Source organism: Coffea arabica, chromosome 2e (assembly GCF_036785885.1).
Source record: "Coffea arabica cultivar ET-39 chromosome 2e, Coffea Arabica ET-39 HiFi, whole genome shotgun sequence".
Lineage (NCBI taxonomy): Eukaryota > Viridiplantae > Streptophyta > Magnoliopsida > Gentianales > Rubiaceae > Coffea > Coffea arabica.
This window is the reverse complement of record NC_092313.1, coordinates 23639428-23757252: the sequence shown is the minus strand read 5'-3', so window position 1 is coordinate 23757252 and position 117825 is coordinate 23639428. Positions and strand designations below refer to the sequence as shown.

Here is a 117825-nt window from a genome sequence, read left to right as displayed (position 1 = left end):
AATTCAACTATAAAAAGTAACTTATAAAGTACAAGATGTTCATGCGATAAATACAAATGTGGGAGTAACTAAAAGCACGAGATATCTATACTGTAGACACAGATGTGATGATAGCTAAAAAATAGAAGGTGGATCAACTTTTACTTTATTTCTTTCGCATAGCATTGCATCTCGTATTAGAATATCATTTTCCAAAAATAAAATAAAATAAAATTTGGAGCCAAAATGATATACCTTCATGGATCTAAAATCTAACATTCCTTCCAATGTTTAAAAAACACAAAATCTCATCTTCCATACCCTCAAGTTTAAATAATTCTACTAACTCTTCCGGCCTTCCATCTTTCTACTATTTTAATTTTGAATAATTTCTAATTTCTTATTAGATTAATTTTGTATATATTGACGGTGTATACATTAATGCTATTGAATGCATATCGCATGTGCAAAAAGTGAAGTTTAAATTCAAATTGAAATTATGTAACATGCGTCCAATAGTACTTTTATTATTATACAAGATTAATCATATTTTATTTTAGAAAAGTTATACTATTTTGTTTAAAAAACATTGTATGCAAAATGTTTGGTTTAGCGGAAGGCTTGATCCGTTGTGGATAGGGCTGCAAACGAGCCGAGCCGAGTCGAGCTTTGAGCTAATCGAGCCGAGCCTTAGCTAAATTTTATCAAGCTCGAGCTCGAGCTCGAGCTCGACGAGCTCGAGCTCGAGCTCGACGAGCTGGCAATTTTCGAGCTCGAGCTCGACTCAAATCAAGTCGAGCCGAGCTCGAGCTCGAAAAAAATAAAAAAATTTATTTTATTTTTTAAAAAAATAAATAAAAATAATATTTTTCTGAATAAATAATAAAATATTAAGGATATATCCGTAATTTCACTATGAAAATAAAAAATAAAAAAAAAATATATATATAATATACGTAATTTTATTATTAAATAAAAATAAAAATAAAAAAATATATATATATATTCAAGCTCGCGAGCCGGCTCGCGAGCTAACGAGCTTAATATTTTGAGCTCGAGTTCGAGCTCGAGTTTGACTCGAGCTGGCTCGAGCTCGACTCGAGCTTGACTCGAGCCGCTCGCGAGCGGCTCGATTCGTTTGCAGCCCTAGTTGTGGATATCCACCCACCCAAAAAAAAAAAGTTTAGGATTACAATAGTTAAAAGAAAATTGAAGAAAAATGTGAGGGTTTGTAATTGAATATATAATAGGATCAAGGGCAATCGGGTTAATATGAAAAGTAAAAAATATGAGTCCCCTTGGCAGCTTGGTTCAGTGACTTACTGTTTCGACAGGAGAACGTAAACTAGCTAAAACCCCCCAAAACCCTTCTCAACAGCTGTTAGTCGGAAAACCCATCTCCGACGACATCTCCGGTGAAGCTCTGGATGTCTGCTACTTTGCGCCGTTTACACACAGCTCTGCTCAAGGTCTGTCTCTCTTCCCAACTTTCCCTCTTTCCCTTAACATCACACACTTTATCTACTCATTGCCTTCAATATCTCTCACTGCCCTTCACAACCATTAATTCCCATTTTACATATTTAAGTCGTACTTATTCTACTACCTCATTTGACGGTAAAGATATAATCTTTATTGACCAGAAGTTCGACTTTCTTGAACAATTTTCCCCTTTGGGGCACTTATCAAACTCACCAAACACTGTAATAAATTCGAAAGAACGGCGTAAAATTGTGATTGGGCTATCAAGAATGATTAAACAGGACCAAGATTCTGTATTAAAGGGATTTTCCAGTAGGTTTTGCCCCTATTTGCTTGTAGAAATCTTGAAATTATTTGAAAACCGCGAAGTCTCATTTGCATTTTTCAAGTTGGTCTTCTGTGATGCTTCGGAATTCATAGTCCAGTCGTGTTGTATTGTCGCACATGTCTTGGCTGCTGAGGGGTTGAGGTTGATGGCACAGGATGTTCTCTCTTGTGTAATTAGTAGAATTGGTGAATGTAGGAGTAATGAGTTGGTAGAGTTTATGTGGAGAGAGCATAGCAAGTATGAGTCAGATTTCTCGGTTCTTGATTCTTTGATGAGGGTGTTTGTGAATGCAGATATGGGTTCCCAAGCATTGAAAATCTGGGATAGAATGAGGGAGGTCAGAATTAGACCAAGTTTATCAGCTGTTAGCATTTTCTTTGCGCTGCTAATTAGAGTTGGTGATTACGGTAGTGTATGGAAGTTATTTAGAGATATGATCCAAAGGGGACCTTGCCCGAATATTTTTGTGTATAATGTGATGATTCTTGGCTTTTGTAGAAAAGGGTGTGTTAGAACAGGAGAAAGCTTGTTGTTTTTGATGAGGAAGTATGGTTGTGAACCTGATGTTATTGCACATAATTTGCTAATAAGTGCATATTGTGTGAGAGGCTGGACATCTCATGCTCTGAATTGGGCGCATTTTATGGCGGAAAGCGGTTGTGAACCAAGCACTGCCACATTTGTTACAATTATTAATGCACTCTGCAAGGAGGGCAACATTGTAGAAGCAAGGAAAATGTTTGAAGAAATGCAAGAAATGGGTGTTTCACCAGGCACTGTGACATACAATGCTTTGATGGATGGCTATGTAAAGGCAAGAGAAATTGGTGAGGCTAATATGCTCTATGAGGAAATGCGGAATATGAGAGTTGCTCCTGATGGTATAACTTTTAACATTTTGGTTGCAGGAAACTACAAATATGGGAGGGAAGATGATGGCAACAGGTTCTTAAGGGAATTATCTATGATGGCTTTGATTCCTGATTGTTCAATATCTGACATGTCCATTTCAGGATTGTGTTGGGCAGGAAGGTTAGATGAGGCTTTGCACTTACTGAAGACTATGCTTGAGAAGGGCATACCTGTTAGCATAATTGCCATCAATTCGCTCATTTGTGCTTACAGCAGAGCAGGACTGCATGAGAAAGCTTTTGAAGTGTATAACATAATGACAAAATTTGGTCTTACTCCTTCTGCTTCCACATCTACTTCTCTGCTGATAGGTCTAACTAAAGTAGGGAAGCTTCAAAGTGCCAGAAACCTTATGGATAAGATGATGCAGAAAGAGTTTCCAACAAACCAAGTAGCTTTCACAGTGCTTCTGGATGGACATTTCAGAAAAGGGGATATCATGGGAGCTTTTAGCCTGTGGGAAGAGATGGGAAGGAGAGGGATGGCTCCTGATGCTGTTGCCTTTTCTGCCTTCATCAATGGACTTTCTAAGGCCAATTTTGTTGAAGATGCATATGATTGGTTTATAGAAATGAAAAGAAAAGGACTTGTGCCTAACAATTACACTTATAATTCTTTAATTGCTGGTTTTTGTAATTGTGGGAAATTGGACGAGGCATTGAACTTGGAAAAGGAGATGAGGCAAAGTGGGCTTCTTCCAGATGTCTTCACCATGAATATCATCATTAATGGGTTTTGTAGACAAGGAAGGATGAAATCAGCAATTGATACCTACATGGCAATGCACCACAGAGGGATAATTCCAGATATAGTTACTTACAATACTCTCATCAGTGGATATTCTAAGGTATTTGACATGGTGAATGTGGATAATCTTGTAAATATGATGCATGCCAGTGGTTGGGACCCAGATATTACAACCTATAACATATGGATTCATGGTTCTTGTAGCAGCAGGAGAATGAACCGTGCTGTTATGATATTAAATGAGCTTGTTTCATCTGGAATAGCTCCAAATACAGTGACATACAACACTCTAATGAATGGTGTTTGCAACGATATATTGGATCGAGCAATGATTTTGACAGGAAAATTGCTTAAGATGGGGTTTGTCCCAAATATTGTTACGACTAATCTCCTGTTGTCTCATCTTTGCAAGCAAGGTTTACCTCAGAGGGCCTGGATGTGGGGGCAGAAGTTGAGGCAGATTGAATTTGAGTTTGATGAAATAACGTACAAGCTATTGGACAGAGCATACCATGACATACATGGAGATGCTAAATATGTAAAAGGGACTGCAGGAAAGATCCTTTTTCTAGATTTTCTTATGTACATTACCTATGACTACTTGTGCAGAAACAAGCTTTGCAGTGAAAAGAGTGATGAATCTTTTGAACTGCTGGATTATGGGACTGCAGGGTACTCAAAGACAACTTGCAGGGTAGCTTTGTAGCATGTTCATAGAAGGTTTGATACATTGAAACTGAAGTGATGAAAAAACAAGAAGTTCAAAAAAAAAATTTGGAACCAACTCTAAGTTGGGCAGCAACCACTAGTAATATGAGAGGCTGGAAACCTGGAAAGGAAAAAAATATTCATAATTGAAGAGGTTGCTGCCTCCACTAGAATTGAACGATGAAGCAGTACTTTCTCTCCTGCCGAAATTGCTTATGCTAAATCACTGAAAGCTTTTCACCAGGTATTGGGACTTGTTCAGTTTTTGTAGGTATTATCTGCCTTTGACTGCTGAAATGTTCTCTTTCTCCTACTTCTTCACTTTTTCATTCTTTACATTTCTCTGCTGCTCTTAATTTGTTGACATTGATTTTATGGGCCTTGTGGTGATTTAATCTCTTTCCTTGCTCTAATAAAGCTTTGTTGCTAAAGAGATTCCATTTCAAAGCTTCAGCAAAGAACAATGTTCAGAAAGACTTGCTACATTGTAAAATTCCAACAGCACCTGCCTTTAAAATATTATTTCATAACAAACAGGTCTCTCTAGGAATGTCTCATTATCTTAGGAATTATGCTCATCCATAAGGCAAAAGAACGTGTCAGCTGAACATACATGAATTTACAAGTTTAAGGTAAGTAATGAATTTGCATTGACCCGGTCAAATTTGTCAGAATATGTTACTTGTACACGCTTACATGTGAATAATCCTCAATCTTGGTTGGATTTTGAGGTTTAAGCATACATGAACGGCTGGATATTGCAATACTGAAACATCATATTAATAAATCAGGCATGGGATAGTTCAGAATACAAAACTTTTGAATTCTGAAATTTAATACTTATGGATTGGACCACTCAGTGTCAGCCATCCAAACTTAGAAAAAGGAAAAGAAATTGCATTTTGTCTGGTCTGCTTAGAAACATTTTGTACAAGGATGGCTAGTGTAGGAAATTCCAAAAGTTGAGGCTTGTTAATATTCTTAAACTATTGGACATCGACAAAAAAGTTTTATTCTTAAAAGTATAGGTCCTTGTTCCCCATAAAAACTAGTTCATGTGGTGTGAAGACCACACTACATTATTTCACAAAAACTTTATAGCAGATAAATAACCACTGAAGACAAAGTTGCTGAAGAAAAAGATTAATGTCCAAGTTACACATTTGAGCTAGAGTCGGTGGTGTTCAGATCAGGCTTAGGAGATGATTCACTTGAAGTTTTTCCTGTAGGGGGTTCTGGCAATCTTCCATGCAACCAATCAAGGATATAAGATTTCTTTAGAGTTGATTGTCCTGAAGCAGTAGTGTTGCCACAGAAAGGTTGCTTCTTTGATGACAATGATGATTGTGGCAAGTTGTCCCCTTGGTTAAGGTCATTAGTGCTCTGCTTGTGATCGAACCTTTGGCGTTTAGAGGGCAGATTGAAGTCGTCAAGTGGTTTTTGGGGTCCTGGTGGAGGTGGCGGTGGCCGTGATGACATGTGGAAATTCTTGAGATTCTTCATTTATGACAGAAATTGATCAAGTTAGAAATGATGCAAAAAAAACAGGTGGAAGTCAGTAAATCACCAACATATGAGGCAAACACAAGATAGGAATCAATAACCTTTAGAACCAGATATACAAGCTTGGAAGAAAATTTTGGATCTCAAAAGATAACTACTCCAAGAATGATCTTGAAAAAGGAAATCTAACCAACCAAGGATATGATTGTTTAAAAAAGAAAAAAAAGGAAGAAATAACCTAGTAAATGCAAAGGTGAAAAAATTTCATGTTACATATTGCATACATGTGTCTCTGTGTAATTTTGGATGGATAGATAGAGGAGACAAGGATGGTAGCATTTCTAGCTGTCTAGTACACTTGTAATCATGATCTGTTTTCTCCCTGATTTACAGAAAAGTTCAAGGATAGAAGACCATAACCCGGAAAAGCCATAATGCAGAAAAGGCAATAATAAACATAAACCGCGAAACTAGAGAATCAAATTTTTATGGATGTGTAAACCTTACATACCTACCATCACACTTATAAGGAAGAAAAAGACTGAATACGAGATGTTTCCAAACTAATTGGCCAGAAATTCAAATGGCATAAAAGTCGCTCAAGAACTAGGAACCAACTTAGCAAAGAAGCAAACAAAATGTTAGCAAATTCTATTAAACATGCAGGTAAATTGTTATCACGTTTGTGGATAAGTTGCGAGAAACATTTCCCTTTTCTATTCTCATTATGTTTGTGTGTGTGTGTTTTTTCTTTGAGCTTACCTTAGTATACGAATCAAATCAGAGAACCTTGATGCAAAAACAGGACTTATGAAGAAGAGCTAATATTGATCAGAGTCAAGTTGGTGAATATGGAAGAGCACCTAGGGACTGTTATAAAGGAGAGGGACTGAAGCAAGAAGACAACATAGAGTAGTTGGAGTTAAAATTACAATAAATATTGCACTTTGGTAAGATTTAAATTGAATTGGAACTATGTGGGGAAAAAATTACAGATATGATAGTAATTTGACATGCAAGAGTGAGGCTACACACGTGTCTTTGGTGGTGCTGATGTGTTTGCACCAAAAGGATCCACCTCTGGAGGCTGAATAAAACTGTGCGCTAATGCTAATGCTTAGTTAAACCAACTTATGCTCATTCGAGGTTCCTGTATTCCACCGTCATTTACGTTACAAACTTTTTCATACACACCCGAATGGCTTTTGGCACTTGAAACCTGGTTGTGTTACAAACTCCAACAACACTCACAAGGTTATGTCTACTTATACATACTTCAATATATGGGTATATACTCCCAAATATACAGGTAGATGACTATGTGAGCAAGTCTATGGGGGTGGAACTATCATTCGGCATGTGACATTCTGAAGCAATTTATTACTTGGATGGTAGATATGTGCAAAGTATTTTAACCCCTAAGACCATTGTAGATTCAAATATATTTAAGTGGAAATTTTATAATGGAAGTGTCAAAAGTGAATTTCATCTAATGAAACAAGTTACGGTGTTGTGGCTAAAGTCGTCGTTACAAATTGTTTTTAAGAAACATGCCTCTTAACAGCTGTCCATTCCCTGATAGTCATATTTATGGGCGATGTTAAGGAGAAAGCTCAGGTTACAATTTTCCCTAATTGCACATTGATGTATTAAGTATTAACAATCTTCTATCTATAGCTATGTTGATACAATAGGGAAATATCGTGGCCTATATATTTAAATATGCATTTTCAAAACCTTGTGGATTGCATATTTAGAATTCTAGCTCTTTCAAATCTTTTTCCGTTGAATGCCAACTACAAGTGTGGAGACGTGGGAAATTGATTAGAATTCATACTTTTGTAGGATGTAGACCAAACATAGATTCGATCAAGCTTCTGAATGGGCAACAGACTGTTACATTTCAAATCTATCTGCAAGAAGTTCCTTGAATGAAATTTGGGAACCTGTGGTTGCATGCACATTGTGTTGAGTTTTCATTCTTTGCCAGCACAAATTGATCTTTTGTTGCAATAATAACAAAATCTTAGACACTGACTCCTTGAAATAAACCGCTATTACACTCTTTGTTATAGTCATGGGTGCAAATCATTAGAGTAGTAAAGTGGGGCAAAAAAAGGTTAAAACTAGCTAAAGCATCTTTTGCTCAAAATCATGGATTATTTCACAACACAAACACATCTTCAGTTCTTTGTCTGAACAAATTGATCCAAGCACTTATTCCACTTAGATTTCCAATTGCAAGACAAAATATGTTTGTTTTCAGCTTTGTACTTTTAAGAGGTTCACTTCATATAGGTGTTTCCTTAATACTGATATAATAATGAAAATCAAAAGAAAATTGATAGTTTTATTGGCATTCCTAAAATAGGGAAAGCAATATCTGAAAAATGTTGATTTCTTAGAGATTTGTTCTTCTTTCTTCTTTCTGCAGTAATTGGAAGGGAATGATGTGATTCTCAGCTGTTCGTGTTGTATCACTGTGTTGGCATGTTGGTCTAATCCTAACAGAATAAAAGTATGAGTTATGAACTGTGATCCATGGTCCCTCATTGGCACCTTGAGTGCATGAGTGTTATCGTAATTTGGCTGCATTGTGCATACTGATTGATCGGTGTTGAGTGAGGATTGTATGGTTGGTATTTTTGTTTGGTTGCCTTTTGACCATGCGGCCCTTTCATACGCATTTTGCCCTTGGTTTAGTAATTGATCAGGGTAAGAAAAGACTTGCTTTTTCGTCTTCTGAGGTTGCTGACAGAATTTGGGATTCAAGTTGTTAACCGTGCGGTGCGGTGCGGTTTGGTTTTGCTCTTTTTGATACCCTTTTTGGCATTTTGCTTGCCTCTTCTTCTCTGTTTCAGTCTTTTAGATGCTGTAGTTTTTTCTCTCTTCCACCGCAAAATATTGAATTCTTCCAGTTCTCACTAGCTACCAAATTTTATCTGCCTGTTATCCCACCATTCCTCCTCCTCATTGATTTTGCCCCTACTCCTCTCCTTTATCCACCTCTACTCTCCATACCCTAAAGCTGAGTCTTCAAATCTGCTCTGTTCTGATCGTTAATCTCTCTATTAATTCTTACCAAACACCAGAAGCTCAGGCTACTTCTGTACATTGATGGTTTTAATGACTTTCTAGAAAAAGAACCTTTTTTTTTTTTTTTTGCTTGGACTGTTGTTTCTACTTCAGATTGCTCGGACTATTGATTCTAATTTGGATTTTGTGTGGAAGAATTGTTTTTTAATTTGATAGTTACATTTCTAACTAGATATGTTGCTCACACAAGCATGGTAAATTTATGTTTATGGATTAGGCTTTGAGTATTCAAATTTGGAAATTCTTGACTTGATTTGTCATTTGTTAAAATACTGGTTTTCTTGTAATGCGTTTAAGAATAAGGTTCTGAATAAATATTAAAGTTTCGGGAATTGCCGAATTTCTAAAAAGGGTACTGCTGTCATGAAAGTTTTTCAAAGTAGGCAATGTTGAGTTGAAGAAATGAATGAATGAATGAATGGATGCACATTAAAATGGGTGGTTCTGTTGTTGTGGGCTGCGGTGGTTTGTTTAAGCAAGTATTTGTTTCACAGAGGAGATAAAATTGTTGAATTTTATTTTATTTTTTTTGAATATGGAATGCAGTGCTCTGTTTTGGGGAATGGGTATTGGTGGCCTTCATTTTAGTACATAGCTCTTCTGCCTCACTTTCTACCATTGGTTTAAACTATGAAAGTTAGTTTCAGTTGCATAATTATCATGAGGTTCTGTTTCCTGTGAGATTTGTAATCCTAAAAGAACTTCTTTTGCCATGCTTTTTATTAGTATTTGTTTGCCTTTTCTACTTCTCCACTTGGTATGCAAATCGAAGTGCAATTTTGTTTCATTTTAAAGTCCTGATAAGAATCTTGAATTCATTGCTTCAAAGTCACAATCTTCAATTGCTTGTAGTCTACCTCCTACCCTCTTTCCCTCTTTAATTGGTTGTGAAAGTTAAAAAAAGAACAGAAATGTGTCTAATGGCAGTGTACTATAATTCTTCAGTATTTGTGGCTACTGCTTTGATAGCTATAAAGAATGACCTGAAGACCCATGTAGTGAATTGGAAAAGTGGGATACGAATGCTGTGGATCCTTGTAGTTTGGAGGATGGTTACCTGCTCTCCTACTGGCTCTGCCTCTGCCCTGTAAGTATGTATTTGTCTAGGGTCTGACTTTTGACTGCACATATATATGTAGATGTGGTTTGAATTCTTGAATGTCAGTTTGCTGTATTTGTGTGGGAACCTACTGTGACATATTATTGGTCAAGTACAAATGAAGTTGTATTTGTGCAGGAACCTTTCAATGAAGCTACCAACTTGCTTAACAAGATTGAAATGCAGCTCGGCACCTTTCAATGAAGCTACTACCTTGCTTAACAAGATTGAAATGCAGCTCGGCATTCTTTGTAAATGTATATAATATCTAAAAGCTATTCACAACTCATCTGCCGCTTTTCACTGCTTTCCTTCTTTTTATCTGTCGTATTCTTGTGATCATTGGTAAAGTTATCCGTCTAAGCTTGTTGCCCTTTCTATTTGTGGTGAGCAAACAAGACATCATTAGTGCATACTGATATCGTCAGTGGCATGGGGAGACAAATTGATGTGGGAGCAGAAAGAAATCTATTTGCCGATATGAACAATCAAGCCAGCAGGCATTGCTAATTCTTCAGTTGGAGAGTTAGGCGATCAACGGCTATTACAGTTCACATGGGAGTGGCAGAAGCCATGGAAATTCTCAGAATGAATTACAGATTGTGATGAGACTATCATCATAAATTCTTACATTATATATATACACACACACATATATATAAAATTTTTATGCATTGAGCAGCTCTGGGCTTGCATGTGTCATTTACTTTTTACACCAAACCTCATCAACGACATTAAGGTTTCATTAGTTATGCCTTCTTATGAAAACAAAGTTTTGATGTCCAGAAATCGCGGAATCTTGAATCAGAGCTGACATTATTAAGTTCATTATGCTTTATAAAAGTTCTCTGTGGTTAAGTTTAACTTACAAAAACGTTCCTTATAGTTTCAAATCATATGAAATACTGGTGGAAATCATCAAAAGTAACAGGAGGACATTAAATGACACAATTATCCTAACATATACAAGCAAAAAAAAAAAAAAAACCTCTAACAACCACCATGATTAAGCAAATCTGCGGAAAAATCCTATGTGATTAAGCAAACATGTGGAAAAGTCTTTTGTGGTTACCAATTGCCACCACTGCCCTTCACTTTCTGCCGCCATTCTCCCTTCCATTGCCATCTTGCTTCCTCTCCCTTTTTCTCTCCTTTCCCCCTCTTTTTTTTAAATGGCGGAGTCAAGACCTCAGGGTTAGAGGGATCAATTTTCGACATCACATAAAATATTACAATAAAAAAGTGCTTATGTTAAACATACTTTTTCGTTATTTCAATTATATTTTGACATCTAAATTATGCTATAATATAGTGGTAGTTTAGCGACGTTAAAAGAGTTTGTTTTGGATTTATATCAATAATTAACCTTAATTAGATCTAACTCTTTTGTGAAGCTTAAGAATTAAGAATTCTTAATTTAGTAAGAGAGGCCAATCATTATCATTACTGTATAAAAAGTATGAACGTTGGCATTAGGAAATGCAAGTATAAGCGCTTTTTTATCTTAATTTTTGTTATCCCTAAATTATCCTCGTGTCTTTGAATTAGAATTGTTGCATTTTAATGTGGCACTAGTCCCTCTCATGTAACTGCTTGGCTTATGAATAAAAGAGCTTGTTAAAAAAAATGTGGCACTAATTAAAAGAAATAAAACACTCCAATTGATTACATTTTAATAGTATTGGTAATTATAATTTAAAATGGCTCATTAAAAACTATTTATCTACCCTTGGACTCCATCTCCAATTATTATACGTATTAAAATTTCTTAATTGAAGTATGAAAATTTTTTCATTAGTCATTAGTTGAGATTCTAAAAAAAAAAAAATTCAATTTCAAAAAATAGATACTCTCTAGAAAATGAAGAAACATACAAGGACAAGAGACCTTATTCATCTGTATATCTTCATACAAATATCACAAGTAAATTTTACATTACTATATAAAAAGTATGAATGTTGGTATTAGAGAGTGTAAATGTAAGCACTTTTTAATCTTAGTTTTTGTTATTCCTAAATTTCTCTCATGTCTTTTAATTAGAATTATTACATTTTAATACGGCACTAATTAAAAGAAATAAAAACACTCCAATTGATTACATTTTAATAGTATTGGTAATTACAATTAAAAATTGCTCATTAAAAACTATTTACCTACCCTTGGACTCCATATCCATTTATTATACGTATCAAAATTTCTTAATTGAAACCTGAAAAATTTCTCATTAGTTATTAGTTGAGATTGTAAAAAAATAAAAAATAGATACTCTCTAGAAAATGGAGAAACATACAAGGACAAGAGAACCATTATTCATCTATATATCTTCATACAAATATCACAATTAAATTTTACAATTATGCACTTTTTACCAATATGAAGAATTTTTCATGTTGCACCCAATGAAATTTTAATATACAAAAAATGATGACACATTTATAAGTAAAATAGCAGTATTAAACTGAAAAAAAAAAAAAGAAATCTGAAATAGCACCATACAAACCACTATTATCTTTAAATATTAACCGATCAAAAAAAGAAAAACTAAAAAAAAATTGAAAACTATTTATAACATGACATAAAGTAAATAGCAAATGAATTAAAAAACTAGAATACTATTCAAATAATACCAAAGTCAACATCCAAATCACTGATATCTAGGGGAAGACAAACAGAGTGTTATTGACAATAAAATAGTAATGCTTCATTTGTATTGGTTTGAGCAAACCAAATCCATCCATCAAGCTAGAAGCCAGAAGCCATCTCGAATGATAAAATAAGAATTATAATAAGAGTAAATTTATAATGAAAAATGATAAACTGAAAATGATATCCAAATTATTTTGGTGATGTCCAAATACCATTATTTTTCTAATGATTACATATATTTATTGTATTGCAATATTAATGAATAATGGAAGCTGTTATGAAATGAAAAACTTTAAAATTAAGTAAATTTCATTCAGGGTGACAATTGTAATTTGACATTTAGTGCATTCCGATAATTAATAATAATGATAGTGATTATGGATTAAAAGTTGGCAATTAAAAAATAAAACGCTACAATATAAAAAAATTAATATTAAAATTGTTAATTAGCCACAATTCTCATTCCAATTCCTTGATCATAAAAAAAATAATACTAAAACCAAAAATATTGTGCTCATATGAAAAAAGTAGACTTGTTGCTTTTGCTTCGCATTGGATTGTGCTAAAAATGTGAATAAAAGAAAAGGAAAATAGAAAAACTCCAACTATCTCTATCTATAAAATTTTAATTATTAGAATGTACAAACCAAAAAAACTTTATGTTGTGGATCATTTATACTCCATTATTGACAAAATAGAATTAACATAATACAAAGAATTCAAATTACATGTATCTTTATTTTTCTAACTTAATTATATTCTTCGTTTAAAAAAAATTGTGACGATTGTGGTTCATATGCAATAGAATCATGAATATACAATAATTTTGGTAAAACATGATATTACCAATATTTGATATGTTAGAGTTCAAACTCTAAATCAAAAAGTATTTGGTTCATGATTTCAAATTTAATCCTAAGGGATATGTCAACTATATTAGAATGTTTTCTGTCTCTTTTCATTTAATAAAATTTTTAAAAGTAACTAGTTTAAAAAATAAATAACATAAAAATACTATATTATGATGTTGATGATCAAAATTTCATAAAAAATTTTTAGTATCTAAAGAATAATATATTTTAGGGTTAAAAACAAAAAAAAACCCATGTGGCATATCTAATACACAGAAAAGTCATCCGTGGTTTCAAAACATACAAAACGACACCTTATGTTTTGAACTAAATTGTTAACTAATAAAATTAGTTAAATTTAACGAAATCCGGTAAATTTAACGGAAAAATTAATAGAATATGGTAAATTTAACGGTAAATTTAACGAAATTTGATAAGTTTAACGGCCGAAACCGTCATTTTCGTTAAGTTTAACAAATTCTGTTAGTTTACAATTTAGTTCAAAACATGAGGTGTCATTTTATATGTTTTGAAACTACGGGGGGCTTTTCTATATATTACATATACCATAGGGAGCTTTTTTGTTTTTAACCCTATATTTTAAGATATTACAATCACGTGCAAAGCAAGTGAACTATTACTAGTGTAACTAAAAAAGACAGATTGAAAATTTTAGAGGGGACAATATAGATAAGAAAGAGAATTTCAAAAATATTAGGGCCAAAGTTGATAAGAACAAAAATGTTAAATATTTTAGCGGGGGAGGGGGACAAATAAAGGAGTAACCGTCAGTTTTTCCAAATTAGTTCAAACCACGGGATATTAGAGTGTATGTTTTAAAATATAGGGTGCTTTTTTATAGGTTCGCTTAACCACAAGAGGTTTTTTGACATTTTACCCTTAAATGGTATAATAAATATATCAGCTAAAAATTTGTTTGTTTTTAGTATAAATACTTAGGAGGGATTTGAACCCCCGACACCGTGGTTCGTAGCCACGTGCTCTAATCCTCTGTGCTACAGGCCCCACCTCGTCTCCACTGGATATGTTACCGGGAGTACCCTCAAAAAAGGGACTCCTCTCCCCAGCCATTTCGGGTTAAGAAGATGTGAAAGCGCGTTTATCTCTATAAGAACGGTGCGTTCCGAGGTGTGAAGTGGGAGAGAAGGGATGTCATAATTGGGGTTTTGAATAAGACGACCTTTTTCTTTTTCATTTTTTCGTTTTCATATATTGAAAAAGTAATAAGAATGAGAGGTCTTAAGCTTTTTATCATCCTGGCGTCGAGCTATTTTTCCGCAGGACCTCCCCTACAGTATCGTCACCGCGTTTATCTCAAATCCGTGAATTCAGACGATTTTCTTCACTTTTTCAAATTAGTTCAAATTATGAGATATCGAAATATATGTTATAAAACTATATGGGTTTTTTTTTGTTGTAGATCCGCTTAATTAGAGGAGACTTTTCTGCATTTTACGCTTATTTCTTTAATTTAAAACTAGATTGCCTGAAATACATACCATTATGCATATCAAAATACTTCCACCAAATTCTTAGCAACGCCATTGAATAAATTGATAGTTAATGGTCTCGTATAAAGAAATTCTAGCCAGCTTTTTGTAACTTTCGATAGCTTAGTAAGGAATGAGGACACTTTGTCAAGTCTATAATCTTAGCGCCACAACTATGTGGATATTGCTCATCGATGAAAGCAAATATATGAAACTTCGTAGTCTGCCTAAATACAATCATCAGAAACTCCCTCAAAACTCGATCCAACAACAAAATCCAGACGCGCGAGACCCAATTCCCATAAAAGCTCCAGCTGATGTGTATAGAAGCATGCTACCTGTCTCTTCTTCGTTTGAAGCCCAACCCCAATAAGAAGAGCACCTGGAAGAGCACAATTGTTTGGGCTTAGAATCAGAAGAAATGGATGGATGAATTGATTTCAACTGCACAAGCAGATGGTCGAAGTTTTTTCAGAGAGGACGGAATCAGGAGAACTTAAAGAAGATCAGGAGACAGTAGCTTGTACACAGCATTGACAAACCAATCCTCTTATGGTCCTCAATGGCATTGATACTTTCTCTGCTCTCGTAGAAGCAAGACAGATGAAGGAATAGCAGGCGACAATTCGAATTTTACACTTCCTTTATTGCTTAAGCACAGTCCATTCCTTTTACAGTCAGATCAGAATTTTAGAATCAAAAGGACATCGATAAATGCTGCAAACTCGAAAGCTGGGGGTGACTAGCCCTTGGACAATTTCCCCGAGAGGACATCAAAGTTTGCGATGCCCCAGGATTTGTTATCTTTCGGTTGGTCAGATGATATCAGGGAAAAGCTGATTTGCCACTCTAGGATTCAGTAGGCAGAAAAGCTGATTAATTTCTCATAGAACTGTCGAGGCAGACCTGCAAAATGAATTTCCAAACAGATTCTTGGAACAAAAAGCTTGATTGAATTGCATTTACATCTCAATACAGTGATTCAACTTACATGTTTCATGCTCCAAAAAAGGGAAACTACTCTAACAGAGTCACAGCGGAAAGTATAATAGAAGGCTCAATGCCTTCACTAATTCCACACATATTCACATCATTGCTGTACCATTTCACCAATATTTCAAATCAAAACCCTAAACAAACAAAATCCATTTAAATGGAGAAATGATACTGGACTACATTTGCCTCTGCATTATCATAAACCTTCTTCTACTGACTCCACCAACACGTTCACCTAATTTTGCTAAATGTGCCATCCTCCTTTTTGCTGATTCGGAAGCTCCCGTCTTCTTTGGTGGCTTCTCGTCAACTGGATCATCTTCAACAAACTTAAAACTTCCATCAGGAGAAGTTAGTTCACCTGATACATGGATTATCTGCTTCAGCTTCTCTACAACTTCACTCATCTTTGGTCTGTCCCTAGCACTCTTTACCAAACAACTATCAGCTAATCTGGCAATAGCTACAGCTGCACTATGAGAGTACTGATTTCCGAGTCTTGGGTCCATTATCATTCCAAATTTCCTGCTATTAGCAGGATACTGTTTTACCCAATCCAAGAGCTTCTGCTCTGGCCTGGGTCTATCTCTTTCTAGTGACCGCCTACCAGTTAAGATCTCGTATAGCACAACACCAAAGCTCCAAACATCACTCTTGGCTGTCAGGTGACCCGTCTCAATATAGTCTGGTGCTGCATATCCATATGTACCCACAACCTAGTCACAGAAAGCAGGCTAATGAGGTCAGTCACTGTCAAATAATGTTTAGATCACTCCTTCACCATCTTCATGAAATCAAACTTTAGTTGACATGTATCTATTCACAATAATAAGTTAGATTTACCGCTGTAGAAACATGAGTGTGTTCACCAGTGGGTCCTTCCCTGGCAAGCCCAAAGTCTGAAAGCTTGGGCTTGAAGTCCTCATCCAGTAGCACATTCGATGCCTTAAAATCTCGAAATATGACCTAAAAGATTGATGACAGTCAGCTAAGCATTTATGACAGGAAAGCACAAGTGCATTAAAGCAGTTTCTCAGTGCTTATTGTCTACATCAAACATCACCAACATACTCGTGATGTTGGAAAAATGATACTAGGTTACCTTTGCAAGATCATGCTCAGTTTCTTAGTATGACAGTCTAATATATAGGTCTCACAGATGCTGTTGATCAATTGCAGTAAGTAGGGCTAAATAGATCATCTTGTGGTAATCTTTAATAAGGTTGTGTGGCATAGGATCAAGAGTAAAAACCTGAACTTCCAATTCTTCATGCAAGTAAGCCAATCCATGAGCTGCTTCCAGCACTATCTGCAGTCTCCTTTCCCAAGAAAGAGCAGGATAGGCCCTATTGAATAGATGATCTTCCAGGCTTTTGTTTTGCATGAACTCGTACACAAGTAGTCGCTGAATACCTCTTTCTCCATCAACAGCACAATATCCAATAAGTTTAACAAGATTTGGATGCTCCACGACACCCAGAAATTGCACTTCTGCCACCCACTGCTTATGACCCTGCATTGACAATAAACCTTTTCCACAGTCAATATTCAAACCACAAAGGTGGTTGAAAATTGAAAAGGCAAATTCCCAAACACAAAGCAGGCATCTAGGCAAGTGGTGGCTAAGTAATAAATTACACTGCTAATTTCATTGGTCGCAAGCAATACTTTGCGCATGTACCAGTTCAACCACACAAGTAGAAAGATGACCCCACTCCAGAATTTTATAGTATTTACAATGAAGAAGTGGCTGATTTGCTTACTATAGGATTCTCCCTTCATCTCAAGCAGTCCAATGATACAATAAATCACCTATGTGAAAGCGGGGGAGCACAAGTTGAGGAGGGGAGGGGTGGGGGACATGGAAGAACAGTCAGAAAATAAGCCCACATAGAACAGGCCCAATGATGGGGAGAGCTGTATGGTAAACTATCATCCTAAAAATCTTGATATCTCACAAATCCTCCCAATAAGATGGCCACAGTCATGACAAAGGATTATTAAGCAAGCATCTTCATCTCAACTGCTAATGCTTAAATGAGTTTACATTTTCACATACACAAATGATGAAATCTAAACACATGGCCGCCATCTACGCAATGACATCTCCATTGCCAATAAGATACTTTTTCAGAAACAACAAATTCCTCACTGCACAACCAGATTGATAGGGCTGTACAGCCCATAGAATCCTACTGTAAGGGACCTCATGCTTAAGAGTGGATGCACGATTGAACCACATTCAGTTAATCAAGACTTAAACCACATCAAAATGATCTAGCCAGGGGCGTTTTGTGCTTATTGAGAGAGAGTATGTCAGTCACCTGATGCATACTTAGCCTAATTGTAGACTTGGAGGGGGGGAGTTAAAACAGCTGTCTAGGACAGTCCCAATAAATCTGAACTCTCAATCAGTGCACCGCAGTTGAAGACAAACCATTGGAGGAAGTGACAAGAAAATCACAAGATTCTGGGCCTACATCTGAATTTTGAATTAATGACCATTTTACTGATAACTTCAGAGATTAACAACATCGGTTGCAACATGGGGAGTTCTCACTTTCTTAATTTTTTGCACATCATCAGACTTCAGGTAACATACTCTGAATGCCTTCCACAACTCAAAACTACTAATGGAATTGGGCAGCAAATCATAACAGCCCGCTAATCCCACCAATGATGCACAAGCGTGATCTATCATACCAACCAAAACATCAAGCGCTTGAAAGTTCTATGACCAACAAATGAAACAGATAAAAGACAAGAAAGATTAGGCTTACCTGAAAGCCATCTCTGTTAAGTTTCTTAATAGCAACAACAATGGGGTCACCCTTTCCACCAACAGGCTTGATTGTACCTTTATAAACGCTTCCAAAACCTCCTTCTCCAATCTTAAGCAACCTATTGAAATTATTGGTGGCTCGAGCTAGCTCTGAGAATGAAAAGACCCTCAAATTCTGAGCTCTCTCTTCATACAATTCAGTTACACTACGGAGCGAAGTGGTTGAACCAGAAGACTTAGCAACCCTCTCAGAAGTGGCAGAACATGACGATTTGGACACCCTGTCAGCTGCTGAAATATCAGATTTGCTCTCACATTTTAAAATTGGTGCTGATCTTTGTTCCTTACTCTTAGTCCTATCCTTAAAGTAATGAAAACACTTCATTTCTCGTCCTTTTTTTCCACCCCCAGATCAAACAGCGCTTTCAAGATTGAATTTTTAACTCCTCAACTGCCATTAAACTCCTGCTGGAAACAGAAAAAAGACAAATGGAAGAAGACAAAATTACTGCCTCAAAACTTTTTAACATCACCAATCATCATCATAGAAGAAGAAGGTTTTTTTTTTTTTTGGGATGGGGTGGGTCGGGGGAGAACACGTCAAGGAGAAAGAGAGAAATTTCACCAGCAAATTCAGAGGAAAACTTCACATGTGCAAGATTAAATACAAAGAAATCCCAATTGAAAGGACAGAGAAAAGGTTCAGGAAAGGCAAAGTTCAGCGAAAATTCCATTAAATACTACCAGAACTGAACCCGCAAAGAAAACTAGCCCACATCGAGAAAATGATAAAAAATGGAAACTAAAGAAAGATGAGGACCACCTAAATGGAACGACAGTTGAAAGGAGGGAGGCACCATTTATTACAAACCTGTACAAATAATGGAAAGCTATTCAATGGGATGCAACTAAAATCGTCAACAGCACAAGCAGAAGGGATGTTACCTTCGTGATGTCAACAGCCCCAAGTACCATGTCCTCTTGGTAGCTTTTACTTTTGCAACCACTTGGACTCAAAATCAAAGGAAGTTTTTCAACTTTCAGACCTTCAACGCGTTTTGCATAATCTATCTTTTAAATACTCTGCTACTTCCATTCTTGAATTGCAACAATTATACTAGCACACTAATTTCTTTAAACAACTTATGAGGAAACAAGTTATTGGGGTTTGACAAGAAGTAGTCGTTTATTTCTTTTCTGACTTCTAGTGCTGGGCTTGGCTAATCCGTTCCTGTGACTTGTGAGATACGAATATTGTCAGAAATGAAAGGGATTTTGACAAATGGTTTTGTCTGGCTGTGCCAATAAAAATTGAAAAAAAAAATACACAGGAGAGGTCCCAAGCTTTTCGGGGAGCTTAGCTGGTACGTGGACTGATCACTGATCTCGGCTTATCTTGGGACTTATATGTAGTCTTGTCTTATACTTTAGTTCACAGGAATCTAAAAACTTTTGATTACGTCGTTTAATCTAGAATGAATGGTGGGGCTTGTCTGGTTCATTGATGTTAGCTTACCAAACACCAACTCAGATTGAAGAACTCAGGAGGAGGGCTAACAGTAACAAGCCACCGCCACCAGCCAATCACCTTTGGCTTTCGACGTGAATAATTTGGGAAGCTATGACCGACCAATTGTTCTAGTGAATTCTTTCCACTAGTTTTTTCTATTAGGCTCGGCTGCTGTGGATTTAGAATTGTGCACATGGCCAAGAAGTTAGAATGAATTCTTTTGGTAGAATACATGTGTGCGTAAAAAAATTGACAATGTACTGACATTAATTTTTGATATATACCAGTGGTCCTAAATTCATAATTCCTGTAAAACCTGAAGTTAAAATTTAGATTGAGATCGCTTATTCTGCTTCCGTTAATGTTAAAACTATCAGTATAACAAAGATTAATACAAAGCATTAAGTTTCGAGTTTGTTTGAATAGAGTATTATTTGAAATAATTATTGAAGCATTTTTCTATTATGTGATGTATGTAAGATAAAAAAAGGGTTAGAAATATAAAAGGGTGAGTTGGAAAATGTGTTTATGACGTAAGTTAAATATTATTTGAAAAAATAATAATGTATCCAAACAAACCTTTACTAAAGCAAAACACGGTCAACCTTTAGACCAAGAAATTTGAGAATTTGACTTGAGCAGGAGGATGTTGATAATTATTTAAATGATTGCAGACCAAATCCAAATAAGCCCACCTTTCACTGTTCAGACGTTTTTGTCTTTTCCGTGCAATGCAAGGAGACGTACCAAGATTATGCCAACTACTGGTGTGACAGAAGTCCACAAGTCATTTTCTTGTAATCTCTATTTCTTTGTTTGCTTGTTAGATAAATTAATTCTTCCTTGGTTAGGTTGCACATGGACTTGGCAAATTAATTCATCCTTTCTTGTAGGACGAAGCTTGGATTTATTAAAGAGTGGGACCACCATTTAGATTATCAATATTTAGAAGAAGATTATGCATTATATTACTTACGGGTAAATCTTTTATGCACTGATAATGTATACACTAGTGGGTCCAAATGCATGATACATATACAGAATTTGATGTTTAAATTCAAATTCAAATAATGTGGCGTTCATCCAACCCCGTCAGTGTATACACTGACAGTGTAGGAAAGATTAATCCTTATATTATTTGAGAGGAGTCAATTGCCGGTCAACCCATTTGTATTTTGATATTTATGATTAAAAATGTAGATTCAATGCATAGATTTACAGAACTAATTTTGGTGAAGTAAATGTTATTTAGTGTTAATTGATCATTTCCTCTCTTTCTATCCCATGTATGAATTTGGTCGGTCGCCAGCCAAGCTCAAATTCTACCAATAATGTAACATGCCAACGACTAACTAATAAGGACACTCAGAGTCTTGAGTCAGAGATGGATTAGTATGAATTTTTTCCCCATTTAAGTATTATTTTCACTTGCTTTTGCATGAACTGAAATAATACATTTTTAATATACCAACCGTGTACTCTCTACAATCTAATGGCTTTTTGGTTGCCTTTGATGAGGAGATCTCCATATTTTCTAAAAAGTAACTGAGTGCATAATCTTATAGTGCTGCTAAGTTGTGATTGAAGTTTCAGAAATTGTAGGGTGGTCGGTCATACAACCATTTCCAGCACAAAGTAAAGTAGAAACATTCTTGAAAGGAAGCTACACTTGTGAGGAGGAGCATTAAAAAAAACAAAAGATTCTTTAGTCTTTGTCTTCTTTTTTTTTTTTTTGGTAAAAAAGAATTCTCTGTTGACCAACATGAATACATGATGTTTACAGAAGACGTAGACAGTGATGTCACAGACACAAAAAAGAGGAAAAAAAAATCAAAGAAGTCTTTTAAAAGTTTTGGTGAGGACATGAATTAAAAATGGTGCTTCTTGCACTATGTTGTATCTTTTGCGTTTGTATGTAAGTCTTTTTTTATTGCACTTTCAATGAACAAAATAGACACTTTGTAAAGGTCTCAAATGATTTGCTACCTATTTCTTTCCCCTGCAAATCAATTTCTGCCAATGGAAACTTATCCAAGACTAGGATAAATATGATGAAAGCACATAAGAATATCTTCCTATATGCTAACAGACATATCCCAAGAAAAAAATTATCGTTATGTTTGAGAATGATACCCTTCTCATACAGAGATATCTTTAGCCTCAGTACTCCTAAAGCAAATTGAGAGTTTATATGTTGAATTAATTTCTAATCATCAAAGCAAGCATCTAACAAAACTGAGTAATAACCAAAGGGAGTTACAAATGTGAGAATCCAAGCCTTATTATTAAGAATATATAGATACTGCTCCATTTTTCGTTATGTTTTTTTAGTACAACTTGTTCCATACTGAGGGGGAGAGGGGGCGGGGAATGGGACAAAGTAAGCTATTGAAAATTTAGAAGGAACTAAACTATCTCCGAAAATGTTTCAGGAAAGAAATTTTGCACGAGAAATGCAAGATAGGGTTTCGAACCCTTGCCTACCCCAGAAAGGGGTGGCCAAACAGAAATGTTCTATTTACGTTACTTGTTGGTCTAAGGTAGACTACCAAGATCTAAAGGTCAAGCTCATGTACATGGTATGGTACGCAATTTCCCCAGTTGTTACACGTTCTCATGAAATAGTAGTAGTAATTAATTTTGGGTCAATGAATATTTTGATTGCCCTGTTTAAGAGATTTTGAATAATGTTACACGTCGTATTTTATTACTATTATTGTATAAATTTCTCCCCACAATGTTTGGTGAGATGTGACTTTTATAGAAATATTTATAGATTGATTGGATCTCCCAACAAGCATCCCTTCACAAATCTCAAAAGCCCTGTTAAGCTAGCCTGTGCTTATATTATTGTTAATCTTTTCCTTCGTCTCTGCATTTGAATTTCAATGGGAAGATTAATTAATTTTTGCTTGTAGAAATTAAAATCTCACTTAAACAACACAAAAACCTTCACTAGAAAGATTGGAAACTATCTCCATCGCATTTGATATGCAAATCTTTATTCCCGAGATCCAACTTCATTGGTAGAAATAATAGTACCGTGTCAGGTAATTGCGAGATCCCTAATTTGGCTCTCAAATCCTTTTCTCTTACCCTTTCCCCTTGCAAGGGTTGGAATCTCCGATTGAACTAAGAAAAGATATGCAAATCTTTATTCCAACAAAAAAGATAGTCAATTTTCTGTTATTAATTTTAGTTAGAGAACAAGAATCATGGCCCCCTTCGAGACTTTTGTGCTCACAACTTAAACGCCCTTAAAGCTTCAAGAGAGAATGAATTGTCTCGGTACCACGAGTGAAAATAAAATAATGTACGCACTACTACGTACCATGGATGTTTTGGGATTTCGCAAATGTATTGTCCCAAAGGGTTTGGAGGGTTGAACAGGTTCAGGCTCCATGGAAGACGCAATGCAATTTTGAAATGTAGAAATTGCAGTGAAATATGGAAGTATTGTTCGTTCCTTACAATAATGACAGAAAAAAGAAGATGTTATGGCATTGCTTAGCCTTGTCTCAATTGTAGACTTGTAGTCAACATGATAATTAGAACTAAAGACCGACCAATGGAGGAAGACACTTTTTGGCTTGTTCAATTCTCATATTTTCCAAAAAGTCTACCAAACGGAGTATTATATATGTTTTGTTATCAAGTATAATATTCTATTTAGCTCAAAGTTAAATTGAGTTCAATCAAGATTCATGTCACACAATTTTTAAACTCGCCCTGAATTTCCCTAGACCAACCCTTAGAATGTGTAATTCAAGCTCATCTTGATTTTGACTGATCACCCTTGATTATATAAATAGTATATACAGATCCAGAGAGTTAGAATTCGCTGCTTGATGAGAAGAATGCAATTTTGTCCAATCCACTCTTTGCTATTTGAGATTGTGAATGCTAAAAGGCTTCAAGAACTTCGATGCATACATCTAAAATCACAATCTTCAGCTAAGCTGAAGATTAAAGACTTGATTTTGAGTTTACAATTATGTATACTTATCATATTATTATTAGTAGCATGTATTGGTTACAAGTAATATCGGCCATGCCTGATAATCTTGACTTGGTAAAAAAAGATGAAAGCCAAATCAATCAGAATTCGGTCATGATCTGTCCTCTTACAGCATTACGGTTTTTGTTTCTTCCTTTTCCAACTATAGCCTTAATAGCTGGTGTAACAAGAAGGCAATTGGAGATTTCACGATAAAAATGAAAGAAAGAACAATGAGTCGGAGCAATTGTATACAAGTTTTTTTTTTTTTTGGGGAGGACAATGTCTTTGTTTGCCCCTATTCTTTTCTGTCTTTGTGAAAACTACGGCAAATTGAATGCCATTGTTGCAAACATATAAACTATAAGAAAAGGTAGAACAATATCTATATCTATACTATATATAAAAGGAAGAGAGGAGGTTGCCGTGTTAGTGTAAATTATTTATGTCATTTTTTATAATTTCTATTTTACCCTTCAAATAAAGGGCAAAACAGCACCGTCGTCTCTCTAAAATAAACACACACACAACATTACTATTTAATAACCCTTTTTTTATTCAAAATTTTTGCCGTCAGATTTGGGTATGCTCTTCCCCCTGGTTACCATAAAGTGCCTATGCATGATAAATGCAAGCAGTCGAAACTTGAAGGTTTCTTGGAGAGAAAACCCCCGTAGCATTTATAAGTGTGGCTTTCGTACGCTTGCTGTTCCACAAAATGACCAGAAAAACGAGATTTCCGGTTAACCTTTCTCTGTGAGTCGAACCGAGGGATGAAGATTTTAGTTTGAAGGCCCTTCAAACGTGTAGCTTCGCACAGCCAACATCCTCACCAGAGTGCCTCATGTTGCCTGACTGAATTCAGTCTTGAACTCGATAAAGTTAAACTAGCTAGGCCTGGAATATGCTAAAACTTAGCTACTGCAAGAGCTTCCTTCGAAAGTACAAAAGGTAAGCTAACGCAAAGCTCGAAGTTGTACTCGGTAGAATGTAAATGACCAAATCCACCGTAAGTTCAAACACAACCCGGGACAATGACGAGTTTTGATTTTACTCATTCGGCATCACAATCCTTTCCCGTACCCTGATATATATCCTTCTCCAAGTCATACAAAGACCGACTTTGCTCAATAACAAGCCTGCTTACAAACCCTCAATTATTTATCTTCGTGTCCAAATCTCTCAAGTCATACAAAGACCGACTTCATGTCATACAGCACCAGCAACAAAAGGCCATATAAGATCATTCAAGCCAGAACTAACCAAAGCCCTTTTTGCTTACAAATGCCTAACAACAGGATTTGCATACAGCTTGTGCATGGAAATGACAATTTGGTTTGCAAGGCTCCATTAAAACCTGCACTTCGCAGTAGCTCAATCCCTACATAGGCAAGAAAATCGCAACCAGAATAACTTGTGCTTACAAACATATAAAATAGCCTACCAAAATTTAATTAACTCAAACAGGCTGATGAAACCATCTTGCAACAGCACATGATGCAACTAGAGGCCGAGAATTGGATGCTCAATTGAACCTTGGCAATTGCAGTTATTTCTAGAAAACAATATTAAAACATGCCGGGTAACCCCTATTAAATCCCCATCTGCCCACAATAATGTGTGTCTATATATATATATCTGCAAACTTAAAGAGGCAACCTAAAGTGATTTCTTCTACCAGATACACCGAGCATCACTGGTACCCTCTAAATAAACTTATCTAGTCTCCATGTTTTGTTAGAACTTGGAGGCCTGAAGTTCTCTAGCCGCAAATTAGAGCTCGAGCGAATCTCATTCAATACAGAATCACCTCTTTCAGATGCAATTATCTCCAAGATGGTTCCAAGAACTTCAGCAGCAAGTCCTATTTCTACTAGGCGTCCTTGTTCTTCTCCACCTTCATATATTAAGCGTCCAACTTCATTAAACGATATTACATTCTCCAATACCACTTTTGCAAAGAAACGACCAAGAAATTCAGCAGCCCTTGGAGCATCATTTACGGCATCTTCCAAGGTCATAAGCACAGAGTCAAACCTGCCAAATAAATGCAAAATACCAAGTGAGACTCAAAAGTCAATCCTCATTAAGAAAATCAATTATCATAATGCATAATACAATGGAACCTACCCTTTTGTGAGATGATCTTGACTTATAATGCCATCTCGATGTTTCGTAAGAGTGATGAGAAGCTTTGCTAAAAGGTCCCTCTCCATGTCCTTCCTCTCAAAAGAATCAGTAACCCACAGAGATATCATCGAGGGATAGAAGCTCGGATTATTCAAATCCTTGATGCACAAAGCAACTTCGTTCTCATCTTTGGCACTGCACAATCACAATTACATTGTCAGCGAAAGGACATGCGAGAATGAACTTTTGCAGGTCAAGCTTGATTTGTTTTACAAACTTGAACTTGCATGGAGATCTTAATACATTACCCCACTCTCAATCATCTCACCAAAAAGCAGTAAATAATACTGCATGCCATGTATCTTTAACATGAAAAGAATACCAGACCTTCTGCAGGGATATCAAAAAAGGAGACTGGAGAAACTTTTGATAATCTCATGGGTTTCAGTATCAGAATCAATTGCACAACTACAGAAAATAAGAATCTTCTATTCACTGCAACAACATTAACCTCCTTAACCTCAAACATAATTATTTAACATGGCCTTATCTTGAGTGTGATGCAAAATGCAAAAATTTCAAGAGACAGAAGACAAAAGGGAAAAAAGGTAAGATCTAATAATACCTGTAAAACTCTTTAATTGCTGACATGGACATGTCCTTCAACCGTTCTTCGGGCCAAACTTTGTCAGAAGACACATTTTGTGTCAAGGCACCACCACCACCTCGTCCAGGTGGAGATGTAGGAAGAGATCTATCAGAACCACGATCCGTACTCCAAACATCTCTATTCCCATAAGCCATGTTGCGTTCTTGTGTACTTGATTGGTCATAAGAAGATGCACCACTAAACCTGTCTGGTGTGTATCTTGGCATTGGATCCTCTCTTGAAGCATAAGCTGTCCGATCTGCAACAGGGTAACCATTCAGCCCAGGTCCCACTCTCCTAGAGTCCCCAGTACTTGGGACATCAGATAATTGAATGCCTGGAGAAGCTGACTGCCCTCTAAACGACATTCCCCGTGCAAGACCACCTTGAGGCCCAAGAGTAATAGAATCATCACCAAGGGGTCTCTGAGGAAGAACAGGCATTGTCCTGCTTTCAAAAGGTCTATCCTCCATCCGAACATCTTGTGCACCATAGCCACGGAGCTGAGGAGGCATAGGACGGAAACCACCCATCTGGGAGCTTGGAGAAGCTAACACATTTGTTCCTCTAGGAGAAAAGTCAATAGTCTGGCCCCTTCTAACGGAAGAGCCCAAACTAGGAGCACGAGCAAGGCCCCTAGCTTGTGCCTGACGTTCTTGAGCAGCATCCCTGTGCACTTCTTCAATCTTTTTCGGCCCTTCAACTTTCCTCCTCTGCTGCCACTTATTCTTTCTCAGATCAATTGCATCTCTCAGCATGAACCTCACCCTAGACGACAGTCTCATGTTCCTTGACAATTCTCCTATCATTTCAAAATATGCATCCATATGCTCTTTGGCTTTTGCATGATCAATCATCTCTCCTATTGTGCTCATCAATTTGCACAATGCTTCAACATCTTCCTCCTCAGGGTTTTGATACTGACCCAGCAATTTCTGTATACACTCGTGCATTATTCTCTCTGTCAACATTCTCTTCTTGTACAATTCCCCAATAAGTCTTATGTTACCCAACATCCTTCTTCGTGCTCGTAATTTTTTCTCCTCTCTTTCCTCTGATGACTGCTGGGCTTCACCTTCCAAATCAGCTCTGTTAGCTTCCTCCTGTTCTCTCTCTCCTCTCTCAAATTCTTCCTGGCACTTGTTTAAAAGCAATCTCTTAAAAGTAACTTTTTCATTAACCACAGTCAGATCAGGCAACTCTGCTGCAAGGTGATAACAGAAATTGGCATACATCTCGCAAAAAGTTGGCTCCATTAAAGCTTTATCGAATATTTGTGAAATCACACCGCCTAGGGTGACAGCATTATCAATGTTGACCTGTTTAACTTGCTCAAACAATTTCTCAAAATTTTGAGGTGTTAGCTTGTTCAGTATACCTTTCAGTTGTCTCTGTTTGGCTTGTTCCTCATCTGTGACTTTACCAACTTCATATTTTCTGTCTGCTTTGTGCATTACCTGTAATGGTGTCTGAGGAGAAGGCATTAAACCCTTCTGGAAAGCAGTTCCACGCTGCCACCTCTCAGAATCAGGACTGTTTCTTGGAACACCAACCTGAGGAACAAAGGACTGCATTTGCCCTGGAAGCATGCCAATGGGATACTGAAGAGGAGATTGCATGCGAGGATTCCTTAGCACGCCATGATTGCCCACTGGACCAGGTCGATACATTGCCATGTTGGGCCCATAACTAATATCCATCCGCATATCGCGTCCAGACATTAGTGGCCCAGGCAGTTTATTCCACTTGTCTTCTTCTCCTAAGCCACTTCCCCGACGATCTAGACGGGCTGCCATGTTAGGTCTATCAACAATTCTTCCAGAACTAGAATATGACTCACGCGAAACACTAGCATTAGAAGCAATCAAGGCCTCTGCTATATCAGGTACAAATTCAAAACCCTCAGGTAGATCAGTACATTGCTCTGCAAATTTAAGTAAGAAATCCCTAGAATATTTTTTGGTCATTACTCCACTGCCATCTTCACCACTTTCATTAACTTGCTTCCTGATCTCTGAAGTTTCCAATTTTGGAGTAGATATGTCAGCAGCATCTTCCCAGTCCTCAGGCTCCACTTTACTCTGGCCAGAGTTCTCCTTAGACACATCCTTTTGAGACACATCTGAAGACATTCGCTCCAAAATGCTGCTGGAGGCATTCTCCATGGTTTCTGCAGAAGCAGCAATTTCCTTTTTCTCCTCAGGTCCCTTGTATGCCAAATATAGATCTGAAGTTGGTCCACTGCTGTCTAATTTTTTAAATAATTCCTTTCTCTTCTTCTTTCCCCTTGGTGCAGTATTTTTTGCCACGTTTGGCTCAAATGAGCACTTGTCCTTGATTCCAGATGCAGACAAAGAAACAGAACCAACACTTTTATCCTCAGGACCATCTTCGTCATGCTTCAAAATTTCTTCAGAAAATGGGTCTACAACGGGTAATGACTCATCTATAATAGCAGAAGTTGTAACAACAGTATCGTCAGTATCCATGTTAGCAGGCCTACCTAAAGAACAACCCCCCAAAGAAGATACATTATTATCTTGAGTAGTAACACCAGTGGCTGAATGAGACACCTCACCATCTAGAACTGAAGATGATGTAACCGAATTATCAGTCCCAGAATCATTTTCAACTTGGCATGTAGCAGATTCGTCCAGCTTTCCAAGCACATCTGGTGGAGACTCCTGTGCCGTGAACTCACTACTCCTAGCCACTCCCCTTACTGTAGAGCTCTCTATGTGGCCAGCAACTTTAGCAGGTTCTAAAGCAATAGATTCCAAAGATGTCTCAAGACTGCTAATGTCTCGTTCAGAGCCCTCAGAAGATTTTACTTCTCCCTGCTCCTTTTCCCCACGTATTTCTACCTTTGGTTGGCTGTCTTCCAGAGTTTTAACAACACATATTTTTGATGAATCTGATACTTTGCTTTCCTCATGCTTCAAATCAAAAGAATCTGATTCAGTTATACTAGCTGTTGACAGAGTCTCTTTTGGATTTTCAAGATCCACACCAGTTGCAGATGTAGTTGTTTTCACTTCTACAAGCTCAGGTTCCTGATGTGTCAAAACTGCAGCTGCCGTAGACCTTTCATCCACCTGCATTAAGTGATGCAAAACAAAGTGTCAAATATTGCATACACCACGAACCATCCAAGACCACCACCTGATGTGCTACATTGCTGTACCTTTTTTTGTTGATCTTTGGTAGAGACAAGTCCACCAGCAACCTCAGGTCCTAAGCCATCGCTACTTTTTGGTGCAGCCAATGATTTCTCAACAGGAACGCCAGGAGACAATGAACTGGATGCAGTGCTTTGGACAGAACCAGAACCCGATGGTACAGCAGCTTTACTTGCCTCCAACACTGATTTAGGTGTTGGTTCAAGACCAGTCTTTGACTGTTGCCCAGAACTCTGGGATGAAGTTTCAGTATCCTTTTGAGATGGCCTTGACAGTTTAACAGATTCTCCCTTAGAAGCACGAGGTGAACTTACTGAAGGTGCTGCATCTTTCTCTCCATGAGAACTAATAGCAGGTTTTACAGTGACCTGGAATAAACTCAGAGAGGTTACCAATTCCTCTAATGAACAGCAAGATGATCTTCCAAGTAATATGTCAGTGAAGTTGAAGAAATGCAACAACATCAAAAGTATATTTTAACCAAGAAACAAAGAAACGAGAGAAATTCTGACTGACCTGATTATAACATCTTTGAGTCTGTGGAGGAGGATGGGTAGTACTTAGAGAAAGAGAACTTGGAGCTGGGAGGAAGAAAGAATTAGCATTATAAGAATTAGGATAGTAGTTAGGCGGATGCGCAGGTGTAAATGATGAAATAGGTTGTGATTGAGGAGGCACACTAGGATGTGACCTCTGGACAGGAGAACCATCAAGCCTCAATTCTTCATGAGTTTCTGGATGAGTAATCTTTATAGTTTTACGAGGAGCGCCAAACTTTCCAGCCGGCTGCTGGGCAAATTGTGGGGCCATATTTAGTCCAAGGTTACCCAATTGTGGGGGAATCTGAGGACCCATCTGAGACGTAAAATTCAAATTCTGCCCCTGATGAAGCATCCCTTGTGTCTGCATTGGATGGGGTTGAAGACCTGAAACAAATACTTGCTGCTGCACAGATGGATTTCCAATCTGTAAAGGCATAGGCATTGGCATTGGCATTGGCAATGATGTAGCTGACATGGCCTGCGACTGAATCTGTGGATTTGGGCCCCCAAATTGAACAGGCACCTGCGACTGGTGAAATGGCATTTGCATAGACATCCCAGGCATACTGTGCACAGGTGGTTTTTGGGTTTGAGATACAGAGGATGGTGCTGAAACCTGTACATCCCTTTTGGGCTTTGATGGGGGATGGCCCTCGGCAGCATTAGACTGATCAACCGTGCTTGCATCCTTTTTTGGCAACTGCTGCCTGGGAATTGATGGAATTGGCAAGGTTGTCGGAGCTGCTCTCACCAAGTCATGACGAGCCTGGCACCAAAAGAACCGGAAAAGAGCAAAAAATGTAAGAAAATGATTTCAAGTCCATAAGAGCATTGACAAATCTCTAAGTCACCAAAAAAGCCATCCACTGTGACTATTATCAATGTCCATATCAGGACCTACAATATAGCAAAAAGGATTGGACAACATACAATCACATTTATACATCAGTTGGCAGTCTATAGTGTATCCAGATCATCCTAAGAAGTAATAGTATTGATAGTACAGTATGGAATATGAAGTCTGTTTACATAAAATAACACTTAACTCCCTGTTCCTATTATTGAAAGAAACCCAAAGTCTTTATAATAAGTTGATTGCGCATCTACTGATTGTAGGCCAATTTCTCAGTGAAAGGAGACCGATGAGAGTATGTGAAGGCACGCACAATCACCACCACCCAACAATGCTAACTCCTTTGCAACTACACTGCCAAAGCTAACCTAGCCATGGCTGCCAAATGCATTATTACTTGTCTGAGGTCTTCATGGAAGAAAGGCATCAAGGAAGGAAAATTTTCTATTTTTCTTAGGAAAAGCTTCTTTAACAAATCCATTTCAAAATATAATATTGTATTGATTGCCAATTAGAAACTTAAAGAAAAAATTCTTTAACCAATCGAAACAGCTACTCTTTCTACTGAATTTTAAAAACAAGATAATACAAGAACCACAAACCTGCTCACGTTTCTGCTCATCTAAATTTGGTGGAGCTGAGCTTGTTCTAGCAGGTATCTATAAAATGAAATAAGAAAATTACATAGGCACTGTCTTATTAAAAAAACAAAATTCAAAAAATCTTAATAAAGGGTGCAAACGCAGGAAGAACATTATGGTTAACACAAGGAATGTTTACCTGCACTCCATTCATAAGACCAGGACTGATGGATCCAAACTGAAAAGGAAATGGCCGGGATGCCTCTGCTGGAGCTAAACCATCATAAAAGATTTTCAAAAATAAGCTAGAAAGTAAGAGAAAACTCGAATAATTCTCATTCACCGAAATCAAGGGAAAAAATTAAAAACCCCAAGCTTCAAAAGGAACATCGAGCACCAAAATCACATACCTTTAGCTGGTGTAACAGGCATGGGCAGATGCTTGGGGTCAGAACTTGCAGGGGGAACATTAGAAGATGGAGGTTTTGGAGCTCGGGTGGCTTTTGGAGTAGCCACATCAGTTGCCTTGACTGTCGCACTAATAGCAGGTGCATCCGATCCTCCTAATGCACAAGAATCAACGTCAGCAACGTAATGGACAACGCAAATTCCTCCGACAAAACAACTTTGTGATCGTGATTTAAATTCATCGAAACGCAACCATAGTAAAGGTTCTAATTTTCTAGTAATTTCAGGAATAACAAACCCTACACACTGAGAAAATTAACAATTTCCCCCATAATATTATGCCCGTTTAGGAAAACCAGTCTTTGGACTCAAAAATCAACTTTTTTGCAGCACGTACCATGAGGTGGCTGCTGCGAATGAGCACCATTCTGAACAGCACGCGGAGCAGAATGAGTACTAGAATCCGAACTCACACCCTGCCCACTTGTAGGAGCGCTTGCCCTAGGTATCCCTCCTTGCACATTGTGATGCTTCTTAAAACTGCCAGCACAAAACATCAATCCAAAAACAAATGACTAACTAATTCATCAATTCCCGAATTCAAAACTCAAACCCTCACGCATAAACAAGCAATTTTGGGAAACCCTAACTTGATATACCTGCGGCTGGAGGGAATCGAAGGTTGATTATGATTCTGATTATAATTGTTGTTACTGCTGTGGGAACTGGAGGTGGCGGAGGGAGGAGGGCCGGTGGCACCACCGCCGGTGCCGGTAGAGCCTTTAGTACCGCCGCCGCCGGAGAAGTTACGATGGTTGGATCGTCCGGATTTTCTGTACTGCGAAGACTCGGTCCTTTCAGCCCTTGATTGATTATGGGACATAAATTCAAGTCCTCAATAAACCGCTTCAATTAATTTTGTCTACAGATCCACCGATCAAATCAAGTTTCCCAAAAAATCAAAAAATAAAAAATAAAAACAAATCAAAATCAGAAAATATTAACAAATTCGTCCTTTTCGTTTACCTGGAGTGAAGAGTACGCTAAGGAAAGGGAAGTTGAAAAGAGATTAGGGTTTTTACTGGGTGCTGTGGATGGCGGGAACCATGACGACACTGTCAGGGAAAGAGAGAGAAAGAAAGGGGGGGGGGAAGAGGAGAGGTGTGTGTGCTATGTGTGAGGTATGTGACCTTATTGCATTAGAGAGAGAAAGTAACAGAGATAAATTTAGAGAGAGAGAGGGACGGGGAAGTGAGCAACTGAAAAGAGTAGGCTTCTTGTTGTATTTAATGGGAGGAAAAAAAAAAGGTTTGTGCGCTCTTTTACTGGGAAGAAGAAGGATTTAATCTCGTTTTTATGTTTTTCTTTTTTCTTAAATTTTGGCCTTTTGGGGGATGTGATTTGAGGATTAGTCAAAAAACGGTAGTGTTTTTAGGAGATGGGAAAGGAATATGTCATCGCGCGTGGGCTCGTTCGTTCTGTTTCCTTCTTTTTTAATTTTACTGCTTTAAAAATTAAAATCCACCTCTGTTTTTTTTTTTGAAATTTGAAATTTTTTAAAGTAGAGTAAAGCCAAAGATTTGATTCCGTATCTAACTTCTAAGCCCCAAATATAAAAAAAAAAATTAACAATTTGGCATATTTTTTTTTTGTTTATATAACTAGTTTGAATTGATATTTTTCTAAAATTTTTATGTAAAAATATAGTACTGTATCAATTTGACGTACACAAAATAAAAAGTTGGTTGAAAATTAAGTCCGTTTGGATTCCTTGTTTTTGCCTTTGTTTTTTAAAAACTGTTTTTCACATTTCAAATGCTACAGTAAATGTGTATTTCAAAAACAATTCCAAAAATACCATATCCAAACATTATATCAAAAACAACTTCAAATATACATATTTAATATGTATATTTCAATTTATATATTTCAATTATGTATATTATATATATTATATTAATATAAATTGAAATATATAAATTGAAAATTATATATTTATATATTATATATTATATAAATATTTATATACATTAATATTATACAAATATTGTATATTATACATAATATAATATACATAATATGTAATATTGTATACATAAATGTATAAATATTGTATACATAATATATTATGTACATTACATTATAATATATACATTATTAATGTACTTTCATTATTATGTACATTATTGTGTATAATAATGTATAATAATGTTATGTATAATATATAATATACATAATATGTAATAATGTATATTATGTATCTAACATTATATTATGTATATTATATTATATATATACAATATAATGTATATTATAAAAATTGAAAATTTTATATAATATATTTATATATTATATATTATATAAATATTTATATAATGAAATATACAATAAATATTACAAATTGAAATATTATATAAACACCATATTTATAATATTATAATATTTATAATATTATAATATTTATAATTAATATTATATTAATTATATTAAATATTTATTTATTTATTTATTTATTCATATTATAAATATTTTATTTTATTTATAATATATTTTATATATTTATAATATATTTATATAAATATTATATATTTTATATATTATATATTATATAATATATTTTATATATTATACATTTATATAAATGTACATTTATACATAATATATATTTATGTATATTTATAATATACATTTATATTATGTATTATATATAATATATTACATTTATACATTTATATTAATATACATAATATTAATTTTACATTTATATATAATATTAATATATTTATACATTTATATTAATTATATTAATACATTTATACATAATATTAATATATATTTATAATATATTAATTTATACATTTATAATAATATTCATTTATAATAATATACACTTATACATTTATAAATATATTTATATTATGTATTATATATAATATAATACATTTATAATACATTTATATATTTTTATATAAATATATATATTTATTTATTTATAAATATTTATAAATGTATAAATCTATATTTATATAAAAATATATAATTTATAATTTATCCATTTATACATTTATAAATATATTTATATTATGTATTATATATAATATAATACATTTATAATATATAAATATATAAATATATAAATATATTTATTTATAATTATTTATGAATGTATTATAAATGCATAAATGTATAAATATAAAAATTATAAATTATAAAAATACTCAAAAAATATGTTTTAAAAATACCTCTAAAAATAATTCAAAAAAATCTACAGTAAAAGTTTTTCATATAGTTTTTGAAAAACAACCCCAAAAACAACTAATCCAAACGGACTTGTATTTCAAAAACGAAATGCTACAGTGTTGTTTTTGAAAAATAACCTCAAAAACAGCTAATCCAAACGGACCCATAATACACGAAAAACATATAAAAATTTTGGAAAAGAATGGCAATACAAATTGGAATCTAATCTCCACGCGCTGCTGACAGGGATTTTGATTGGTGCACTGGGAAGGGAAGGTCCTTGCCTTCTCGGTAGCAAGTGTGAGGGTAGAAAGCTCAGCAGCAATGGGGTTAGGGAAGTAGAGAGCGAGAACTGAGAAGAGTCCCTTTGATGAATTGAACTATTCAAATACGAGTAGTAATTTGTCTCGAATTCTGTTGTTGTATAATTAACAATTGTCAATGCCTGCACGAAACTCTCTCCGCTTAGTTTTTGCCAAAATTATGTTAACCCCTTTTAACTTCCAAACTGGCATTTATTTTCTTAAAATGTGGAATTGAATTGGAATCAGAATCGGAACCACAAACCCAAACCCAAAACCCCAAGGGTATTGAGTTTTCGTCGTTCTCCGTTACGTATTCTTGGTTCGAATCAGAATGGGCTTCACTCAACCAATGAATTCAGCATTTTGAAACTCTAGTCATGAATGTGAAATATTAATCCGTTACGTATTATTGAATTTATCTAGTGCGCACTTTCGGCAGCTGCGAGTCCCTTATCAACCCAAAAAAAAAAAAAATCTTTATCATAGTCACATGATCTACCAAACAGACAGTATTAGACGTGGGTATCATATTAGTTTTGACACCTCTTCCTTAGCCTCGTACCCCCAATACTTCCCAACTAAGTTTAACCTTCTTTTTTTCTGAGTCCTTTTATAAAAAAAAAAAATGGAAGAACACTTGAATGTCCAAACTCCAAAGGATTATTCATTCATTATATTGGGGCAACACTTCGGAAAAAATTATAGAGTAGTTGTTATTGATGGAAATCAACAAACAATTTTAAGTTTGGTGCAGAATCTTAACAACAAATTCATTGTATACCCAACAATTGAAAAAAGGAAAAATGAAACGGATAATCGATGCCACGGATTATGATTGCTTTGATGCTAGCCGATGTCGGCTGCTTTCATGCCATCTTGACTGTGCTTTGCATGTTCTTGTTTGTCAAAAATTTTTTAAGCAGTGAAGATTCAACTACTGCAAAAGATCACTTGATCAACTCCTAAAAATTTACTAAGCAGGGTTTTAAAGGGTAATTTACTTGTACAGGTATTTTCCACAAAGAAACTCTCTCGGCCTGCCCAGGCATCATGTAACAAATCACAAACCTTAATGAACCCACAGTGTGAATAAAAAGGAATCACTCTACTGTTGTTTTGCATATCCACTGCCCACTGAAACTAGCTACGTTACAGTTTCCAAACATATCCCTGATGTATATTTACAGCATCTCCAAATCTATGGATAGACAAGGAAAGATATTGAGGAAAAAAGAAAGAATATTCCGAGCAAACACTTGTGTCTATATATAACAACCTGAAGAGACCTCCGCCGCAATCTCCACTTAAAAAAGGTCACAAGTAAAATGGTGTTGAATACACATCAAACATCCGGCAGGCAGTTAATTGCGGCTCCTGTCAGCAGAAACAACATGAAAAAGATTGCAAACAATTTTTACTTCCCAAGGCAAAGGATTTAGAGCTGAACAAGGATGAAAACGCATTAGCCAAACAGGCACCAAATTTCAGAATTGTCCATCTGCATTTTCAGTCAATTACATCTACAGCCTTTGATTTTCTGCAGCTCCTATTTAATACATTAGCTTCATAAATGCCTAGTCACCATTTTTCTGTCCATTACGCTAAACCAACAATAGCACATTTTACCAATAAAATGTAAAAACTAGAAACAAAAACACACCTACGCTACCCCCTTGTCAATATTCAAGACATTTACACAGTACTCTATCAAAAACTCCAATCTCCTTTTACAAGCTGTTCAACGTGATAGTAGACCGAATAGTATTTGCATGCAGATCAACCAATAAATATGATACTTGAGACTACTACATCTTGGGCACAGAAACCAGATCTTTGGATAAATAATCCATTAGTTCTATCTAATGCTACAGGTGACCGCTATTGTGAATTTGCAATTGCAATGCAATCGTGAACAATCGGCACAGCAGAAATGTCTACCATTTGTGTGAATTAGACATAAGCCTTAACAATCCAGTCTTGGCTGTTCTACATTTACGTGCCTAATCACGTATGATCAATAGGGAGATTCTCAGATACAAGCAGACTCTCAATCAGTAGGCTAGAAAACCAGAAAAATGTACCTGTTGGAATCCACCACTGAGGCTACCGCCTGTTAGAAGCATTGTGAGGACAGATGTGACAGCACCACCACCAAGACCATTTCCTGAACTTCCAGCCTCTCTAATGGCTGTTCGCATCGCATTTAACATACTTCCATAAGTTGCCGCATGTCCCCGCTCAATAGCTTGAATGAAACAATATGTCATGGCACCAGTTGACGTGATCTTTGAGAGAGCCTAATCACAGGAAATATCTCTGAATTATACGCATCTGAGTAATTCCAAAATAAAAATGGGCTACCCAAAAAAAAAAAAAAACTTCCCCCTGAACTCATCATAGTTGACCAGAATATTAACTTACTGATGTGTCAGCTGAAGTTTGATCATCATCACAACCGCTAAAGGAAATGACTTCACCACCATTTGATCCTTTATAAACACCTGATCTAGGACGATGGTCCTCCCACCCATACTGCCCACTCCTGTTCCCAAAGAAATATGACATGTAAGTGGCAGAAAGCAAATAGCATAGCAATTAATGAGAAAGTGAAGGGCTTCATTTCCAGACAGAAATGAGTAAACTTGCATCACTGGATTCTATTGTCCAGGCCATTACAGCAGATTTCTAGATCTCAAGATTTTACATGCAAATCCAATGTGTATCCAACTAACACATACATGTTGCACTTTTTAATGGACAAACATCAATTTATAACTTCTTTTTCCTTTTTTTTTTTTTGAAGAATTTATGACTTCAGAAAACCATCAAGTATGTTTCAATCAAATTTAAGGATTGTAACCTACTTATGGAAACATTATTTATCTCTCTCCTCTTCCAAGTGATACATTCTAAAGCTCAAATAGCTTTTTTTTTTTTCAATTAATGATAGAATTCAATAGATAATACCAGAAACTACAAACGAAAATAAGTAGAGAATAATGAAGATCATCCATTACATAGCAAAACTTCAAATTTCTACAGGTTTGGGGAAAAACTCTCAACCATTATCACTACAGGAACAGCAAGTCAAGGACAATTCCACTATTATTACAATAGTAAACTAACTGACCTGTTCATTCTGCAAAGAAACGGCAAGTCTAGGACAGTTCCACTGTGACAAGCATCGATTATCGCGTGAAGCCTAACACCCTGAGGAAGAGGTCTCACAATCGTTGCATTGATTTCATCATCCACAATCATACCCTGTGTCTCAAAGTCCAGCGGACACAATGTTTCATCATATCCATCAACTTCATCACCATTATAGTTCCTTTGTCGTGAGCCATGACCAGAATAGTGAAAGACCAAGGAATCTCCAGGTTGACATCCTTGTACAAGCCAATAAAAAGCCATCCGCATGTTGGCTTTAGTAGGAATTTTATAGGGATCAGTTTCTTCTTCTGCACACAGAATTCAGTCAGAAGGAAATCTTACAAGTTAAAAAACAATATTAAAAGAGATCAAGATTTAGAAGGTAGCTCAACATACATAATTACAGATTTAATACGCATAGCTGATTAAAACACTTAGGTTTCAATATTTCCCTTATGGCCTATAATTCAATAATGCAGACACAAAAATCTTTTCTAGTAGCCCCCTCAATTGTAGGCAAAACACATAAAGAAAATCAAAATTGATTACTTAGTTGTCTGAGAATTTATGATATGCCAAAGACTACTATAAGTTACATCTTGAGTTCTCGATGCTACCCTATCTAGCAATGGTATTAAAAGCCCTAAACCTACCTGTTTATGTAGATGCATACTTTGAAGTCTGTGATCCCACCACATTTCTTTCTTTTAAAGTTTCTTGGAAGGTCAGTAATTAAACACGTGAACAATTTAATTTAAGCTAACATTAGTCCAGCTTAACAAACATAACATGAAGTGGAAGCAAACAATTTTTTTCCGCCTCCTACTATTTCACCATGCACGCCGTAATCCACTTAGTCTTTTAAAATCAATCCTCTACCATCTCGTGCATTTCGAAAACAGAGACAACTCTAGTACTGAGTCAATCAAATTTTAGGCTTTCTAACAACTTCCAGAGAAACCAAACAGTTTCTAGCTTTTTATGTGACAAAAATAGTGCATTAACTACATCAATTTCGATTCACTTAATCAGACTGCAACCAAGCAAACCATCTTAAGCATGTCCAAACAGTTGACCAGTTGTCCCTTAAACCCAGATCAGTAGATTGATCTATCAACCAGGCACCACATGGTGCCGAGATTGACTGTCAAGCCTCCTCCTCCCCGTTCACCTAATTCCCCTCCCAAAATGACGAAAGGAAAATAAAAGTTGATCAATCATCATTCTTATTTTGTTCTCCTAAAGGAAGGGGGAAAATGTAAAATTTTTCCCTTTCCTTTCAGTCATAATTCAAAAATCCCACTAAAATCAGTAACAATTTTGAGGTTTCATCATAAACTACAGAAACTTCAGTCATTACCAACCCCAAAAAAAAAAAAAACTTTCTGTGAACAAAATTTGACTTCTACTGCTATCTTTTTCCCACAACGAATATTCGAACTTTAAGGGGGGAAAGTTACACCTTACCGACAAAAAGGAAAATAAAGAAAAGCACTTAAGCAAATTTACCAGAAACCAGACTCTCAAAAAGCTAAAGATGTAACATATAACGCATTTATCAGACAAGCACAGAAACACATACTAGAGGTGTATATAACTAAATGGAGATCACATAGATTTACCAGTGAGCATGATGATGGAGGATTCAGGAAAGTGAAATTTATTAACCAACATGTAACGCATGCACTTGGCATCATTAATGCATCCTTTAAGCTCGTGTCGGGAGTACCGATAGGATATACCGACGATCACGGCTTTTTTGCAGCCGTGGGCGTTGGGGGGTGGGCCGGGTGGCGCGTGATTGTAAGGGGACGGCGCAGGTGGTGGAACGTGGTTGTAAGGGGCTACAGAGTGGGCGGACGATCCATGTGGAGGCGGAGGGACGGCTCGTGGATCGCCGATTTGGGTGATTGCGTGGCAAATTGCACAGCGGATGGATTGAGCTCCCGGCGGCATCTGTAATCGGGTTCGACAATTCGAGCAGTTGACTAGCATCATCATTTTGGCGGATCAAGATGTAAATTTGGGTGAATATGCGGGGGCTGATTAAGAACAGTTCAATTTGAGAGGAACAGGGTTTACGCCTTCTGGAGACGAAGAACGGTAGATGAAGAGCGAGAGCTGAGGCCTTTTGACGGAGTTTGTGTGTGTGTGTGTGTGTGTGTGTGTGTGTGTGTGTGTGTGTTGGGGCGGTGGGGCTGCGGGGAAGATGAGGGAAACGGGCCGGCGGGGAGAGGGCGTGATGATGAAATTGGGATAAGAAGGGTATGCAAAGGTGAATAAAAAGGAAGTAGTTGGGTAGTTGTGGAATATCATCGGAGTCTTTCTCCGCGTATGGGGTTTTAGAAAAGTTTATTGCTAGTAAGTGGTAACGATAGGAATTTTTCATTGTGATATTTTTAGGGGTTAATTCCACTTTGTCCCCTCAAACTATATCCGAAATCCCACTTAAATCTCTAAACTTCAAAATGAAACACTTAAATCCTTAAACTACAAAATTCGTCCCGCCATAGTCCAATTTTTAATGGAATGCACAAAACCTAACAGAATGGTTGTCAATTCTGCTAGTTATTATTATAATTAAAGTTAACCAAATCTAATAGGGACATAAATGTAATTTTAATAAGACCCAAAACAAAAAAAAAACCAAAAAGATAGGGACATAAAGATAATTTTACCCCCTTTTCTCCTTCTTCTTCATTCGTCTTTTTTTCCTCTGTTCTTCTCATTCTCTTTTCCTCTGTTTCTTCCCTATTGTTTTAATCTTTAATTTTTAATGAGAAATCCTGAAACTAACCAGAACCCAAATGCAAAATAAATCTTCAAAGCCATAAATCTTAATGTCAATTGACCATCTATATATCGAAATTTATAATAAATAGATCTGACCCAAATTCTTAGATACAGGAAAAATAACAGTGCCAGGAAGAAATTTGACATAGGTAGTAGTATTTTTTTTTTTTTTTTTTTTTTGCTGACGGAGTAGGTGTCCGGGTCAAGTCCTTAAAGGCGGCCCGACTAATCCCACTTCGGCCCGGCCCAGCGCCCCAACCAGACCTAGCACGTTAGATGCACGGAGAAGCCGATGTTGCTGCGGAGGTTCGACCCCGGGACATGAGGACCCGAGGAAGAGGCGCCAACCACCAACCCATTCACGTGGGGGCACATAGGTAGTAGTATATAGTGTACTCTTTCACAACATCCCCATAACTAGGAAGAGGTAATTCGGACTGGTCTCTTTGGAATCCTTAACCCATAAAAGCAGCATTACGAGTGTTGTGAACATCAACCGCAATTTGAGCTTTAGCTTTAGCTTTCTCCACATCTGTTGACACAGATTAGGGCATAGTTTCTGTTCACTTCACTTCACAAACAAAGGATCCATCGTGTTTAACTTAATTATCAGGATTAGCGGAACCTTTTCTGAAGATGGATACGAGACTCCCGAAAACCACGTATCCAACCGCATGGCCCACCACAGCAGCGATGAAAATTCCTCCATTATAAGAATCATGGACAACATCACCAGATACGCGAACCTTGCCCGAATTGCGCGAATCCCCATTTGGAAAAGAATTGCGGCTACGCATTTGGATCTGGGTCTGACAACGTTGATGTTGGACAATAGCTGAGAAAAATACAAACAGGAGGGCTAGTGCATTCATGGCGGAGTTGTGTCCGGGCCATCCGGAGAAGAGTATTTCGGCATCTTTACCCCAGTAGAAATGGGTGAATAAGGAGAATGGGTGGTGGTGGTGGACGTTGGTAGGGGGCGGTGGGGGAGGAGGTGGTGCGGTGGTGTTGTGGTGGATGGGCAGGGCATCGATGGCCATGAAGAATATATGATGACACGATGACCCGGGGGAGGAGTAGGGGTGGGTGTGTGGCTCTGTGGCATCCGAGGTTTAAGAAGTTAGAGCTGAGATGCGGCATTTTGAGGTCTCTACTCTCCCACTTAGGCGAGTGTACGCAGCCACCAAACCTTTTTAACTGCTTGTGTAGTAGATATGTCTGTATGAGCTAACAAATGAGCGTTGGATTTGGCAAAGCATAAAAACTAGTATGGCGTTAGGAGCAGAAATAGCAGAGGAATACCCGGCCAAAAAAAATTAAGAATAAAGGAAGAAGAGAAAACCCAAGGTAGAAAGAATCGCGCACATTAGAACGGTGGCCTTGAAGAAAAATCTGAAGAATTTGATGTTGTACTCTTAAGGAAGAACATGGGCTTTTGATTTCTGATGATGTGCTTCTGGGAAGAAGGAAAACGAAGGAAGAAGAATACGTAGGAAAGAACAAGGCGAAGAAAAGAAAATTTTGTTTAATTACAAATTTCTAAGGTTTTTTTTGTCTTACGTCTCGTGAAATTATATTTATATCCCTGCTAGATTTGGTTAACTTTAATCATAAGAATAACTAACAGAATTGAGAACCATTCTGTTAGGTTTTGTGCATTCCGTCAAAAATTGAACTATGGTGGAACGAATTTTGTAGTTTAAGGATTTAAGTGTCCCATTTTGAAGTTTAGGAACTTAAGTGGGATTTCGGATATAGTTTGAGGGGACAAAGTGGAATTAACCCTATTTTTAGTGTTCATTGTTATCAATACTAGTGCTCACTCTAACGTGTGTGTAATTAACAATTAACTCTTTAAAAAGTTTTTTTATGGATTTTATGGGTCAAATTAAATTATAATGTAGATAATTATATATGAATCGAGGATGAAGAATATGTGGGAGTTGGAAATTAGCATGAATAAGTTATAGTTAGTTGATAATTAAATAAATAACTACCTTTTAATTCAAATAATTATCGACAATTGAGACAATTTTGCCCTTATAATTAAGAGTATATTAGGAATTTTAAAGAATGATAATGTGTTTTTTTTTTTTATCAAATGACATTGTGTTATACTACATAGTGACGCTCTCCCTTTATATATTATATATATGAAGGAAATGAACAATAAAGATAAGGGTAAATTTAAAAATAGACAAAATTAACACCAATTTAACAAATAAACATAATTTATTACTGTAAAGATAATAATACCCTAAAAGAGAAAAAAATTTCCTAAACTTTGATGAGATTCAATAAATATATCTTGTAGTTTAACAAATTTCCTCAAAGAGAAAAAAAAAACTAATCATTTTCTAAAGGCTTTTTTGTTTTGAAGTGGATAAATTTGCCTCCCTCCCCATCCATTCTAAATCCACACCTCAAACAGTAATAAGATATTAAAGCCCTTAACAATTAATAAGTTAATTGGTAACTTTTTTTTCATACGATAGCAATAAATTGCGTTCGTCCCACTATTCTTTTAATTATTTACTATTTTTTTCTTTTCTAAATACATTCCTTTTTTTTTTTTACATTCCATGTTTTTCATATGCTTGTGCTGCATAAAGCATCTTTAACAAATGATTATAGGAAGGCTAATTTTTCTTACATAAAAATAACTGCAAAAATCTCATCATTAATGCTCAAAAATAGAAAGGGGTCATATAGTGCTCCATTACTTGTAGTACTACATCTGTCATATAATAATAAAAACCTCACTAGGATTATACATAAATGTTAAATCATTTGATTTTTTAAAAGAAATATCCATTATTTCATAAAATCTGATTGTTACAAAATGAAAAATCAAAATTTCATTCATCACATATATGTGTGGGCCAAAAAATCTCTAAGAGAAAATTTTGTTGGGAAGTTCACTTTTATTTGTTAGCTTTTATAAATTAGCAGAGTATAAAATCGAAATATATTTATAGATATGTATGCTGCTTAAAAAATTCACTATAGCACCAAAAAAATACTATAGCAATCTGATAAGTTATTGTGTAAACATGGTAGGAAAAAATATTGTACACTGTAGCGATACTGTATATATAAATATATGTACATATACATGTATACATATATGTATATATCTATATATATATATATACACACCATTTTTTCAATTCAACTTCTCTCTCTAAATTGAAGAATTCTCTCATCATTCTCTCAAAAGTATAAACTAGTTTTAGGTTTCAAACTTATGAGCAAGTTTTGATCAAGAATCAAGTAAATTTCTCAAACTTTGTAAGTCTTTGCACAAAATCATGCATGTAATTGAAAAAAATTTCAGAATCTATATTATTCCCGAGCAACCTATCATTGGTGGGATAAAACCCAAATCCAATACAACCTATCCGGACATATTAGTTGAAGAAAAATCCAACCTTCTCCAAAATTCAAATAACATCTATGAAGGACGCATAGATGGAGCATTTAATATCTTTACAATCTTTCAACAAATGACAAAGGTGGCCACAACCTATCAGACATCACATGACCACACTAACCAATTAACTGCCCATATCCTAATAACAGGATTTATCGAACAACTCAAAGGTTGATGGAATGAACACTTCATTACAGAAGACAAGGACAATATTCTCAATACAACCAAAATTGATATCTGGGCACTAGAATGGGTATTAATGAATTTTTCGGTTGGCTTTCCATTTTTTGTTTTTTATTTTTGTTTTCATGGGGTTTGAGAATCAAAGATTTTGAATCTGTAATAATAAGTTTGTAATATTTTAATGTCTTAGTAAGAGTCCGGGGTATGAAGTTGTAGGTATTTGGGAGAATAGTCTAGATTAATGTGTTTGGATCATCATGCCAATAATCGAACTCTGTTTGGACCATAGGAATATAGGTGCTGGATTTGACATATTAACTAGAGATTTTGTTTGATTTTGATTCATAATTGGCTAGAATTTTGAGCTCACAGATAGACCAAACTAAAAGAAGAAATCAATATATCAAACATTAATCAAGACATAGACAATTGGAAAATTTATAAATACACTCAAACTGATATTTACGAAAAAGATAAAAAAAAATGGATGCTTTCTATCTCAAACTATATAATCAAAACTGTATAACAAACTATAGCCTTAAATGCTGACCGTGAAGAAATTAAACTATTATCTAAAAGAACAATAAAAAAACATAAAGAAAAATACAATTATATTCATTTTGAATTAGTACAAGTTGCAACCAAACCATTAACAAGAAAATGAATAGACACATCCTTGCTCCTTTGCTTTAGAGATAGTCGATTTTTGGAATTTAACGATTCCCTCCTAAGAATGGCACAAACCAACTTCTATAAAGGACCAGTATATTTTGATTATTTCCAAACTTCACAGTTTCTTTAAAAGATAGAAACATTCTAGATGCTTTAACGATAAGCATAAAAACTACTAATTATAGAGTCAAGACTGGGACTCTTCCAGTAATTATTATTTATATACTTCAATACAAAATTATGAATTCAGCATTTAGGACAGGAGCTCTTAAAATATTATAAAAGGGATAAACAGTTCTATTCCAAACAGATCTGACTAGATCTCGAATCACAGTCCCGAGATCTATCACTTATAACCAGATCACACTATCAGAAAGTTGGATACTTCCTAAAGTAACACCAACAGAACCAATACAAAAGATGACAGTCTCAAGCATCCAATAGTTTGCCTCCGGGGCTGTCCAAATCAAATTTAGCAGATCAATGAGTTTTAGGGCATAATTTTCATCAACAACCAATATAGATATACCTAGACACTCGACAACAGAAAGAAGATCAGTCTTAGAAAGACCACCAACTTCCTCTATCTCAACCTGACTCTAAGATTTGAATCTCTCTTCCAAAATCCCACAAGCAAGGTACACAACTAGCAGGCCTGTCCCTTCAGAAATTCAAGATGGATCATCTGATGACGCGGATCAGGAAGAATTTCCTAGATCTCTTATATATATGTATATAAATATATACATATACATATACATATATCCATACATGTGTATATATGCGTATGTATACATATACACATATATACATATATATACACGTGTACATATACATATATACATATATCTATATATGTGTATATATACATATATATACATATACACACATATACATATATATACACATGTGTATATATACATATATGTATACATATATGTATATGTGTGTATGTATGTATATCCCTATGTGTTTATATTGTTCTTTTTGTTCAATATATCTCTATATATAAAGTATGAGGTTGGAGTTTGTTATTAAAAAATTCTGGGCAAATTACAATTTACCCCCTGTGACTTAGTTTTTATTACATAACTCTCTTATGGTTTCAAAAATTATATATAATTCCCTCATGATTTGGATTAAAATGTCAAAGTGACGGAATTTACAATCCATAATAGAATCAACTAAAATGTCAAAAATACCCCTATATAAAGTTAAAAATTATTTATTAACCACATGGAGGTTATATATATATATATATATATATATATATTGAAAATAATAAGAAAGTTATATGATAAAACACTAAATCATAAGGGGGGTTATATGATAAAATATAAAACCATACGGAATTAGAGTGTCATGCATGTTATGTTTATTTATTTTGGTCATTTAAATCAATTTAGTTTTTAAACAAGGGTGATTTCGACATTTTCATAAGTTCAGTTACGAATGATCATTTTCGTCACTTTAACACTTTAATCCAAATTATGAAAGAGTTATATATCGCTTTTAAAAATAGAGGGGGGGTTTGTGAAAATTAGCTATATCACATGGAGGTAAAGTGTAATTTGTCCAAACATTTTTGTCACTCTTTTGAGTTATGTATTTTATCCTTGTTGGTAAGGATAAATCAGTATCATCATACAACTCTATATATATTTAAAAAAAGATACATGTATGCAAATAACTACCACTGCCCATGTATCAAAAACTTTAATACAACTTTTAGTATTTGTATTATGACCAACTGTGAATGCTTGACACAAGTACATCAAAAACGAATCGGATACACATTAATAGGAGTAAACTAAAACACGCAAAACTAAACGCAACAATTAAAAAGTTGATGGTTAGTGGATGGTAACTTAGGCGCGAGATGATTCATCAAGATCCATAAGGTTAAGGTAATTTACAATCTTTTGGTTGAATTTGTGTAAGTGAAATTATGTTCTTGAGTTCTTAGCTTTTTCTTTTCTTTTTGCAAACTCAAATTTTTGTCATTTTCTTGCCAAGTGAAGCGATTAATCAATGTTTTTCACCTCAAAAGGGCAAGTAGTGAAAGTGATGTTATGTTCGTAAGTTCTCAACTTTTCCTCTTTCCTTTACATGTGGAAATTTTGTCATTATCTTGTCAGGTAAAGTGCTAAGGATGTTAAGAACTAATTATGATCTTTTATACTAAAAATCTGTCATTTACTGGTTAAGTAAATTTCTATTGATGTTAACAACTAATTATGATTTTGTAAAAAAAAAAAAAGATTATGATTTTGCACATGCTTCGAGCGTGACACCATCACTAGTGTATTAATGTTTTCTTTCTCTACATTAATTTGCACAAATTAAATTGCGTAGAGCATTGGGGAAAAACAAGACTATAATTGCACAAATCTCAATCAAAGTGCTGTCATTTATGTTTTGAGAAGCTAATTGAAATTCCTCATTCATTTACCAATTGCCTAATGCAAATACAAAAATTTCCAATGTTGGTAACAGCTGTACATATTTTCCTTTTTTTTTTCTTTGCAAGGAACATTTGATGGTAGTGCAAAAAAGTTTTTATTATATAGGTAAGAGCATTAATCTCTATTTCCTGCAAAGAGTTTGGATTGTGGAGTTAGTCCCTGCCAATTGAAGAGGTCAAATAATAAGTTCACAAAGAGTTGAGTAACATTTATTTGATTATGACTGTTTACGGTAAAGGTTCAATTCAAACACATAATTTAATATTTAATTGTACACACTCGGTTTTTCAATCCTCTTTGCTTTTGAAACGCTCTTCTCTTCGTAGAAAAATTTAAGAAGTATTATTCTATACATTAATAGTATATACACTTTCATCATTTGATATATAACATGTAATTTAAATTTGAATTTAAAATATAAATTTTGTAAATATATTATATATCCTATCGTAATAATAGATACACTTTCAGTGTCTATAAGATTTGCTTAAAATTTAAACTTGTGCAAGACCTTGCTTAAATCACCTATTTAACTAACCATTTGCTTTCACACATCACATAGATGATGATTATGCAAGGAATGAGGCGGATAATGGGGTCCCGTGCCCCGTGGCAATTGCTGGACGCTTTCAACTCTAAACTTTTGAAAGTGAACAGAAAGTGCGAGAAAGGATTCCGAGACGTTGTTGTATTCAAACTCAAAGTCGCTCGTGTCATCAGCAAACAGCAAGGTCTCCCACATATAAACATTCGCAATCCAAACGCGTAAAGTCACACGTCATACAGAAAAGAAAAGAAAAATTTCTTGCATCCAAAGAAAATAGATTAAAATTTATTAATATAAATTAATCAATTTACATTTTAAATATATTTTTTATTAAATATATATCACATTAAAAAAGTATTATAGACATAATCTCCTATAAACAAACCAATTATTACAAAATATACACCAAAGAAAAAGGCGAATCCGTAGACAGGATAAAAGAGAAAAATAATGCGATCCTATAAAAAGTAACTATGACTAGGCACTAGCTAGAGCTGCCTTGCGTGCTACTAGGATTTCAATCATTCAAGAAGATAAGAATGGGCTAAAATTGAAAGCCGGTTTTCTAAATTTATTTGTTGCCTTCCCTCGTAACGAAGGAAAGGGCAACATTTACGGATTTGCCTCGTCCAATTCCAATTCGTTCGTTAATAAGCAGTAATACTCCACCAGGTTTTGAAGGTTCACGTATGATGCCCAACTATTCCGTACTACATTATTGTATCTGTAGATTTTCCCTTTCCCGCTATAACTCTTACGTAAGGTATCTCTTGATAAAAAACAGCATTCAATATGTTAAGATGGCTTAACTAATACTCCTCAATTTAATTGATCATGAAACACGAAACTAAGACCACCCCCGTCCAAGTTCTAGAAATTCATACTTTGTTTCCATAAGATTTTAAAAATTTTCAAAGTTTTTTTAAATATATATTTAACTATATTTGCTCCCCTAAGTTCTAGAAAGTTATACTTATATGCATATATATATATATATATATATGAATTAATCTTTTATACATTAATAATGTATACACTTTTACCATTAGATACATGACGCATACTATGAATTTGAATATGAAACTCAAATTTTGCATATGTATCATATATCCAATCGTGATAATATATATATATATCGTCAGTGTATATAATATTTACTATATATATATTAAACTATTTTGTTTTTCAAAATTTTATGTTAACTCCAAAATTTACATGTGTTTGCATTTTGCCTCCTCAAACTAAATTTTATAATTCCATGAATTTCACTTGAATAAATCTTCAAGCCAAAGCGTAAATCAATTATTATCTAAAGATATACATGCCACCACTGCGAAGATATATGAATTAATCTTTTATACATTAATAATATATACACTTTTACCATTAGATACATGACACATACTATGAATTTGAATTTGAAACTCAAATTTTGCATATGTATCATATATCCAACCGTGATAATATATATATCGTCAGTGTATATAATATTTACTATATATATATATATATATATATTAAGCTATTTTGTTTTTCAAAATTTTACGTTAACTCTAAAATTTACATGTGTTTGCATTTTGCCTCCTCAAACTAAATTTTATAATTCCATGAATTTCACTTGAATAAATCTTCAAGCCAAAGCGTAAATCAATTATTATCTAAAGATATATATGCCACCACTGTGAAGATATATATGAGATACCAATCTGTTAAATTGGTAGCATATTCATGTTTATTGTTACTTAAGCTAGGAGACATGAATCGAGCATTCCAACAATAACGCTGACAAACATAGGAAAAAGGCTTAATAGGCCATCACTGTGAATAGCATGAAGCACTGAAACTACCCCATTATCTAAATCTTAATCAAATCAAAACTCATATCCGATTTGGGTTCCATTTGTTTGCTTCTTCTCTAAGACTTGGACCATTGACTGGATTCGCAAATGGAAGGAAGCAATTGCCCGTTTTTCTTTTCTCATGCAACGTCCAAAAAAAAAAAAAAAAGGCAAAGGACTGCTGCCGACTTCCTTTAAATTGTCTCTATCAGCTTTCCATTGGTGCAAATTCACAGGCGTCAACAACACATTAGCCGTTCCAATGCGTGTGGATTGCGGTGTATGTTCTCTTTTTCCTTTAGAGGATGACTCCAAAAGGGAAACTTTAAACTTACAAAAAGAAAAGCTGCAAAAAAAATCAAGACAGCCAATTGTTTGCCAATTATTTTGCCAAAATCTCCAAATTTTTGCAATCTTGTGTGACACTTTTTATTGACATGACGTCCTCAATGGTAAATTTTCTCTTTCCAATTGTTTGGAGGAAAAAGACTCCACCGGGAAATATTCTCTTTGTTAGTAACGATATATTTGTATAACCTATTCTATCCTAATCTAGGACTAGGGGGAGGGGGAGCCTAAGGAGGCTGTGGTAGGGAGCTAGTGGGTATACAGACCCAACTAAATCAAGGGAGTGTTATGACACAACCCTTAGATATTTGGAGGAAAAATACTCCACCAGGAAATATTCAATCAGGACAATTTGAAAGAACTTTGGTTGCATGAGAGCAATTCAGATAGTCACAAACCATAGATAATTTTTTTTTTGGACATGTAGGTTAGAATCATTTTGAATAAAGGCATAGAAAAAAAAATTGGAGACATTTATTCTTACCAAACTTATATGACCACCTTTTTTTTAAGTAAAAGATTTTGAACTACCTACTTACAATTGCTCTTCTTTTACCATCTAACTCAACCTTCTCCTAACTCATACCACCACTTATTTGTTACCATAGATACGTCACTATTGTTAAGATATATCCTGTAACTAGCAATACAATTTAAAACATCCTCAAGCACTAAACCGTTCCATTTGATCTTGAAAGACTAAAGAAATAGAGAATTACACTTTCAAATTCTAAGAGTCTCATGGTAGCTTGTTTTTGTTAGATAAATCAAATTTACAGCTTGTATCTTTTAACAACTGTTTATTTTTTTTCAAATTAAAACGTATAATTGTCATTGTACTCTTTTTGCATAGCACACGAATTACAGACACATTAATTATGAAATCAAATACAACATATATCAATCAATTGGGAAGCTCATTCAAAATCCATCCCATTAATGTGCAAAGTAACATGATAACTTTTTTTTTTTGGGTCACAAATGATGAAACTTAAAAGATCCAATCATATGCGGATTGGAAATTTTGGGCCGCTGGCTGAGAGTTTATTCCAACAAACAAGAACGAGCCACCCTCCAGTCGGGGCAACTAACAAAATCGGGCATACTACGACGGCCCAATATAAGGTACAACTTGATAATCTGGACGGCCTATAAAATATAACTAGCCAAACAATTAGGGTTTTCTCTGACTGCAAAGGGAGTCTAGGGTTTTGCTGCTTCATCCTTCAGCCCCCGTCTCTGCGGTGAATCTTCCCAGCTCTTCAACATGGTTAGCTCTCAATAGCTCTGACTGTTATCAGGATTTGGTTAATAAATCGAAAGTTTAACCTTTTCCTTTTCGACTTAATTACTTGTTATTGCTATTATGATTTGTTCATTTCCTCTAACATGGGATAAGCATAGGCATTTTTTCTTTCTTTCTTCAGTTGTCTTCAATTTATCTGTTTTTCAGATGGCCAATGCGAATGGGGTTTTGGGGGGGGGGGTTGTAGATGGTGGAGGGAAATTATATTTGTTGTTTCACTAGGCGCTGAAGTTTCTTGGATTCGAACTTGCAAAAAATTTATAGTAATTATCTGTATTTAAAATCTGGAAGATGATTAAGAGTCAACTTTAGGTGCTTTCTTGATGTGGTCGTTTTAGCTTGGAGAGTTTTCGTGATTGGTTTTTGTCCGGAGTTTTTTTGGTAGTAAGGAAATGAATCATGGGAAGTTCTTGCTGTAGCTTGTTGTGGTGTTATTATATGTTATATGGTCGTTTGTTAAAAAAAATCGGGTCATGGTTTTGTGCACAGATTGCTGATTGCAGCTTACTCTCGTAAGTTTTTATTTGTTAATCTTGTTGAAATTAATTTTGTAGCTCTAATTTCATCATGCTTGTTTAATTTTTGCAGACTAAGAGAACCAAGAAGGCGGGTATTGTTGGGAAATATGGTATGTATCTTTTCCTTTTTTGTGGGATCCTTTTACATGGTGTAAAGAATTTTATAGGTGCTATTAGGAATGTGTATGAATTATAATTAAGTATCACCAAGATAAATATGGACAACTCATGATCTACCTACTTTCACAGACTTGTGCTAGTAGCTCAATGTAGGTGTGATGCTAGCTCACCATTATTAGTAAGTTGTTGAAACTTCTGCTTTTTAGCAGTAGCAATTCAGGCTGAAAATGTGTGTCTGTGTAGGAGCTGTGATGGAGCATACACCCTGTAGTTTTGTTTCATTGCATGCGGTTTGTTGGATGGTGTGTTTGCTGTCCAGCTTTGTTTGTGGTATTGTTAGTCTGTAACATGACATGTTTCATCGATTTTCTGGTGAAACATAGGTACCCGTTATGGTGCTAGTTTGCGAAAGCAGATTAAGAAGATGGAGGTTAGTCAGCATAGCAAGTATCTCTGTGAATTCTGTGGCAAGGTATATATAGTCCTTCTCTGTTCAGCCTTTGGTTTGATTTTATGCAAATGCTTATGTAATGTGTGGTTTATTTGCAGTATGCAGTAAAGAGGAAGGCTGTTGGAATTTGGGGATGCAAAGACTGTGGCAAAGTCAAGGCTGGTGGTGCTTACACGTTAAAGTAATTATCTTTCAGAAATGCTTCTCTATTGAGGTTCAAGCTCATAATTGAAATCTCTAACCTTTTTTTTTTCCTTTTTATTTTTATTTGGCAGCACTGCTAGTGCTGTGACTGTCAGGAGCACCATCAGAAGGTTGAGGGAGCAGACAGAGAGCTAGATCCTGTTTTTTCTTTTGGAGAATGCTGGAGATCTTTTTGTTTACTTATTCGAATTTGATATGTCAAATCATTTTTAGATGAAGAAATTTCTGGAATCCAATATGCATTGTCACACTGTGTTTTATCTTTAGAATATTCAACTGTTGTTTCTTTTATATTTCCCAGTTGAAGTAGCATGTTGCACTTGTCATACATGTCTGTTTAGCTCAACCTTGGACGAGTAAGCCATCACTAAAATGAGTTTTCATCAATATTAAGCACTAGTAACTTGCTTATTCCTGTGTAGTATTTGTGATCCGTGTTCGGTTTTGTTGCTGCTGTGGTAATAGTTTCGATCACTGCAAATTGTAGCATGACACTGGAAAAGGTTGGGGACCGTTAGAAACTCACTGTTGCCGTTGGCCGCTTGTAGGATTGTTCTTCTTGATAATTTGTTGGACTCTGCCAAACTCGGGCACATGTTCCTTTCTTTTTTTTGGGAGTATTTTTTGGTGGTGGTAACATCGGAGGGTTTAACATCCATTAGCAAGCTACTGCTCTTGGGGTTGCAACCTCTACCACATCCTCATACAGCAGTGTTCTGATGCTCTCCGGAGGTGTCTGCATCACGAGCTAGCTTGTTCCTGCCCGTAAGCTCATCTTGGCTAGTGCGTTACCCTATTTCCTTGCCTCCACGAATGGATAAACTTACAGTCCCAGTTCCTTGCTGTCCATTTTTTAATCTTCCTAACCAGGTTTCCATGCACCCCATCTGTGGTGCTCCCAGTTATCATCAGAATGCTCGTCAGTGAATAAGATTCCACTGTCACCTTCCTATTTCCTTTATTCCAAGCTAGCTCTAAGCCTTGTATCAACGCCCATTATAGTTGACAAAATTTGCAAAGGAAAACGAATGCTGTGATGAACCAGTATAGTTGATCAAAGCTCCAAGTCAACTGATATCTTCCAACTAACAAAAGATTTGATTCTGAACCATTAATAATGAAGGCAGGCCTGGATGGAACAAATTGTACACAATGCAATGGAGGAATGTGGGAACAAAATGTACACAAGTTAGCTCCTAAGACCAGGGAAAATGGTGGGCCTTGACGTACAAAATGAAGAACCTGATGCCACAGTTTAATGTAACAAAACGGATAGTAAACAAATCGTTGGGGTTCTGTCATGGCATGACAGACAAGACGTGGCATTAGGGAGCCCTTAGAAAGCTTGGAAAAAGAAAAAGGCAAAAGGAGGACTCCTGAAGCCTGCAATCTAGATTCGGGAGCAGGCTTTCCTTTTCCAAGCAACGAAAACCATGACATGAAAATAAAACCCAAGCCTCAGAAGCACAGACTGCCAAAGGATGAATGAAAACTTAGAGCTGGAAACAAGTTTTCTAGGTGCCACAGGTGTAAAGCAGCAGGCAGCAGGCAGCAGGCAGCAGGCAGCAGGCTGATTTTGTTGCAAGGTTCCAGTAAACCTTCCACGTATCTATCAGGGAATTGTAGTCTATGTTCTTTATGAGTTGAATATTTTAACTTTCTTCGTTTTATTTTCTTTTTCTTGTTCTTCTTAAAAAAAGAAGTCAAGGTAAAATACTTTCTTCCTCGTAAATATGCACCGAGAAGGAGCAAAGCCAATGAAATTTTTTCTAGTTTTTCTCTCGCCAGTAATTGAAATTTTAATTTCTTCCAGTTTCTTTTTTGCCTCTCCTTGCTTAAATTACAGAACTAAGATAAGATAAGTGTCTAAGCGACATCTTTCTCACTGCTATATAATATTTATTGTAGGATACATCATGCCAAGGGTAATTTTGGAAACCTCCCTTGAGATTTTTGTCAATTTCACTCAACTCCCCTCAAGTTTAAGCAATTACAGTTGCCTCCCTTGATGTAGTGAAATATCTGTAATGTCCTCCACTTGGTAGACAATGTACAATTTAAAGCAATAGATTTACAAAACAAAAAAAAAATCCAATTTCTCCATCCAGTGTCTATTTCTGCTCCTTTATTTCCTAAATTTTATACTACTATACCCTATTTTTATTATATTCAATTTTGTGGATATTAAAAAATTGAAACTATAAAATCAACAGACAAGCAAATTATGTGTCAAACTAGAAAGAAATGAAGAGGCTCGTGGTGATAGATAAATAAATAATAAAATTGATGATTGAAATAGAAAAAAGACCAAAGATGTGGAATTTATTGTATTTTGTTTGTTATTAGGAATTTTTTTTTTGTAAAATGTCAATAATTTGCATAAGAATATCTTTAGTTGGATTAGTAATTGTTAGTTATGATTTTGTTGTAGAGATAGAATTTATTTTCTACTTCTTAGATGTTCATATTTTTAAGAATGTGAGAGTGTTATAACAGTGGTTCTAAACTAGATTAGCTTGTATTGGAAAGGTGTTAGGGCATTGAGATTTAATTTTGGAGTATAAAATTGGTTGTCAGTGAGAGGAGGGGAAGGGGTGTGTGCGTGTGTGTGTGTGTATTTTTTTTTTCTTTGCATGGCAAGCATTTATATTATATGTACAACTTAGAATCTTTTGGGCGGTTATTTGAATTTGGAATTGGAGTTTATACTTGGATAGTTGTTAAAAATTAGGATAGTTGATTGGTGCAAAATATGAAAGAAACTGATTGAGAGTATTGTATTTTTCTTTTTTAATTTTGTACGAAAGAGCAATTTAAGATTTTTAAGAGAAAATCTAGTTTATTGGATCTACATTGTTACATAAATAGTAAAAGTAAGGGAGGTGTATGTAATTTTAAAAATCTAACGGAAGCTCTCTGCAATTATCAAAAACCTCAGGGGAGGTATGTGAAATTATCCCATCACACCAACGAGTGGGATAGGGGACATCTAAAAAAAAAAAAGAAAAAGAAAGGGTAGGATAGGGGACTCCAATTTCGTATATTTCAATTTTCTTTTCTTTGCTTCTGGGACTCAAAAATTTGCATTCCCTTGGCTCTGTGCTTCAACTGGGGGTACAAGTTGGTCCACGAAACCTCAGAATCCAACCAATCCGGTCTATTATAATTTGTTTTCATCCATCTTGCCTTTTAGCATTTGTTTTGATTTGGATTTAGATTTGCGTGTACAAGCTGTGGTGTAAAAGACACCATCCAGAACTTGTTTGTAATTTTGGGTGCACAAGGCAAAAAGGTAAACCCAATCCTCATGGCCAGAAATATACAACTAAATTTTGTATTACTATGTTATAACAGTTCCATTAGTTTCTCAGCAGTTATTAACCATAATATACAAGGCCGACTGGATTGAGGTTTTCCTCATGGCCAGTACTGAAGTTGAACTAGCTAAAAACTACATGAACAAAATGACTAAACAAGGTAAAAAGATCAAAAACAGGAAAAGAATAAAAGCCAGAGGCAGCAAAGCGGACAGATCTCTCTCTCTCTCTCTCTCTCAGCCAGCTGCATGAAGGTATAGAGGTTGTTCCGCTTAGAAGTCAGTTATATTTCATGCACCAGAAAAAGGGTGCAGAAATATACTACGTCATAGGCCATCTCAAGGAAGCAGCAAAAGTAAACTCTTCAAGATATTATTCAGTTCTGTTAATCTACACGAGGCAAGTGAAGGAAAATATCACCAGCACCATCTTCTTCTAGCCATTTTGGTTTGTTGGGAGCCTAATGAAATGAGACTGACTCACCATCAGCAATTCTTAATGAACAGGAATTGGAATATCATCACTATTACTCCTATGATGCATTTGCTTCTGCACAGCCTTAACAGCTGCAACTCTAGCTGCATTGGCTGCTTTGTTAGCTGCACCAACTGCGCGGTTCACTCTCTCATCCACCTTGGCCACATCATAAGCTTTATCTGCTGCTCGCCGTGCTTCCTGGATCCAAAGGACAATTTTGTGTTAAAATTATTTGTTGTCAATCAAAGTACATAATCTTAGCATCTACTTTGCAAATGGTATTCAACTGTCCAGTCAAAATGCGCAAAAAGCACAAAGAAAACATAAGAATATGCTTCACCGCACGAATTTGTTTTTAACCAGTCTTTCCAGGTTAAGGAGAGAACCAGGCAATGGCAGCAAGACCAACCAACAAAGAAAAGGCCTTTCTTAGTTTGATATAACAAGTTCTTATTATTTCTGTTAAAAGCATAAAAAGTATGCTATGTCGATTAAAGAAAAGCAAATGACATTTGCAGACCTGTGAGCAAACAGAAGGATTATAAGTGACATGTCAACGGAACCAAAGAGCAGCCAACAAATTAGATGAGGGCATCCATATTTGCGATAAGTTGATATGCATCTAATCTATGTAATGGTTTTCCACAACATCTTCTTAGCATTTTTCAGACCTCTCCAACCCAGAGATGTATATGAGTCAAAACAAACATGAAGCAAAGATGATACTGCTTTTCATGTACATTTTAAGTGAATGAGAGCTGAGTTTACAAACGAATTTGACTGTTCACAAACAGCTTGTTTACAAATATGAAGAAATTGTCCACATATATAATCTCGAAATTCTACTTGTACAGAGAGTAGTTATGTTACTTTTATAGCACTCAACACACACATGTGATTCACATCCAAAGAGGATTACATCAATAGCACAGTATGACTAATGTCTAAAGAGCAAAATTCATAAATGTAGCTTAAGATGGGAGCTCTTTGATAACAAGCTCTCCATAAAATGTCCTTTTATCGTGTTCAATAATAATTAAATTAGCTCAAGTTCTGTTCATTTACTAACAAATGCGGTTGAAGAAGCCAATTGGCAGTAAAGAATGAGACATTCTCTACAACTAGGATCATTTACTCGAGCCTGCAATCCTTTCTCCTTATGGGGAAATATACAAACAAAATGAAGAAGAAAGGGAACATTTTCTCCAGATGTTAGTGGAGAACGTTTGAAATCAAAATAAAATATCCATTTACCTGAACTGCATTGAGCACCTTGGAATGGTAAACTGCGACAGGAGATACAGGATGGGACGCATTCTGTGTGCTAGGGACATCAAGAATCCCATTTTGCCAATGCCCCGACTGAGTTTCCCCATTCCTAAAAGTGTACATTCCGAGTCCTTGTCTTCTACCCTCATGCCAGGATCCTTCATACCGGTGGCCATTTGCAAAAGAATAAACCCCAAAGCCATGCATCTTATCAGCAAAGTATTCCCCAGCATACGTGTCTCCATTCCTGATATACAATATTCAATTGGGTAAACACACAAATCTCGCTCAATTAAAGGAATCAAAGAGCGGTGGGGACTACTGTATGTATTTATTCTTGTAAATCTTAAATGTAGACCTCTATTATGCACAACTCAATAAGCTTCTTCTATCCGATACATCTCAATAATGATGAATTGCAGCGATGAGATGTAAAAGTGACATCATCATAATCATGTACAAGTTTGCATTTTCTGCAGCCTTGAGACCTTTAAACTTGCAGAACTATGATCTAATAAGTGCTGTGGCCTGATTTTTGGCACAGAGAGATTATGTCATATGAAGTTGGAATGAACCACAAATTTATACATGGGAACAGCTTGTCTGCGAGTCAAGGTTGAGAGAAGGGACTGCCTAGAAAGCAAAGAAAGAAATGGCACCATCCATTTCATTTAGTGAAAAGTTCTCTTAAACCAGTATGATTCTTCCTTCAGGAATTAAGCAAATGGAATAAATGCCATATAGGACTACAGCTTCCTTGTACTGCCTACCCTCTACACTAGATTCATTTCTTTTTTACACCCACCTACATAGGAAATTGAATCACTTTCAAAGAGCTGAGACCCCAAATAAGGATAGTTTCTCAATATTGTTCCCTTTTCTTCTCTCATCACCAAACAGGAGGAATTATCACTATGGTCTCATTTTTAATATCTTTTCTCTTGCAAGTTGAAATTAGTCTTCTACTTCCTTCTTGTCCTAATTTACAAAACATTCAAGAACAGTTAAAACCATTTAATGCATTCCAGTATATCTTGTTCAGGATCAGACATCCATATGGAAGTAAGAGAGCTGTATAACATTCTAAAGCACATGAAGTATGCAGACCGTCCAATTTGAAAGATGAAAAGTCAAATATGCAAAGTTCACAACTGCAACAGAATGCCAACAATTTACATTGCTGACAGAAAATGTATCAGCATTCACAAATTTCAACAAGAACTCCGGAACTGATTCAATTCAAACACCAAATTAGGTATTCCGAGCAGTTAAAACATGGTGACAAAAAAATTATAAACTGAGAAGCAAACAAGTAAAATCTTAGATAAACATTTTACCTGAAGTGGTAGTGACCCAGGCCATGCTTGACACCCCATTTGAACTCGCCTACATACCGGCTACCATCCTCACAAGTATGAACTCCACACCCGTGGCTCTGCCCATTTGACCATTCCCCAGCATAAACATCCCCAGTATAAAATCTATATACACCAAAACCATGTCTAAGCCCCTGTCTATACTGCCCCCTATACCGGCTGCCCCTTGCCCAAGTCTCAACCCCATATCCATCATACTTGCCATCTACCCAATCACCCTCATACCTCCCGCTCATATAATAGTAATAAACCCCACTGCCACTACACTTACCCTTGTGAAATTCCCCCTCATACACATCCCCATTGCTATATGCCTGCACCCAACAACCGGAGTTCGCCCTTTTCTCGGTCTTAGGCCGCGACCCTATTGACCAAAACACCGGCAAATGCGGCCGGTTAGTCCCAGAAACCACCTGGCTAGACGAGGGAAGCTTAATCGGGAGCGAACGGGCCAAGAACAGCCTGATGGAAGGCAGCCGAGGGAGAGCTAAATTGAGAGAAAACAACAGGGCAGCCGAGAAAGCAAAAGCAGATAGAAAATCAAGAACGAAGGAGTGGCTGGGGTGGGAAACAAGGAAGTAGAAAAAGGGGAGGGACAAAAGTAGAACAAGGCGGATGTGGACGCGGAGGCGCCGGAGGTGGAGGTGGCGGAGGAGGCGGCGGTAATGGAAATTACTCAAGAATTTGTAGCAAAAAGGAGGTTGAGGAGGAGACTTTTTGGGTGCAACTGGGGCCGGAGAAAACGGGTATTTGTGAAGAGAATTCGACAAAGTTGGGGACTTTATCAGAGAATTTGAGGATTTTGTGGAGAATTGAGATTGGCCCAGATGGGGTCTCTTGTGAGGGGTGGTCTTGGTTGTAGGAGACGAGGCAATAGAGGGGACAATTGGCTCATTTTCATTGATGATAATATGCAAGCTGTGATTGTTATTGGGATTGTCAGAAAGAGAGGAACAGGGGGAAGAAGGTGAGTTTGGGGGCGGAGATGATGGTGAGGATGACAAAATGGAGGCAGCAAAATTGTTGGGGGTGGTATAGTGAGAAGAATAGAATTGTTGGGGGTTGCTGCTGTGTTGTTTGTGGTGAAGGGAAGGAGGAAGATTACTCAGAGGAGGGGTGGGATTGAAATCGGAAGAGATGCCACAGCTTTCTTTTCCGATCTGAACTTCTGATTTCTTCTGATGCATTACATATCCTACCACAAACACCAATAAGAACCCCAAAAAGGAAGCAGAAAACAAAAAAAGATAGGAAACACAAAAAAGAAGACTTTATCCACTATCAAAATGATACTCTATTACCACAACAATTCAATTCAAGAAACCCTTTCGGATTTCCAGCAAAAAGATTGCTTTTTTCCTGTTTTCGCGTCCAAATTTGCTTGCTTGGTGAAATGGGATGGTTGTGGAATTGTCGTTGGAGAGTGGAATTTTGCGGTGCTAGTAATGTTCTGGTAAACGGATTGGGGGGGATGGTGTAGTCTTTGTTGAGGGTGAGTTAGTGTGTGAGTGTGTGAAGAAGAAGTCGATTTTATACTTAGGAAGAGGAGAAGAGAAGGGAGGGGAGCGGAGAGTGCGAGGAGTGGACGGTGTCCGAAGGAGAATGAATTTGAAACTCAGAGCCAAAGAGGAGGCGATCAGCATCCAATTGCCCACTAGGCCATGACTTATGGAGAAAATAGTTGAGTGAATTTGCTCACATGCCCCTTGTATTTTTGGATTATCACTGGAAAGCCACAGCCAGGTTTCGGACCTTTTTGATTTGTGTTTTCGGGTCAAAAAGAGTTGTGTTTGTACTTTATTTTTCTTTTTTGGGGCTGGTTTTCTTTCACAAGTCAAATTTAAGTTATAGTACAATTGGTTGGAAGTTTCTTCTTTTATCTGTTTCTTCGCACCTCTTTTTTTTTTTGGGGGGCTAATTTCTCCATAAATTATTGTTGGAAAAAATTCAAGAAAATGTGACCCTGACACGGGTTATTTATGCTCATTTGCACGTCGGGTCCAATCCAAAATTTACTTTTTTTAAAAAAAATAACATTTATATATTTTAAAAAAAATAAATATAACCACTGGACACGGCTGGGGATTGAAATTTTGTTTGGAAAATTTTGAAAGATTCCCAGGCTATTTAACACCGGAAGGATCTAGTAGAAAGAGATGCATGACTTTGGAAATTTTTGAAGAGTTTGGAAAAGTCTATGGCTTTGATTCTTTAGTCATGGAAGCCTACATATAAAACTCAAGGATAGGCATAAGAAAAAGTTTCATGGTTTGTTTGAAGTCAAAAATAAAATATATTAGACGGTGCTACTTTTATTTTTTTTTTCCTTTCTAATAAATTTTATTTATTGAGCATTAGACTTTTTTATATACCTAACTAGGATTATTTTAACAATCTCCCAGTCAGTGAGAAGATTTGAATTCAAAACCTCTCGTTTACGATTACTCACACCTTATCATTCAATCCAATCATCTTTCCTTTATTTGATGCTTTGATTGTGTATCGGTATGCAACTATTTTTTTATATATTAGAATTTACATTTTGCAGTCTTATATGTAATTTCATATCAGTAGATAACAATTGCAAATAATAAACTAAAAGTTGTCGCCAATTTTATTTAATTTTTGAAACATCAAATAGATTGATGTACTAATAAATAGATTAACTGGTTCTTGACATCCGCGTTGTTAACTGACGTTACCCATGAACACATTCATCAAAACTATGAATGAATATCTTTCTATTGCTTGAAATATTGAGCCACCACATCAAAGTGAATTGTTTGTGCCAACTCTTTATTCATTAATTTGTTACTTGCGTACCTCAACATCATATTACTATTATTTATTTAGTAAGGAAGCACCCTTACTGATCTTTCACAACTTCGTAGCTGACAATAATAAATGCAGAGCCAAATTCTAAGGGAATTCAATTCAATTGGTGGTCCAGCGATGCAGAGCAACTTTTGTTTGTTTTTCAACATTTGGTAGGACAAATTAATGTGAAACTGAAGAGTACAAGATTCGATTAGTCAATAACCTAACCTCCTCATTTTAGGAGAAAAATCATGTCCCTATCGGGCATTATGTCCAATCGAGTCCAGAAACTTGAAGCCTTTGAAAAGTTTTGAATGATTGATAATATATTCCCTTTTTTTTTCAAAGGAATGAATATGGAAATTTATGAACGGCTGAGCTTATTATTCCCTTGCTTTTATAATTTTTGACTTGAAAAACCTTAACTTGCCTGCTAAGCACAAAAAAAAAAAAAAAAAAAAAGAATAGACAAATTTACACAAGTACACCCTTGTGTTTCTGAAAGTAAAATGTACCCCACACTCTTTGAAAAATTAGCTTTGTGTCACAATATTGTAAAATCTAGCAACTTGGGAAAATTACAACTCTGGGGACTGTTTCTAGTGTATTGTCGCATGTACCCTAAAGTTTGGGGATCATTTGATCATTGAGACCAGAACCGAGTCGTATACGTTCAAGATACCATACTTTCAATTAATTGGGTTATTAGCCGATTCATGCATTGAATTGGTCAATTTGATCTCGGCATACCTTATGAGATGTATGACATGCAAAAATTGAATCGAATTGGTCAAGAACTTGTATAGAGCAAGACATTTCTTCCATTTTTCTGAAATATTCTCAATAAATTTGTTTTTCAAGGGATTTTAGTTCTTTCCGCCATCAGGTTCAGAGTTCAAATCTAGTAACTAGCAGTTGGATGTGGAAAGCGGGCAGAAAGGAGTAGGAGGCTTTTTTTAAAAAAAAAAAAATCATTTTAATTTCTTGTGATCAATCTTCAATACTCTATAGACCCCGGAGTCTATGAACTTTGAGTTGGGTTGTAAGACGATTCGTCATAGTTATTAAATTCAGTCCCGCCTAGCGATTGAACTGATCAGTCCGGTGATCCAGGCATTAGATCGGGACGGGTTTCTAGTTTGACCGGATCAAACCTGCCCCGTAATCTAGAAAGGAGAGACTGCAGCGGAAACCTGCCTGGTTTTTCAATTGACCGGGTTTGCCCATTTTTTTTAAAAAAATTATAGGTCTTTATTTTTGAAACGAAACAAAATGTGTATATGATTTTGATAAGATTTGTACATTGGATATTCATTTAAATATATATAGACTTTACCATTTGTTTAGTTTTTATTTGATAACTAAATATTTTTTAAATAAACTTATTTATTTTTTTATTATACAATTAATCCTTTTAACTTTTAAACTGACAATATATGATTAATTAGAAAATTACTTTATTTTTAAATAAAAACAAAATAATGCTATATTTTTTAAAACAAGTGATATAAATTTTATTTTATAATTGACTATATTATTATTTATTTAAAAGTACGATAAAATGAAATTAAATCTTCCACTAATATCTATATATTTATTATATATCTTTTTAAGTATAATAATTAATATCTAAAAGCACTTTATTATATTTTATGTATATTAATATTAATATTTTATATTTATAAATATTAAATTAATACTCACCGATTTAACCAACGACTCAATCCCTTACCGGATTGGGTTTAATAGCTATGCGACTCACAAATACTTACTGATCATCTTTTGCTTGTTTGTTCTCCAAATGAATTTGAAGAATGGCTGACGAGAAATAGTTTCATCCGTCAAACGGGACTGTTCCTTGGGAGCCAAGTTCTATTGACTAGTTTATAAGATTCGTTCAAATTTGACCCTACACCAAACTACTTCATTGTTTCTGTCAAGAAAACCAAAACAGGGGCTGTACATTACCCCTTCCTTAAGGGTAAGCAAAGCATACCTCAGAAAACTACGTCAACCATACCAAAAAAAAAAAAAAAACGCATTGTTAATGTACACATTAAAGAAAGAGGAGTGCATGGACAAAGTAATCTTGCATTATTTCTTGTCACGAACCAACGTTTTATATCCAAACCAAAGGAGGGTAAATAAACATAATCAAGTCGAACACTCTAATATTTTAACTTGTTTAATTATTTTAACGAGTTTGAAATTTTGTTCAATTTTAACTTATTTATGTGCCGAATTGAGTTTGAATGGATTTTTTTAATCAAATTTAAAAGCTAATGAACATAAAAATACTATTCAAGTTTGGTTAGACTAATTAGCGAACCAAATTCAAATGAATTTTTATTAAATCAAGTTCGATTCAAATATCGAGTAGTTTGGTTCATCTTTCAATCCTATATACCCATATAATTATGAGACAACAAAATTATTATACACTTTTTTTTTCTGGGTACAAAGACAAACCAAAAATTAATTAATGGTAATAAACTATTCGTATATATACTTATCAATTGCTTGAATAGTTGATATATCTTGCAAGTTGATTAAAAAGGTGCTGATTGATTTAGTATTAATACGAGAAAGATAATCCGACAAATTTAAGTTGTCAACGGATATACCAAAAGCATTTAGGTTGCAATAATTCAAGCATGAGAGCAATAGTAGACAATTTTTATGTCTGTCCATTCACTTTTTAAGTTTTTTTACTTATTTATAATGCTTAAAGGTCCTTTTTTTGTTCACATAGGTCTCCACCTTTGCCTCGAGCCCATATGCACCCAACCTAAAACCTCTGTTTTCAGACTCGGACCGGACCGGCCGGTCGAACCGGTCGAACCGGAAACCGGCCAGGTAGCCGGTCCGAGTCACATTAGAAAACCGGAAATTTAAAATCCGGTCAAAGCCGGTCAAAAACCGGGTTTGACCGGGTTTGACCGGGAAAAAACCGGTTTTTCCGGTTCAACAGTAATTTTTTTTAAAAAAAATTCAAACTTTTTAATATTATGTTTTGACCCCCTAAATTGTTAAAACTTATTGATATAGCTCAAATATTTGATACTTTATAAATATTGTCCTAAAATTTGATGTTATTTTTCAATTAAATTCATAATTTTAATTCTAAACTTGTTAATATTTATTAAATAATATAAATTGCTACTTGATTGTTCTAATTTCTTTGTATTTTCTTGTTAAATATATTTGAAACATCAAATATATATGAATATGCCTTTATTAATATCAATATATTATTAGATATTATATATATAATATTTTAATTTTTAAATAATTTTTATTTATGACGTCATCCGGTTCGACCCCTATCGACCCCCGGTCGAACCCATTGACCCCTGACCCCTGACCTCGGCCGAGTCGCTATCCGGTCCGGTTCTGAAAACATAGCCTAAAACTAATGCATCAACACTGAAGAATCAGCCAAAAACGTGGGTACCAAAAAGGATTGGACAGACAAGAAGATTGCACCAAAATCTATGCCTTCTCAAGTAGTAAAAGCATAGATATCTTTTTTCTTTCCCTATTTTTTTATTTGGTTTTTTAAATCAAGAAAAGGTAGGATGATTGCTTGGAAGAGCTCGGCTTGTTTCATTCATCATCATCCATGGTTTTTGATTCGGTTTTGCATCTATGTGCTAAAGCCTAAAGCCCAGAAAGGAAAAAGGCGAATCGAAGGGGACTTTCCATGCATTTTCACGCCTATTTGCGGCCGACGTGCTCTTCTCTTGAGCAGCTTTTTCCTTTAATAACCGGAATATTCATAGCAAAAGTGAAAGGTTTTTTTTTTTCAGTCCATTGAAGTAAGGGGTAAAAGTAGAAAAATAAAAAGTGAATTTTGATATTTGTTGTATAAAATATGGACAATAATTGTGTCTTTTAACTCTGTGGAAAAGTAAAAACTGCATATACCCAGCCATTAAAGTTTGGTGGGGTGGGAGGCAAGGGTATGCCACATTTAAAGTGGCTTGGCTTCAAAAAATCCAGGTGTACGCACCCGTTTGGTCCAGTGGTGGTTCAGTCCCCTTCGAATTATTCCTGGACCTCCTTAGGTCCGCCCCTCCCCCTTAGTGTATGATAGATTAGGTTATACAACAGATGTCGTTTCCGAAAAAAAAAAAGAAACGGAGTATTGAATATTTGCTATGATTGGATATGTACTTAATAATAATTCTTACTTATAAGCATATTGTAGAATAGAAAATTATTAGCTCTTCAAGTCAACATTCTATTACAATAGAAAACAAGATTCTGCATAATCTTATGACAAATTTTCCTATAACTAAAAAATTACTTGTGAGCATTGTAGGTAGGACTGCAAACGAGTCGAGTAGAGTCAAATTTTAGTCTAATCGAATCGAGTCTTGACTTAATTTTATTAAGCTCGAACTCGACGAACTTGAAAACCAGACAAATTGCTATGCCAAATAATAATCCTTTAAATATGAAAACTTCAGAGAAAAACTAACCAAACACTGGAAAAACTCAGGGCCAAACCCACTTGGGTGCTTCAGTAAAAGATTTTCGACTTTGTTGTTCGTGGTTACGTAGTGCATCGATCTTATTATTGTTAACCTTGAGAAAGTCAATGTGGCTACCTTTTATTGAACTCAAAAATTGAATAATCTGTTCCTTCAAAAAAAAAATTAAAATAAAATTGAACAATCTATCTTTGAGAGTCAAAGTTCAATCAATTTTTTTTTGGAAGAATACGAAAGATATCAATATGGTACAAGAAGACAAAAGGAAAGTAACGTAAGCTACTACTCGATAAAAAATATAAAAAGATCAACCCCTGAAAGGGATAGCAAGAGAATGATGTCGATAGATAGCCCACTTGCTGTGAAGAGCATCATTTTTTAATTTTATTGTAGCGGTTCTATTCAGTTCAGATGACTTCTAATAATCTCAAACTCATTCTCGAGCGTTGAACGAACTCACATTTGCGCTGTCGATTTTGTTAAAATTTTAGCACACACACATGGCCAGTAACTGATTGAATGGACCATCGTTTTTCCCCTTTCCAATTGTCCGTCTGATCGAGACTCGAAATGTCATCTTCTGTGATAAATTCCTTCCTCCTCCTGCAGTTACTTGGGACAATTTACTTTGTTGGTTGATTGGATGGAAGAGGAAATTGATTGATGCAAGTAGCTGATTGCGGATTTGGGATGATGATTTTAGCCCGTACCAAACCCACAACAAATCAATGAACATTGTCGGCTTTTGCTTTCAACAACTGTTGCTGCTCGTCATACAAATAAGAAGGATGGATGATAAAGGAACTTTGTTTTGACTTTTGAAAGCTTTGATAATTGCTGGCCAATTAAATAGTAGGTGCAATTGATGAGTAGAGAGGATTATCTAATCCAACCCAATCCAAGATATTTGTCTAACTCAACCCTTTGGGATTGATGGTCGTGAGCTAAATGTTGAACCCAAATGATTTTTTTTTTCTTTCTTTTGGTTACAACATGAGGAAGAGGGCCAAGGGGGCAATTGTAAGGAAGGTGCAAATGGTGCTTGCACCGGATGAAAAACAGGCTCTTCAAAGATCAAAAGTTGACGTAGAAACTGATGGTTTAGCTCAGCATTTTTGACATTCAAGAAGAGCATCCAGGTTCCTTGTTAGCATCACAAACATTTTTATTTTTTTTTTTATTTTCGTGTTGTTTGATGTTCTTTTGTTACGTTGAAAGTGGGAATTAGTTGAATCTGACCACATGCCTTGATTTTCAGTTTAACTAAGAGTTGCTGGTCAAATGTTTATGAAACAACTGTAACTGTCTCTATGGTCAAGGGCTTCTATCCTGACCTCTGCGTGCAGAAGGGAATGATGTATGGTATCCTACACAACTCAAGTGAGTTTGGATGGTAAATTATTTGAGATATTTTTACTGTAATATTTTTTGTAATATGATGTATGTGAGATAAAAAGATAATTGAGAAGATAAAAATGTGTATTGAAAATTGTAATGATGATGTAAGCAAATATATTTGGGCAAATAATCTCCTGTCCAAACCTTGTAATCCGAATAGAAAAACAGGTAGAACTACTCTTCGGAAAACAGGCAATGCTCTAAATCATCCCATGCGTTTCAATCCGAATATTTATAAGCAATTCATAGAATCAAATACGGGAAAATCGTTAAAAATATTCATTACATTTTGTCAAATAAATTTTTGCGCCATTTACTTATAAAATATTAACTCTACGTCCCTTACAACTTCAAGGTAGTAAAATTTGATCTCAACTTAAGTTTTTGACTACTTTTTGGTCTAAAATCATTATGTGATCCACATGCAGTCATTTTTTTGTATACAAAAAGGTCATATTTTACTTTTTAGTGACAAAAATGAATATGAATAGAGTCAAATCTCACTTTTTTTAGGGATAAATGAATATATTATGCAGTAGATCTTACTTTTTGGGGGGGGGGGTAAAATAAATATGTATTGAGTTATTTATTTAACAATAAATGAGATCTAATGTTTTTGCCCCTAAAAATAATAATCATGTATAAGTCACGTGATGATATCAAGGTAAAAATTGGTTAAAAATCTAGATTAGGACTAAATTTTGCCGATTTAATTTTGTAAGGAACGTAAACTTACAATTTTTAAAAAGTAAGAGATAAAAAAAATTTATTCAGTGAAATGTGAAAAACATTTTAAACGATTTTCCCATCAAATAATGCATCAAAAGTTGGATCAAGGGCCTCTATAGTGTAGGCACTACTATAACTGATATAGACATTAATACGACAAAATGAAATATCACAACACAATTTTGGACACAAATTTCAACAAGAGAGAATATTTACCATGCTTTTATTTGTTTTTGTGTTAATATCTACATCTATAATTTTAGCGCCTACATTTATTTTTGTAGCGTCTAGACGGTATCCTGTGGTGACGGCAGGCGGTTCCTGATCCCCAACAGTTACGCATCAACGATCAACTAAAGGGTTTGGAGAGCTGAGGGCGTGGGGCCAGTCACCATAACATGATTCCACATTTCCAAATTGTAGCAGTTCAAATGGAATGTGATCTAAATCAAACAGGGCAATCATCAAGCACAAAAACTCAAATCGTACCATTATTCCTATTTCTTTTCCATATTCATGCACATGTTTGAGGGAGCAAACAGTGTTGTCAGTCAGTGTGAGACCATCAATACATCAAATGAAATTACATAACGTAAAGCTTCGAAGAAACAATAAGAAGGCTCATATTTGTTGTTGTCAGGACCCTAGATATCAGCATTAACTGGTAGATGCCTCCATTGAGAAATTAAGATACTTAATGCACATTAAGAAAGAACGGAGACAAACAACGGCGCTGCAATGAAAAGCATCTCCATCATTCTCACCCAAGAAAGCAATAAGATCACAAATGCTCTGTTAAATATAATGATAAAATTTACGGGACAAATTTGCTTGCCAGAAAGGTGGTAAATGCATTACATCAATAACTCAATTTGCACATATCGAGCCTGTTGCCCTTGACCCGACTCATTACCCCACAGCAACGTTGCGGAAGCAGCCAGTTGATAACCACTGCTGCCAGAGTCTGAGATCTGAAAGAAATAAAACATGTAACTTCTGCATCAGGGCCTGTGTATCTTGAAGCCAAAAACTCTGGGGACATAGCTCTGTACTGCTTTTTGTGGTTTGAGGTGTCCATATGTCATCAAGAAGAGATGAGGAAACGTTGTTCCAAAATAAGCACCATCGATATCTTGGATAGTTAAGAAAATAAATAATCTCCACAAGCCTAAAAGCATCATAAAACATCCTCTAATAGCCAACTCATGATCAGGTTAAGCATGATCCAATTTGTTCAATCCCAATGCAATTGCAGTATAACAGGAAACAATTTTAAAAAATATATATATATATATATGGCGCAAGAAAAGGATACTGCCTTGATATTTGGAACGCGGATAATATATATCTTCACACTTGGGGCAGTATATCTTCACTGTACTGGATCGTGGAATGTCCGACTGACCAACAGGGAGGCAGGGCTGCCCACAACAGTAAACCCTTGGGCATCTCCCAAAATCATAGTTTTTGTACTTCTCCAACTGAAAAAGGTATCAGCTCACTAGTTAGCCAACATAACATATAATATGAAACTAAATAAATAAAGGCTTTTAACAAAATAAATTAACATTACCATTGAAGCCATTCCCTTACTAGTCAAAATGTACCGAACATGAATCAAACCATACAACATCTCTGCTGCTGATTCCACCAGTTCATTCTGTTCTTCGGTAAACATGTCACCTACTCATTTTCACGGGATGGAGAAGATATTCCATGAACCAATTAGCTAAAACAGGACACATTTGAATTCTGCAATAACTAGTCTGGACACAGTAATTAGAAGATAAATAGAAGCAAACAAAGGACATTCACAATCCCCAACTGTTGAACCGTCAAACAAATACAAATATATAGTTTGTTGTGAACATAGAACAATAACCAGAAAAGGGCACAGCCGATCACTCAGAAACATGAGAACACATGGACGCTGTGATCACACACACTAAAGAAAGAAGGCTAAATTAGGCAAACAAAACATGATTTTCCACTATTCCAAAAAACTATGTATATGGACATCTAAGCCTATGCCACTGGATAAATTCCAGCAAAAGTTCAAAAAGAAACGACTGTAGTAACATAAAGAAAAGCGTCACAACATGCCAAAATTTCTATTATGAGACAACTTAGAGTAGAATCATGTGGAACATCTAGCACAATTTTCTCAATATAGTAAAAGTCCAATTCATATGGTATTTTAGAACGTGAAACAAAACCAACACACATCAGAAGCATTCATGCAGTTGCTTAAAACATAAGATCTGAGTGACACTTTTTTAGGCTTTCTTTCATAGGTTCATGAATATCAGAAGGGAGAAAAACCATGTTTTTCATCTTTGCTGGGTAAGTTGAAAGAAAGAAACAGACAAAGTAAGAGAAAGAAAAGATTTAATATTCTTAAATAGAAAAACCACCCCGCCCCAAAAAAATGAGGATTTTCTGCCATCACGCAAACTAGGCCATCCCATATAATTCACTAGAGGATGATAATCTATGAGTCATTCTAACAAAAATTGGTTTTTCTAGGCTTGTACTCCTCGTTATTGCAATGCTATTATATGAACTGATAAGATACAGAAAAAGCTAACACCATTGGCTTACATAAAATAAATGACCAAATGATAACTCGTTATCCTATGGTCATCCATGAAGTCAAGCAATCCACTATAATGAAACCATACAGATGTCATTCAGTGAATAAAAAACCAGAATATCACAAGGATGAAAGTGAAACATTGGATAGCCTAGTAGGATCATTATTCAAAGCTTCAAGTCCAGATAAAGTTTCAACAATTTCTTCCCAAACTTGAAAGGTATTAGACCTTGAAATTAAATAAGAAAACCTCTACTTAATTCCTGAAATTCATGTCAATCTTTCCCTATGCCAAAAGTAGAGACAAAATTCCAAGTTCACAACTTTATATCTTAGAGCCTACGATAATAAAACTAAACTAGAAACTTTGATTCTCTTATCATTTTTAATATCTTTCTGCACCATCCTCCAGGACAGGTTATCAAAAAGAAGCAAACTCCCCTCTACTTTATTTTATCGGAACAGCAGCATGAGAAAAATATTTTACAACCCAAATACATCTTGATCTACATAATCTGGTTCCATGACAAGTCATGGCTAGCACTAACTCCTTGAACAGTATAGAAAAATGTTCCAAAGACTCATTCAGAAGTACATATAAAAAATGAAAACACTTACCATGAGAGGAGTCTACATCCAAAATTAGGTCAAGTGCATAATCATAGTATGGAACTTGACTGCTCAACCCACAAAGATTGAAGTCATCCTGAATATATTCATCATCAACTTCACAAAAAAATTCGTTTCCTCGCAAGTTGCAAAACCATGAAATCCAAGATGTATCATCCCCTTCAGAACCACTAACATCAGACTCCTCACTATCTGTATCCGATTCATCTGAAAAAAATGCGAAGCCATGAAAAAAACACGACTCATAATGTAAAATCAGATGGAAACGCACAAATTCCCAATCAAGAGAGCAAAAGATGAATCAAATGACCAACCACATAACTTAAAGTTCGCTAAGGCCCAAACATCACCCTGATTTTTCACTTTTCTCAGATAGTAGTAGAACACGGAGAAAGTCTTTTGGGGAATGAGACACATACAACAGCTGTGAAAGGTTGGAAGCATAAAACAACCAAGCACTAAGAATCTAGCAAAGTTGAAGTAGAAAGTACACATTGTGTATCCAAAAAAGGATATGCTCAAAATTTGATTCTAGCCATCAACCATCCAGAGTTACTGTCAACATTAGTGATGGTTACTTTCAAGTGAATGAATCATAAACTCATTTCACTTTGTTAAGAGCCCTTTAAAACTAAGTAGCTAAATCCCCATTATCCTCTTCAAATCCTCTCAAAAGGAATCATCAATTTGGAACAGACGCTTGAATATCCTAATTGCACTCTTTAACGGGTATAACGTTCCCACCTCTAAGAAAGAATATTTCTTTAATATAATGTCAATAAACTTAAATTATGTCCATCTACAGCACGTTATACATTAAATTTGTACCTTACATTTCCAAAACAAACTAGAAATCGTTGAAAAAAAATTAAAATGCACACTTCCAGGAAACTAACCATCAGAAGCTTTAATCTTGTTGGAAGTGAGAGTAGACGTGGAGCGAGTATCACGATGGTCCAGCTGCTGATGCAACTTTCCCGAGCCGCCACCCATACCAGCGGATGTGGATGGCACGGCTGCCACCCCAGCTGAAGATTTATCCTTTAATCCCCTAGATGTCGAAGGAGAGGACTTCTCCAAGTGTTTATCCAACGCATCGTTTATTCGCTTCCGATCCAACGACGACGACGGCGGTCCTCCCATGATCTCCGCCTTCGATGCTCCTCCACCTCCGCCTCGATCCCTATACATAACTTAATTATCAATTTTCACGCTCCAAATATCGATTTCAATATATACAAACAAGTCTTTTCGTATATGTCTGTGTACCAATCTTTGTATTGGTAAATTCAGGAAATTGGGGAGGAAAACTGGGAAAGAGAAATGAAGTGGTAGAAATCCAAGAAAATGAACCCTAGATTGAGAAGAAATTTGAGAAATATCTGCAAAAAGACGGAAATAGTTAGGGTTTCGTCTATCTACATCGAGAGAGAGGACCCGCGCTGTGGGGTGGGGGTGGGGGTGTGGTGGGCATGGATACGGATGGACGGGACAGAGAACTGGAGGACCTGTGGTTTCTCTCTCCTCTCAGTTTTACTCTTTTAGATCTTTTGAATTTTGGGTAAATTTCACTTTGCATCCTTAGGTTTCGCTTAATCTCGATTTGCTCCCTCATAGTTAAAAGTTTTTGACACATTTGCCTAAATTTGGTTGGTTTGAATATGATAAGATATTTCAGACTATATCATCGTAATAATTCTTAAGAAAGATAATTTTAAAATTACTTTTTGTTGAATATTTTAGTGATGATATACACTCCCATTGTGGTTAGCATCTTTGGAAAAGTTTTCAACATAAGGTGATAAAAAAGATGTAGGATAAATACGTAAAGGTGACAGTTAAGGGAAAATTATTATTATTTTTTAAATACAGAAGGGCCAAATCCACAATCCTCAATTCTAAATTTGTACTTTTGATATTAAAAGTTGTATGAAATGTAGACCTAAGATGAAAGAGTGTTGATTTAGCATTTTCCTTTTTTAGGTGTTCAATGGATTTGTTAACTCATTATTCAAGAAAAAATAAAATAACGTATAAGAAATCTAGAAGTGATAAAACTATGAAAATAAAGATAATAACAGATGTTGTGATGGATGAATTCTAGTTTTTTAATCTTTATATCGCTTCTATGTTTGTGATGGATGAATTCTAATTTTTTTTATCTTTATATCACTTCTATGTTTTTTATAGGTTGTTTGAATCACAAAATTTTTATTATTTTATTAATTAAAATTTAAAATATCAATACTATTAGTTTAATTACCTTCAGTTTTTGCCCTTATTTCCCTTTAAGGAATCCATATAGATTGTGGAGTTATAAAGATTATAAGACACAATTGTGAAGAGATGAATGAAGACAGTTTTGTATTCATTTTCTCAATTGGTAGACTTGTTTGCCGTGGAAGATTAGATATGAAATTTTTATTTTTTTTCTTTATTGTAAATGAAAAATTTTAACTCTGACATCTTTGATTTACACTCCCTTCCTCGTATCATCCAACCAACCCCTACTATGGGTATTAAAGCCCTCAATGAGAATCATTATTATCTTTGCAATACGTAGAAATAGTACAAAATAGTGAGATATTTTAGGCAAACTATCATGTCCATATTCAAGTGTTCAAGCGTCATAGGGGCAATGTAAGATTAAGTAAATTTAGGGGGTAAAATACAAATATGCTTCTGTTTCTCGCAATTCTGGTGTTTTTTTTCTTTTCAAAATACTCCTCATTTCTTTTTATAAGCAATTTTTTTATTTGGTGAAGTTCAAATTTGTACCCTCTGATTTTATTTCTTTTATATTTCTATTTTTTCCCATTTATCCAAACATTTTTTTTAACCCTTATGGTCCTTATTCTTCATCTTAAAGACAAATTGTGTTTTAAATATAGTAGAAATTAATATTTGGAATGAAAGATAAAAGTTTAGAATGTGTGGTTATCTTATAGTGTTAAATCAAAATGCCTAATCAACAACCAAACATTGTTTGAATAACAATAGATTAAGGAGAAAGTAATATTGTAATAATTAAGAAATACGAATATTCATTTTGATTTGGATATTGAAGTTTAAGCAACAAAAACATATAATCGAATTACTTTAACTAGTTGTCAAGTAGCTAAATGAACATTTTTTATTTATATTTTGAGATAATTAATAAAATTGGAGCTGGCATCTCCTCCTGCATATACACCCCCCACCCCCCCCCCCCCCCCCCCCCCAAAACCACAAAAAAAAAAAGTGTAACCAAAAGAACTTGATTACGAGGCTTCCAATTATAACCTTCCAATTTGTACTCTCACTTCAACATGTAAACACAAACCCTCACACAATTTCTTTCCTTTCTTTTGTTTATAAACAATGATATTAATGTAAAAATTCAATCATGGAATGCAAACCATGTGGTTTGTTTGGATATGAGTTTATTTGGATGATTTATTTGAGATAATTACTGTAATACTTTTTATGATGTGATGTATGTGAGATAAAAAGGTAATTAAAAAAATAAAATGGTGATTAACATTTGTGAAGTAAATTATTTTATTTGAAATCATCTCAATCCGATTTGGCCCGTTGCTTATACGCATTGGTCTATATAGACATTATTGTTATCCTCAACTAAGGTGAATGACAAATAAAACTAATAGACTTGAGACTTTTTTCCCCTCAATAGAGACTTGACTTGAATTTGGCTATGTTTAAATTAATTCAATCTTTTTCTATCTTGGTCTATGAACTTGCATAGTAGATGAATGGGGTTTAATAATGTGATTCTTGTGTGGAAACAATGACATGTTAGTGGATAGATTAATCAAAGTGATGGCCATCTGCAAATGACGTGGCTAAGGGAATATATCATGATTCCTGAACAATTTTGATCCCTTTTCGAACATCCGGCATAAGTTAGTGCAGTCTAACATGGGTGTATAAGGGGGCTCAACATTAGAGGTGGCAAAATGAGTGATTTGGACGGGTTTGAATTGGGTAAAATGGGTAATGGGTATAAGTGAGTCGACCCATTTATATCCATTTAATTAGATGGGTATAAATGGGTAAGTCAAAAAATGAGTTGGGTAATTCAATTATCCATTTATAACCCATTTATTCTAATTTTTTACAAACTCATATAAATTCATTTTGTAAACTAAATTATCAATTTATACCATTTTATACCCATCATTAATTTTAAATATTTACTTATTATTCCAAATAAGTCTAATTATCAATTTTTTTCCATCCGCATGCTATGTCACAAAATTACATATTATTTAATAATTGAACAATGAGAATCTAAAAATTTGGACTAAATAATATGAAAGTTAACATAAAAATTTAATTCAAAACTTTGAACCCCTAGTATTTTTTCGTGTATAAATTTAAAATTTCATTTTGAAAAGGTAAGAAAGGAGGCTAAAATTTGTCATAAATTAGTGATGCTAAAAAATGATCAAATTAATAAATTACGAGGAAATAAAGCGATAAGACAAAACCAACAAATAAATATAATAAATAAAACAAAAATAGTTAACATAAAAAATAGTTAAAAATCCTGATGAGGATTAGCAATCACTTCATTTAGCATACAAACAAAGATAAATTTTCAACAAATAGGAATAACTGATAGAACAGTGAAAGGTTACATGGCCAAAACTTGCCAACCTTCAGTACCAGAATAAACAATAGCTACTTGAATTTCCACAAATTGGTAGACGAAATAAATACACTTACAATCCATGAAAATTTTACAAGTTAATACTCCTACCAAGGATTGTAACAAAAAGACTGGCAGCAGAAGCAGAATAAGTAAATGGAAATGATAGTACTTCAAATTTGCAACAAAAAATCCTCTTCTCAGTTTTCAAAATCCAGGTGGAGCCAACTCTACAAAATACTTAACAAGCACTTAGCTTCTCAAGCTTCGTACAACTGCATAGCATAAAACTCCTCCAGCTCACTGTTGGATTCCACCAACAAGTTTGCTGCTGGCTCAACACAAAACAGAGAAGATTCCTGGCAACCAAAACCAAATTCAAAGTTCTGTTTTTTGCTACTTAAATTTCATCTAGACAGAAACATAAAATTCTTTTCACCGCATTTCTAACAATCTCCATATATCAAGACAATCAACAAAACAAAAATTTGCAGTCAGGCTCAGAATTGTGAAGTGTGAACGGACAGGGAAGGGTTGATACTGCAAAAGTCAACTCTAATCTACTAGCATATTTCCTTGTGAAGCTAAACAGAACTTACAAACAAACATCAGAAAATCCTTTTCATTCTAAATCATCAATTTCAACGCAATAATTAAAAGCTTAAACAAAAGATAAATGCTCCTAGCCTTCCTGCCTAACTTACTACCAGATGATACAATACAAGCATGAAATGATACCCTAAGCTCACACAGATTGTTCTTTCACTCCCATGCGGTACAAAATATTCAATGGTGTGACATTTTCCTCTAGAATATGCATTAAGGATAACCAAAATAATTCAATGGCTCAGAAGGTGACTTTCCAACAAAAAATTTCTGGAACTTCTTGTTGTGATGATCATAAGAATACAGCTTGCCTAAACATGAAGGTTAGTAAGTTTAGCAACTAAAGGTGCAAAGTCAATACTCAGTCTTTCTCTATATTCTTCATCTTCAGAAGCTGAAATCAAAAGTAAAGTTCAATAAGTGACTAAAAAAGTAAAATACAAGATCATATGCACAAAAAGGTTAAGTATAACATACCTGTTACTCCATATAACCAGTCCCTAGTATATAACAAGACCTCCACATTTTTTGGTAGGAGCGAAGTACGAAATTTACCCACAATTCTACCACCAATACTGAAAGCTGATTCCGAGGCCACTGTAGTGATAGGAATACTTAAAATATCCCGTGCCATCAAAGAAAGAATAGGGTACCGATTTTTGTTTTCTTTTCAAAAATTGAGAACATTCAATTCTTGAGTTGAAAGGAGTCGAGTATCATCCAAATAAGAGTCTACTTGTGACTTATTCCTCTTGTTTGCATGTTGTTGACTCTCAAATTCAGCAAAATCTTCATTGTCATTGCCCAAATCACCACCAGAGCAGCCTGCTATTGATCCATCTAGCAAATCACCATCAAAAGTATTCTCATACTCCTCAAATAGTAAATAAAATTTATCCCGAACTTCCTTAGCACGTTCTTCATAATCAAAAGGATACAGCTTCTTAAAAGCATACACCACATAATCCATTTTGAAGCGCGGATCCAAAATGATAGCAAAACTCAAAACCAAGTTATAACATTCCCAGTACTTCTCAAATTTCAGTTTCATTTGCTTGGCCATTTCACTCACTTCAATGTCTAAATTATTGATCTCTTCCGTGATAATTTTTTGAATTTTCCAGACACCATGAAAATACAAATTTGCAGTTGGATAGTTAGTCCCCGAAAAAAGGGTGGTCAGGTCATAAAAAGGCCTCAGCAGTGTTGTAAATTTCTGCACCCTAAGCCATTCTTCTTTAGTTGGGTAAAATCTGCTGAAGCTGCGATCAACCACGTGCAACTGATGAAAGGCAAGCTTATATTCAAGTGCACTATCCAGCATCACAAATGTAGAGTTCCATCTGGTTGGGACATCTTGATGCACCCTCTTATTGCATGGCAAAGAAACTTGAACAATACACTTTGCAAATTGATAGTCGACATGATCAATTGATAGTCGACTTTATTAATCCCAATTTGGAGCCTAGGATGATCCAGTGGACAAAAAACAACATGCCCTGAAAATTTGTACTATTGAATAAATAAGAGGAACTTCAGCAAATAAAAGAAGATTGCCAAGTTAACTGATACTCATCTAGCAGACAATATACTGCTGCAGTGGTGCTAAAGTTGATGCCCAATCCTTCAAAAAAACAAAAAAACAAAGTTGATGCCTAAGAAATGATTTTATTTTGTATTGATGCTTTTTGAGAGCCACTGTAAGCGACTTATAATTTTTGGGACATGCCCTGATCAATGGTGTTGTTGGTCGAAACTAAATCTATCCAAACTTTTATCCACCTAAAAAAAAATGGAAAAGAAAAGGTTGCAGCCTAAAAGCAATCCCAAAATTATTAATTAACTGCCGGAGAAAACTACAAATGAAGATTTATTTCTGATTGGAGAAAGAAAATGCTAGTCCTCCTTTCTTCCAAATAATACATCTTGGTACCAAACAAAGACGATCCCCTTAACCAAAAGGAGAGCCCAATCTTGTGTGACATCAACTCTTAGGCTGTGGTTCCTCGAGACTCATGATTGTACAAAGGGATAGGCTCACAGCCAACTACTTAGATGCTCTCTCGTTTTCAACCCAATTGTTAATCCTCCGAGACCATGCTGGAAATTGGTAATCACTACCTCACTGGTGGCCTGCCAAATCGATCTCTTGTCTTGCATCAATTGGTTGATAAGTGCATGCTTGTTTGAAGTTAGTTTAATTATGGAAAGATTAGGAAATTGGCCTGTCCAGACTGTTGTGCCCATAATAGCAGTTGATTGATATTCGACGAAAACCAGTGAAAACACACTACTGTCACGATCTAGATATATTTTTGCTTCACATTCGAAGAAGCTTCCGAAATTTCTAAAAATTGAAAACAAAACGATTGTCATTATTTGGTCACAAGAATGATGGCTTCTTAGAATTAGGGAAATGGATTAGGCTTCTTATCGTTGGAAATCTTGTTTGTGGATCTCTTTAACTTCCAAAAGCATATCGTTTGACATAGGAGACATGGTACGTGTGTGAAATGCTGCAGTGATGCTTGGCATAACGTGGTAAAATAGATGTCATGAATTGAATGTAGACATGTGGATGCTGGAACTAGATTTTAAGAGGTTGTATCACAGCTGTGTAATGTTTTATTAACTCTTTTTGTGCATAGACCTTTCATTTATCGTACGCATATTTTTCTCCTCCTTATATATAGTACATTTTTTCTTTTTGGTAGAAAAAAGTTTGAGTGGTCTTATTTTTATATAACTAGTCTGAAAACCCGTGCTACGCACGGTGATAAAGAATGTTACAAAAAAAAATTAAATAGTTATAGGAATACATAACACATAGAAATTTAATAAATAATAGCTTAACCTATAAATTATCAAACAATTTTTAGCTACACCAACCATCTTCGTGCTTCATAAATCCCACCATTTCTTTGCTAAAAATTAAAATATATATATAATTTTTAGCTACCGTCTACCTAGTAAAAACATGCATTACAAAAAAAAAAAAAATTTAATGGCATAACACATAAAACATGTCATATTAAATTGTAATAGATCTAAAACCAAATTATATTTGCTAAATGCCAATTTATTTCGCAACCATCATATAAAAAATTCAAAAAGTATTTGTCAAAATGTTAATTTATTTCTTAATCATCATGTCCATTACATTTGGCATAAAATCCATACAGTATCGATCGAATGCTTTCAAGATGAATAAAAAAATAACAATATTTATAATCAAAGTGACATACCACTTAAACGACAGACACAAATTAAAAAAATATTTTATAAATTCTTTTGTTTGTGTCTATCGTTTAAAAATGTCATGCTTTTTAGTCACTGTGTTAGGTGGCCTTAAAATATAATTATCAAGGCTTTATTTTATATGATTTTAATTTTAAATTTCAAAATCTCTGTTTGTTTATTTGGCCCAAAAATATTAAGTACTACATGAATTTACAATTTTCAATATGGCCTCATATTTTGTAAATTAAGAATCTAATGCTTAAACTATATACAACTTAAGTAGTAGAACATTAGTGAATAGAGGTGAGTAAAATTTTTGATCAAGATATAGAGTAAAATGGAAAATAAAAGCATGCACAGTACATAAAAATTGATAAAAGTATTTTTATAATTTAATTTTCATAAAAAACCTTATGCCAATACACTATAATGTATAGAAAGTAAATTTATTACAACTAATTACATGTATAAACTTCACATTTGTGACAAATTCTTAAGAAAAAAATATTGTTTATAATCTTGTATTTGAATTTAACTTGATGTAAGAATAACAATTACATTCTTCTTTTAATGAAAACCCCTTTTTCTGGTTTGGTATTCTCTATCGCAAATAACCTTTAATATAAAAATAATAAAAGGTTCATCTATTTCTTGTGCAACCAAATTTCGACTATTGGTTGACTAAGTTTTTATATTTTTATTCTGTTTGTTACTTTGGATAGCAAAATTGAAAAAATTGTACAGTTGTTGTTTCATTTACTAAATTTATTAGCCATTTCTAACCTAATAATTGGATAAGTTGTTTTCAATCGTGATGATTTGACTATTGTTTCATTTTTAAATTTTATTATTTCACGTACTTCTTAGGTCTTTAAATTGTAAATTTGTATGTGTGTATATATATGTATATATATATATATTTGGATTGTGTATTTTTCAGAAAAGGGAATTTTAGGAGCTTTTTCAAAGGGTCTGGAACAAAAATTGCATGAAGAATCTATAGATGTATAGAGATACAGATGATAATATGTAAAACCTTTTTCTAGGCATTTGTCTAGATAATCTCATGATCAGAAAACAAAAACAATACATGTAGAAACAAAAATGTATCTTAGAGATAAAAAAAAAAGAATTCACAATAGTAATTTAAAATTAGGATAATACATTTTTTTTTGGTGAAAAATTAGGATAATACATGATATGAGTGCAGAAGCAAACTTGGGATCTTAGAGGATACGTTGCAAGTTCGATGGAGTCTAACCCAAACTTGGACCACTCAAGGACGGATTCAACAGTAGAAGACGCCACAATTAAGTATGTGTGCTTGATTGATAAGTCAAGAAAACCACCTAGGATCAACTCTAGGAAGTTCAAACTAGCTTTCACAAGCTAAAGGAATTTGCTTCAACGGAAGACGAAATTCTGGAATTTTATTAATAATATCGCAAAAACTAAATGTAAAAAATGACTTGAGATTATTTATAGCCTTGACTAAGACCTAATAAAGCTTGGAAAAGCTCAGCGGAGCGCATCTTCAATTGTAAGCAACACTTTAGTAGTCTTGCAAGGATCTTCCAGCTCAAACCCTTCAATGGGCGGTTTCTCTTGGGTTTGGACGGCATGAACCAAGGTTTGAAGCAACTCCTTGAATCTCTTAGCTCGTGCTCGTGTCACTGGGCTTTGGGGCACCTTCACAGGGTCTACTTGAGCACCATGGGTCTCGTGCTCAACCGCATCAATACGTAAAGAAAAATACATGTGGATCAGAAAAGCCCCTTTTTCCTTTCAATGCTAAAGTCATGTGTATTATTAAGATTTGCAATAATTTAAATTTTGAAATGATGAGAATATAGCCCACAATCAAGACTTTGATTGAAATCAACTCATTATATTTTATGAATTAAAATAAATAGAAAAGCTACGAATGAGGAATTGGCATTACATTTTATGAATTAAAATAAATAAAAAATCTACGAAAAAGGAATTGAGAATTTGGAAGTCAAGGAAAGCTTTTAACTGAAAAATTCTTCTACAATTTATACAGATATAGTTATAGATTGCTGTTTTGCCTACAGCTATTTTCTCCTCAATAAAACAAACCCGCCTGCCCAAATAAAAAGAAAAATAAGAGAAAAAGGTAAGAATACAAAAAAAGAAAAATTTAGAATTCCATTTTTTTAGGGTAAATCATTTATATATTGACAGTGTATATACTAGCGAGTTTAAATGTATGCTACATATACAAATTTAATGTTCAAATTCAAATTTAGGTGATGTGGTATTTATCTAACCCCAATAATATGTACACTGACACTGTAGAAAGGATTAATCTTTTTTTCTAATCCTGCATTGCTTCTTTGGTAGTAAATTAGTAATACTCCCTCCATCCCACTTTGATAGTTTTGATTTTGTTCTCACATAGTTTGAGAAAAATTAGTTAATATTGTTGGAAAAGTAAATTTAACTTATTGTTTTTCTAAAATACCCTTACATTAACATTAGGGATATCACTAATCACTTATTTACATTGATTACAACAATAATAATGACGGTATATTGCACCATTGAAGACATATATCAAAGTAATTATTGGTGGAAAAATTGACTGTATTAAATAAGATAAGCTATATTTAATGGTAATAAATTATATTAAATAAGGGTATTTTAGATAAATAAAAAGTTAACTATATTTTTCGATTGAAAAATGAATTACAATTTGAACGTATCAAAAAAGGAAAATAAGATTATTAAAGTGGAACCACGAATTACTTGTTTTAGCATAAGAATTTCCACCATAGATAGACTTCGTAGTATATAGATACATGCACTTGGCAATTGTAAAGACCCCTTGCGTATTTATACTTTGTCTTGATCCTTTCAAGAATCAAGGGTGCCTAATGCCCAAAGATTCGCTATAAAAAACCTATGCACTTCCTACCAGACCGTTAAAGTTTCCAAAAGGAATCCAATCCCAAGAAGCACAAACTGTCAAGGGGGAAGGGGGTAACAAAAAGGGAGAGGGTAACCAAAGGGGAAGTGAAAGATCAGAAAAGAGCAAGGAGATGGAAGAAGAGCAATCTCTCACAATAAAGGTCATTTCATCAATGGTGTTTGCAGCAGCTTCGGTTCTGCTGGGACAACTCTACCATGCCTTGGTGCTCAAGCCCAAAAGAATCCGATCAAAGCTGAGAAGACAAGGGATAAAAGGGCCTTCACCAGTTTTTTTCTACGGAAACATCCCTGAAATGAAAAGTATTCACCTTCAAACCCGTTCCATGGCTGCGACAAACAGTGATGAACTGTCTCATGCTTGGCCTGCCGCTGTATTCCCACATCTTCAGCAGTGGCGAAATGAATACGGTACTTCATGTAAATTTTTAGCTTTATTTCTACTGCATTTATGTTCTTCTTGTATTAAATTTTCTGAAAAGAAGTCAGGTTTGAGCATTGAAAATATTGTTTATCGGTTCATGTTTCTGCCATTGTTGCAGAAGCAGAACACTACAAAGTTTTGAGTCAACCTTCTTCTTTTCTATTCATTTCTTTTGTCTTGCTTTGTCACATGTGGGCACTGGGCAGCTAAGGGCAATTTCCTTTTCAACTCGCGTGAAGACAAACATGTTTAAAAGCAAGAAATGCTATTATAATCCATTTTGATTAAAGGATTGATAACGCATAATGCTGCTCTGTCGTGTATTAGAGAATTATTTTGTGTTTTACTCTCTAAAGGAATCGTGACTTACCAATGTACAAGGATGGGTTGGTTCCAACATTTTAATATTTACACTTATTTGGAGATAGTTAATATCTCTTGTGGACAATAATAGGCTGTTTGGTGATCATCTTCGTCTCAAAGGTTTTGCCATCAGCGGTGCAGAATTGATGTTTTCCATATTCCCAAAGTTCTTCAGGAAGGATGGCAACTTGATATATTCTGGATTGTTTCCCAAAAATAAAATAAAAAAAGAAGGAAAGAAAGAGAAAGAAATAAGTATTTGGACCGGGGATGCAGTCTGAAAGCATCACCACAAGACGCAATCAAAAAATTCAACTTTTCGTTTCTTTGCTTTGAGACAAAATTTGTGCTACCGTTGCAGGACCAATATTCTTGTATTCTACTGGAAGCATTCAAACACTTTGCATCATGGACCCAGAAATGGCGAAGGAAGTGAGCCTTTGGAACTCCTCAAATTTGGGGAAACCCTCTTATATATCTAGAGATTATAGCCCTCTGTTTGGTCAAGGCATTTTTTCATCAAACGGCCCTTACTGGACTTTCCAAAGGAAGATAATTGCTTCTGAATTCTACCTCGACAAGGTCAAGGTAAATGGTTACTCTTTTCTGCAATATGTAGTTTCCACTTTCCACCACACATTTAATCTGTTTGCCGTTAAAACAATGTTCGACATAGAAAAATATCTCATAAAGCATGAAAGGACAAAGAAATCGAAAAGCAGAAGCACTATTCAATTGGCAAGTCTCATACATGGAGTCATTGAATTGTACAATTTTTCATGGCTATCATTCTTGTTAACCCTGTTGTGTCCAAATCTTAGGCTGGATCTTGTAGTTCCGCAATGATAATTCGAACGAGAAAATACTATTTAGAAAAAAAAATAAAAAAATCTGAATCTGGCAAATCCAAGTCGTTTGATTTTAAGTTTCCAACCACTTGTGAGCCCACCTTTGAACTTCATCAGCGGATATAGCTGAAAATATTGTCAATTGTTTGCCTGACGTTTTACCATACTGAGAATTACATCAAATGTTTCATCATTAGCATAATTTTACCTGAAGGACATGGTAAGCCTCATGGTTGATACCACCTCCACAATCTTACAATCATGGGAGACCAAGACTAAAGATCAAAGGGGAGATGTTGAAATTAGAGTTGATGAGGATTTGACAACCCTATCAGCAGACATAATCTCAAGAGCTTGCTTCGGGAGCAGCTACTCCCAGGGGGAAAAGATATTCTTAAAGCTTCACACTCTTCAAAAGATCATGTCAAAGGTGCTTATTGGAGTCCCAGGGTTAAGGTTAGTGCAACTCATTAAAAAAAGAAACGATAACATTTCTTTTGACACCCTTCAAAGATCAAGCAACAGTTTCATCTATTTCATGATCACTTATGTAACCTGCTTCATGTAGAATCTTTAATGTTTAGAGCCAACTTGCAATCTGGTACTTCTTGTAGGTCATCTTTGAACAATCTATGTCCAAAATATTGATGATGACAGAATAAACATGACAGGTATGTTCCCAGCAAACATAACCGAGATATGTGGCGATTAAAGGAAGAGATAGATTCCATGATATTAGAAGTGGTAAAAACGAGAACTGAAACTGCGCATGATAAAGACCTTCTACAACTGATACTTGATGCCGCTAAGAGCGAAGGAGACAAGAGCCACTTTACCAGTGATTTTGCCACCAATAAGTTCATAATTGATAACTGCAAGAGTATTTACTTTGCGGGGCATGAGACCACGGCCACCTCAGCATCCTGGTGTTTGATGTTATTGGCTGCACATCCAGACTGGCAAGCTCGTGTTCGTGGAGAAGTGCTTGAAGTTTGCGGACACAATCCTCCGGATGCAGATAAGTTTCGAAGCATGAAAATGGTATGTGATGGTCAAAAAAATCTCCTTAAGTTTCTGACCTTACTAACTAGATAAAAGCATCTGTGACATTTCCATCAGAATATACTCATAAAATAACTCACAAAAAGAAAAATGGGTTAGGCATGCTAAAATAAGTGAATTAATCTCAAATATAAGGACGCATCTCTTAATACTTTATTTCAGCTTTTCTATCAAATAAATGATTGTTCTTTCCAATAATCACATATTTTAGTGTTGGAAAGAACTGTTTAAAGGATCAGAAAGTTGTTTATTATCTCAAAAGATTTGACACATTGAAGTGTTGCGCAAAAGCAACTCACGGGAAGCTTTATAAAATCCATTTTTTCATCTTAGATTTGTTAGAATACAAACACAGTGATAAAACACAAACAAGAATGAAACAACAAATTTTCGTTTAAGAAATGTTTAAAAATCATAGAATGAAACTAATCAATATCCAAACAGGACATAGTTCATTTCCTTCATCAAGAGTAGTTTTCTTTTAACAAAGTCAATAATCAATAGAATTGAAGTAATCAAGGATTCGAAAAGGACATATAGACAACTTCCCAAATGGTAAAGAACTGAGATTAGGCTCAATATGCAACCAATCTATATGCTTGGTACAGGGAAAAATAAGTTAAAATATGATATTCATTCTACTACTGAATTTGCTTCAGCAAGACTTCCATCTCAAAGACAACAACCATTAATCGTTTTTCAGACATTATTTCATGGACAATTGGTGCATTTTAGCACCTACTTGACTTTACCAATTTTTTCATTTTGGCAGCTCAACATGGTAATTCAGGAGGCACTACGTCTTTACCCACCATCGGCTTTTTTGGTAAGAGAAGCCTTGCAAGACAAAAATTTGAAAGGCATACGAATTCCGAAAGGCTGCAACATTCAGATTCCTATAGCATTTTTACACCAACAACCTGAACTATGGGGAAGAGATGCACGTAGGTTCAAACCAGAAAGGTTTGCAGATGGAACAACAAGAGCCTGTAAAGTTCCACAAGCTTATATGCCATTTGGAGCTGGGTCTCGCATTTGTGCAGGTCAGCACTTTGCAATGGCAGAATTGAAGGTGATCTTATCCCTTGTTCTCTCAAGGTTCAGTTTCTCCTTGTCACCAACATATTGCCACTCCCCTGCCTTTCAACTAGTCATAAAGCCTCAGCATGGGGTTAAGCTTCATGTTAGAAGACTGTAAAGAACATTTCAAAGTGCAGTGTTATCCTAGAGAAGTGGAGTGTTATTATGCTGTGATGTAGTTATGCAGCTATTGTTCCTCTTCAGAAGTTTGGAAATCTCTGCTCCTGACTTGAAGAATATTATGGAACACGAGCTGAAAAGGCTTTATCTCTTCCCAGAACAAAGACGAACCAAATTTAACCCATGGAGCTTAAATCTTCCAGCGTTGACATTATTCTTATATAATGTATTGTAAAGCAGGTTTTATTTACCTGTTTCATATTCCCTGATAAGGCAGAAAAGAATCTTCTAAGAACCAAATGGAGCTTAGATCACATAGAGAACTTTTGATGCAAAAACAGATTTATAAGATTTTTATTAATTTTTACATGTCCAATAAAGCCTACAATTGGCAACCGTACACTCTGATCAAAATACGTGCCACAAGAAATATCAGAAGGCTTCAGAAGTACATTATATCTGTTACTCAGAAGAAGAAGTGAATGTCAGGAAACGCAAATTCAAGAGAAGAAAGATCTACTCCTATTTCGCTCCAGCCGAGCTTCCCTCTGTAGAAAGTATGAGCCAAAAAAGAATGTCATGAAGCTATCAGGAAGAATTGACTGAATATATCCAGAAACTTAACTCAGTAGAAATGATACAACGAATACACAACGTATCCCAGTAATCTATTCCCTTTCACAGCTGCAAACTTGTATAAGCAGATGAATAGACTTGGTGGAACTTGAACTAAATCCTTGAAGTTAAACATCAGATAGTGCAAGCTAATTAATGACCACTTGGATAAATGCTAGTTACTCACACAACCCAAAGATCAGAGTAAAAAGAATCAACCGATTGAACTCCAGAAAATAACAAGTTTGAGACACACAATCAAGCCACAAAGGAGAATAGATTATTGACTCATACCACATTTTAGCAAATCACATCAAAAGCAAGTTGGCCCCCCAGTCTAAGGACATTTAAGAATCTGCTGTGACCAACATAAAATATGATACCAATAGAAAGAAGCCCACAAAACAAAATTACACACAACATGATAGTACATCACATATATTACATAAGCATGGAAGACAGTTTATTTTTCCCCACTTCCAACGTCATTTATAACTAGTATACTCTACCAAATAAATTCACAAAGATAAATATTTTACAAGAAAAAAGAATCACAAAAAAAATTTCAATCATCTTTAAGTAATTCATAATTTTTTTTTCCGGTGGGGGTGGTCCGTGGGATGGGTTCAGGAAGAGGTGGTTTGGGTGAAATTTGCATACCTCCTTCTTCTTGCATTCCTTGTAAACATCAAAATGTTGCTGACATTTACTTTTATCTGCATTAAATTCTTCTAAGCCTGCAAATTTTGAAAAATATTTTACAGTCATAAGGATCATTAAAAGTTAAACAAATCATGCTGCAAATTATTTCATTTCTGAATAAATTTGGTAACAATATTCTACAAGGAGTGGTAAATTTTCCAATCAAAAGAAAGTAAATAATAAGAATATTGAAAACCTAAATTAAAAAAAAAACTGAAAATTAAGAGAAAGAAAATAATAATCAAATGGTGGATTTATTAGTAGAAAGCAGTGGAGTATTACACTTGAGAGAAGCAGTATATTGAGGGTAGCATTGAGAATCAGAGATTTTGGCTGCGCTTGGGTATGGAGGTGACTGTATCTGTGACTGAGCTCTTGAGCTTGAAGGAGAAGGCGGCGAAGACGACGACATCGTTTCTTAGATTTCGGCGATTTTTGCCGCTGTTGTTCTGTTGCTATCACCGGAACACTTGGACGGCGCCCGACGGGGGAAAACAATCAAAGATGGCTACATAACATAAGGCAGCTTGGGCTAAGGCTATTTTCGGGTTGGGCGCCTGGAGTGCTATACCTGGAGTCTGAATGAAACGTGCACACTGTTACACTGCAGATATGCCCGCCCCGCCCAGTTGGCCTATAATAGATTGGAGTATTTGGTGGATTCCAAATAGGCTTGACCTGGGCTTGGCTTTGCTTTGCTTGATTGTGAGGGGCACCCTAAAAAGAAGAAAATGGTAATTGGAATCTCCATAATTGCTAATCACAAGTGTGCATGATAATACCCAATGGCTAGAAGTAGGGTTATAAATGAATCGATTTGAGTTTGATTTAATATTATCGAGCTCGAACTTGAAATGTAAAGCTCGAATTTGAACTCGATCTTAAATTTAAGTTGAGTTGAATTCGAGGTCGAGCTTAAAAAAGACAATAATAATTATTTTATTTTTTTTAAAAAGAAGAAAGTAGTAGTAAGTAATTTTCTGAACAAATAGTGATAAAATATTAAGAATATATATGTAATTTTACTATTAAAACAAAAAATAACATATATATTAAGAATTGAATGTCTTTGAACTTAAGTTCGACCTTGAATTTGACTTGGCTAGTTGGAACTCGAGTTGAACTTTGACTTCGATCGCAAGTGATTTGACTCATATGTAGCCTTAGTTAGAAAAAAGCTCTTAAAGTCTTCTTCACTGTCAAATTTAGGATTCGAACAATTAGAGATGGGAAGTATGTGGAGAGGGGTAGAAGGGTCAAACAGAAAAAGGGTGTACATGATAATTTATACACTAAAACAATCTGAACAACAAATTTTAGGAGGCATTTAGATTAAGTTCATCAATCACTATCACTACTATCATTAACTAGTTAATAGTAATTAGTTTTTTATATGACCCTTATGTGTTTGGTAAATGAAAATTTTGACATAGGTTTTGCATTTTTTTCACTACTCCTTTTTTATTCTAAATTTTCTTCACACTCTCTATCTCTTACTTGTAACTTTGTTGTTTTCAATTAAAACAGTGAGTTACATGATTTCCCCACTAAAAGGTAGTTAATCACAAAACCCATAAAATGGACCTATCATACCCATTAACCTATTCTGATTAATATTAACAAAATAATATATATGTTTCATAATTAATTCCACTCATCCAATTTCAAATGAAATCAAATTTTAACATGAGTTGCACTCCACAAGTAATTGTACTTGTATCCAGATCATAGTTATAAAATCTCCCTGACTTGACTGTCAAACCAATCAACCCGATGGACCACCTATAGAACCGGATTGGATTGCTAATTAAATCAGTTAAGTAATAAATCTGTTGATCAGTTAAGTAATAAATCAGTCAATGTCTCGGTGATTCAACTGGTGAATTTTTTTTTTTTGAAAAAAAACCTTTGATTGATTTATATAAGTACTAAAAAAGCGATTGAAAAATGTGCTGGCGAAAAACATCATTTTTTTTACAAAAAAAACTACAATCCAAACAACTCTAAATCGCTTGAGTTGGGGCATTAATTCTTTCTCTTGTACTTGATTCCTTTTGGATTGAACAAAGTTGCAGGGGTCTACCAATCCCCACTTTAACTGTTTTTTTCTTGACGAAAGAAAATACCAATTTTGATATATTGCAAGGCCCGTTTGGCATACGATTTTTTAGGATGATTTTTTTTCTTACAAGTTTTTAACAAATTTAACTATAAAAATATCAAAAAACTTCACAAAGCTTTTAAAATACACATATCAAAATAACAAAAAACACACACAAAAAATTTCCCTTCTTTCCTTCTTCTTCCTCATCCACCCACTTCAGCGCCTGTATTAACTTGGAAAATAAATGCTTGTTTGGCACCCTAATTTTTTACCAAGTTTTTTAGCTACTAGTTTTTTTAACAACTTTTGCTACAGGAACCCCAAAAAACTTCCCAAAGTTTTTTATCTACACACTTAAAATATCCAAAACACAAAAAAAAAAAATTCCCTTCCCCTTTTCTTCTTCTTCCTCCCCCACCACCACCTCCGTCGTCGGCTCCGGCGCCGATTTCCGGTGCCGGTCTTCTTTTTTTTCCCTCTCCCCCTCTTCCTCCCCTGCCATCCTCCCATCTTGTCTTTTTTTTTTCTCTCTGCATTTCCCCTATTTCCCCCCCACCTCTCTGTGAAAAAAAAAGAAAGAAAAGAAAGATGGCGAGAAGCGGGGGGTGGCGGGGCAGAGGTGATGGCGGGGGGAAGGGGAAGGCGGGAGGAAGGGAGGTGGCGGGGCAGAGGGGAAAGGCGGGGCAGAGGTGGTGGCGGGCAGATGGGGAGGTGGGGTAGAGAAGAAAGGCGGGGCAGAGGGGGAAGGGGCAGAGGTGGTGGCGGGGGCAAGGGGGAAGGCGGGGTAGAGGGGGTGGCGGGGGGAGGGAGGTGGCGGGGCAGAGGGATAAGGTTGGGCAGAGGGGTGGCTGCTGGGGGTGGCGGAGGTAACGGGGAAGAAGAAGAAGAAGAAGAAAAGAAAAAGGAAAGAAAGAAAAAGAAAAAAAAAGAAAGAGAAAGAAAAAAAGAAAGAAAAAAAAAGAAAAGGAAAAAAAGTTTTTCACCTTACAAAAACTTCTATAAAATTTTTTCAAAAACTTCTAAAGTACACTATAGTAAAGTTTTAGACAAATTTTCAAAAAACTCAGTTTCCAAACACTTCCTAAATTTGAGATCACAGAACATGGCCTCAAGACCAACCTTTCCATTTATGTTGACACATTAATATACAACACGTCAACGATCAGCAATCCAATCCAACACCCAATTTGGTTAGTTTTCGTTCCTTGTCAAGACTGACTGACTGACGTTTACGGCCCAATTACTCTTTCTCACCATAGACACAGAACTTGAACTGTACCAAATAACCGATTTCCAGAAAGTCGGTCTGGAAAAAAGATACCAATTTCCAGACGTATACAGCGCGTGTCTTCGCAATATTCCTTCTTTTTTTAAATTTTTTTTTCTGTTTCATCATAAATTCGACACGTTTTATGTCAAAATTTGGAGGGTAAATAAATTCTACCTCTACTTGTTAAAAATTGCTGCCATGTTCCTCCAAATTCCAACTATAGTTTTAATTAAAAAATGACAGTATCATTGAAGGATCTTAAGTCAAAGAATTAGTTTTTCTGTTTATGCACATACAACATTGTATTAACTTTTATTACAAAGAAAGAGTTTGTGATTGGCAAAAATTAGACTTTTTAGGTGAAATCATCCGAATGTGACGAGGATACAAAGCCAAGTCGGACATAGTTCTTACTACAAAATCAATATTCACATAATCTTCAACAAATTGTATTGAAAAGTACTTGTAAATGTGAAAAAGAAAAGTGGCCTAACAACAGTATTTGGTTAGAGTATTATTTGAAATAATTATTGTAACACTTTTTGTGATGTGATGTATGTGAAATAAAAAAATAATTAAAAATATAAAAATATGAATTAAAAATGTGTTTATGATACAAGCGAAATATTATGTGAAATAATTCAGCAATCCAAACACACTTAACCAACCCTTATATGGTCAAAATTTTTTTTATCAATAAGCATGTACATGGTTGAGTTTACTAGCAAGACAATTTATCTCATACCCATGTATTGTCAGCATGATCACCAATCAATTATTTTCAATTTATATTCAAGGGCAATGATTTTCAAAACCTTCATTGATTTACTAGAATCACCATAAAAAAGAAAGCAGTAGTTTATTCACAGTGATGGAATGAAGCGCGTGATGAACATTCCTTGTGATTGGGTCCGCCAATTTCCTTTTGCCGCTTGTACAGCTCAAAATAAAGTCGTCTCATAGCTTTCCTGCCGAGAAAAGCTCAGTAGAAAATCTCGCTTTTCTTGTCTCCCACAATTTATGTCCCTCTCCAAGTGTCCATCCATACAACATTAACAATTAATCAGGCCATTGGTTCGTACATGAAGCCTTAATTCTAGCTTAGCTGATTGACATATTTAGTCACATAGGCAGAAAGAAGTCAAGAGCAAGCAAAAAATTGTTCAAACCCCACGATTCTTTTCCATAAATTCTTGCTACTTTCTCGAGTTTCAAGTAAGTTTGGAGTGCTTAATGGGGTGTGCTTGAATTGAGTTGGTTTATGTACGAATGAGAAAACATGACTAGTACAAGTGATGCTGCTAATAGTACATCAACGACAACAACAACTGCATCAAAGTTCATCAAATGTGTGACTGTCGGAGATGGAGCTGTTGGCAAGACTTGTCTTCTCATTTCCTACACCAGCAATACCTTTCCCACTGTAAGCAATTAATGTTACCTTTGTTAATTCATCTGTCATTAACCGTCTTCCCCAACTTCCTTCTATCTGTTTTCAAAAAAAATTTTATTCAAATGTTTTTTTGTAGGATGTGATAGTCAATTATGGGAAAGGATTCATTTTTTTCAGTTCTTTTCCTCTCTTCCAGGATTACGTTCCGACAGTTTTTGACAACTTCAGTGCCAATGTGATTGTTGATGGTCAGACCATAAATCTTGGACTTTGGGATACCGCTGGTACAGTTTTCTCTTACCCTTTTCTTGGCTTGTGAATCTGAAAGCACAATACAGCGCGATTGTTTTAGATTGTAATGAGTTATGGCTCTCGGTTCTAAAGGAAAGCGAGTACACTGATATGCATATTGAAATTGGAAGAATGTGGCAACTTTTTGATGGCTAATTTGCATTACGATTTCAATTCTTGAAATTTGAATAGGCTCTGAGTTAAACCATTAAATTGATATTTTTCCTGTTCTTAATTTTCATGTGCAATACCCAATCAGAATCTCAGAATTGTTAGTCTTTGTTTCAGAAATCAGAATCTAGCTTTGCTATGTATTACATCTGGAAGAAGAACCCTTTTTGTTGTCGCTTTTGTGTTTATGATCAGCAAGAAATTCTGCCTCGCCATGTCCATAAACTTATTTTGGCTTTAGAAAAATTCAACCGCCTGATGAGACCCCAAGCAGAAGATGATCAGAGACAACAATGTAAAGCACAAGGTTTATCAGAGAGAGACTATACATGTTAGATGATAGAATATGCCGTGGGTTTCATGACTTCAGTTGTCAATTTCACCACTTAATACATGGATAAAGACATTCTCGAGAATACACCATTATTCCCCAGCTATAATGATAAAGGGATAGCTAAGAAAGATGCCCACAGTCAGATAGTTGAGCTGAGCAGGAAGTGGGATGCAGCAGTATAAATGGCCCGCATCTGAATCCTCTGATGATTTTTTTTTCCATCATAAATCTTGCTGAAATACGCACTTTTATGAACAAATTAGTGACCAAAAGAGGTGGCCCAATTAGTAATGATGCTAGGAAGTGGTTGGATGGTCCTGAATAATCATTGAATTCCTTCATTTTCATACATATGTTGCAGGTCAAGAAGACTATAACAGACTGAGGCCTCTTAGTTATAGAGGGGCTGATGTTTTCATCCTTGCTTTTTCTCTCATAAGTAGGCCTAGCTTTGAGAACATCTCGAAAAAAGTAAGGTTCTCCTTTCCCTTGAGTTTTTAACTATTCCTTAGCAGCAAATTCCTTGAGAAGTTACCTACTGATGGCTGCTTCTTTTTGCTTTCTCCTTCTGGTTTCGTTGGAGAAGTGGGTTCCAGAGCTAAGACATTATGCCCCATCAGTGCCCATTGTTTTAGTGGGGACCAAACTAGGTATACTTCTTCCATTCATAACTTCTTAATGGCATTAGTGAAACGGTACTCTTTATATAAAGATTCCAAGCACTTGAAATATGTAAAGAACAATAATCTTCTATGCTTGTTTCTTTTGTCTACACTCTCAAGTTATCTGAGTAGAACTTGAATTGAAGCAGTCTACAACACTATTAGTATTGGGAGAAGATTCGCTATAGATAAACTTATGGATACATGTTGGATGAGCACATTATTGTACATGTGGACAAAATTCCCTGAATATAAAATTTCAGCAATCAAATAAGCAAGTGGCCATCAGGCTGATATAATTTTTATTCATTGACTGTAATCAGTTTTAAGGCATGATTCTTGAAAGCATTTGGGATCCTGGGATGTGGATGTTTGGTGGCATGAGCAATGTATGCCAAGCCACCCCTGTTTCTATCTAGTACGCATATTAAAGAAAGCTGTCTTTCCAGATATCAGATATCTTTTACCTACCAAACGCAGACTATTGGTGAGGCATCTTGTCTGATTTTCTTTTGACGTTTGCATAAACTTGAATGTAATGGCAGATTTAAGAGATGATAAGCAGTTCAAGCTGGACTATCCAGGGGCATGTACTATTTCTCCTGAACAGGTACATATCTTGTACTTGTGCCTGTAGCGTGCCTTGAGCATCATCCCTTAACTATTTGCTGCCAGTGCTACCTGATGTCATGGTACTTTGTCATGTTCTAAATCTACTCTAAGACAATCCTTTAGTGCATTAAAAATGAACAATACAAGGAATGCTTGACAGCCAGTGGTCACAATCCTCTTTTGACATGTAGTTGCCCTATCACTGTACCCCTCTCATCACTAGAATTCAGAATTAGAACAATAGTCGGTATATGCAAATGGAGTTACTCAAATGAAATGTGAAAATCTTGGAACACTAAAAAAAAGATTGGATGCTCTATTTATCTTATAGTTTATTAGTCCTTCCCACACTTTAGGAGTAAGTTTGATTATTCTGATCTTATAGTATTGCATCATAGGTTGTCCGTCTCAAAATGCTTTTCAATCTGCTGCTGTCATCAATAATTACGGGTCATGTTTGAGAAAGATAGAATTGTTTAGTAGTAGGTCCAGGCAACAGAAACGTAATGAGTTAGATAGATGAATATTCTTACTTGGTTGTAAAGCTAGTAGTCCTTTAGACTTCAGTGAGCTGTACCTTTTGGATGTGGGGAAGATCAAGAATCAAAGAATGTGAAAATTTTAAGATCTTGAACCAACTAGAAATTCCAATATGAATGACTGATACAACATGATTCATGTACCGGAAATTGACGACAAACAACTGAATTGGTGTTGACTTGAAATGTTCAACAATGTGGTGGCAACAGAGACTTACCTCTCATTATACTATAAACTCCAAAACTTCTTGATTACAGGGCGAAGAACTGAAGAAGCAAATAGGAGCTGTGGCATATATTGATTGCAGTGCAAAGACACAACAGGTCTGTCTCAAATATGCACTTCCAGCTAACTCAAATTTAATTACCACTATATCTTCTGCCAAACTAATTGGTGTGCCATTCGCCAAGAATAAAAATTGCTCGTGACAGTTTTGCCAAAGCTGATTGACTAAAGAAATATTGTCTTTAATTCTGGAGAGGGGAAAAAAAAAATTAAAGTTCCACCATGGCTGCTATTTACTTTGGTTTTGGTGGGGGGGTTGGGTGTTGCAGAAATGAGGTATTGTAGTTGAGAAAGATGTGAAAGTTCAAGTTCCATTCAGTGTTAGAATTTACTTGGTATTCTTTCCTGAAGTAGATACCAACCCCAAAATCTGCTCTTGTAATACTTAGAGTCGCCTATCCTAAGGAGCTAGGAGCTCATTAAGTTACTTTGAATTATTTCCAATCATATCAGCCTCGGTAAATCCTTCTACTGATGCTCTGGAGATATTGTGAATACCATGAATTGAGAGTGCAACACCTATTCCTCTCAAAATGACCACATTATTGTTTTGACGTTATCATCTGCATGACTATCAGGTTATAAGCCCCCTTTGGTTTCTAATTTGTAAAACAGAGGTCTGAATACATAAGAAAACTTTATCTAAACCTCCATTTACAGTTTACAGTGACAACTGCAGTTTCATCCTGAAGGGATGCTTTTGGAGTGGGTTAGAACCCTTTTAGTTCCAACTGGTGGAATTGCAGAAATTGAATTGTATATCTAAAATTGAATACCTCCCATCACATATAAATTCGATCAAATTTAATAAATGGGAGCTACATGGAACTTTTGTTCTGACTTCTAAAGAGTTTTGATAGAGCATCCAGGATTGTTAGAATTTGGCTTCATACCAATCGTACATGTGAAACATTTTTTCAAAAGTAACAAGAATCTCATGAATCCCAGAAAAATGTTTATTAGCGGTATCAGATTTTCATGTTAAAGAGCGTCAACTGTGTTCATCATCCTAAATGAATGTGTCAGAAGAATTCATGCTGTTCATGACTACCGTTCGAGTTAAAGATTCAGTTAGCCTGAACTCTGAGTTCGTGTCGTCTATTGTGTAATGCAGAATGTGAAGGCAGTATTTGATGCTGCAATTAAGGTGGTTCTGCGGCCTCCGAAGTCCAAAAAACAGAAGAAGAAACGCAGAGCCTGCAAAATACTTTAAAAACAAACTAGCTGAAAGTATTGTGAAGCTCAGTTTAAGGATGAAAACTTCCTAATTGATGTAATTAATATTCTGCGTCCATTCTATTTTCTTTGTGGGATATGTATGAAATTTTCCCCTTCTTTTAACTGCGTGATATGCTGTTTTCCTGCAAAATCTATTGTTCAAATTTTTTTTTTTTTAAAAAAATTGAATCTACAGCTTGAGATTAACATTTTAATGATCAAGTCAAATCAACAGCATCAGCCACCTGATCAAAACTGCAAGTATTGTAGCGGTATCAAGTACATTTGACAATGTTTCAAAGGTGGCAAAACATTGTAGACTTTTTAATTGCTTGTACAGAATTTTTTTTTTTTTTTTTTTTTTTTTTTTTTTACGCATCATATCACAATAAAAATTCTTAATCTTGCATTATTTGAGGCCAAGATTCAAATCTCTCGTAAAAATTTTCGCTTCTTTGTTGAACACTGGCTATACTCAAATCCGCAGAATGAAGATGGAGGATGGGGATTCCATATAGAAGATCACAGCACCATGTTCGGGACAGCAAATAACTATATGTTGCTCTTCGTTTGCTGGGAGAAAATGTTGATGGCCCAAATGGTAAAAGCTCTTTCAAATGCTCAGAATTGGATATTAGATCACGGTGGCTTTAACAATGATACCATCCTGGGGAAAGATGAGTCTCTCGGTAAATTCCTGGCCAAATTGTCCTGGATACAAACTATACAAAACTTTTATTGGAAGAAGAGGATCTCGTCATTCATTAAAAAAAAAAGAAAAAAAAGGACATGCCCGGATCTGAGATCTCAGCAATTGTACCTTAGAGGACAATTAATGCTCCAAATTGGTTGCAGTTCGTATGGTTCAATTTTTGCTAAATATACACCGTTTGGATTAGCTGTCGGGGATGTTTTTAAAAAATTTTACTGTAACAGAGTTTTTATAGTATATTTTGGGATATTTTTAGAAAATATTTTGGAATATTTAAGAGTAAACGAGTTTTTAGAATATATTTTGGAATATTTTTTAAACATTTAAAAAAAATTAGACTACTTTTTAGAGTACCTTTTGGAGTACTTTTTAAAAATTTTATATGTATTTGAAAAACTAGTTTTTGAAAAACTCAACAATCCAAACAGAGGTATAATATTATATTTTTTAAAAAAAAATGAAAATTGAATTCTACTACACAAATCAAACCACATCACCAAGTACCTTTACATGACTTTGGGATCGATCTGGTCACTATCGTTGAGAAAAGAGCTCTACAACGAACCTTATGATACAATCAATTGGAATGCAACACGCCATTCGAGATTTGATTTGGGATTTTAGATGCCTTGTCTGTTTCCTCAAGCTCCTGATTAAGTTGTCCTTTTGAATTATTTTGCATGCAACTGAACAAGACATGAAATGTGACAATTCTCAAATGCAGGACGATCTCACCAATCCTTTTTCCTTTTCTTTTTTTTTAAAAAAAAAAAAAATTTTTGTGGTTGAAAGGAGACTCCAAACTGTACAAGTGAAAGAAGAAAAGAGAAGGATTTAACAGTCGAATTAAAAATCTCATGATCACCGAACTAATGTTCCTACCAGCAAAATTAGGTTTTGGGTATAAAATTTTTCTTATGATACAAAACACTTAATTCGAGATTGATTAATTCGAGAAATTTTCATTGATAAATTTTCTGGCAAAAGGGTAAGATATAAACAATAAGATGAATTGTCTAATCTTTGCTTGCTTGTTTAAACAGGTACTCCACATGATGGCCTACTGGGCAGAATTCTCAACTTCTTTCAAATATCATCTTGCCCGAGTTCCTGATTACTTGTGGGTTGCTGAAGATGGGATGAAAATGCAGGTTTAAGTACTCAACTCTAAATGGTCTTACATTTATAACCATCTGTTCAATATGCACCCAGACAACTCTACATTTCACTAGAGTATATATCTATGGGAAAAATCCAAATTTTAGCATATCATTAACTTATCTACCGCTTATTGAATGCAAATTAAAAAAGAACGTTCTTGAAATTTAGATTATCTAATTGAAATATAGTACTCTTATCAAATGCAGAGTAAGGGTAGCCAATTATGGGACACTGTTTTTATCACCCAAGCAATTATTGCAAGTGACCTAGTAGATGAATTCGGCACAACTTTGAAAAAGGCACATCAATTCATCAAAAAATCCCAAGTATCACTTCCACTCCTCAAGGCTTTAACTAAGGTCTCTTTCTTGACTGATTCATCCATTATTAATTTAATGTAATTTTTAAACGACATGTATAGATTTTACACAAATTGGTATTATTGTTCAAAAGTCCTTATAATTGTGACACAAATTTAGACATGTTGATGTGAAAAATTCAATATTTGACTATGATACGAGATCAATCCCTCCTTTTTTACTTGGAAAACCACAAACTAAGTTTTTTTTTTTTTTTTTGGTAGGAAAGACTTGCATAAAATAAAAGGAAAGGTTACAACTTAGCAATGTATCTGGGGAGACAGACTCCCCTAAAATCATTAGACAAAATAGATCCTAAGCTGAGAGGACAGGAATCTAGAAGTGAAATATTCTGCTTTTTCTTGATGTTTCTACTCTTCATTTCAATCTTTTTCGAGCAATAAATGTTTTTTTGTTGTATTTTTGTTGCATCTTATATCTGAAAAAAAAAAAGATACGAGAAAATCCATCGGGCAATTTCCATAGCACGTATCGTCACCCATGTAAAGGTGCTTGGATGCTGGCTGATAGAGATCATGGTTGGCAAGTTTCTGACTGTACTGCTGAGGCACTGAAGGTATTTTATGTTCTTTCCCAAAAAAAAAAAAGAAAACAATAATGGCTGTTTATCTAAATGATTGTTTAGTTGTATATTACATCATATAATGGCTACTTATTCTACGGAGGTATATGTAATTTTTCAAATCTCAGGAGAACTCAGTGAAATTGTCAGAAATTATACCATTCAAAGCCGACATTTCAAATTGCCTTGGTAGTGATTTTCCTGGGAAAGATAGCAACACCGCGGCCGACAGCCCTTCTCTCTCAAATGCGCCTACAAAATCCCACCCGCCAATGCCTTTCTTTCTTTTGCCATCTTATCCTTGCTCTGTACATGCAATAGACAGCTAAATACTAGTATCTAATTAGGGCAAAAAGAAGAGGAATTTAGAAAATGATTTGAAACAACTACTAATTTTGGTGATTTAACCCTCAAAACCTTACTCCTAGGGATGACCTTTCTCATTTAGGTCCTCTACTATATGATATTCATCAAGTTTTGCCTTTATTTCATTCAACAATATATATATATATTTGGGTAAAAGGTGTTGTTATGGGATAGCACATTAGCTTATTCAATTTGCTAGATTTTAAATTTTGGCGGAGTGATTACCTTCTTCTATATCATCAGCCATTCTAGCTGGTCAGTTTGGTTGAATGAAAATTGCATAATATTCTGGATTAATGTCACGCACATTAATTTGTTTTACACTAATAGGTGTAGATATATGGCATATGGGTAATAGATGAATTCAAAATTTGAATAGAAATTATGGGACGTTTATCTAAATCTGCTCATATAAAAAATATCTTTACACTAATAATTTATAAAAATTAATCCCTAATATTTTAGATAAAAAAAATGCTGAGCGAACAAGTTACTTGAAAAATATCTTTACATTAATAATATATAAAAATTAATCCCTAATATTTTATATAAAAAATGCTGAGCGAACAAATGTTACTTGAAAACTCAACTTAATTTGTCTTGCCGACTGAGGTGGCTCTTAAATGTTTGACCCGACATGATTCGGCATCGCTTAATGACAACCGTTAGGTCAAGGGTTGCACATCCTTTGACAATTCAAAGCCGACATGGTTTAGGCCGCCCGACATATACAATGATTTAAAAAAATTTAATTTTTTTTAGCGTAAGTGACAAGTTTTAAATCTGAAATATTTTAGTTACATTCTCTCCTCCTCTACTACTTAACTTATCCCTCTCCCATATATAACGACTTTAAATTTTAGTAAATGAGTATATTTTTAATCTTTTTTCCTTTATTAAAATGTCGGCTTTATTTGGATTCAAGAATTTTTCAAAAACTAATTTTTTAAATATTATTAAAATTATTAAAAAGTATTCTAAAAAGTAGTCTAATTTTTTTTCTAATATTTAAAAAATATTTCAAAATATATTCAAAAAACTCTTCTACTCTTAAATATCCCAAAATATTTTCTAAAATATACTATAAAAACTCTGCTACACTAAAATTTTCAAAAACACTCCAAAAAAACAGCTAATTCCAACGGACCCGTCATTAACTGAAAAAGGACTCTTAGAAGGTTAAGGGTTGATTGTCGAGTCCAAAAGTAACTCCTAATACTCCAAAAAAAATAAATTTACACAATATGGAAAATGGGTTAGTTACTCCATCTTAAATCAAGGTGGAATACCGTAACTAATATAAAGGTAGTAATTTTAGATTTTTAACACAAAAATCATGCCATTAATCAAATAACAGATCATATCATAAAAATTAAAGAAAGACATAAAACAAGAAGAACATAGAATAGGTCGCAAAATAACAATATCAAAATTATCCAATATTGTGATCCTCGATCGTTACGATATGAACAAAAAAACCTACAATTGCAAGGCTGCATCACAGATTGGGCATACCATATATATATATATATATATATATTTTAAAAGGTACGTATATATGTCTTGGTTCACCTGTACAAATTCGAAACTTTGTAATTGCCTAGTGGTTGAGATAACATGATTATGGTCTTGGGAAATTTTGCTGTTAGTGTGCCTTCCGATTTTTCTTGGTCGATTAGTCACCCTAACGGGGTTTCACTTTTGAGTAGTTCGTTGGACAAATAACAACACTCATGGAACATGAAAATTTTAATCTAGTGATATTTCGATTAGCAAAAATTCCATTAGGACTTGCTTGTCAGCTCTCATTATTTCGCTCAGGCTTGATCTAAAATGTAGTAGAAATCTTTAGAAACGACAGTAGAAGTCGATTTTGCTTAAACCTGCGAGTTTAGTACTTTGAACCGATCTCACCCGTTCATTCTCCAGCAAGATGCGGGTTAATTTTTTTTTTTTCTTAATCTATTGTCACTATTTACACCTATTTCTACTTCTATTCTAATCTATACTAAGAGGGTGACCCAACAGGATTACAGGGAACGACAGGATTGAACCACTATCAGATCGTACAAGTGCAAGGGGCACCCATATGGATCTAAGAGAAGTCAAGTGACAACTTTTGATGGGAGGTAAGGTATGAACCCTTAGTCCCTCGCGAGTAGTCCAACTAATTTTGTAACTTGGTAGTTATTAGCAGTTCTTGTGATCGACTCCCGTGTGTTACCTCGTTGTGTATCCTTAAAGCAAGACTCTACATAATCTTTTGAGATTAGTTTGATCGAAAGGTTGGGATACTCTTAAGTGAAAAATATATATATATATATATATATATATATAAACTTTTGATCTCCCATCCCACAAAGACATATAGTGGCCAACTACACTAGAGATGCCAGTTAACATTTGGTCTGAAATTGTAACAAATGTACCGACCGGCGGCTTGCATAGTCGTTGACTTCTTTTTTTTTTTTTTTTTGCTTCCGCACGTGTTTTCCTTACTTTGTTTGAAGTGACTCATTTGATGCAGGTATTGTGCGCAGATCATATCAAGTTTCCTTTCTCCGTTGTATTTTGTTTGAATTCATGAACATCAGGTTCTGATATGCCTCTTTGAGTTAGGTTATTCTTAAAAAATTAGATTTCCCAAACATAATCAAATGAATGGGACGGAGGGAGTATCTATTTCACCCCTAATTTGTATGCAGTGAAATCTAAATATATTTGCAGAGCTCTCTAAATCAATTAACATCGAGGTCAAACTTCTTTTATGTGCCCCAAGACAAAAACCTTGGAAAGAAGAGGTTATATAAAAGTACAGATGTGGCTTGAAATCTAGGCACTAGAGGATCGGAATACCTAAACGTGGAAGTGGAAATACTTGCCTGAAAATCTCTACCCATAGTTGGATTCCGAGGCATTTCTTTTGGCAGGGGTAACTGATAACCCTTTTTTATATCTGTTTGTCTAATGGATGATCATAGGCTACGCGTTAAGATATATTTTACGTGTTATATTTTTAAAAATATAAGATTAATTAAGAAAAGTACATAAATATAAGGGAGGGTAGTTAAAATTAAATAAGAAAAATATATAAATGCAAAAGATGATAATAATTGTTAGCATATGTATATATATAATAAGTTAAATAAATATTAAATGTGTTAACCAGCGTTTGATAGAAAAACCGTTATTTTATTTTATTTTGTATAGTCTGCTGCTTTTTTCATTTTATAGTAAAAGATTGAATTCTTATCATCCATCGCAAGTGCTGAAACAGAGGCGTAGATCTTCAGAACTTTGGGCAATCAGAGAATCAGCTTGCTGGGCCCGTCTATGAGCTGGCCCAGTACGACTTATTCCACCAAACAATTTCTGCGTTTGGAGAGGAGATTATCGAAATATTATTCGAAATAATTAATGTAACACTTTTTTAATATGATGTATGTGAGTAAAAAAGATAATTACGAAGATAAAAAAATGATGGGTAAAAAACAAAAAAGCACATCGTGGTAAACCTAATATTGTAAAGTCTCCCTTGGTCTCAAAACGTACAACACAACACCCCATACTTTGAACTAAATTGTAAAGGTGACGGAATCCGTTAAATTTTACGGAAATAGACAAAATGCCCAAAATGTCCTGATATAATTAAGCAAAAGACAGCTCAAAAAAATCATTTGTTTTATTTTTTAGATAGAGAGAATTGAGGGTTAAGGAATAGAACAGGTATATTTGTTAAAAATTAGATATAAATTTTTTTTTAGATTCCCATAAGTCATTTTCGTTAAGTTTAACGAATTCCGTTACTTTTACAATTTAATTTAAAGTATGAGGTGTCATATTATACATTTTGAAACCACGGGGCTTTTCTGTGTATTAGGTTTACCATAGGAAACTTTTTTGTTTTTACCCAAAAATGATTAAACAACATAATTGTGATGAAAACGAATTAATATTTGACAAAAATATATTTTAAAACAATTTTAATATCCAAACACACCTAATGAATAATCTAACCATTTATTCATGAATAATCTAATGAATAATGAATAATCTTAAAGTATGAATAATCTAATGAATAAAACACGTATTCATGCGGTTCCGAACTCCATTTAATCTAAGGTTTCTTAAAGTACCCAAATTCTACAACAACAAACTTTCCTTATCCTTTGACTTGCCAACACATTAAAAAAAAATTAAAAGCCAAACACACCCAATTAATGAATAATCTTACCTTTCCATGCTTCAAATCATCCAGCAGAGCCCCCAAGTCGGTTGCTGTCCACATTCATGCCGTTCCGAACTCCATTTAATCTAGATTTCTTGAAGTACCCAAATTCTACAACAACAAACTTCCTTATCCTTTAACAGGTTCCTTATCCTTTGACTTGTCATCACATTATTCTCAAACCCAAGAATTCTGGATAATTTGTAGTATTTTTAGTTCTTTATCTCCAGCATTAGAAAGATTTGGCACATTAGTTTTGGGATAACTATAACTTTTTTATACACTATCATGTTAATTGTTTTACACGATTAGGTTTAACTCATGCTGCTTAACATGAATTAAATTTAAAATTTAAACCGTGCATATGTGACATACATCAAAAACTGCTAGTGTAAAAAACTGTTATTGTAAAAAAAATTAATACATTGTTAGTGCATAAAAAGTTAATCCTTAGTTTTGTGTCTAAAATTTTAAAGTAAATCTTATGTACACCTCATAGTGTATAATACACTATCATCATTGGATTCATGATATATGTGCAAATGATGGATTTCAAATCCAAATTTTGCATAGTTGTCATTGATTTGACACGGACAGAGTAAGTGTGCGAAAGATTAATCCAAATTTTAATGCCTAAAATATTAAGGGTTTTTCTAATGGCATCCATTAATATACTTAAAATTCATCTAACCTACCACATATAGACGCATACTAATAATCATTATTTTCTCTTACATTTATATACTTTATGTACTTAATTTTACACACCATCTCTTATATTTATCTACTTTTTCTACTTAATCTTACATTTTAAAAAATATATCTCAACGAGCGCCGATAGATAGACCAAATTTCAAAATAGATTTTACCATAAATTATTCAACGGGTTGATAAAGTCCATATGGGCGTCTTAATCTTTTACCATAAACTATTCAGTGGGACTAACGAACTTGCGTATTGAAGTTAATTAGAAGATATTGGTATGAATTATGAAGGTTATGTAGTTCAAGCATATCCATGTGGAGATCGAAACATTTTCTTGGTGTTAGAAAAACACGGACAGCAAAAAGGGAAGCAAATATTTTTTTTCCCGTATTTGCCTCATTGAATGAAAAAGCAACCGTTAAAGGTACGTACGAAATTGGATGGATAACTGCAGAAGAAGAGTCTTCAATTGGTACATTGTTCCATCCCTTATTAACACAAAAAAGCCAAGAAGAAAATAAAAATCTTTATCCAAATACAGAAGCTTCATCAAGCAATCCACTATAAACCACTAAATAGAAACTATTTCAAAGAAGACACAAAAATGATAACGATAACAATCAGAAATTCATTGGGCAAAGGTCTATAAATACTTTTACACTATTCTATACTTTTCTCCGTTTACCAGAATTACGTGTTTAAGTGTATTTTAGAACGGTGAATTAAAGGATCTCAGGTGTCTCGCCTGAGCCTCACCGACCCTTTTTTCTCCTTCACTGCTTAGCTCCCCGGCTCTTCTCTTCCGGTCACTCGTCCCCTCCTCGTCGTACTCCTCTTCTCTTGTGCCCAAGATCCGACCACCACCACCATCTATATGCATCATATATGCACATACTTAAACAACATGGACTTCTCCAAGAAGTCCATCAACAATCTTGTACTTATTTCTGTTGTCTTTACGGGCTTGCTTTTCATTTTTACCTGGAATCCGACGGCCTTAAAATCAGCAATCTTTTCTTTCCAGAAACACTCAACCTCACAATCAAACGTCGTAAGCATCTCTCACTTCCATCTTACGCAAGCGCACAGATATTCCCATGAGCACTAATATGTCATCATATTCTTGCAGCCAAATGTTACAATGATAAGAGATGAACTTGAAGCAGCTCTAAGCAATGCTGCCATGGCCACGGACAAGACCGTGATCATTACCATAGTAAACAAAGCCTATGTCGAGCCCCACAACGACCAATATCCAACTATGTTGGATCTTTTTCTTGAAGGTTTCTGGGTTGGAGAAGAGACGAGATCGTTGCTTGATCATTTGTTAGTAGTGGCAATGGATCAGACGGCCTATGATCGGTGTTCGTTTCGGCGGTTGAATTGTTACAGGTTGCTGACGGACGGCGTTGATTTCACGGAAGAAAAGCTCTATATGTCGCAGGATTTCATCAAGATGATGTGGACAAGAACCCGTTTTCTTCTTGATGTTCTTAAGCGGGGGTACAACTTCATATTCACAGTAAGTGCGAATCCCTCATGAAGACTAAGTTGATTTAGTGGACATTAATTCTGATAAATGCGACATCGTACGACTGTTTAATTTAGGCTTTCTTTTATGTTTCAATGTTTAATTTAATTAGAATTTATTAATTTAAAAAAAAAAAAAAATTTTGTTGAGTGCAATGGTAAATGGTAGTAGATGTTAGTCAAGTTCGTCTGGAGTGCCAGAAGACTGTACGGATAAGCTTTTCTCATGTTTAAGAAACTGGCAGATATTTCAAAGAAATTAGGCAGTTAAGATCGATGGGGATAAGCAGGTTTGAAGTTATCTATACCAAGAAGAAAGGTTATCGAAGTTATCCAACTTAGCATTTGGATAAGAAAATAATTTCAGGAGTTTCACTTTCGAAAGAGCGACATTATTACTGATTCTATGAATAGGGAAAAAGACTCAAGAGGTTTTTTTTTTTTTTTTTCGAAATTTCAACCTTTTACCTTTTAACTATAGATCAATGGTCGGATGAACGAATGTTGGGTTGGATGATAAGAAGGTTATGACGGGTTTCTTGTAATTTTATTATATATAAAAAAAGTGTGGTTTCATTCTTTTAGTGTTGCAATATAACTTTAACCCTAGAACCTGTTTTTTTTTTTAATTTTTTTTTGGAAGGATTTAACTCTAGAATAGTCTTTATCATTTTCAAGGATAAAATAGGTTGTGAGCAGAGTTTTGTGCACATATTAAGTATTAAAACTAAAATTAACCAATGTGTTAAAAGCAAAATTTAGGACACTACGAATGAAACCTGTTGGGAATATGCATAGCTAGCTAACGTGTGGACTACTCCTGTTTCTCAGAGTTAAGAAGTGATTTGACTGAACCTCGTTTGTGAGAAAATTTAGAAGTTGGGACATGTCGTGCAACTCGGGAGTTATTAAATTCAAAGGTCTGGCAGGCAGGAAACTAGGAAGCTTTGGCACCCTTAGTCCCCCGGCCGGAATGCAGAAATTTAGAATCTCCATTCTTCAATTAAAGCCCGCTTAAGACGGAAAGTCGTTGGCTTTCAGGCTTGGAAACTGTTTTGAAAATTTCCAGGCAAAACCAGCTTAGGTCTTCGAAGAATCCTGTAGAAACCTACAAGAAGATACAAATAGAATGGCAAGTATAATTTTTAACTTAGTCTATGCGTTAGATTTTTTAACTTAGTCTATGCGTTAAATAAAAATCAAAAGCTGTATCTAGAGGTGGCAAAATGGGCGGGATGGGCGGGATTTGCTTGGATTTGAGATAGAACCGAGTCATATGGGTTTGGGCCCAACCTTACCCATATGTGTTTTGGGACTAACTTGGGCGGGATCATTTTGGGATGGGTTTAGATTGATCCCGCCCAATACCCAAATCCATTTTCTACATATTTTTTTTCCTTTAATTCATTTTTTATTTTTATATAATTTTTATATTTTTGATTTATTAAATTTCTTTTAGTTTTATTAAATAAACATGCAAGTGCTTTATACTCAATATTCCCACCAAAAATTGGATTAACAAATAAAGGAAAAGATAGATATACAGCCATATTCCAACATATATTAAGATGGCCAAGGTCCTTAGGATGTTGAATATTTATCCTTATCATTATCCAAGGATGACAGGTCTAAACTAACTGAAATGCTGGAAATTCTTGTGGATAATGACTAGGAAGACTACTAGATTATATTCGCTGGTATGACTATAAAAATTGTTAAAGATAATTTTTGAATCTAAGATTCCGTTTGGATTGACTTTTTTTTCAAAAAATAAGTTTTTCAAATACAATATTACAGTAATATACAATAACTCAAGAAACATCCCATCCATATTAATATATCAAATATTTCAAAAAAATTTTATAGTAAAAATTTTTCATATACACTGCTACAATAAAATATTTCAAAAACACCTACCAAAAACAGCTAATCCAAACGGAGCCCTTGCCATTTGAGCCCAATGGGTACCCAAGTATTTCCCATCCTTTCCCATTCATTAATGGGTATAGTTGGGATGTGTCCCAACTTAAACCCAATACCAAATTATAATACCCATCCCGCCCAAAGTTCCTTTGGGCATGGGTAGCCCATTGGGACTTGAGACAAATTGCCAGCTCTAGCTGTATCACATGCCTGGTCATTAGAGGGAACATCAATTAATGGCCCTTCTTGAGGTTGCCAGTTTGTCTTTGTCTTTATCACCGCAGTTTTGCTAGACCAAGCAACGACCACCTTGCTTTGTAGTAGAATTTTCAGTTTAGATGCATAAATTCATGGGGTAGTGGCAAAGATGACTAAAAATCCATAGACAGTTCAATCAGCGGTGATTTTAAGGTGGGGGCACGGGCTCCCACTGCTCCCTTAAATTTCTATTTTATTGCTGTAAAATTTTGGTACTCCCGGAGTTTTAAGGAAGTAAAAGAATTATATGGTCCTTTAAATTGATTCATGAACTAATATTCTAAAAGAATATAAAAGTCACAAAATTTCATTTAAAATAAGTTAAAAAAGGCTTTTCATTTTAACTTATTGGTGAATATTTTTTTTTGCTTAAAAAACTAGGAAAAGAGCAGGTAAAAAATTTTAGTATTACTTTTGCTCCCATTGAAAATTTTTTCTGACTCCGCCACACTGAGTTCAATAACTTTATAGTGATGGATTTTAATAATTAAAAGTTAATGGATAAGCGAAATCCTATATTTTAGTAGTTTGTTATTAAAATCCATTGAAGGGGTCCATGTCCATTAACTTACCTTGAACAAATCTATTATGTATGGATACGGTTGAAAGCGCAATTCGTTCCTTGTTGTAAAACTCATTTACCATTTCACAGTTGCAATAAACTTTTCCAATCACGATAAGAGGACTAGAAGCTACAAATTAAAGACATAAAAATTTCACTTTCAAGTAGGATAGATATTAGTAGATTACAATGGAACTGATTGTCACTTTTTAGTGAAATTAGCATGCAGTAAGCTCAAACTATAGACATTGAACCAAAGCTGCTTGTTGCTGGCTCACACTTGCACTCATCTAGAATACCAGGGATCATAAAAAACTAAAAACTTCTTTCGAAATTTTTGTAAATGAGTCGAATAATTCATCTTAGTTCGCAGATATATCGCTTTTCAGTGCACAGACTTATGTTAATGGTTCTTCTTTGGCAGGATACAGATGTAATATGGCTAAGGAATCCATTTCCAAGATTAAGATTCAACGGAACTGATGACTTACAAATTAGCACGGACGAATTCAATGGCAATCCCAGGTCCCAAAAGAATCCGATCAACACGGGCTTCTACCATATCAGAGCAAACAACAAGACCATAACACTATTCCAAATTTGGTACGCCACAAGACTCAATTCCACAGGATTGAAGGAGCAGGATGTTTTGGGAAACTTGATATATAAAGGAGTGGCTGCAGAATTAGGCCTTAATCTCAGGTTTTTGGACACCCTCTATTTTAGTGGCTTTTGCCGGGATAGCAAAGACGTTAGATCGGTGGTTACTGTCCACGCTAATTGCTGCAGAAGTATAAGTGCTAAGGTGGCTGATTTGACTGCAGTGCTAAAAGATTGGAAGAGATTCAAGCAGTCTAAACTCGGTGCTAGCACTGCTAAGCGGATCGCAGCCCAAAATACAACAAATGCTGTGTTCAAGTTCAAATGGTCCAACCACATTGCTTGTTTCAAGTCTTGGAGGAAGCCTAGTGCAAATTAGCCTTCTGAGACCAAAGGCTATAAGCTCAATCTTTGGTTCTGAGTTGTGTTGAGTGCAAGAAAGCTGCCTCTTTTGTTCTTGTGATGTCAATTACAGATAGTAACAACTTCAACTGGAAGTTATAAAAGTAAAGGCTGAAATCTAAATTTTGAAGAGTAGTAATGAAGTGTTGAAAGTAATAAGTTGCTGAATTGATTTAGTTATATATATTTAATAACTAATTAAATTATAATACCGAATTGAAATATCAAACAAATGATATGCTTTTATCTTTAAAAATAATAGTCTTTATTTGTGTATTTAGAGACAGAGAGAAAAGTGTGTGCGTGTGCATGTGCTTGCGTGAGGGACCGAAAATAATGAAACAATTTAGAGGTAGTATTTTAAGTGTGTGTACTTGTATGTGAGAGTGTATGTGTGCATGTGTATGTGTATGTTGAACAAAAAAGAATAGCAGTGTACCTTATATGTGTTAGAAAATGTATTATAGTCAATTCAGAAAATTCAGGATGAGTGTACTTTGTGTGTTAGAACATGCATGAAAATGTATTATAGTCAATTCAGAAAATTTAGGATGCATTTGATAAACTGAAGTTTGAACTATGAAATTTAAAATCTAAACTCTGAATCTATTAAGTTATTAAATTGTTAAATACTAAATATGATACATTTGTGTGTATATCATATTAAGTGATAAGCGAATAGTTTATCATTTATTTTTTGGAGTAAGTTTTGCTTAAAAACTTCAATGTCACTTAATTAATTTAGATATTTAATTTTTCATTATCAAACGTGTTTGTATATGTAAAAATCTGAATTTATTAAATTTAAATATTAAATTGGGTTATCAAATAGGGTTTCAACAAAAAAAACTTTTATTTGATAATGTAAGGCATTTCTATTATCAAATATGTTGAATTCAAAAAATTCCAAATGAATTAATTTTCAATATTAAGTAGAATTATCAAACAGGTCCTTAGTTGAAAACTTGAAATTAATTTAGGGCCTGTTTGATAAAACTGAAGTCTAAAATCTAAAATATGAAAATTAAGTGCTGAATGTATTAAGTTGCTAAATTGTTTAAGTATATCTGTTTGATAATTAACTAAATTATAATACTAAGTAATCTGAATTGAAATACCGCACAAATATTGTGTTTCTATTTTTTAAATGTGGTGATTAAGTATGTGTAGTTCTGTGTAAGAAATAGTGTGTGTGTGTGTGTTTATTTTTGGTGTCGAATATAAAGAAAATAAACATGTACCATGTGCGATAGTCGTATGAGTGTGTGTTATGTGCATGAGAGGTATCATATGCATAATCAATTTTGACGATTTAGTGAAAAATTTTCACTTAAAACTTTGTACAAAAATTTAGTAGTACTTAATACATTAAGTGATAAGGCATTTCCATTATTAAACATGGTGAATTCAAAAAATTTTAAATGAATTAATTTTCAGCATTAAGTAGATTTTTCAGACACCTAGTCAGAGGCATTATTGACGGTACTAATTGATTGTAATAGCTAAGTGAGGGGAGGATTATTTAGACCTCAGCACTAATTGACTGTAATAGCTAAGTGAGGGGAGGATTATTTAGGAAGTTTATTTCTTTAATCGTTGCATAACTCAGGTAGATTGTTAAGCTGTTCACCTCTTCTTACTTGATTGGTTATACTGACATTCCAGCATGCTTTTGATCTAAGATTATTTGTTTTTCAGTCAAAAATATTGGTGGGATTTGTAAGAAAAAAACAAAAAAAAAAAAGATGGGGATGTCTAACTATTTGTTACTATTGGTCAACCCTGTTTGGCATTTGAGTTTTTTTGTCAAGTTTGTCTGCTACAAGTTTTTTACAAACTTTAACTACAGTAACCTCAAAATTTTTTTCAAAGTTTTTAAGCTATACACTTCAAAATATTCAAAAATTTACACACTTCAAAATTTTTTTAAAAAACTTCTACAGTAAGTTACAGTAAAATTTTAGACAAACATCCAAAAAACTCACTTACCAAACGGTCTGTGTTGTAGGCCAAGCCGATATGTTTCTTCTTCTTCTTCTTTTGGATTTCCAGGTACGGTACCAACTCGCCGGATTACTTCAAAAAATGCAAGCCCTATGAAGTCAAATTTGGGGTCAAGAATTAGACAAAGGAGAATTCTAGGTACACCTGGGTTGGCCTTTTATTCTTAACCATTGCATGCTTGGATTGAGTGATCAGGTATAAAGGACCGTAAGTAGGAAATTTTGAATTCACATATTAAAAAAAAAAACTTGTTTCGTAGTCCAACTTTTAAGTTTTTAGAGCATTTCTCTAATCTCTCTCAATACTCCTCCACTCCACTGTCCAATAGTTGTTCTAGGTAGATTATTTCGCCTCTTTTATTAACATTCTCTAGTTTTATACTCGACCCCTTTTATTAGAAGTCTCTATTTTCTCAAGAATGCATTATTTTTTCAATTAATTCAAAGTTCTACGAGTTTCTAATAAGACTCCAAATACTCTTCCAATTATGTAGACTGGTATGGCAGTATGTACTTCCAAGTATTAATGCATTGATCTTTATTATCAATTTACTCATTAATATATCTCATAATACACTTAAAGGTTAGAACAACAATGAGATTAAAGCTTCCGCATAGTCAAGAAGACTAGGTAACGTTAGCATAGCCAAGAAGGCGGACTCTGTTTGATAATCCAATTCAGCACTTTATTTTAATAAATTCAGATCTTAACATGTTCAGAGTTTGATAACTAAAAATTGAACATCTGAATTAATTAAGTGCCATTGAATTTTCTAGATAAAACTTGTCTCAAAAAATAAGTGATAAACTATTCGTTTATCAATGAATGTGATATACATTTAAATATATAACATGTTATACTTAACAATTCAATAACTTAGATCATATTTGATAACCCAATTCAGCACTTAAACTTAATGGATTCAAATCGTAACATGTTTAGATGTGTTTGATAATCAAAAATTAAACATTTGAATTAATTAAGTAGCACTAAATTTTTTAGGCAAAATGTGCTCCCAAAAATAAGTGATAAACTATTCACTTATCACTGAATATAATATACATTTAAATGTATTAGATTTAATAGGTTAAAGGATTCAAATTTCAAATTTCAAATTTTAGATTTTCAATTTTCAGATTTTAGTTTTATTAAACGCGTCCTTAGTGGACTCAGACTTCAGATTTCACATTTCAGTTTTCAAACTTCAATTTTATCAAACACATCCTAAGTAAAGACAAGGTAAAGTTACAAAATCTTTTTGTCGCGACACTTTAGTATCATGTCGAAGTCTAGATGTGGTATAAATTAATTTTGAAAGAGTCGATTTGATATTCTCCGGACTTATACAAGGGCTTGTTTAAAAAAAAAAGACTTATAGAAGGGCTTGGGTCCGTCCATGCTTGGGCCGCTTAAAACTTATGGCTTATTTATAGGCTTATGTTTGAACAGCTTCATTTGGGCCAATGATGGATCCATAATTGTACTGCATTGCTTCGAATATTAGTAAGGATAAATTTTATATACACTAACAGTACGTATATTATTACTGTTAGATTCATGACAAATGTACAAAAATTGTATTTTAAATTCAAATTTTGTATAATTGTAATTTATCCAAGACTAATAATTGTCATTCATCCAAGACTGATAATGCACACTCAAGAAAGATTAATCCTATTACTAATACGTAAACATAAACGTATTACTAGTATTTGCAGCCATGAAGATTAATCATATATTAACGTTTGTTGAAAAAAAAAAAAGAAAAAAAGTGAAGTTTAAGCTCAACAAATATTTTGAAGAAGTTACGCACCTTTTGATATTATATTTCCATTTCAATGGGAAAGGTATGCATTATTATATGTGAATACATTTTAAGTTTAAGCTTTATAATTTATATTTGCAAATTCAAATGAGAAAATGTCATTTGTACTCTCATTTTTTTAATCACACACTTATAATCATTTTAATCATATAGTTTTTATGTATTAGATTATATGATAAAATAAATGGTGGGAGCACAAATAACAAAAAATGAAGTGCATATAGCATTTTCCATTCAAATGGCCCAACTCTGAACGATATGGCGCGGTTGTTCATCTTATAATTAACTGTCCTAAGCGACTGCATAAATTCATATAGGAAATAGCATTTGGACGCACTCTAATATAACATGTAAAAATTCATTACACCATTCTCTAAGAATAAAATATCTTTTCAAAATTGGAGATTAAAAATTGATCAAGACCTTTCATTTGATAAATTGGCATTTATAATTCATATCCCACCATAAACCTTTTTCCAATTGTTGAGCCTCTTTTCTAGATCTGAGCATTTATTTTCAAATTGACCTGATTGAAAGAGCATTTATTTTCAAATTGACCCGAGTTCAAACCTGAAAAGATTTGCCTATTAGCCTTCTTTTTGCAATGGGAGATCAAGATGTTACTATTTTTCTTTAGCAACTATTTTCTCAAGGGATAATTTCAGAAACCTCCCTTGAGGTTTCTGACAATTTCACTCTGCTCCCCTTAGGTTTAAAAAATTACACTTACCTCTCTTGGTATAGTAAAATACCTATAATACACTTCATTTGGTAGACAATTTTAAATTTAATGCAATAAATTTACAAAACCCGCCCTCAGGGGCTTGGTCTGGTGGTTGAGGGTGCTGAAGATGGGGCTTCAGGTCCCTGGTTCGAACCTTGCTGCCAGCAAGTTGTTGAGGGTGGTGAATAGTCTGCGGGGTCCACTCCCTGCGGGACACACTAAAAAAAAAAAAAAAAAACAAAACAAAACCCAAAAAAAAAAAAAATTCTGTCTATTGTTTATTTTCATTCCTCTCTTTTTTAGTTAATATACCCTCTTTTTATTATCTTCAATTTTGTGGATATTAGCAAATTAAAATTATAAAATCAACAGAGGGGGCGGCAGATTATGTATGAAATTAGAAGAAAATGAAGAGACTTGCAGTGATAGAAAGATAAATAATGAAATTGATGATTGAAATAAGAAGAAGAACTAAAGATGTTGAATTTGTCATATTTTATTTGTTGTCAAGAAATTTTTTTATAAAATGTCAAAAATTACATAAGGATTTCTTTCATTGGATTAGAAATTTATTATTATTATTTTATTTTAGAGGTAGAATTTATTCTCTATTTTTGAAATATTAATATTTTTAAGACCATAGAAGGGTTGTAATAGCGATTCAAAGTCAGGTTAATTTATATTGAAAGGTATTTGAGCATTGATATTTAATTTTGGGGTATAAAATTAGTTGTCAATGGGGTTTGTGTGTGTGTGTGTGTGTGTTTTTTTTTTATTTATTTTTTTTACGTGGCAAGTATTGATACTATGCATGTAATTTGGCATCCTTTGGATGACTATTTGGTTTTAAAACTTATGCTCGGATGGTTGTTAGGGATTGGATTTATTGATTTGTGCAAAGTGTGGAAGAAAAGAATTGAGTATACTATATTTTTCTTAGTTTAAAGGGCAATTTAGGAATTTTGTGAGAAAATCTATATCGTTGGACCTATATTATTACTAAACAGTAAAGTAGGGGAGATATATGTAATTTTTAAAACCTGAAGGAAGCACTCTGTAATTGTAAAAAAACCTCAGGGAGGTTTGTGAAATTATCCCTTTTCTCAAACATATTTTACTTGCTAATACAATTACAATTTTTAATCAACCTTTTGTATTCCCAGCAATCTTTTTGTT

At 34.7% G+C, this 117825-nt stretch overlaps 11 protein-coding genes and 2 long non-coding RNA genes across 24 annotated transcripts; 6 read left to right on the top strand and 7 right to left on the bottom strand.

The window, feature by feature from the left end:
- Positions 1 to 1268: 1268 nt before the first annotated feature.
- Positions 1269 to 10535, top strand: LOC113732039 (uncharacterized). Of its 4 annotated transcripts, XM_027257641.2 has the most exons (4): positions 1269 to 2616; positions 2698 to 4400; positions 9701 to 9842; positions 9993 to 10535. In XM_027257641.2, the coding sequence occupies exons 1-2, from the start codon at positions 1407 to 1409 to the stop codon at positions 4152 to 4154; spliced, it is 2667 nt and encodes an 888-aa protein (XP_027113442.1). In that variant the 5' UTR covers positions 1269 to 1406; the 3' UTR covers positions 4155 to 4400; positions 9701 to 9842; positions 9993 to 10535. The 4 variants fall into 4 exon arrangements, with proteins under 4 accessions (XP_027113442.1, XP_027113438.1, XP_027113439.1 ...); XM_027257637.2 differs by having other exon boundaries at positions 1269 to 4400; XM_027257638.2 differs by having other exon boundaries at positions 1269 to 4400; positions 9701 to 9846.
- Positions 5105 to 6585, bottom strand: LOC113732040 (uncharacterized). The gene is made up of 2 exons (XR_003458636.2): positions 6422 to 6585; positions 5105 to 5653 (listed from the first exon to the last, which is right to left on the bottom strand). It is a non-coding gene; the product is annotated as an uncharacterized lncRNA (long non-coding RNA).
- A 5241-nt stretch (positions 10536 to 15776) lies between the features above and the next one.
- LOC140036916 (probable serine/threonine-protein kinase PBL19) lies at positions 15777 to 20237 on the bottom strand. Of its 7 annotated transcripts, none has more exons than XM_072080050.1 (6): positions 19586 to 20237; positions 19464 to 19511; positions 18639 to 19108; positions 17111 to 17371; positions 16702 to 16824; positions 15777 to 16574 (listed from the first exon to the last, which is right to left on the bottom strand). In XM_072080050.1, the coding sequence occupies exons 3-6, from the start codon at positions 19023 to 19025 to the stop codon at positions 16035 to 16037; spliced, it is 1311 nt and encodes a 436-aa protein (XP_071936151.1). In that variant the 5' UTR covers positions 19026 to 19108; positions 19464 to 19511; positions 19586 to 20237; the 3' UTR covers positions 15777 to 16034. The 7 variants fall into 7 exon arrangements, with proteins under 7 accessions (XP_071936151.1, XP_071936150.1, XP_071936153.1 ...); XM_072080049.1 differs by having other exon boundaries at positions 18639 to 19105; XM_072080052.1 differs by lacking the exon at positions 19464 to 19511.
- Positions 20238 to 25655: 5418 nt separating this feature from the next.
- Positions 25656 to 33805, bottom strand: LOC140036915 (eukaryotic translation initiation factor 4G-like). Its single transcript, XM_072080047.1, has 11 exons — positions 33516 to 33805; positions 33149 to 33411; positions 32887 to 33029; positions 32492 to 32644; positions 32281 to 32354; positions 32103 to 32159; positions 30622 to 31413; positions 30111 to 30473; positions 26903 to 30021; positions 26278 to 26472; positions 25656 to 26184 (listed from the first exon to the last, which is right to left on the bottom strand). Exons 2-11 carry the CDS (start codon positions 33370 to 33372, stop codon positions 25854 to 25856), a joined length of 5451 nt encoding a protein of 1816 aa, XP_071936148.1. The 5' UTR covers positions 33373 to 33411; positions 33516 to 33805; the 3' UTR covers positions 25656 to 25853.
- Positions 33806 to 37103: 3298 nt separating this feature from the next.
- LOC113732036 (metacaspase-1) lies at positions 37104 to 41498 on the bottom strand. Its single transcript, XM_027257625.2, has 5 exons — positions 40810 to 41498; positions 39165 to 39495; positions 38456 to 38576; positions 38116 to 38331; positions 37104 to 37408 (listed from the first exon to the last, which is right to left on the bottom strand). Exons 1-5 carry the CDS (start codon positions 41186 to 41188, stop codon positions 37349 to 37351), a joined length of 1107 nt encoding a protein of 368 aa, XP_027113426.1. The 5' UTR covers positions 41189 to 41498; the 3' UTR covers positions 37104 to 37348.
- An 11114-nt stretch (positions 41499 to 52612) lies between these two features.
- LOC113732035 (large ribosomal subunit protein eL43) lies at positions 52613 to 54356 on the top strand. The gene is made up of 5 exons (XM_027257624.2): positions 52613 to 52736; positions 53361 to 53400; positions 53794 to 53882; positions 53960 to 54042; positions 54137 to 54356. The coding sequence occupies exons 1-5, from the start codon at positions 52734 to 52736 to the stop codon at positions 54198 to 54200; spliced, it is 279 nt and encodes a 92-aa protein (XP_027113425.1). The 5' UTR covers positions 52613 to 52733; the 3' UTR covers positions 54201 to 54356.
- A 3017-nt stretch (positions 54357 to 57373) lies between these two features.
- Positions 57374 to 62137, bottom strand: LOC140036914 (uncharacterized). The gene is made up of 4 exons (XM_072080046.1): positions 61806 to 62137; positions 60466 to 61699; positions 59114 to 59375; positions 57374 to 58057 (listed from the first exon to the last, which is right to left on the bottom strand). The coding sequence occupies exons 2-4, from the start codon at positions 61689 to 61691 to the stop codon at positions 57878 to 57880; spliced, it is 1668 nt and encodes a 555-aa protein (XP_071936147.1). The 5' UTR covers positions 61692 to 61699; positions 61806 to 62137; the 3' UTR covers positions 57374 to 57877.
- Positions 62138 to 68649: 6512 nt separating this feature from the next.
- On the top strand, positions 68650 to 69306 carry LOC140037242 (uncharacterized). The gene is made up of 2 exons (XR_011841161.1): positions 68650 to 68956; positions 69076 to 69306. It is a non-coding gene; the product is annotated as an uncharacterized lncRNA (long non-coding RNA).
- Positions 69307 to 70678: 1372 nt separating this feature from the next.
- On the bottom strand, positions 70679 to 74679 carry LOC113732032 (putative casein kinase II subunit beta-4). 2 transcript variants are annotated; one of them, XM_027257622.2, is made up of 6 exons: positions 74437 to 74669; positions 74064 to 74350; positions 73156 to 73374; positions 71518 to 71627; positions 71260 to 71425; positions 70679 to 71076 (listed from the first exon to the last, which is right to left on the bottom strand). In XM_027257622.2, the coding sequence occupies exons 2-6, from the start codon at positions 74308 to 74310 to the stop codon at positions 70946 to 70948; spliced, it is 873 nt and encodes a 290-aa protein (XP_027113423.1). In that variant the 5' UTR covers positions 74311 to 74350; positions 74437 to 74669; the 3' UTR covers positions 70679 to 70945. The 2 variants fall into 2 exon arrangements, with proteins under 2 accessions (XP_027113423.1, XP_027113422.1); XM_027257621.2 differs by having other exon boundaries at positions 74064 to 74679.
- A 9836-nt stretch (positions 74680 to 84515) lies between these two features.
- LOC113732030 (cytochrome P450 714C2) lies at positions 84516 to 88705 on the top strand. Its single transcript, XM_027257619.2, has 5 exons — positions 84516 to 85024; positions 85762 to 85988; positions 86463 to 86704; positions 86920 to 87289; positions 88083 to 88705. Exons 1-5 carry the CDS (start codon positions 84727 to 84729, stop codon positions 88506 to 88508), a joined length of 1563 nt encoding a protein of 520 aa, XP_027113420.2. The 5' UTR covers positions 84516 to 84726; the 3' UTR covers positions 88509 to 88705.
- Positions 88706 to 88834: 129 nt separating this feature from the next.
- LOC113732031 (cytochrome c oxidase-assembly factor COX23, mitochondrial) lies at positions 88835 to 90533 on the bottom strand. The gene is made up of 3 exons (XM_027257620.2): positions 90110 to 90533; positions 89786 to 89862; positions 88835 to 89058 (listed from the first exon to the last, which is right to left on the bottom strand). The coding sequence occupies exons 1-3, from the start codon at positions 90237 to 90239 to the stop codon at positions 89011 to 89013; spliced, it is 255 nt and encodes an 84-aa protein (XP_027113421.1). The 5' UTR covers positions 90240 to 90533; the 3' UTR covers positions 88835 to 89010.
- Positions 90534 to 94229: 3696 nt separating this feature from the next.
- Positions 94230 to 98830, top strand: LOC113732028 (rac-like GTP-binding protein ARAC4). Its single transcript, XM_027257617.2, has 7 exons — positions 94230 to 94624; positions 94791 to 94878; positions 95752 to 95861; positions 95977 to 96040; positions 96598 to 96662; positions 97462 to 97527; positions 98604 to 98830. The coding sequence occupies exons 1-7, from the start codon at positions 94481 to 94483 to the stop codon at positions 98700 to 98702; spliced, it is 636 nt and encodes a 211-aa protein (XP_027113418.1). The 5' UTR covers positions 94230 to 94480; the 3' UTR covers positions 98703 to 98830.
- An 8656-nt stretch (positions 98831 to 107486) lies between these two features.
- Positions 107487 to 112226, top strand: LOC140036913 (uncharacterized protein At1g28695-like). 2 transcript variants are annotated; one of them, XM_072080045.1, is made up of 3 exons: positions 107487 to 107869; positions 107951 to 108343; positions 111519 to 112226. In XM_072080045.1, the coding sequence occupies exons 1-3, from the start codon at positions 107696 to 107698 to the stop codon at positions 112071 to 112073; spliced, it is 1122 nt and encodes a 373-aa protein (XP_071936146.1). In that variant the 5' UTR covers positions 107487 to 107695; the 3' UTR covers positions 112074 to 112226. The 2 variants fall into 2 exon arrangements, with proteins under 2 accessions (XP_071936146.1, XP_071936145.1); XM_072080044.1 differs by having other exon boundaries at positions 107487 to 107872.
- The last annotated feature ends 5599 nt before the right edge of the window (positions 112227 to 117825 follow it).

Coding starts and splice junctions, on each gene's coding strand:
- LOC113732039 (XM_027257637.2), top strand. CDS start 1,407: ATGTCTGCTACTTTGCGCCGTTTACACACAGCTCTGCTCAAGGTCTGT.
- LOC140036916 (XM_072080050.1), bottom strand. CDS start 19,025: ATGAAGTGTTTTCATTACTTTAAGGATAGGACTAAGAGTAAGGAACAA. Junction 17,372..18,638: donor TTAACAGAGATGGCTTTCAG/GTAAGCCTAATC, acceptor TTGTCAATGCAG/GGTCATAAGCAGTGGGTGGC. Junction 16,575..16,701: donor ACACTCATGTTTCTACAGCG/GTAAATCTAACT, acceptor TTCTGTGACTAG/GTTGTGGGTACATATGGATA.
- LOC140036915 (XM_072080047.1), bottom strand. CDS start 33,372: ATGTCCCATAATCAATCAAGGGCTGAAAGGACCGAGTCTTCGCAGTAC. Junction 30,022..30,110: donor CCAAAGATCAACAAAAAAAG/GTACAGCAATGT, acceptor CACTTAATGCAG/GTGGATGAAAGGTCTACGGC. Junction 26,473..26,902: donor GCAATTAAAGAGTTTTACAG/GTATTATTAGAT, acceptor GTGATTGTGCAG/TGCCAAAGATGAGAACGAAG.
- LOC113732036 (XM_027257625.2), bottom strand. CDS start 41,188: ATGATGATGCTAGTCAACTGCTCGAATTGTCGAACCCGATTACAGATG. Junction 39,496..40,809: donor CTCCATCATCATGCTCACTG/GTAAATCTATGT, acceptor TTCTGTGTGCAG/AAGAAGAAACTGATCCCTAT. Junction 38,577..39,164: donor TTTCTTTGCAGAATGAACAG/GTCAGTTAGTTT, acceptor CTTTGGGAACAG/GAGTGGGCAGTATGGGTGGG.
- LOC113732035 (XM_027257624.2), top strand. Junction 53,883..53,959: donor TCTGTGAATTCTGTGGCAAG/GTATATATAGTC, acceptor GTTTATTTGCAG/TATGCAGTAAAGAGGAAGGC. Junction 54,043..54,136: donor GGTGGTGCTTACACGTTAAA/GTAATTATCTTT, acceptor TTTATTTGGCAG/CACTGCTAGTGCTGTGACTG.
- LOC140036914 (XM_072080046.1), bottom strand. CDS start 61,691: ATGCATCAGAAGAAATCAGAAGTTCAGATCGGAAAAGAAAGCTGTGGC. Junction 59,376..60,465: donor CTGGGTCACTACCACTTCAG/GTAAAATGTTTA, acceptor ATTGTATATCAG/GAATGGAGACACGTATGCTG. Junction 58,058..59,113: donor AGGTGCTCAATGCAGTTCAG/GTAAATGGATAT, acceptor CTTTGGATCCAG/GAAGCACGGCGAGCAGCAGA.
- LOC113732032 (XM_027257621.2), bottom strand. CDS start 74,358: ATGTATAGGGATCGAGGCGGAGGTGGAGGAGCATCGAAGGCGGAGATC. Junction 71,628..73,155: donor GGATGTAGACTCCTCTCATG/GTAAGTGTTTTC, acceptor GAAAATGAGTAG/GTGACATGTTTACCGAAGAA. Junction 71,077..71,259: donor GCGTTCCAAATATCAAGGCA/GTATCCTTTTCT, acceptor TAACTATCCAAG/ATATCGATGGTGCTTATTTT.
- LOC113732030 (XM_027257619.2), top strand. CDS start 84,727: ATGGAAGAAGAGCAATCTCTCACAATAAAGGTCATTTCATCAATGGTG. Junction 85,989..86,462: donor TCTACCTCGACAAGGTCAAG/GTAAATGGTTAC, acceptor TTTTACCTGAAG/GACATGGTAAGCCTCATGGT. Junction 86,705..86,919: donor ATTGGAGTCCCAGGGTTAAG/GTTAGTGCAACT, acceptor TAAACATGACAG/GTATGTTCCCAGCAAACATA.
- LOC113732031 (XM_027257620.2), bottom strand. CDS start 90,239: ATGTCGTCGTCTTCGCCGCCTTCTCCTTCAAGCTCAAGAGCTCAGTCA. Junction 89,863..90,109: donor ATATACTGCTTCTCTCAAGT/GTAATACTCCAC, acceptor CAAAATTTGCAG/GCTTAGAAGAATTTAATGCA. Junction 89,059..89,785: donor AGGAATGCAAGAAGAAGGAG/GTATGCAAATTT, acceptor TACTTTCTACAG/AGGGAAGCTCGGCTGGAGCG.
- LOC113732028 (XM_027257617.2), top strand. CDS start 94,481: ATGACTAGTACAAGTGATGCTGCTAATAGTACATCAACGACAACAACA. Junction 94,625..94,790: donor CCAGCAATACCTTTCCCACT/GTAAGCAATTAA, acceptor CCTCTCTTCCAG/GATTACGTTCCGACAGTTTT. Junction 95,862..95,976: donor TTGAGAACATCTCGAAAAAA/GTAAGGTTCTCC, acceptor TCGTTGGAGAAG/TGGGTTCCAGAGCTAAGACA.
- LOC140036913 (XM_072080044.1), top strand. CDS start 107,696: ATGCATCATATATGCACATACTTAAACAACATGGACTTCTCCAAGAAG. Junction 107,873..107,950: donor CAACCTCACAATCAAACGTC/GTAAGCATCTCT, acceptor ATATTCTTGCAG/CCAAATGTTACAATGATAAG. Junction 108,344..111,518: donor GGTACAACTTCATATTCACA/GTAAGTGCGAAT, acceptor CTTCTTTGGCAG/GATACAGATGTAATATGGCT.